Source organism: Gymnoscopelus braueri (assembly GCF_963280865.1).
Source record: "Gymnoscopelus braueri genome assembly, chromosome: 15".
In the NCBI taxonomy this organism is placed as follows: Eukaryota; Metazoa; Chordata; class Actinopteri; order Myctophiformes; family Myctophidae; genus Gymnoscopelus; species Gymnoscopelus braueri.
Window position 1 is genome coordinate 17,455,379 of NC_137620.1, and position 115,302 is coordinate 17,570,680.

Consider the following 115,302-nt stretch of genomic DNA (forward strand, 5'->3'; position numbering starts at 1 on the left):
TCACAGCAGCTATCTCTTTGTACTCTTGAAATGTTCTTTTGTATGTGCTAGCCTTCAGTTAGTAAAGTTGGAATACTCAAGCATTTAAAGGGGCATTGCGTAACTTTAGTTTAGCCTTCAAAAGTTCAGAGTACTCCAGCAATGGATTTATCTTTTAATGCTTTTGAGTGTAGTTCACACATGGGCAACATACGGCCCGGGGGGCGGACTCGGCCCTTTGACCATCTCAATCCGGCCCTTGAAGTCCACAAAGAAAAACAAAATGACCCCCCCAAAAACATCTACATTTTAAAAGGCAGCATTATGTTAATAGTTTTGAGACAAATTAATTTAACTCAACTCCAATTAATAGTAATTCATATTTACCATTTGAGTACATATACCTGCACTCCTCCATCTGTATGTACTCAAATGTTTTATGTTTATAATGTAACAGTGAAACAGTCAACCATGAGTCCATTATAATGCAATGTGTTTTATCAGTGACCTTTTGCAGATAAGATACTGTATAAATATATAGGCTCGTTTAAAAGTTGATACGACCTTGATGTTGATTGTTTTATCTAAGTAATCTTTCCATTGTAACCCTTGAGTACACCAGCGTGATACAGTACAGTCTGGCTGTAAAAAAAAAAAAAAGTAAATGAAAATTGTTTTTGTGAAAGCAAGGACCTTATTGTAAAGTAGTCTGGCATGTCTATCAAATTCATTTTTTTCGTTTTAACATAATTCAGCACCATGTGTTTCAAGTTTCAATTCAATTGACAATGTGTGGCCCTTCACTCACTTTATCGAAGTCAGTATGGCTCTTTGGAAATAAATTCTGCCCACCCCTGGTGTAGTTTTACTGGCAAAACTTTAAAGTACTCTAGCATTTGGTTCAACTACAGATGGCCTGGGATTTGACGATGGAAACTCTCTGCTGAAAGACTGACTGAGTATACTACACCAGTCATTCACTTAGTGCTTCTGAAGTATTTGTTTATATGTTAACATTGAAAAATTCGCAGCACTTTTGCATTTAACTGCAGTAGGTCTGCGACATGAACATGGAATCGCAGTGCTGAGAGTTTGAGCATTAGTCCACTACATCACATCTTTGACATGTAGAAGTTGTCTTCTAGTGCTTTTGAAGTGTTCTTTTGGACTGACCGGCAAAGTCCAGCTTACTAGCTTGACCTTTTTAAGCAGGGGAGTGAACGTGAACGCAGCTTCTGAATGCTTCTTTAGCCCCATAGTCACTGAACTATATATTGGACCGAATCGTCACAAGCCAAACAATCTTCCCAAGATTTTTATACTAAATTTCCTTTTTTCAGAGAGATAAATCAGGAGAGAATTATACTTTATTATCGACCTTTCTCTGTCTCAGCAACACGCTCTCACGGCAGCTAGCACCAGTAAACATCGGACGTTCGTGAGATCGGATGGCGCCCACTTAGGAGACCATTTGTAGTATTTGTGTGCCATTTCCCCTCTATATTGTGGCTGCAATTGGGATGGTGTATCTTTAATAATCTAATATCTTTGGTTATTTTATCCAACAGAACACATGGTTGGACTGAGGGTGGCGCTCCAATCTGAGCAACAGCTGACTGAAGAGGACCTCAGAGAAGTTTCGGTGCAGGTATAGTAGTTTTCTTCCCGTAATACTTCTCTGCATGACAATTATAATTTAACTTTGATAACAAATTTGACAGATTTGGATAGATTTGCCCTAAATAGGGATGCCAGGGTTAATGTTGTTAACGTACATTTTAATTAAATTGTTAAATTGTGATTTTATCACTCATAAATATCAAACATAGGCCTATATCAGTCTACATTTGAAAGAACCTTGAACCTAGCCCACACAAATGCTCCCCTCTAGCAATAATCAAGGACCATGCAAATCTAGCCTACACCACTAGAACCTGTTTCACATCATTTGAGATGGACAGTAATTCCCAACAAATTGTCTACATTTTAATACAGCAGTGCATTGATATAAAAACAAAACATTACATTTACATTTACTTTTGAATACTTAAAGGAGTAGTTCACCCAAAAAAGTACTTATTTTCTATCAATTGCACACCCCATGAAGCCTTGAATTCATGGATTTGTTTTAGTTTTTGACGCATTCCTGAGCCAATAATTTGATGACCGGGTGTATTTCCGGTAGGAGACACAAAGAGTCTACTTTGTGTCTCCTACCGGATAGATTAGCCGGTAGGAGACGATACTCAAATTATTAGCTTACAACTGCGACAAAACAAAGAAAAATCCATGAATTCAAGGCTTCATGGGGTGTGCAATTGATAGAAAATAAGTATTTTTTGGTGTGAACTACTCCTTTAAGTATTTTTAAAAGCAAGTAGCCTACTCCAGTACTTTAACTATCACTTATACTTGAATAATATTTGACACAGTGTATAGGCTAGCTATGTACTTACTTTAACTTAAGTACTGGGGGTTAAGTGTCCACCACTGTTACTTATTGACTAATGAATACTGTAGCTAATTAGCTTATAGTGTCAGAGTTAAAATTTCAATTCAATTTCAATTTCAATGTAATTTCAAACATAGAATGTAATGGGTGTCCCGAAACACTACAATCCAATGTAATGGACTACACTTACAGTTGTGTCACAAATCATCTCATCAAATTAAACCCTTTGTGTTTTGCCAGTTTAGTGATCAGCTCATAAAGGTGGGACTTCCTGGAGACATCAAGGTGCACTTGAAGAGACTGATCAATCAAAGAAAACAAACAAATGATCTACATATTTACACATGGTACCTGAGATAAGATAAAGGTGCATGAGTATAGCAGCAAACTGTACATGATATATTATGTACGTTACTATGGATGCAAGAAAAACACTGTCGGCACGGTTTATTTGACTGCCTCCCTTTTATCCATGCTTATCTAATCATATCATAATGTGGAATGCCCTACCAACAGTGTGACTGAAAAAGTGTGACTGAAAAAAAAAGTGTGAATGTCCAAGTTTATAACCGGAAATGACCCCCCCCCCCCCACCGCCTAACTGTTTACTGTACATATCGTTCTTTTTTGTATTACTACTCGTATGTATGATGTTTAGCATATTATTGTATATTATTGTCTTTAAATGTCTCGATGAATTGAATGCACAATGGAAATAAGCCCTGGGCTTTTTTGGGTTACCCTTTTAGCATTCTGTTGTATAAATCTGTACCACTGTACCTTTATTGCAAACTGTTAATAAAGTATTCAATCAATCAATCAATCAATCTCCTTTTACGACTATTTATGTTATATGGGGCGGCAGTGGCTCAGGGGTAGAGTGGCCGGTAGCGGCCCGATTCCCGGGCTCCCCCAGAGTTACTGTCGAAGTGTCCTTGAGCAAGACACTGAACCCCTATAACAACTCCCGATGAGCAGGTTGGTGCCTTGCATGGTTTCCGCCGCCATCGGTGTGTGAATGGGTGAATGTAATGCACACAATCTATGCAAAGCGCTATATAAATGCACCATTTTACATCTATATCTTTTGATTCTTGCTTTTATGAATTGTATCATTTTATAATTGTTATGTCACTGTCATTTTTGTGAAGCACTTTGTGAACTTACGTCAGAAAGCGTATGTACAGGCATTATACAAAATGACCTTGGACAAATTGCAACAGAAACTCTTTCAATTTTTTTTTTTTCATAAATATGTTAGTATCAAAAGTCCTAATAAATCCCAGTGGTGGAGCATAGGCTATTGAAAAATGCTGAAATAGGTGATGTCACAATTGCCCATTGACGCCCATGTTAAAAAAAGGATATAAGCATGTTTTCTTGTCTAATTTCCACACAAAAGGTTAAATAATGTACACTATCAACCAGAAACAGTTAGATGCAGTACAGTGCTTGAAAATAAATGAATGAGTAAACAAATCTTAACCCTTCGAGTGCCATTTCTGTATACACTCTGCTTTCATGTTAATTTCATATACATTTATGTGAAGCACTGAATTTTCTGTATGAAAGTGAAATAAAATGATTAGTTAGTATTATTTATTATTATTTATTATTATTATTATTATTATTATTATTATTATTATTATTATTATTATTATTATTACTATTATTATTACTATTATTATTATTATTATTATTATTATTATTATTATGTGGATTAAAATGTTTTTGATATCAGAACATCTTTTTTTGGTATGTTACCTGGACCCTTTTTTAACTGGGCGTCAATGGGAAACTGTGGCATCACCTATTTCAGCATTTTTCAATATGTTCCACCACTGGGATTTATTAGGACTTTTGATATGTTGTTACTAACATATTTATGAAACAAAAAAAGTCGAAAGAATTTCTGTTGCAATTTGTCCTAGGTTAACCCCTTATTTTCCAGGTGTGTCTACGGGCTAAAGTGCACTCAACTTTGTGATATTACGTTTTATTGCTTTTGCTGGGTAATCCTCCAAGGGCCCACTTCAGAAGAAGAGACACATCTGTTTAGGTAAGACCTGATTTCTCTCTCTCTTTCTTCTTGTTATATTTGCTGCTACTTTACTACCCTATGTGTACTATAGCCTGCTATATAAGATCTAACAATTAACATCTTGAATAATGCACTTATTGGGCACAGGCTGGGTATTTATTTGAGAACGCTTATTCAGGGCCCCCTCTTATGTTATATGATAATTATGTGTGCGTGACTATGAACCATACATCTCAGTGTGACCAGAGGTTCTGGACTCGTTTCCATACGCTATGGCCAGGTTTCAAATAGGGTTCTCACTACCACATTTGGGCCCTACTCAGGAGGTTTTAACTAACCCTGAGTTCTTGGAACCTAGAACTCAGAGCTTCAAATGTTTTAAAAAATAGCTAAAATAGCTGGATTTACAAGCTTCTTTACAAGCACTGTGAGTGTGAATTCTGTATCAGCTTTTACCCGTTGAATTCGTTATTTTTTTCTTTCTTTTTATACATCCTTTTAAATTGTGATTTGTTTTTCTTGCTTTTTTGCCTTTTATGTGCAATTTTTCTGTGCAGCACTTTGTGACTTCTGATTAGAAAACTGCTATATGAATAAAGTTATTATATATATATAAATAAAGAGATGCAAAGTGAGCAAAGATTTGGTGTTTTATCTTAAAATATCATTACAAAATGTATGGTAAAAAGGTTAAATAGAAAAATAATAGAGACTTTAGAATTTATCAAAACATCACTACAATATATATGAACTTCTGTGGTGATGCTCGACGATCCACAAGAACGGGTCCCAATCGAATTAAATGTGTGTGTGTGAGCACGTTTGTGTCCATGCGTGTGTGTGTATTGTGTCCATTATGTAACCATATTACAGTACATATGTATTCAGGCAACACCTGCCATTCAAATGCATCCTTTTAGGTGGAATTGATACAATATTGATTTAAAAAAAATGAAATTACATGTGATTTATTATCACATGTAATTTCGAAATGATTAATTTCCGTATTTAAGTGGTATTTAACCACTTAAACTCCAGTAGGCCTATCCATATTCTGGGAAAACCTTTGCAGAAAATAGATTGTCGATCTGCTATTTTCAGCCAAGATATTTAATGTAGAGCAAAACAAGACACTAGTAGAGCCCTGAGGGACACCGTAGCCTATGGGGGGTGTTTAATACTTAATGTTTTGTTTTCTTAGATTTTCTTAGTTCCAGTACCCTCTAGGTCCTCCATACACACTGATTTCGGATCTCTGAAAACCTTCAGATGTGTTTTGAATTATCTCGTGTCTCGAGTGCATTTGAACCTGAATTTTGCGCTGCCGTAACACTCAGGACGCATGTTGCCTAGTGCTGTGGTTCTCAACCTGTGATTTTGGGGGTCCCCCCAAATGACAGCGAAGTGACAATTTAAGGACTTTTAAGACCTTTTTAATACCTCAAAAGAAAAGAAAGAAAGAAAAGAAATAAGACCATTACTGCATCAAAAGTAATCAACAAACTACACTATCAAAACTGGTCAAACATTGGCCAAACCGTCAAAAAAAAGAAAGAAATAGCAGATCTGCAAGCCCACAACGCCTCTAAAGCGAGGCCACACAGAACCGAGCCACACTAAATGTTATGCCTCAACTCATACAATTCCAAGTGCTTGTCAGGGTGGGGGTCCCCAGTTAAAATTATTTTGGGGGGTCGTGGCCTGAAAAGGTTGAGAGCCACTGGCCTAGTGTAGCCTGAATGTGGAAGCCTTCCACTAGAGGTTATTAAACATGTTAACAATCTCACTTTCCAGACCATACCAACCGGTACCACAACCGTTGCCTCATCATGGAGAACGCCAACTTCAGCAGCAGCAACAGTCCGTACAGCAGATGGAAGAGTGGGGCCGATCTTTACATCTACGACGATACCCCTTCAGTGGCTCTCCTACTGACCGGCCTCTGCATCGGTCTACCTGGGCTGATCGGCGTGTTGATATCCTTCTGTTGCAAGTGCTCGGAGGCCCGAAAATTCACCGTATTCAATGTGTCGCTGATTTTCACAGCCCTCCTCCAATCATTGTCCACGCCAGTGATGGTGCTACTGCTGATGGACGGCACGTGCAGGTTGGAGCACTGCGACAAATTCGTAATCGTGTGGTACGCTTCAAGGCACTGTGGGGTGTTGCTACATCTCCTGGTGGTGCTGGAGTTCACCGTGGCCAATCTACGTTACCGTTCCAAACTGCAGTCCGTCTACTATTCTCTGCCAATTGTCCTCACCTTGGTGGTCGTCTGCATGCTTTTCTCGGACGTGACCTTCGCCTCCAACATCGGGTTGGGCGCTTTGGCCTCTGCTTTGGCTGTGGTGGCATGTACAACAGCAGTATGGTCGTGGTGCACACGTCGCTCACCAATGGAGAAAAGTGAGGTTCAGGTAATTGTACTGGTAATAGTCACGCTCATCACATACGCTCCTAGTTTTGTGATAATGTGCATGGTGCAGAGTGGAATACCAGTCTCTGCTCGTAATTATAACATTACGGTCTTTTTGACCAACTTGCGGCTGGTGACGGATGCACATCTGTGTTGGCTGGTCACCCGGGAGTCAGCGGTAGATCGTAGGATTCGTGCCACACTTACCAGTGGCGTTCCTGGACCCTCACTAAGGGGGGCTGTGTGTGTTCCCACGGCTACCAGTTGGCAAGCTCCCCAAAGGGGAGCGTGTAGCCCTCCGCCGCAGGACGGCCTGGTACTGGAGATTCGAGAACATGGCGGTAGATCGTAGGATTCGTGCCACAGGTCATACCAGTGGCGTTCCTGGACCCTCACTAGGGGCGGGGGCTGTGTGTGTTCCCACGGCTACCAGTTGGCAAGCTCCCCAAAGGGGAGCGGGTAGTGGGGGTTGGCCATATGTTGGGCCACAAAATCGGCAACAACAGGGGGCACCAGGGGACCCCCGAAATCATTTTGGCGGGTACCCAGATAATTTGCTTAATGTGCAACATTGTTTTCTCACTCAACAACAAATCAACATACAGTATAAGTGTAAACAGGGTATCTGCACATTTCTAAAGTTACAATTGAATGACTTTTAAGACCTTTTAATACCAAATTGTCCAAATTGCCAAATATTACGCAAGAAAGAGGCAAATAGTGAAAATAGCGGGTCTACAAGCTCTCGCAGTGCAAGGCATTGTGACCTTTATGGTGGCGAAAATGTATAGATTGCCAATTATGTATTGTGTATTTGTTGGCCTTCCATTCAATCTCATTGAATGTCTAAACAGCAAGCTTTTACATGAATGTGCTACAACTACAGCTGTCAATCTAACAGCTGAGCTGACTCCTCCATGCTACTCTCACTCTGTCAGCAAATTTGTATTTGTGTACCTATGTGTGTGTCGCCCTTATCTTTAGTACATACCTTATATGACCATTTAGAATAGCATCTCTGGTACAGTGGACTTACTGGACTATAAGAACTGTCTTAGATTGGTGCTCATGAAGCTTGTGCCCCGAGGGGCTGCAGGAGGTCAGGAGGCCTGTTTCTTATGATCTGTATGCTGTTGCTCTGCCTAAATCTTCCTAATAAATGATCAACACTTCACCTTGACTGGATATTAATATTTTCCATTATACCTTGTAGATCGGCTATTTTTTTCTTCGGAACAGAGTCAAACTAAATGCCTACAATTGCAAGTGCTTGTCAGGGTAGGGGGTCCCAGTTCCCCAATGATTATTTTTTTGGGGGGGGGGCTCTTGACCACGCTGGGGGTACCCAGCGTGGATGTAATTTCCAGTATTCTGGTGGATTTTGGGAGTTTGACACTTTTATCAGGTTTTACTTACAATCCTATAGGATCCATTAAAAAGTTAAAAATAGCAATAAAAGAGCCGTATTTAATAATAACATTTTGCTGGGGACCCCCTGGAACCCCCCCAAGGACCCCTGGGGGTCCCCGGACCCCATTCTGCTTAACACTTTTTGAAAGTCCTTAAAAACAATAAATTTTACAACAATACAAACAATACAATACATTTTCGTATAGCAGCAATTTTGCATGTATAGGCCTACAATATAAATATAAATATATATTGTCTGGCGGAAACCTCATTATGGCCAAAACTGTTACTTTTCAGCATACATTCTGCGTTCGGAAATTACGGCACGCTCAAAAAACAGCAGATTCAGCAAAAATAGCAAAAAAAACAAGACTCTCGCAACAAAAATCGGCAAGACACACTATCTCCGAGACAATATGTCTGTAAATGATCTATACATTTTGTATATTTATTCTATTAACAAATAGACAATGTATAGTTGATCAATCTTGCTTAATTCCATACCTCTAACCGTTGGTTTAAAACATTGTTTTTCGTATTTGCAGAATTGCTCTTACTCAGAGCAGAGCTTGTTCATGGCTTGACTCTGACGGGCTCACTTATGGAGTTAGTAGTTCATGACATAGGACACATACAGTAAAGCAGTGGTTCTCAACCTTTTCAGGCCGCGACCCCCAAAAAAGTCATATTTGAACTAGGGAGCAGTGGGGACCCCCCTAAATAATCATATTTGAACTGGGGACTCCCCACCCTGACAAGCACTGGGAATTGTAGGAGTTGAGGCATTACATTTAGTTTGACTCTGTTCCACAGATAAATATTGTGAAAATAGCAGATTTATAAGCTTATAGATAGCTTTACAAGCTTATAGATCTGCTATTTTCGGTGTCTACGCTATTTTCACAATTTTTGCCTCTTTCTTATATTATTTGACAATTTGGTCAATGTTTCACCAGTTTTTATAGTATAGTTTGTTGATTTCTTTTGATGCAGTAATTTTTGGGGGGGAATTAAAAAAAAGTCTTAAAAGTCCTTAAATTGTCACTTCACTGTCATCTGGGAACTCATCATGTGGTCACCCCCCTGGGGGTCAAGAGCCACAGGTTGAGAACCACTGCAGTAAAGGACACTAATGCGCATGCGTTATGGGCCCAGACCCGAGAGAAGGGTGTTCCCCTAGCGACGTACACGCTGGGTGAGCAGGTTTCTTTTAAATGAACGGGCAGGGATTTTTTAATGCCGTCTCCAGTTGGTCATCAGTCAGTTTCACCGGGAAGAGGAGGGCGTGGTTTCTGTAGCTTCAACGGACACGCCCCAGTGTTTTCAAAGCAGAGTCAGAGTGAGAATTTCAATATTTTGAGACCTATACTTGACTATATTTTAGTCATTACAATTTGTCTGGGTGGTTTATAATACATTAGTCTTTGGTGTGACAATATGAGAACACATTACTGCTTTACATGCAGCGTTGAGTAACTATTCTTGAATGTCCTGAATTTGGCACTGTATGCCTGACAATAGCCCTGAAACATGACTGTCATACCATGACAGTCATGGTGCCGAGTCCCCCTGGTCTAAAGTTGTGTTCGATTTCTTCACATTGCCATCTCTCACATAAACATAAACGTTCAGATTTCAAATATAAAGTGCTTAACACCGAGCCACGGATGTTACAAGGCGATGCGGACCGCGATGAGTACCCGTATCTCCCGTATTGTTCAATAAAAAGCATTTTAATCCCATCGCTGGCCATTTTTTTTTTTTTTTTTTTTTTTTGTAATGTATCAGAGTGCAATACATCTCCCAACCATTAGTGAGTGAGACAAGTATCGGAGACAATTTGGAGAAAATGGCCGGCGATGGGATTAAAATGCTTTTTATTGAACAATACGGGAGATACGGGTACTCATCGCGGTCCGCATCGCCTTGTAACATCCGTGGCTCGGTGGTAAGCACTTTATATTTGAAATCTGAACGTTTATGTTTATGTGAGAGATGGCAATGTGAAAAAATCGAACACAACTTTAGACCAGGGGGACTCGGCACCATGACGCTTGTACAAGCGTCATGTGAACCATGGCTAGCCTGACAAGTGCAGTGGGTAAAAATGTCCACAGCACTTCCATTCCCAGTTGACCCGTAATACACTTGAATTGCCCTCTATAACTAAAATTGAAAATACCTTAAATATTTTATTTATTTTTAGAAATAATTCATCTTTCACTCAATAGGGACAACTCTCTTCACAAGTTGATGATGTAATTTGTGCATGTGTTCCAGCCCAGCATGATCTAATATGAGAGTGACGACACATGACACTAGCATTGACTCCCATTGTGAGAATGGAATGCGGAAATGCTCGTTCTATCTCAATGAGATAGCTACAATGTTTGGAACTACAACCAATAGCGGCCCGATTCTGATGTTTTCAATCTTGAAAACGTCAGAATCATAAATATGTCTACGAGGGTTGTATACTACAGCTACGTCAGCAGCACCAGCACTACAACAGCTACCATCACCACCCCCACCCAATTGCTCACAGGCCCTCATTGGAAACAAGACCGCAAGGACTGCATGAACGGACCTGTTAAAGGAATTATCCTTATCCTTTATCCTTTAACCTCCACCTGTAGTCTCAGCAACACTGACTCTACAACCACCCCATCACCATTTCTAACAATACAAGCAGCACCACTCCTAATGCTACAACCAGTGGTTCTAAAATTATTTTGGTGTAAATAACCTTTTCATCCACGGCACCCCTGAATTGTTACTTTAAATTATAGCACCTTACATTTATATTATTACGGTACGTAAATATGTAATCTGAGTTCCCAGAAGTTTTCGCCAGCTCTCACATACAAACGGGAGGTAAATATGTAACCACAAGGAACAAAAAAGGCCTCAGCCAAGACGTTGAAACGACGTTGAAACGACGTTCCTCTGTAACCATCAAAAAAGACCAAGTCAGCAGACACGCTGATGGATACTGGAAATGAATTAAGAAATGTAGAATACATTCATTACCCTCCTCTAAATAAATAAAGGAAAGAACTGATTGCTATTATCTACCATAAAGAACATAATGTAAAGCAGGCTAAAATAATTATGTCAAGACAAAGACATTAGCTGGTAATTATTAGTATTATTATTAAACATATTGATATAACTACATAAACACGTTGATGTAAATACATTTGACTACAAAAAGGCTCAAAGAATCGCAAAACTGTCTCTGCACTCAAATTGCACTACATAAGTCAAGTCACGTGACTATCAAGTACTTCAGTCATGTTGTTACCATGACACCTGCTGGCTGAAAAAAGTAAATGCAGAGCTTCATAAACGGAACCGACAACATAATTATTCATGGGATATTTGTATTGATGTGTGACAGATTTGCTCAATTAGTAACATTCCCCAAAACTACTAATTGTGACATTAGTGATATTCCCCACAATGGCATATCATATTTATATGTAGATAATACTGATAGCATTCTTTGTTGGTGGGGAAATGTCCCTATGGAAATGTAATAATGTACACATTTCAAATTAGATTACCTTTCCTGATGCTGCTGTAAACTCTGTGCTGGCCAGTGCTAATGGTTGGAATGATTTGATTTGAACAAAGTAAAACGATTGACTTCATTATTTGTTTTCGTAAAGTTTCAGCTGGCCAGGGTTTTTTTCAGACATAACCCCATTTACCTCTCAGGAAACGGGGAGGGACACAGTCCCCCCCCAATGGTCCGACCTCCAGTAGGCTATCTTGATGGATGGGACTTGAACCTGCAAACTGTCTGTAAGCAGAGGCAACCAATCAAGCACACCACACCATTGCACCAAGGCACCTTTGGGCCCTCAGCAGGTGTCTTCTAATGCTTTTGAGTTGTTCTTTTGTATTTTAGCCTTCTTGAAAAGGCCAAAGTACTCCAACATTGAAATATAGGAAAACCGGGATTTTAACATTTCGTTTCTGTGCTGAAAGTGAAATCATTAGACCAGTACACTACCTCTGAGGGACTCACAGCTGAGTGGTTAGTAAGCCCGCCTGGGCTGCCAGAGGTCCTGGGTGTCCCAGGTACGATTCCAGGTCAGGCCAGCAATGTGCCGATGTGTCCCTGAGCAAGACTCTTAACCCCTAATTGCTCCCCGAGCGCCAAATATGGCTGCTCCTAGTTGTTATAGGATGGGTAAAATGCAAGGACCTTATTGTAAAGTACTCTGGCATGTCTATCAAATTATTATTTTTTCTTCGTTTTAACATAATTCAGCACCATGTGTTTCAAGTTTCAATTCAATTGACAATGTGTGGCCCTTTACTCACTTTATCGAAGTCAGTATGGCCCTTTGGAAATAAATGCTGCCCACCCCTGGCGTAGTTTTACTGGCAAAACTTTAAAGTACTCTAGCATTTGGTTCAACTACAGATGGCCTGGGATTTGACGATGGAAACTCTGCTGAAAGACTGACTGAGTATACTACACCAGTCATTCACTTAGTGCTTCTGAAGTATTTGTTTATATGTTAACATTGAAAAAATTCGCAGCACTTTTGCATTTAACTGCAGTAGGTCTGCGACTTGAACATGGAAACGCAGTGCTGAGAGTTTGAGCATTAGTCCACTACATCACATCTTTGACATGTAGAAGTTGTCTTCTAGTGCTTTTGAAGTGTTCTTTTGGACTGACCGGCAAAGCCCACCTTACTAGCTTGACTTTTTTAAGCAGGGGAGTGAACGTGAACGCAGCTTCTGAATGCTTCTTTAGCCCTATAGTCACTGAACTATATATTGGACCCAATCGTCACAAGCCAAACAATCTTCCCAAGATTTTTATACTAAAATTCCTTTTTTCAGAGAGATAAATCAGGAGAGAATCTACTCTATTATCGACCTTTCTCTGTCTCAGCAACACGCTCTCACGGCAGCTAGCACCAGTAAACATCGGACGTTCGTGAGATCGGATGGCGCCCACTTAGGAGACCATTTGTAGTATTTGTGTGCCATTTCCCCTCTATATTGTGGCTGCAATTGGGATGGTGTATCTTTAATAATCTAATATCTTTGGTTATTTTATCCAACAGAACACATGGTTGGACTGAGGGTGGCGCTCCGATCTGAGCAACAGCTGACTGAAGAGGACTTCAGAGAAGTCTTGGTGCAGGTATAGTAGTTTTCTTCCCGTAATACTTCTCTGTATGACAATTATAATTTAACTTTGATAACAAATTTGACAGATTGGATAGATTTACCCTAAATAGGGATGCCAGGGTTAATGTTGTTAACGTTAATTAAATTGTTAAATTGTGATTTTATCACACATAAATATCAAACATAGGCCTATATCAGTCTACATTTCAAAGATAACCTTGAACCTAGCCCACACAAATGCTCCCCTCTAGCAATAATCAAGGACCATGCAAATCTAGCCTACACCACAATTATCCCGTCACCACTAGAAACCTGTTTCACATCATTTGAGATGGACAGTAATTCCCAACAAATTGTCTACATTTGCATTGATATAAAATAAAAAAACAATGTCATTTTTACTTTTGAATACTTAAGTATTTTTAAAAGCAAGTAGCCTACTCCAGTACTTTAACTGTCACTTATAGTTGAGTAATATTTGACACAGTGTATAGGCTATCTATGTACTTACTTTAACTTAAGTACTGGGGGTTAAGTGTCCACCACTGTTACTGATTGATTGATGTACTTTTATTTAGTAAGACATGAGAACATCAGTACATGGAAGTACAAATTCACAATACAAGGTCTACTAAACTGGAAGACTCATTAAGCACTTAGCTTGTTTAAGATGAGAACCCCATGCACACAAATCATGATGACATATAAGAGACAGACAGATATACACACTACTATACAGAATGTCATACAATCAGCTTACAGGTTACTGGTATGAAGAGTGAAAAATATGTACAAAAGAAGAAAGAGAGAGGGGGGCGTAGGGGGGTAGGTTAGGTTAGGACATGGGGTAGGTTAGGACTTGGACAGGGGCCATTCTTGAATTGCAGCCTCCTGAAGGTGTATCTTTAGGGCAGTTTTGAAAGTGAGTAGGATTTTACACTCCTTTACTCCTTTTGGTAGGGCATTCCACATTTTTGATGAATAGCATGAGAACGAGTTCATTCCCTTAGTTGAGCCAAATCTGGGTTGAACATGATTTGTGGAGCTGCCTCTGGTGTTATGATCATGGACTTCATTAACATTTTGGAAGTATTTTGACAAATACAGGGGGATCCCAATGTTGTGGTGTATCTTGAAGACCAGGCCCATAGCAAGTTGCTGTACTCTGTCCTCAACCCTAAGCCATCCAATCCTAGCAAAATGAGCAGGGGTTAGATGGGTTTTACTTACTGACTAATGAATACTGTAGCTAATTAGCTATAGTGCCAGAGTAAAAATTTCGGTTTAACTAAAAGACAGAGGTCAAACATAGAATGTAATGGGTGTCCCGAAACACTACAATCCAATGTAATGGACTACACTTACAGTTGGGTCACAAATCATCTCATCAAATTAAACCCTTTGTGTTTTGCCAGTTTAGTGATCAGCTCATGAAGGCGGGACTTCCTGGAGACATCAAGGTGCACTTGAAGAGACTGGTATAAGCGGAAACAAAGCATGGATTGCAGATTCCACAGGGGTAGCGATTGACGTGCCTTGTAATTCATGTTCAATGAGAGGCGAGTGGGCAGGTATAGGGAGGTGCGGCCAATCATTCTGACGGTGGCTGAGCGACAAGTGGGCCACTCCTGTGATATTGTGGCATTTGTGCCCGTCTCAAGCACATGAAATGTGTTAGGCCTTGTGTACCCTGGGCTTTTTTTCTCAGCTGAAAACGCCAAGACGCTCGCCTAAAAGCGCTTCCAGGCACCCGAGTTGAAAATGTTTGAGCTTTCGGCAGGCAGGGAAAAGCACTGCGTGGTGTGAAAATGTGTGAAAATCTTTGAATAATATATATATTTTTAAATCAAACATTTTTAACTCAAATCTTTGCTTCTGGAGGTCCCTGGCACAAAACATTTTCAGATGGGGGTCCACGGCCAAATGTACATCAATTTGGGGGTCCTTGGCACTTAAACGTTTGAGAACTAACTGATGTACAAGGTCACAGAGATAAGGATGAAGCTGAACTGATGGTGTGCGAACGGTCTCAGCTTTATTGTCACATCACAGATTTACAGAAGTAAAAAAGTGGGTTAAATTCGTTTTTGTGCAAGTTCTATCGTTTTGTTATTTCCAAAAAAGAAAGGGAAGAAGAAGGAGGGGGGGGGCAAGGGTGGAAGAGAGATCAATCAAAGAAAACAAACAAATTATCTACATATTTACACATAGTACCTGAGATAAGATAAAGGTGCATGAGCATAGCAGCAAACTGTACATGATATATTATGTACGTTACTATGGATGTGAGAAAAACACTGTCGGCACGGTTTATTTGACTGCCTCCCTTTTATCAATGCTTATCTAATCATATCATAATGTGGAATGCCCTACCAACTGTCATAAAAAAGTGTGACCTTCCTTCAAAACCACATTTGTAACTGGCTCCTGTAAAAGTTTATCACCGGAAATGACACCCCCCAACTGTACATATCTTTTTTTTTTTTTTGTATTACTACTCGTATATATGATGTTTTGCATATTATTGTCTGTCTTTAAATGTCTCGATGAATTGAATGCACATGACCTCAATGGAAATAAGCCCTGTGCTTTTTTGGGTTATCCTTTTAGCATTCTTTTGTATAAATCTGTATCTTTTTTTGCTAGGATCGTATGACATCACATCCCACATATAAAAGCAGCTGTACGTCGAAGAATAGGCAGTCAGCACATAAAAAGTCAGATAATTAGTTAAGCGAAGACTTAGATACTTAAAGGCGGTTACACACCGGCGAATGTGCGAATATACGCAAAATTTCCACTTTTTCGCGCCATGTACGCTTGCATTGACTTTATAAGGTTTTTAAAAAAAGCTTATTATTCGCACGAAAAAATCGCCCCGGTGTGTAAGGACCTTAAGAATCACATGGTTCCTGCAGAGCCCTATAGAATCTCACAGTGAAGTTAAATACAAAGACAATAAAAAGGGGTTTGGTGAAAGACCAAATCTCCCTTCCTGACGTGACCCAACGAAGACCGAGTTCACCGGACATCTTAGGAACATAGAAGAATAGGTTAGCCTTACAACCTGACCTCAAGAGAACTCATCCTCATCCACCTTTACTTGTGGCAATCACAAGAATCAGCATCTAAGGATCACCTTTAGCAAATAATAAACAATACAGTCCTTAATATCGAAGCAGTAGAAGCCTCTACAACACATACAAATGCATAATGCATACAGAAACTTTTTTAACGAGCGCTGTACTGCATCCAACACAGTCTCTGTCTGGTTGATAGTGCACAGTATTGAACCTGTTATGTGGAAATTAGATGCTTAAATCCTTTTTTAACATGGGCGTCACAATTTCATGGGCGGGAAATTGTGACATCACCTATTTCAGCATTTTTCAATATGTTCCACCACTAGGATTTATTAGGACTTTTGATATGTTGTTACTAACATATTTATGAAAAAAAAACAAGTTTAAAGAGTTTCTGTTGCAATTTGTCGTAGGTTAACCCCTTATTTTCCATAGAATGCCTATACTAGCTTTATCATTATTGCGAGTGCGTGCAGGTGTGTCTACAGGCTAAAGTGCACTAACTGATATTACGTTTTATTGCTTTTATCCTCCAAAGGCCCACTTCAGAAGAGGAGACACATCTGTTGAGGTAAGACCTGATTTCTCTCTCTCTTGTTATATTTGCTGCTACTTTACTACAGTAGGCTATGTGTAGGCTACTATGGCCTATATAAGATCTAACAATTAACATCTTGAATAATGCACTGGGGCATTTATTTGAGAACGCTTATTCAGGGCCCCCTGTTATATGTTATATGATAATTATGTGTGCATGGCTATGAACAATACATCTCAGTGTGACTAATAGCTCTTTTGGACTATTAGACATTATATCAGAGGTTCTGGACTTGTTTCCATACGCTATGGCTAGGTTTCAAATAGGGTTCTCAGAACCAAATTTGGGCCCTACTCAGGAGGCTCTTGGAACCTAGAACTCAGAACTTCAAATGTTGAAAATAGCTGGATTTACATGCTGCTTTACAAGCACTGTGAGCGTAAATTCTGTATCAGCTTTTACCTGTTGAATTCGTAATTTGTATGAATTTGTCTTTCTTTTTATACATCCTTTTAAATTGCGATGAGTTTTTCTTGCTTTTTTGCCTTTTATTTATTAGAAAACTGCTATATAAATAAAGTTATTATATATAAATAAAGAGATGCAAAGTGAGCAAAGAGTTGGCGTTCTACCTTAAAATATCATTTAAAAATGAATGGCAAAAAGGTAAAATAGACAAATAATAGAGACTTTAGAATGTATCGAAACATCACTACAATATATATGAACTTCTGGGGTGATGCTCGACAATCCATATCAACGGGTCCCAATTGAATTAAATGTGTGTGTGTGTGTGTGTGTGTGTGTGTGTGTGTGTGTGTGTGTGTGTGTGTGTGTGTGTGTGTGAGCACGCGTTTGTGTCCATGCTTGTGTGTGTATTGTGTCCATTATGTAGCCATATTACAGCATATATATTCAGGCAACACCTGCCATTCAAATGCATCCTTTAGGTGGAAATTGACACAATTTTGATAAAATGCGATTTATTATCACATGTAATTTCTAAATTATTAATTTCCGTATTTAAGTGGTATTTAATCAATTAAACCCCAGTATGTATTCTGGTATTCTGGGAAAACCTTCTGGTATTCTGGGAAAATAGCTTGTCGATCTGCAAACAAGTCACTAGTATAGAGCCCTGAGGGTTTCTGCTAGACACCGTATGGGGTTTATAAATGTGTTTAATACTTAGCCTGTTTTGTTTTCTTAATAGATTTAGTTAGTTCTACCCTCTAGGTCCCCGATACACACTGATTTTGTTATCAGTTATCTCATGTCTCGAGTGCATTTGAACCTGAATATTGCGCTGTCCGTGTATAAACACTAAGGATGCTTGTTTCCTAATGCAGTGGTTCTCAACCTGTAGGTCGGGACCCCCAGGGGGGTCCCCACATGATTTTGGGGTGTCCCCAAATGACATTGAAGTGACAATTTAAGGACTTTTAAGACCTTTTTAATACCTCAAAAGAAAAGAAAGAAAGAAAAGAAATAAGACCATTACTGCATCAAAAGTAATCAACAAACTACACTATCAAAACTGGTCAAACATTGGCCAAACCGTTAAAAAAAAAAAAAAAAAATAGCAGATCTACAAGCCTTGATTTTACAGAATTATAGGTATGACCCGTGGGGCTCAACCCGCCCGCGACCCGCCATATATTTATATATGGGTTCGCGGGGCGGGTTGAGTCGGGTTGGGTTCCGTGGTGGGGCGGGGTGGGGCGGGGCGGGTCATGAAAAAACCCGACCCGCGCATCACTAGAGGCCACACAGAACCGAGCCACACTAAATGTTATGCCTCAAGTCATATAATTCCAAGTGCTTGTCAGGGTGGGGGTCCCCTGTTCAAATATGATTATTTTGGGGGGTCGCGGCCTGAAAAGGTTGAGAGCCACTGGCCTAGTGTAGCCTGAATGTGGAAGCCTTCCACTAGAGGTTATTAAACATGTTAACAATCTCACTTTCCAGACCAGACCAACCGGTACCACAACGTTGCCTCATCATGGAGAACGCCAACTTCAGCAGCAGCAACAGTCCGTACAGCAGATGGAAGAGTGGGGCCGATCTTTACATCTACGGCGATACCACTTCAGTGGTTCTCCTACTGACCGGCCTCTGCATCGGTCTACCTGGGCTGATCGGCGTGTTGATATCCTTCTGTTGCAAGTGCTCGGAGGCCCGAAAACTCACCATATTCAATGTGTCGCTGATTTTCACAGCCCTCCTCCAGTCATTGTCCACGCCAGTGATGGCGATACTGCTGATGGACGGCGCGTGCTGGTTGGAGCACTGCGACAAACTCGTATTCGTGTGGTACGCTTCAAGGCACTGTGGGGTGTTGCTACATCTCCTGGTGGTGCTGGAGTTCACCGTGGCCAATCCACGTTATCGTTCCAAACTGCAGTCCGTCTACTATTCTCTGCCAATTGTCCTCACCTTGGTGGTCGTCTGCATGCTTTTCTCGGAAGTGACCTACGCCTCCAACATCGGGTTGGGAGCTTTGGCCTCTGCTTTGGCTGTGGTGGCATGTACAACAGCAGTACGGTCGTGGTGCACACGTCGCTCACCAATGGAGAAAAGTGAGGTTCAGGTAATTGTACTGGCAATAGTCACGTTCAGCACATACGCTCCTAGTTTTGTGATAATGTGCATGGCGCAGAGTGGAATACCAGTCTCTGCTCGTATTTATAACATTACGGTCTTTTTGACCAACTTGCGGCTGGTGACGGATGCACATCTGTGTTGGCTGGTCACCCGGGAGTCAAGCGCTCCGCCGCAGCAGGACCATGCACTGGTACTGGAGAACATGGAGGTAGATCGTAGGATTCGTGCCACAGGTCATATCAGTGGCATTCCTGGACCCTCACTAGGAGGTGGTGTGGGTGTTCCCACGGCTACCAGTTGGCAAGCTCCCCAAAGGGGAGCGGGTACCTCACTAGGGGGGGGTGTGGGTGTTCCCACGGCTACCAGTTGGCAAGCTCCCCAAAGGGGAGCGGGTACCTCACTAGGGGGGGCTGTGTGTGTTCCCACGGCTACCAGTTGGCAAGCTCCCCAAAGGGGAGCGGGTAGTGGGGGTTGGCCGTATGTTGGGGCACAAAATCGCCAACAACAGGGGGCACCAGGGGACCCCCGAAATTATTTTCGCGGGTACCCAGATAATTAGCTTAACGTGCAACATTTTTTTCTCACTCAACAACAAATCAATATACAGTATAAGTGTAAACAGGGTATCTGCAAGGGACAATTGAATGACTCTTAACCTTTTAATACCGAATTGTCCAAATGATCAAATATTAGCCGATCTACATTGGCGAAAATGTACAGATTGCCAAGTATATGTATTGTGTATTTGTTGGCCTTCCATACAATCTCATTGAATGTCTTAACAGCAAGCTTTTATATGAATGTGCTGCTGTCAATCTAACAGCTGAGCTGACTCCTCCATGCTACTCTCACTCTGTCAGCAAATTTGTATTTGTGTACCTATGTGTGTCGCCCTTATCTTTAGTACATACCTTATATGACCATTTAGAATAGCATCTCTGGTACAGTGGACTATAAGAACTGTCTTATATTGGTGCTCATGAGGCTTGTGCCCCGAGGGGCTGCAGGAGCAGGCCAGGAGGCCTGTTTCTTATGATCTGTATGCTGTTGCTCTGCCTAAATCTTCCTAATAAATGATCAACACTTCACCTTGACTGGATATTAATATTTTCCATTATACTTTGTAGATCGTCTATTTTTTTCTTCGGAACCGAGTCAAACTAAATGTAATGCCTTCAATTCCAAGTGCTTGTCAGGGTAGGGGGTCCCCAGTTTCCCAATGATTATTTTGGGGGGTCGCGGCCTGAAAGGTTTGGGAACCCTTGACTTAGAGGGTTGTACCATAAGTTTAGGATGAATTTGCTCCCTTGTGCTGGGACAACGTCATAAAAACATTTATTATGTGATTATACGCAATTATTCAAGTTTTAATATTGATCTACAAGCTCAAAACATTTCAAGCTTGTAGATCTGCTACTTTTGATACTTTTGTGTGACGCCGTAGTATGATCACGTAGGGCATTAATTTAAGAAAAAACACCAAAAGTTAAAATATGGAGATAAGGGGGGCACGCGCTAGCGCTGTTGCCTCACATCTAGAAGTTCCTGGGTTCGATTCCCACAGGGGACGCTGTGGGCGCTGGGGGCGTGTTCTCTGCTCCACGTCATCAGTGCCCATACCCTGAAAAGAGCACAGGTGTCTGCTATTTGTAACTGGCTCTTGTAAAGTCTAAGCATATCACTGTAGATGACCCCCCCCCCAACTGTTTACTGTACATATTTTTTATTTTTGTATTACTACGCGTATATATGATGTTTTGCATATTATAGCATATTATTGTCTGTCTTTAAATGTCTTGATGAATTGAATGAACATTACCTAAATGGAAATAAGCCCTTGGCTTTTTGGGGTTATCCTTATGCTTCTTTTGTATAAATCTGTATCACTGTACCTTTATTGCAAACTGTTAGTAAAGTTGTTGCCAAGACGACGATGACGACGGGACAATCGTCCCGATTAAGGACGTAACGTCAGTATGACGTCACCCTAAGATCATACGACACCATGTCCCACCTATTAAGTACAGCGGGAGGCGCGAGCGGGCGCAGACCAGCTGTTGAATAAGAACTGAAGAGTATCTGGAGACTTGAGATAAGACCATACCTAGTATCTCACAGTCCGCTGAGCCGCTCGCCTCAGCCCCAGCCCATACTGCGACAGTCATAAGAGCCCATAGCGCCTAAGAGATACAGTCCTTAATACATATCGAAGACGTAACAGAACCTCTGTTACAAAAGTATTCAATCAATCAATCTCCTTTTACGCCTTTTTATGTTATATCTTTCGATTCTTGCTTTTATGCATTTTATAATTGTTATGTCACTGTCATTTTTGTAAAGCACTTTGTGAACTTGAGTCAGTAAAGTCTATCAGTATTGCGAGTGTGTGCAGATGTCTACACTACAGGCTAAAGTGCACTCAACTTTGTGATATTAAGTTTTATTGCTTTTGCTCCAAACACCCACTTCAGAAGAAGAGACTCATCTGTCGAGGTAAAACCTGATTTCTCTCTCTCTTTCTTCTTGTTATATTTGCTGCTACTTTACCACCGTATGTGTACTATAGCCTATATAAGATCTAACAATTAACATCTTGAATAATGCACTTTGCAGAGGCATGGGCATTAATTTGAGAACGCTTATTCAGGGCCCCCTCTTATATGTTATGTGATAATTATGTGTGCATGACTATGAACCATACAGCTCAGTGTGACTAATAGCTCTTTTGGACTATTAGACAGTATATCAGAGGTTCTGGACTGTTCTCGATATAGACAGGGCTGTCAGGGCAAAAGCTATAACAACCTGATAAATGGGTGTATCAAAATTTTCTCAGTTGTTCCTAATGCGATGTTTTAAGTAGAATCAAATTCAGCTTGGGACATTTTTGTATCGAGCATAGTTAATGAGATAATTTGCATATTTGCATAAATGAGCAGAAATAATAAGTAGAGGCCACCCAACTTGTGTTTTGGTGGTTTTCTGCTAAGTGAATGAATATTTTATCTCATTCAGGTGTAAGGATGTTTGCAATGTAACCATTGGGCATGTTTATAGTGTTTAATTAGCATACATTATGCTTATATAATGACTCGATGCAAATACATGGTCATTGTCTCCGCCAGGCCGAAAGGCATGGCGAGAGAGTATGTTTTGCCCCCTGTCTGTCCGTCCGTCCGTCCGTGTGTGTGTGTGTGTCCGTCCGTCCTGTCTGTGTGTTAGCAGCTAATTTCCGGCACTGTTGGCCCGGTCGCTCCGAAACTGTGCACACACATTCCCTGGATGCCAATTCAGAACCTCTGCCCCAATTTTTTCACATGGGCCTGTTATAGCGCCACCAGGAGGCCGATTTGTGCAAACCCCATTTTTTTAAATTACTCCTACAGATTTTATCCAAACGTCATGCAAATCGGTACACAGTATCTCTATAGTCATGTGATCAATACGGATCTGTCCGATTTCCCATATTTCATCCTCATTGGCTAAGGTTGGCTTCCAAAGTTTGCAGGATTGGTCCGTTTTGAACAAAAAGCCTCAAACTATGCACGCAGCTTGCGATTTCCGTGAAATTTCACACGCACATTCCCACTAGGCCGAGGAAGAAATGGCACCCTTTTCACATTGGCCTGTTATAGCGCCACCAGCAGGTCTAATTTAGCAAAACACATTTTTGGAACAAAATGCCTCAAATCATGAATGCAGTGTCTGATTGCCGTCAAAGACCTAAGAATAAATGGCACCCTTTTCACATTGCCTATTATAGTGCCACCAGGAGGCCAGAATAACGTACCTGACCTGGTGGAGACCTGTGCTCCGAGGAGCACTTTTTCTAGTTTTCTTTTTAGTGACGTTCCAAGTATTTAGTTTTTTCAAATATTATTATTCCTGTGCATCGGATCATTGCAGAGGCAGTAAATATGTTATAAATGTTATGCCTCAACTCATACAATTCCAAGTGCTTGTCAGGGTGGGGGTCCCCTGTTAAAATATGATTATTTTGGGGGGTCGCGGCCTGAAAAGGTTGAGAACCACTGGCCTAGTGTAGCCTGAATGTGGAAGCCTTCCACTAGAGGTTATTAAACATGTTAACAATCTCACTTTCCAGACCAGACCAACCGGTACCACAACTTTGCCTCTTCATGGAGAACGCCAACTTCAGCAGCAGCAACAGTCCGAACAGCAGATGGAAGAGTGGGGCAGATCTTTACATGTACGGCGGTAACACTTCTGTGGCTCTCCTACTGACCGGCCTCTGCATCGGTCTACCTGGGCTGATCGGCGTGTTGATATCCTTCTACCGCAAGCGCTCGGAGGCCCGAGAACTCACCGTATTCAATGTGTCGCTGATTTTCACAGCCCTCCTCCAGTCATTGTCCACGCCAGTGATGGCGATACTGCTGATAAATGGCATATGCTGGTTGGAGCACTGCGACAAATTCGTAGTCGTGTGGTACGCTTCAAGGCACTGTGGGGTGTTGCTACATCTCCTGGTGGTGCTGGAGTTCACCGTGGCCAATCCACGTTACCGTTCCAAACCGCAGTCCGTCTACTATTCTCTGCCAATTGTCCTCACCTTTGTGGTCGTCTGCATGCTTTTCTCGGAAGTGACCTACGCCTCCAACATCGGGTTGGGCGCTTTGGCGGCATGTACAACAGCAGTATGGTCGTGGTGCACACGTCGCTCACCAATAGAGAAAAGTGAGGTTCAGGTAATTGTACTGGCAATAGTCACGCTCATCACATACGCTCCTAGTTTTGTGCTTATGTGCATGGCGCAGAGTGGAATACCAGTCTCTGGTCGTGTTTATAACATTATGCTCTTTTTGACCAACTTGCGGCTGGTGACGGATGCACATCTGTGTTGGCTGGTCACCCGGGAGTCAAGCGCTCCGCCGCAGCAGGACCATGCACTGATACTGGAGAACATGGCGGTAGGTCGGAGGATTCGCACCACAGGTCATATTAGTGACGTTCCCGGACCCTCACTGGGAGGGGCTGTACGTGTTCCCACGGCGCCCAATTGGCAAGCTCCCCTAAGGGAAGCAGGTGGTGGGGGTTGGCCATATGTTGGGGCACCCAACTGGCAAAATAGCCAACAACAGGAGGCAACAGGGGACCCCCCAAATTATTTTGGGCTAGCCCCAGATAATTAGCTTACCGGTAATGTGCAACATTATTTTCTCATTCAACAGTAAACAAATCAACATACAGTATAAGTGTATACAGGGTATCTGCACATTTCTAAAGTTACAATTGAATGACTTTTAAGACCTTTTTAATATCAAATTGTCAAATATTACGCAAGAAAGAGGCAAATATTGTGAAAATAGCCGATCTACAAGTTCACAGCGCCTCACAGTGCAAGGCGTTGTGACCTTGTAGATCGGCTATTTATTTAACATTTTTTAATATTTATCTTCGGAACAGAGTCAAACTAAATGTAATGCCTTCAATTCCAAGTGCTTGTCAGGGTAGGGGGTCCACATTTCCCCAATGATTATTTTGGGGGGTCGCGGCCTGAAAAGTTTGGGAACCCTTGGCTTAGCCTTAGAGGGTTGTACCACAAGTTTTGGATGAAATCGCTCCCTAGTGCTGGGACAATGTCATAAAAAACATTTATTATGTGATTATACACAATACGTTTTAAATAAGTTTTAATCTTGATCTACCAGCATTTCGAGCTTGTAGATCTGCTACTTTTGTGTGACGCCGTAGTATGATCACGTAGGGCATTAATTTAAGAAAAAACACAAAAAGTTAAAATATGGAGATAAGAGGTTTCTGCCCGACAGCAAATATATGTTAAACTTTATACACACACGAGTAACGCTGAGGAAGGCCTACGTGCCGTTCTGTTTGGTAGACTGCTGCTGCGGATCATCATTATTTTTTCTTTTAAACTTTATACACAAACATTTTATATGTATTTTATATTTATGCACTGTTACCACAATGATTTCATTAAATGAATGTCTAATAAAGTCAGAGAGTTGAATAGCAGCATGTTAAGAAGTTTGTGTCCTTTTTCCTCCATGTTGATTCACGTATTTGAATAGTCTTCACTGTGCTGCATGAAGGTGATCCAATCACTTCAGAGAAAAGAGCACAAATGTAGTTTTCTCAGTCTGAAAACTACTCAAAGGGCGCCGTCCTAGTTAAATTAAATTCAAATTAAATATTTCAAACTTATAACATATGTTAATACTTCTGGCAGTGTGCACAAGGAATTTGGCACTGACCGGTCCAGTGGTTTGTGATATTAGCTCGGGGGCCTATTACACGAAAGGAGAATTAAATAAGCCTGGATTTAAGTCAAATCCAGGTTTGACAAAGAACACCAAGCCAGGCTGAAAAGGAGCAACTTTGTCGAGCTAGACCTTGTCAAGCCAGGCTGTGTCGAGCCAGGATGGTAAAGCCAGGCTTCACGTATTCCTATACATGTGTTGAATTAACTGTGGAAAAACTTGAAGAACAAGGCACTGGATTAAGTAAGCTTGGCTGTTAGCCTGGTCCCTACCAGTTTTCCATGGTAACTAAGGTAGAATTGCGTAAATTTTCTTTCGTGAAATCGAGTCATGGATAAACTTATCCAGGGTGCTCTGGTTTAGCTAATCTGGCAAGATAATACAGCTTTCATGAAACCGATTCATCACTAATCCTGGCTAAATTAAGACCCCCATATATTTGGCTAGCTTCCTTGCAGAGCCATGCCATTAAAAATACAAAACAATCTGGGACTTTCAGGATCAAAATATTTCTAATCTCTCAAGACAGATTCTGTCAGCACCACATGTAGTGTTGTTGCACACGGGAGGAAGTGGACTAAGAAAGGGGAGGAGCCAAACCGAGTTCTTGTTTCTACACAAAAAAGGAAGTGGTGCCCCCAGAGCCAAATTTGTTTGTTACCGTATGGGTTCCCAGATTGAGATATTTCAAACTGCCACTTTTATTTGAAAGAAATCAAAGCAGCAACATTTTACTTAAACCAATAAGGATTTATTATTAATAGAGCAATTTTACAGAGCAAGTCATCATCATAAATAAACTATTTCAACTGTTAATGTAAGTGTAGCAAGCTTAAACATTTTCTTATTTAGATTTTTAACAGACTAGTGTCAAAATGGTAGATTTCAGTTCATATTCTCAAATCTTTGCGGATCTTAACGGATGACGTTTTGGAACTTTTTGAAAACATTTTCAACATCCAATTATTTCTGAACTCGTACAATTGCAAAGCTGGGAGAAGTCTCAAATGTCAAAATGATGAGGAGGCCCTAACAGTAGTTCACAATATAACCTTCTGCCACTGAATACCGTCCAACACTTGAAGAGAACGAGACAAAGACGACGACAGATGGAACAAGTACAGGCTATGGCAGAGACTTATCCCATTTAGACCTGTTACACCTATGCATTGCATCTGTGTCAACATTAGTTGTTGATATACCAACATGCTTATTTTTTAAATCTTTTGAATAAAAAAGGTTTTTCAGAAAAGAAAAGTATTAGAAGTTTTTTAGAATTGGTCTCAGGTCTAAATGGGCTAAAGCAGACCTATACAGTTAATGAAGTTAATATCAGTCCATGTCTGCAACAGCAAAGGCAGACAGAGGTGTGTGTGTGTGTGTGTGTGTGTGTGTGTGTGCAGACACCATCCTCTTCACAGACACCATCCTCTTCACAAAACCATCCCTCCGCCCATGATCTCGATTCTCTGTCGGAGATACAAAAAAAAAAAAGGTGTCATTGAAATATTATCCAATAGATTTAACAGTTCCATCATTCCAATATTGTTTCTAGTCCATCAATAAGGAATGGATCATACAGGAAAACAAAGCGGCAGCCATGCAGAGGAACCGGATCCAACATTGAGGAACCGGAATCGGTTCCATCACATTTGGAACCGTTTCTGGAATCTGTTTTTAATCACACTGTCTAAGTATGGTATGTGGACTTCACGTCTGCTATAAAATTACAATACTGGTGGTTCTTAAAACGTTTTAATTTCAACGACCACCATAACTCTTGAGAGTGTACAAATGGAACCAAATGGACCCGGAACACAGACGTGTAAGGGTCCATTTGGAACCCCCTCAAGTACTGTATGTATGATTGAATTTGTGTTTATAAAAATGTCTAATGAAGGACAAAATTATATCGATTTAACCCATTAAGACCTGGAATTGGTCGCATCTGTGTCACTTTAGATTTCTTTGGCTATTCAAAAATATCAGATATACAAGCTCATAGTGCGGCACTCGGTGCCGCGCTATGAGCTTGTAGATCTGATATTTTTGAAAATTCTTGAAAAAAAATCTTTTAGATTTTTTTCAAAAAACTTTTAGGATTTAGAAAACATTTTTAAGAATCGCCTCAGGTCTTAATGGGTTAAACAAAATATAGGAAAAGGGAACGTTAAAGGGAACCATTATGGAATCAGACCGTTAAGAGAGATTCCTTAAGGAACAGGAATCGTTAAAGGATCCCAACCATAGAGCAGTTAGGGGTTCAGTGTCTTGCTCAAGGACACTTTGACACGATACCAGGAGGCGCCTGGATCGAACCGGGAACGTTAAAGATTCCCAGGCGAGTGATCTACCCCACTGAACCACAACTTACTTTTAATGACTGCTGTATCTAGGGGGTGAAAAATCGAAATAACGTTTGATCTCTAGGCTTACCTGAGGCGGTTCTATGAAAGCCAGCCAATCAGACGAATGCGTCGGAAGCAGTCCCATTGACTGACACTTGTAGATAGCCAATGCCGAGCCCAGGAGGTTGCCAACCAGGTAGACGAGACCCTGAAGCCACTGTTGACTGGAGCTCTCCAGCAGCTTGAACGCTGTAGGGACAGAAGAATCAGCACTTAAGCCAAGGAACCACACCAACATCACCACTGCACATAATATATTCTAGCTGTCGGGCAGAAACCTCTTATCTCAATATTTATATTTTTAACTTTTTGTGTTTTTTTCGTAAATGAATGCCCTCCTTGATCATACTACAGCATCACACAAAAGTATCAAAAGTAGCAGATATACAATCTCGAAACACGGCGCAAAGCGTTTAGAGCTTGTAGATCTGCTACTTTTGCCATTTTTTCATTTGAATCCTGAAAAGTAACAGTTTTGGATATATGAGGTTTCCACCCGACAGAGACGATATGCTGGAACAAAATTATTTAATATTATTTAATAACAAATTGTTTACTGAACAGGTTTCAAGAACCTCTTCTTTTAATGCATACAAAACCAGTCACAAGGTTTTTAAAGCTGAGAGCAGTTTTTCATGATTCTAAAAGTCAAATTAAAATGCAATGTTCAAAAGTGTTTCATTTAATTTCCGTTACTATAATTCCAAACTGATGAGGTTTCCACACGCTCAGTACTATGCAGTGGTGTCATCTAAATTATTAATCCTAACCCCAACCTGAATCGTTTTCTAATTGCAAGCCTGAAGGTCCTTACACACCGGGGCGATTTTTTCGTGCGAATAATACGCTTTTTTAAAAAACCTTATAAAGTCAATGCAAGCGTACATGGCGCGAAAAAGCGGAAAAGCGAAGCGAAAAAGCGTCTTTTAATTATTCGGAACGAGTCAGAATTTTGCGTATATTCGCACATTCGCCGGTGTGTAACCGCCTTAAAGGTCCTTGCACACTGGAGCGTTTTTTCGGTCGAATAACGGGGCGAATTTCGAAAAAAATCAACCTCACGTTATGTCAATCACGTTTGCACACTGCCGCCGAATATTTCGTCCGTATTATTTTTTTTCGGACCAGGGTCGATTATTTGCGTTTTCCACAGCTGTCTTTTGCCTTTTGAGCAGTGTTGTGTCCTTCCTGATAAACTGACTGATCACAGGACAACTATGAACTATCTGCAGATTCAGCGCCCCACTACCGAGTGTGCGCGCGCGCGTGCGTGTGTGTCTACCGTAGACATACTGCCAGCCGCTCTTCAGCAGCAATTGGCTCGCGGAAGTTTGTGGTGGTCTTTTTAATATGTGGCTCCAGTGTTGCTAGCAAAGCATCAAACTGGACCACTGACATCCTAAAAGCAACTCTGAAACGGTCGGGATAATGCAGCAGCTTCTTGTACAACGTGTGAAACTCTCCGTCCTGTTTACGAAATGTCAGGATAGGATGAAGCCAATATTCTCTTTTCCTTTTTTTCACAAGTGACAGGACCACAAAATCATCATCACTGCTTGATTACTCGATTTTTTTTTTCGTTCTGCGAAAATATTCCAACGAATATAAATAAAACGCATCGGACTCAGTGTGCAAGGATGTTGTGCGTGACGTTTTTTTTTTGCGGATTTCGGATTAATAAAACGCACCGAAAAAAACGCACCAGTGTGCAAGGACCTTAACTAAAAAAAATCTATATTTAACCAGAAAACAACTATTTGTCTCGTGAGGACCAGGAAAATTGTCCTCGCAGCGTCCATTTCCCAAATTGTACTAGACTTGTGGGGACATTTGGCCCTCACAAGTATAGTAATACAAGTATACACACTCACTTGCAGACATGGACATGAGTGCCTGAATGGGCCTCCATGCCATCATGCAGACCATCATGATGGGGAAGATGGAGATGGTGTTGCCTGACATGTACATGATGAACAGATTCATGGGGATCTGCTTCAGGGGACCCAGCGCCACGTCCCAGCATCTCTGCAGGAGGAGAGGAAGAGGAGAGATAAGTCAAATGTATCTGTATAGCCTTAAATCACAGTTTTGAACACTGTTTGCTTGTTTTTTTGATAAATGCTAGTTTTCTTTATTGCAGATATACAGTATGTTGGTTACTCATTCACGTTTTTGTTGTTTAGATTCTTGACCACAAAGCATGTCGTTTAGACAGATGCTAGGTTCGATATTACCTCGTATCCTAGTTTCTTTGAGGCACAACATTTTTCTCTCTGCACTTTACTTTATGTGACTATTTACAGCACCTTGTAGTTTGTTGGCTAGAGTTCATTCATGCTTACTCTGATCTTGCACTTTTAAGTGGTTCTGAATAAGTGAGTGTCTGCTAAATGGCTAGGGTTAGGGTCTAAAACGAACCTCCCCTTTCAAGATTCAAGGTTTGTATTGTTACATCTTATACAAGTACATGGGAGTACAATTCTTAGATTTCGGTTCCTCAAAACAACTGAAAGAATGAGAGGCAGCGAGTCTCACCTTCTCCACCAGGTTCTTGTCCGTCTCCTGGATGCTGGTGTCGGGGACAGGTTTCTCAGAGTAGCCGATGGGGTACACCACATCTCCCTGACCCCCCTGCCGGTCACCTCGACTCCTGAAGGACAGGGAGCAGATTTTATGATGGATGCACTTGGAAAGGCTAAACCACTGTCAACCTGGCATCCAAATTATGGTTGTCATTATTGGTGATCATTAAAAAAAAAAAAAACTAACAAAGGATCTAGTCGCGAATCGCGATGCAACGCTTTGTGAGCTTGTAGATTCCACTATTTATTTATTTTTACATTATGAAAGTATACAATTATTGAATACTGTATATGGCCTGTTTTGGCCATAGTAAATGATCTATTTTGATTATTGGTACTGGTCATTTTCAGTCTTTCTTTATATATTTAAGTTATTTCAGTTAGTTCACAAAGCCTAAAAAATATATGTCATTTTGATGTTCCAAAGTTCAATGCCAAAAACACAATAAAGAAAATCGGTAACCACAATTCTTTGTATGACAGTCCAGGACCTGGAACGCATCTGTGTCACTTTAGATTTCTTTGGCTATTCAAAAATAGCAGATATACAAGCTCATAGCGCGGCACTCGGTGCCGCGCTATGAGCTTGTAGATCTACTATTTTTGAAAAATCTTGACATTTTTTTTAATAGATTTTTTTCAAAAAACTGATAGGATTTAGAAAACATTTTTAAGAATCGCCTCAGGTCTTAATGGGTTAACCGTCAAACTGAAATGATCGTGATGGTGAGAGCCCTGTGTTTTACCTGTTGCCGCCCACGCTCAGCTCCAGCGCCCACTTCATCCTCCTGGCCCCTCCGCCCCCTCCTCTGGTGGACACGGTGCCTCCTCCTCCACCTTGTCCCCCTGGAGATGATGCCATGGCCACGGACTGGACTTCTGCTCTGACCCGCACAGTACACACAGAGGCTTCTGCAAGCACACATGAACAAATGACCGATCAGTTACCACAAACAAATCCCTTTGTGGTAGTAGGGCCGGGCAGAATATTATAAAGATATTGTGATGGCTAGACCAGTTTTTTCATGTCAAGGACTCCCAAAATGATATGTATTTGGCCACGGACCCCCCCCCCCCCTCCCCCCATCTAAAAATATTTTGTTAAAGGGACCCCCAGGAGCAAAGATTTGAGTTACAAGTGTTCGCTTAAAAAAAAAAAACACATTTTCACGATTTTTCCAAAATAGCAGATCTACAAGCTCATAGCGCGGCACTCGGTGCCGCGCTATGAGCTTGTATATCTGCTATTTTTGAATAGCCAAAGTATAAAAGGTTTAAAGTGGTTAAAATTATTGTGATGCTATGTTAACACATTTTGCTGGGGACCCCCTGGTATCCCCTCAAGGACCCCTGGGGGTCCCCGGACCCCACTTTAGAGAGAACCAATGAGCTGCTAGACTATTTATCTGGTCTGGGATTTTGGCTATAGCAGTTGAAATAGAACGAAAGCTCTAAACCTAAGCCTAAGAAAATCCCGCTGCAATGGTGTCCAAGTAGAACTTAAACTGAGATGTCTAACCCAGAGTGAATCACAAGATGACGTAGTAGCAGAGGCTTAAAGGGATAGTTCGCCCAAATAATTGCTCATTTTCTATCAATTACACACACCATGAAATCTTGAATTCGTGGATTCTTTTTGGTTTTTGTCGCATTCCTGAGCCAATAATTTGATGCCGGAGGAAAGATGCTAAGGTCTCCGGTAGGAGACTCAAAGTTGACACTTTGAGTCTCCTACCGCCAGTCGTCAAATTATTGGCTTAGGAATGCGACAAAAACTAAAAATCTCCATGAATTCAAGTCTCCATGGGGTGACTAATCGATAGAAAACAAGTCATTTTGGAGGCGAACAATCCCAGGATAAGTGGAAAGGGCTCTATATGCAACACCTGAGTATTTGGGTTGTAAGGCCAGATATAGCCTAGTTGGTACAGAGGATGCTGATCTCTCTCCAGGTAAGAGTCTAGAACTGGTCAAAGCCTTGGAGAACGAGTCTGGCAGATGTAGTCTTGGACTAGTCGAAGTCAAAGAGCTGTGTTTTGGAGATCGTTGGGAGTCCTTGGTTATCGCCGTTGGAACTGAATACGTCTCTGAGATTCCCTTGGCTTGGAGATCGTTGGCTACGGTGCTTGTGTCATCCCGACGATGTCATTTATATGAGTCAGTCATATGTATCTATATATGGAGTCCTAATGTTGGCCATGGCCAAAGATGGAGTCTATGATGTCAGACTTAGAATTGTCAGTTAGCGCCATTTGGTTCCATTTGTACACTGACTGATTTACAGACCCTGTAAGGATCAATCGGAAACCCCTCAAGGAACCCTGAGGGTCCCTGGACCCCCCTTTGAGAACCACTGGGCTATAATATTGTGATATGGCTTAAGTCTGGCTTTTAAAGGCCGAATTACAATAAAGTGATGGCTTTTTTTTAGAAACTTACCTGACTGCTCTAGCTGTTCTATTATTTGCCTTTACCCACTGATTATATATCCCCCCTCACGAGAAGATTTAACATTTAAATAGGACTTTGCTGTGCACCAGGTAAAGATTATATACATTAATATTATGAATTTATATATAGATCCATTTATCTATCCATCCCATGGATCCTCATGGGATCAATAAAGGCACATCTATCTATCTATCCATCTAACATGGAATTGCGTTGCTAGGGGACAATGGGCCCCGGTCCAATCAATGAACCGTTTATTTACTGTGCAGCCATTAGCCAATGATATTCACAAACAGTGGAACAGGAAATAAGATTGATTCAGAATATTGGCCCTGAAAAGGACAGCGTTTCAAGGCGAAAATAGATCTACAAGCTCAAGATGGTAGTAGATACTTTTTCGAAAAATAATGTCCTGCTTTACAAGCATTTATCAAGCAGAGACCTAATAGGGATTTCATCATGTCTGAATATCACAATCACACACAAATACACACGTTTCTCATGATCTAACGACATTTTGTATATAAACAACGTTGGCTTTATATCAGTGGTAGATCATGTAACTAATGCTAATCTCAATGGTATAATAATAATATTAAGAAGGTTCTGGATGCTGTAGCTAATAGCAGGACAATGGCGAAATATACAATAAAATGTGCTGCAACAACGCTCTGCTTACCTTACATACACGTCCAAAAGGCCACCGAGCTCCGGTTATTATTATTCTTAACGTGACAAGGAATTAAATATGACTTTTAAATGTTAATTACAAACAGAAGGACACTAATTCCGACCAGATTCAGTTGCGACGTCTATGTGGTTTCAATTCAGGCCCACAGTGATGACGCAGGCAAATTAATTGACGGCGTTGCCAGACTTTGCGAGAGAAATAAGCAGCCTGGTTTAGGGAAGCAAGTCCAAAGCAGAGTGTAGAAGAGAGACAGTAACGTCACGCTATGATCTCGCCGCAAAGCGGGCCTCTATGGGCTATAGTTCCAAACATTGGAACTATCTCATTGACGTAGACAGAGCACTTCCGCATTCCATTCTTACAATGGGAGTCGACGCTACTGTCATTACTCTCTTTCTAAATTACTCTGGTCCAAAGGAAGCGAGGATCCCCAAGTGTTAAAAAAAATAAGGGGATCCCCACATGGGTAACAGGGTAGGTGGGTACTAGGGACATCTGGGAACCTCGATGGCTATTTTGTCCAAACTGTAAAAATATAAATATATATTGAATATATATATATATATATTTGAAAATGTTTTTAAGTTAAGTAATGCATACATGAATAGAACATGCTTAGACATTCGACAATAAATTAAGGACTATTACTTCTGAAATTGCTACAAAACCTGTACATCCAGTAATGTTTGAGCATAAACAAGTTAAAAATAAGTCTGATAATGATGAACTGCATGTTCACATCATGTTAACATTACAAGTAATTTTTTTTTTACAATTTGGACAAAATGGACAATTTTACATCGAGGTGCCCACATGTCCCTAGCAGTAGCACCCACCTATCCTGTATCCGAAACAGGCCCAAACTAAATCGCAACCTACCAATATTTACAAGCAACTTTACAGAAAAACTCGCTTATAATGAGCAGACATGGCAACACTGATGATGAGATGGAAATAGAACCACGGACGCCCTCTAGTGGTATCATTTTATTATAACATTTGTTTCCATTCTTGCAAGTTCTGTCAAAAGCATACAAAGTAAAAAATTATAATATTAACACCATGGACTAATGAATAGAAATCTTTACAATCATTTAATTATTTCTTTGTTCAACACAAAACTGCATGTAAAAATGAAAGTGCAAATAACATCAGTGTAAAAGAAAAGTGACCATATTATATATATTATAAGGCACAATTGTGGAGTGTTAATGGGTTCTGTAAATTGTGCATGTCTGTGCACTGCTTATTGATATACTAGGCACAGTCATTAAAGTAAGCAAATGTGGGCATGTGCACATCAACATGTAGTTCACTACATAAAACCAACCCACCGCACCAATCAATTCATATTGCTTGTTATACTGACCAGTAGGCTATAGCACTGGTCATGTCAAGAATACATTCTAGGCTGGGGACAGAAAATACAGGTTTTAACCACTTGAACCCACAGCATGCCTATTTTGGGGGGAAACATTAGGCAAAAGTAGCAGATCTACAAGCCTGCACATGACAAGTTGTGAGCTTGTAGATCTGCTATTTTTAGGCGATTTGGTGTAGACGGGAAAAAAAGCTGTACGGCCCAAGTACAGCTGTAACTCAGTAACTGTTGGGTTTAAGTGGATTACTGATATGTGCTTGTGCATGGATATGTAAATGAGTTGCATGTTCCTGTACCTGTATGGTACAGGAACGTATGGAATGCAGCATTTGTAAGACGAGGGTAAGAGGTGTACAGGTGTGCGTGTGCGTGTGAATATTATTTACAGTGGGTGAGGTCAGTGCAACGGTATTGCTTCCCTATTTTGGGATTTTGTTTTTGTTAAGAGATGTAACCAATTGTTTTATGTAAGGACAATGCAGGATGGTATGTGTCTATGTATATCTCTTTGTTCATGAAGCACATTAGTCTATGTGCTGGTGCGTGCGTGTATATACAGTATATAAATATCTCTGTTCCCTAGCATTGATATACACAGACACATCTGGATCCTGTAGTATGTGTAAAATAGACCAAAAATTAAAAGGGCTATCAAGGGGAAGAGGATCGAGTGTGCACGTAAATGTCACTTGTACAGGCTGAGCTCAGGACTGTGATAGAAGCACATGTGGGCGTCGCACAGCAGGCGGCGGGCGGGCTCTCGTAAGGAGGCGGGGTCCAGGCGGCTCAACTCCTCTTCTGATAGGCCGAGGTAGCGGCCCACCTCAGGGCACGCCCTCACCTGGGGGATGTTGAAGCCGTTCTCGCCGCCTAGGACACACACACACACACACACACACACACACACACCTGACAATCAGACATCAGCTCCAATCCGAGACGCTCTTGAGTCTAGGTCCAAAATCACAATGGACCACAATGGAAGCAAGCTTTTGGCTTTTTTGGCTGTTTTTAACATACTATCTAAAACCTTTTAAATCGCCAATCGAAGATCTATCAAAAATCGATCAATCAACTTCTCCTTTGATCTCTCACCTTCCCTGTCCGCCATACTGTCGAAAAACAGCCAGTCAGTGGGGCGGGGCCCGTACTTGACGAAGCTCACATAGTGGCTGGTCTCGATGCACGTCACAGCGAAGAGGAGCAATTGCTGGCGAGTGTCACACAGCAGGCCGGGCCACGGGCCGTCGGGAATGCCCACCTGCTGTGGGGTGTGGGACACGCGCTTCTTGTGACTGTGGACCTGTGTGGAGGGAGAGACGCATACGGAGAAACACATAAGACACAATATGAAATAGATCAGTGTTTTGCGATACCACACGTTGTGAGGTTGAGGCTATTTTTAGTTATTCTTGAAATAGGGCTCAAGTAGCCTGGGCTCAATACCCTTTTCGGGTTTTCTGATCCGTTCGGAGCGGAAATAACTTTACGTCATCGGGTGGCCGAAACCAACAATCGGGACCACCGGCGCCGTGCATCTTCCAAGATGATTCCCCTGGTTTAAAACTTGTTTAGTTTGGTATAATCGTTTTGTTTCTTTTGGTATAATAATGGTTTGGTGTGTCCAATTTCTGTTCTAACTTGTAGCGCGACTAGCGAGACTAAACTAATTGACTCGCATTATGTGGGGAACAAAAATAATGTGACGCCAACCGGAAACCAACCACCGGAACCACGATTCTTTATTTTCCTTTTTTATAAACCGGAACACACGGCTGGTTTTAGAATGAATACCAGGCTTTCCTCCGCGGTGGAAAGTCTGGTGGTGACGCGAGGTTAGGGCTTAAGTAACTCATTCATAATGGATTTGTGTAGGTTTGGGTTCCAGGTAGACACCAGATTCTATTTTGGGTCTAGGCCTGAAAAGGTTTGGGAACCCCAGAAATAGAAATAAAGTTATTATGCAAGAGACGCTAGGCCATAAAAAACACAATAGAACAGACTGTGGAAGTAACTGAATAATACAGATAAATAATAATAATAATAATAATAATGATAATAGGAAAATATACCTGGGTGTTGCAGGTGTGGCAGTATTGTTTGAGGCGACCAGGGGTGATGTCTAGATCTTCATAGCACTGTAGACACTCCCACTCTGCCACTGCCTGACAGATACTACACTGTCTCAGAGCTGGAGAGAGAGATGGAGAGACAGAGATGGGGAGACAGAGAAAGATGGAGAGAGAGAGAGAGATAGAGACAGAGAAAGATGGAGAGAGACAGAGAGATGGAGAGAGACAGAGAGATAGAGAGACAGAGAGAGTAATGGAGAGAGAAAGATGGAGAGACAGAGATGCAGCACTATTAATAAAAAAAAAAAAACTCTTCCAAATGTGATGGAACCGATTCCGGTTCCTCGATGTTGGATCCGGATCCCAACCCTACTCACAGGCCTTTTAGGCTCTGTGCATAAGTTAGTCCCAGGTTTCATTTGACTGGCTCCAATCCAGCAGATTTGAATGGGTAACACACATAGAAAGGTGTCATTTGTTGTTTCTACGTTCAAATCTGCTGCTGCCGACTTAATTTCCATTATTCACATATCCTGGAAAGGTTTCAGGTTATGGAAGGTTCTGGGTTAACCCTTCCTTCGTAGCGGGACAGAGCCATATGAAAGCCAGAAGGGTCTTACTGTCCTCCAGGAGGTCTGTGATGTCCAGGCTGAGCGAGGGCAAGATGGCGTCGAACATCTTGAAATCCCTCCCAAACCTGGGCATGAGCAGCAGCAGACAGGAGGGGGCCTGGTGGGGGAGAGGATGGGGAGGAGAGTAACAACACGGATATCAGTGGTTAATCAGACTAATTGATTTCGTTTTTTTTTGTGTTGATGTATTTAAAAAAAAAACAGACACACTTCTCGATTATTCGAATAATCAAAGAAGCAATAATCGCTAAAAATCTAATTCGAATCCTGTAAATTTTTTATTGACATGTGTGTTGACAAGTCTGCTTATTATAAGCGACTTTGGGCTTGTTTTCCTGTAAAGTTGCTTGTAAATATTGTTTTTTTTGGCTTGTTTCTAAAGTGTAGTTACTTATTTAACCCCTATATACATTGACTATTTGAAAATAGACACAATAGACACAAGCTCACATCTGCTATTCTCAAAAAAAGAAAAGGTTACAAATCTGGAATGTTTTTGAAACATTTTACAACACAAATCTTGTATGGGGGTCACTGGCACAAAATATTTTCAGATGGGGGTCCGTGGCCAAATAAATACATATTAATTTGGGGGTCCTTGACATCAAAATGTTTGAGAAGCACTAAATCAACATTAGACAATAAAGTTAGACTGATCTGCCCTGGTTGCTTATATTATTTTGGGCTTGTTTTCATAGACCTGGCTGCTTGTTTCTGGCAACATCTGGCAACATTGGACATTACCTCCACAAACTTGAGTCCGGCGTGGTGGAAGGAGGACTCCAGCAGAGCCTGGACGCTGGCCACCCTCAGACGCCCCCCCGCCGAGGGGGAGGACAGAGGGACGGGACTGAGGGACGATGGGGACAGAGGGGAGACAGGGGAGGACGGCGAGGGGGGGAGAGAAGGGGGGAAAAGCTGGTAGAGGTGGAACTCCTGGGGCTGCTGGTTCGTCGATCTGCAATAGGGGGGCAACAGTTAATCGATACAGGCAATACAGTCCATCTATACACAACAATCAATAAGTTAAAATAGCCAATCACAAGCGTTGTGAGCTTGTTGATCTGCTATTTTAACTACTTATATGGATTATTTGATATATATATATATATATACTGTATATGTAGAAAAAATAATAATATATATATATATTTTAAAATCATGCTTCTCGGTTATCCTAAAAAAATTTGACGGAATAATCGTAAAGGAGGTGAAGGAAGAGGAGAGACTTGGTGAGGGTTGGGGGGCAGTGATAAGAGGGTGGGAGAGAGATGAGAGAGGGTAGGAAAGAAAGAAAGAGAGACAGTTAAAGAAAGAAACAGAGAAAGACAGAGAGCCACGTTGAAGGAGAGAAAACAACAAGAAAGTGGGGCAGCAGCACAAACAATGTTGACAACACAATGGACAATACAACAATGGATGCTCAGAGGTGGTGTGTTGTGTTGTGCCGTGTTGTGTTGGGATGTGTTGTGTTGTGTGCAGGTGGGTGGCAACTGGCAAGGTTATTATAGTTTAGCATTTTTCATTCGTTTTATTTTGTTTTTTGATTGATCGATCGAATACTTTATTGACAATATTGTTAACAGTACAGGTAGTGCAGACAAATGTTAAAGGAGTACCGGTAGTTCCCACAAAAAATTACTTATTTTGGAGGGGTTTTTTTTGTCGCATTCCTGAGCAAATAATTTGATGACTGGCTGTCTCCTACTGAGTTTCCTATTGATCGATGACCCGGTTATCAAATTATGAACTACTCCTTTAAGCTAAACGGATAACACAAAAGGTCCCAGGGCCAGGGGTCTTGTTTCCATTGTGCGTTTGCTTATATAGTTTATTTTTTGAAAAGGCGTCGTTATAGTCTAGTTTTAGTTAGTTTTTAGGTTCTTATCGTAATATAGGGAGGTCAGGGGAAAGATTCAACAAGCTCAGAAAAATTGTGAAAATAGCAGATCTCACAACTCGTTGTGATGCCATGCGTTGTGAGATGGGCTTATACATTGGCTATAGTGGGTTGGTGTTCACCAGAGTGATCACATGGTGCAGTGGGGTTCACCAGAGTGATCACATGGTGCAGTGGGGTTCACCAGAGTGATCACATGGTGCAGTGGGGTGGTGTTCACCTGATCTTCAGGAGGGGTTCTATCTGGAGCAGCTGGAACAACCTGTTGAGGAACTCCTCTGGATCTGATGGACACACACACACACACACACACACACAGCAAGCATGATGACATTCCTCTGTGGCACAACAGTACTGCACTGCATATACTGTACACTACAGTGTGACCCCACACACACACACACACACACACACACACACACACACACACACACACACACACACACACACACACACACACACACACACACACACACACACACACACACACACACACACACACACACACGGTTTAAGTGGTTAAACTGATTGTAATGCTAATAACTGATTTTGCTTGGGACCCCCTTGAACCCCCACATGGACCCCACTTTGAGAACCACTGCACTTCAGTATGACCTTGTGTGTGTAAGGCTTACACACACACATACAGTACACCATGTAACAGTACATAGCAGTAGAAAGATACAGGCGACTGAAAAATCCCTTGACGTTTACATGTAAATGGAGGAAATAAGTTATCTCTCATGTGATAAGGTGGGCATACATAAGGTTGCGATAATGAGTTGGTTTGCTCCAACAGAACTGAGTGATGCAAAAATAATTTTAACATGCAGTCATTGCAGTGCCATGATTTTGGTACTTTATCTGTTTTTCATTCATCAAGGGCTCAACATCACTCCTAGTTTAGATCAGTGGTTCTCAAACCTTTCAGCCTGTGACCCCCAAAATATTCACCCCCTCACTCAGTTGAGGCCTAAAATTTAGTTTGACACGGTTCCACAGATAAATGTAGCTGAAAATAGCCGCTCTACATGCTATGCAGGGCTATTTTCAAAATTCTCTTTCCATAGGTAATATTTGACAATTTGGAGAATCTTTATAGTACAGTTTGTTGAATACTTTTGACGCAGTAATGGTCTTAAAAGTTCTTAAAAGTCCTTAAATTGTCACTGTAGAAATTTGAAGACACCCTGTTATACTGTATGTTGGTTTATTTACTGTTGAGTGAGAAAACAATGTGGCACATTGAGCAAATCACCAAATATTTCTTTCTATTTATTCATAGAAGTGTTTGGGGGGGAGGGAGGGGTAAAGTGGTGCAAGTCGGGGGTGATAAAGTCAAAGCCTGCGATGAATATAGTTCATTACTACATTTAAACGTTTTTGTTTTCCCTCCGTGTAAACCTTTAGCGATTTGACCAGTTCATATCCCTATAAGTGGACAGTAGAGATGCGCGGATGGGTTTTTTTGTCACCCAAATCCGCGTTAACATGTTCATTATCCATCCGCCATCCACCCGCGGTACTTATATCATCCTATTTATAGATCCGCACCAACCGCACCAAATAATTGTTATTTTCCTGACGTTAGTTTTCTTATAAACAGTGTTACTCACCACTGTCGCGATGCAGTGACTGTATACAATCCACAACCATGGTAACAACAAGCGCACGTCTTCATTAAGTTACTTTCGCTTTCAACCACTTTGTTGCCATGTCGGCTTTTTATAAGCGACTTTTAATATAATAAACTTTATTTATATAGCACCTTTCATGACATAAATGCAGCTCAAAGTGCTTTACAGAAAAAGAAAGAAAAAGTGAAAACAAAACACAGAGCAAAAACAATGCTCTGTGTTGCGACTTTTGGGCTTGTTTGGCACTTGTTTTGGGCTTGTTTTCATAGACCTGGCTACTTATTTCTCTTGCAACCTGGCAACACTGGCTGCCTACAAAGCAACATGTCGTGAGCGGCTATTTTGTGCCTGGTGTAAAATGACGTAATATTAAAATACTACAAACGCACACACAGTGAAATTTAGTGCTTTTTAAAAGCTATTATAGGCCTATAGATTGATATCATTAATTTAATTCCGCATTATTTCACCCGCGGTTTATCCAATATGAATTAATAATTATATTTGATTGACCCAAATCCACCCAAACTGCGGTTAACTGCGGCAACCGCGGCTAAAACCGCGATCCGCGCATCTCTAGTGGACAGATAGAGTAGATAGACTGATACTATGTAGATAGAGAAATACTCAATTGAGAGGGACAGATAGATAGGGACTGGTATTTAGAGAAAACACACACGCACACACGCGCGCGCACACACACACCTTTCTCCTGGTTGGTGAAGCCAGTGTCACTGCTGCTGTCAGCCTCCAGTAGTCTTCTCAGAGCCATGGTTTTACTGGCACACACATAACCAAACCTGAGGAACAGCCAGCACTTCATCATTCAATGTAGCAACACTAAATACTAAATCTGCTAATTAGAAAGGAATGGTACATGACGTCTGGAAACAAAAGGGATTTGGGGATTAACCACTTGAACCCTAGCGTCCCTGCCCTATTCTGGGCATGTCAAAATAGCCAAATGTTTGGCAAAAATAGCAGGTCAACAAGCTCACCACATGAGCATTATTTTCACTATTTTGAATCGTTTAAAAAAAAGTTTTGAAGACCAAAATACTGATCGATTATTAATCAATGATTGTATAAAATGATCTATATCCTTTTTTAAATAATTGATTAAATTGATGAGTTCGATTAACTGATGCACACCCCTATTTTCCTGGTGCTGCTCACCTGCGGAGTGGGTTGACGATCTCGCAGCGAAGCAGGTCCTGGGCCTGGCTGGACAGGGAGCTGGTCTGGGGGTCCACAGGACACAGCAACACCCAGTCTGCTGAGCTACAGCATGAGAACAAACTGTAGAGGGAGAGAGGAGAGGAGGTCAGTCTACTGAACTACAGCATGAGAACACACTGCAGAGGGAGAGGAGAGGAGTGAGAGCGCAGAGAGAGGTAGAAAGAGACATACAGTAGGGGGTGTTAGCGAGAGGAAGAAAGATGACTTGGAATGTGAGAGGGAAGAAGACTGAAAGAGAATGTAAAAGAGAGATGGAAAGAGAGAGTGAGTGAGAAAAAGTGAGAGAGAGAAAGATAGAGTGACGCTGGGAACCCACCAAAAAAAAGCTTTGCTTTAATGTGCCTGACTGTTCTCGCCAAACCTGACCAGACCAGCGAGGTCTGGTCAATGCGTTTCAATGAGAACAAAATCTTGCACAGCTGCATTGAGCGGGAAGAAAATCAGCGTCCTTGTGCTTATATGCTTGCGCGCCAGGTGGGTTTCAAGCGTGAGAGAGAAAGAGAGAGCGAGAGCGAGCGAGAGCGAGAGAAAGAGAGAGGGGAGGCTGCATAGAGTGAGAGACCAACATCAACATGTGTACAGTACCTGAACAGCGTGGCATCCAGGTAGCAGGAGTTGAGGTGACCCTGGATGCCTCTCTTCCAGCCACAGAACACCTCCTTGGCCTCCTCCTCCTCCATGGGCGGGGTGTGCTCCTCCACCCGCTCACTGCCCCACTCCGCGAACGCTGGGGGACAGAGGACACAGGTAGCGCATTTTCAACCGCTTTAAAAAAATAGCGCAAATAGTCTGTCTATAAGCTCACAACGCGTCGTGATGCAACGTGTTGTGAGCTTGTATATTGCCAATTACCAATAAACTTTATTTTAATCACAAATAATGCATTTTTCAATGTAATGATGAGTATTATTTACATTAACTAGATGAATGGGCTAAAGTAAACTTGTTTTCCAAAAGAACTAAATGCACCGTAGTTCTGTTTGTTGTGTGTAGTCATTGTGTGTGGTCATTCACTTAATCCTGGGTCTGGGTTGGCATGTTCCAGGCTATTGAAACTTTGTTGTTGCAATATCACACGCAGCTTTGGGTTGTTGCTGCATTCTACAATTGTGGTTAAAGTATTGGGCTGTGCGTGTGTGTGTGTGTGTGTGTGTGTGTGTGTGTGTGTGTGTGTGTGTGTGTGTGTGTGTGTGTGTGTGTGTGTGTAGGTGTTGTGTCCATGTGCAGAGACTGCAAGCGACACGTCTAAAGTTGTGCATGTGTGTAATCATAATCGTGATTTAGTCAGTTTCCATTTTTTTCTGTCTCTTGCTCTCTTTGTCTCCCTCTGTCTATGTCCTTCACTTCTCTCCATCTTTTGTTACTTCTCTGCATATTTTCACTTCCTCCCCTCTCTCTCACACACTCAGACCCCCTCAGAATTCACCTTCAGGGGTTCCCCGGAAATTCAAACACTTAAGCCCCATTTTATTTTCCAGTTATAAAAAAATTGCCTTGTGAGCTTAGTAGATTTTTGAAAGATTTTGACAAATCTTGATGGGGGGGGGGGGGGGGGGGGGCTGGCACCAGATCTTTTGAAATGGGGGGTCAGCAGCCAAATACATATATATAATGTCTAAAGTTTGTGGGGATGAGGACACGCACACATATACTTCTACACACACACAGGCGCTTGAAAAAAAACATTTCAACCACTTCTTTACATCTATAACCAGCTCAGTGGCCTTGTGGTTAGTGTGTCCACCCATAGACTGGGAGGACAGGGTTCCTCGGCAGGGTCATACCAAAGACTATAAAAATGGGACCCAATGCCTCCCTTGGCAGGGTTGGATTGGGGTCCCAATGACATACCAGCGTCATGTCCAGAGGATGTACTTGTACATCGAGTCGCCTCATGCTACAGAAACAGGGGATAGGCTCCTGCCCTATGGGCCACATGGCTGGGCAAGGCTTACTTAACACCAATAAAACAATAAAAGGTTGATTCTGACTGACACACACCTATTGAGTTGCACCGCTCCACTTGATTGACCCGCGTCTCGGGGGCGGGGAACCTGGAGTCCCGCCTACAGTTCCGCAGTTTGACGAACAGCCCCTTGTTGACGGGGCAACGGAAATGACGCTCTCCCAGGTAACTGCCGTCTGTCCCGGCACTCAACTCTTGGTCCTGGGTTTGAATTTGGTCACAGTTAATCAACCTGCAGCTCCTACTATCATTGTTACTACTATATATATTTTATTTTTAACTTTTAACACCTTTTTTAAATAGCTAAAACAGCACATCTACAAGCTCGAGCTTGTAGATCTACTATTTGTTTGCCATTTTATAATTATTTTTTAGAGTTTTCTCCTACAATGACAATATGAAAATAGGGATGCCAGGTTGAAAGTGGTTAAAAACACCTTATAAAGTTTATCAACTATCAAATAAATATACTAAAATCGATAAAAACAAGTGAACTTGCATAAGGTGACATTTATAATAATGACAAAGTCATCTATAACAGCTCAAATGATAAAAGCCAGTCAGAGGACCAACAATACGGTAACACTGTCAGCCTACCAGCTCAATCCCCGCCACCAGCTCAGGAACCCCGCCGATCCGACCAATCCAGCGAATCACTCCAAAAAGGGGCGGGTCATTCACCTCCACCATCGACCCCACCTCCAGATCAGCTCCCAATCCCGCGTCGTCGTCGTAGTTCTCGTCTGCGAAGTCGCCGTTTCCTGGCGAGTGCAGCGGAGAGGGAGGTCCGTGTATGCCATTCGAGGGCCGCGGTTGGTCCCGGTCCGTCGGTGAGACCGGCGAGGGCGTGGCTTGGGGTTTGGGAGGTGGGAGCAGAGGAGGTAGGGCGGGCTTGTGGGTGGGCTTGGGCGGCGGCAAGGGAGGGGGTTTGAGACCTTGTTTCTGCATGGCGAGCTGAGGAGGCATCAGGGCGATTTTGAGGTTGAGGGGGACATTGGTAGGGCTTGGTTTGGGGATGGGGGGCTGGACCGGTTTCAGGATGGATTTGGGGCTTTGGCGGGATTTCGATTCTGGGGGAAACAGATAGAAGACAGAACAGTTAGGGGTTCATGTAGTAGAGACAAAAAATACGCACATCGTCTTGAACACAGACAGACAGACAGACAGACAGACAGACAGACAGACAGATAAAAACTACGTTTCGACCTACATGAGTACAATAAAAAGGACATACATAGGGGTGGTTATATAAGAAGAAGTGGGTAGGGCTCATACCACAATGTTCAACACAAAACACGTATTTAAGTCAAGTGTCCATTTCCAAAGAACAGTATTGTCCTCCTACAAACGCTGCACAAATCACATACAAAGAGCAAATCGTTGCTGTCGGGCAGAAACCTCTTATCTCCATATTCTAACTTATGTTTTTTCAAGAGGAATTAGAAAGTGCAAAAAAATAAAAAATAGCAGATCTGCATGCTCGAAAAGCGACGCGTTTCGAGCATGTAGATCTGATATTTTTGCTATTTTTGAATTTGAATCCTGAAAAGTAACAGTTTTGGACATATGAGGTTTCCAGTTTCCAGACGATATACATTTGATATGAATATAAATTAAATTAAGTTACTGGCACTATTACAACAATTATAACATTTAATAAGGAGAAGACATACCAGGGGAGACCTTGGCAATGGCCAGTATTTCTCCATAGAGAGGAGAGGGAATGTGACAAAGCTTCTCCCCCTTATAAAAACCATCCCAGTTACCTACTGGAGCATCCTGTAACAGACAACACACACATACCAGTTACTGGAGTTTCCTGAAGAACACACAACACGCAGACAAAAATCTACCGAAGAATCTCCATTTTGTTTTACTGTCTGCACATCTGCAACGTCCGAGTCTGAACTGATTAACAAGTTGTAATTCACTATGCGGAGTACACGTACACATTTACAACCACTAACGTCACTTAAAAACAAAGTGTGTCCATCAGTTCCACTTCGACATGCTCTCTGTAGTCTGTATGTGTACGCGCACATGCACTCAGCTCAAAAGGTTGAACCAAGAACGGTTGAACCGAGAGAGCAGACCTTTGCACCGTAGTACGACTTAACCGTAAGAATTGAATTGACTGCACAGACAGGGAGCCCATAGAAAAGACCTTCCATGGGTCATTATAGAACCTGCAATTATTATTATCATCATCATCTCCGCCAGGCCCGAAGGCCAGGGATAGAGATGTTTTTGCGCCTGTGTGTATGTGTATGTGTGCGTGAGAGAGAGAGAGAGAGAGAGAGTCTCCTCTCTGGGTCATTTTGTTCACGGGCAGACAGACACACACGCAGACTGACAACACAACCACTTACCAGCAGGATTCCAACGTACATCCCAGAGGAGTTCCGGCCAGGCAGCGGCCCACAGTAGCGCACCTCGCCCCCCTGGATGGTGTGATCCAGGGGGAAACACACCCTCTCGCCCTCCCGGAACGGGGGAGGCGAGGTGGGGCCCCGGACCTGAAAGGAGCCAGGCCCCTGGGTAGGGCTGTAATGATGGTGACATTTTTATGATTCATTGTCATACAAAACAATTGTGATTCAGATTTAATTGTGTTTTTGGCATTGAACATTGGAACACATAAACACAAATTTGCCTTTTATGTTTTGTAAACAAATTGCACAGGACAGATATGACATAACTTAATTATACAAAGCCTATTGATAAAAGCAAATAAACAAAGAAATGACAATAACCAGTACTAATAATCAAAATAAATAATGTACCATGGCTAAAACATTTCCTGCTTTTTTGCACCTTTCATTTGAGTGCAATTTAGGAGCATGTTAAAATAAATGAAAAATATTTTCATAGTCTCTGTTTCTTAAAGGTTTTTGTAGAGTGCAAGTCTTTTTCGGACAGTTTTTCTTTGTTTTTGAGACCATTGCACCTGCAGTCAATCCTGAACAAAGGACAAAGAAAGGTGCGACAGTTTACCCTGGGCCATGGCCAAAACAGGCCATGAACTTAATAATATGATTGTAATCGTGATTACCACACTCAAAACCCACCTTCTCAGACTCGCATTGCCTACCTAATTCAATCCCCCTTTCCTACCGTTTATTTTGCAACATTTTAGTGTGTTCTTAGTTTTTAACCTTTTTAACTATTGTTTTTCCTAACAAAGTTGTTTTTATTTTGTTTATGTTTTTGTAAAGCGACTGAGTATTTAGAAAAATGCTAATATAAATATATAAATTGTATGTATTATTAAATCAGCTATTCTTGTTATCTAAAAAAAGATTTTCAACGGGAAACGAATCTCACGATTATACAAAAATCATTGAGATTATCTCAAATAATTGCAATCAGGTGATTATGTGATAACTGTGACATGCCTACCCCTGGGCTGTGAGGGGGACAGAGTCAGCGGTACGAGACAGGATGCTGACGGGGGCCTGCTGCAGAGCACGATGCTGGGGGCTGCGGCCACTGGGAGGCTGATGATGGTTCTGGCTCTGCTGGCTAGAACAGAATAGAACACTTGTATTGGCGGTTTAGAAATCATAAATCATAAGTCAAAAAACGCCAACGTGGATTATACACAAAATAAACTAAGCTTGTTTCCATTGTGGTCCACTTTGAGACATGGAACAACACGCACTGTACAAACAACCATAAAACAAAGAAAATGTAATCCTTATATATAAAGTTAGTAGCAATAAATATAGAGGTACACTAAGAGAAGAATCCAATGCAGTCAGAGGAGCGGGCTATCCGGGGTAGGGATCTAACTATGACCAGTTAGTTGAGATGAAGCCATTCTTACATTTTGCTATAGGGAATTTAGGGATTTCCGGACTGAAGGGATGGCATTCCACTGAGTAATAAAAAGCATTTGTCCCCTTAAGCGTCCTGAAACTGGAGAGAACAAGATCATATGAACTTCCCCTTGTTGAGTACCTGTGATTGTTGTTAGCAGGGTAGTAGCTGGCGCCGTTGCCATCGCTGCGGCGGGATTCCCGGGGCTCACGGACACGGTCCTGCTCGTTAGAGCCGCCGCCACTGGAGGAGGACCACTGGCGTAGTCGGATGTGACTGACGGGCAGGAAGAGGGCGGAGGCTTCGGGGCAGAGGAAGAGCTGGTGGCCCTTATAGGAGCCGTTACTTACTCCTCGACCTACTGCTGAGCCCTGCAGCATGGTGGGAGAGAGAGAGGGAGAGAGAGAGAAAGAAAGAGTAGCTAATCAGCATGGGTTGCATCTCGTCTTTATGCCAATTGATTCCTCCCCACACACATTTATGTGTGTTGTCACTGCTGTTGTATCCTGCTGACTCACCTGCCAGTGAGGAGCCCCAACCGGGAGGACGTAGAGCCTTCGTCCTACTCCTCCCGACCAACACTCCCTGCTGACAGGTGCCGCCCCAGCCCGTGGGAATACATGCAGTGACAATTATCGCCCTCCCCGGCCGGCTTCCCTCCCCCGAACACGGGCCAATTGTGTTCGTAGACAGACGCTCGACAAAGCCGGATGCACCGCGGTGGAACCTAGCCCCCAGACTCGGTGGTGGTGCGTCTCACGTCTTTTCTTGTCGCCCTCCAATACTCTAGAGCCTGATTGATACATAGCAGATACCAGATCCAGAACAAGCTCAACAATGCATCGCAAACTTATAGATCGGTTATTTTTGCACAACACCGGCATGCAACTAAGAAAAATCAGGCTAACCCTAAAAGAATTGATCTTACTTTCAGTTGGACCCCAAACAGCACACAGCTGCTTCCTCTGGTCAGAGGACCTCTGTGTCTGAGCTCTGCCTCCGCCAACTCGTCTGGTTGGCCAATCTGAGCCCACAGGCGGGTTCCCAGGGGCACAGCAGCCAATCGCTGAAGCTTCCCAGGATCATCTAAAAAAAAGGAGTTAAGCCTAAATGTAGTTAGGTTTCAGAAATAATTATTTTATTATTATTATTATACGTTTATTTATAAAGCACTTTTCGAAACAAAGTTACAAAGTACTTTACAGACAGGATAGAATTAACATGACACAACTAATTAAAACAATGAATTAAAACCTTGTTCACTTGACTAGAAAGATAATGTGTACCGATTTGTGTGATGTTTGGACAAAATTTGTAGGAGTAATTGTTGTGGTTGACATTTAGATCATGTCAAAGGTCATGTCTCACCTAAACACAGGATCTGACATGAATTGTGGCCTGATGGTCAATATTAAGTATTAGCTCAATGGTAAGAATGTCAGCACTTGCGCAGGAAACCGGGTTCAAATCCGGGGTAGAAGAGGAAAGTTACATAGTGCTATTAGTGCAGCTTTGACAAGTGGTAGATGGAATAGGTTATCACGTTAACCAAAACGACCACTCCATCCTCTGTCCCGCCACAGTATTATATTAGTAGTAAAACCATCATCATTATTACTTAGCAGCAGTTTGAAACGGGTTCCTGGGTCAGTAACAGGCTCCAACAGACCACAGAGGTCACTGGCAACTTCTACCAGGAAATGTCTCTCTAGCTTCACCATCATACCGTTGTCTAAGACCTGAGAGAGAGAGAGAGAGAGAGAGAGAGAGAGATGGTAGAGATAAGCTAACAAGGTTTAAGTATGAGTGATCAGCCTTTATTCCTATCGACACATGAGTCACCATTTTTGACAAATCATTGTTACAAAATATCCCATGTTGGTCACTTTTTATCCCATGGCATGACAGCAATTATACTGCATTTGACAGAAAGTGGAGAGAGTGACACACACACACACACACACACACACACACACACACGGGGTACCATTTGCCGAAAATAGCATCTACGAGCTCATAACGCCTCACTCATAGATCAGCTACTTTCGCCAAAGAGGTTTGTTGTAGACTAGAGGGAAAACATAGCAAGTACAGAGTCAAAGGTCATGTTATAGAAAAGATCATGTGTAAACAAACAAACAAAAAACATTAATTGACACAACACTGATGACAGTGCTGTCAAACAAGTCTATGAAGCCATCTATGAAATCTATGACAAAGTTTAATCTGCAGCACATTTTTATACAATATGTATGAGGGGGGTCCCTGCTTCATCCCTCTCTCAGCTAAGGGCTCCAGCCCACCGTCCTTGGCCTGAAAAACGTTGAAGACCCGTGTAGTAGAGATAACATTCTAAACACTTTACCTTCACCCAGACTTGGTCCACCCTGCTCTTCCCCATCCCCACAGGGTCTGACAGCTCCAGGCACATGTTGCCCTGCTCCAGCCTGATGGTCCCCTCCAGCTGGTCCTGGACCTTCAGGTCGGTGGTGATCAGGTACATCCTGGGAGGGCGCCGTCTTTTACTCTGTTCGTGATGGGCCCCTGACATGGTTGTGTGCTTTGTGTGCTTTGTGTGTGTGTGTGAGTGTCACAGAGAATTAAAGCCCCTCATCATTCTCTCTGAAACAAGAAAAAGGTTGTTGTTAGCAAGTAATGTAAAGTATCAGGGCTCGCCTTGAAATATTTAGGGAGCAACCACCAAAATTTAAGGAGCGCCAATATGAAAGCGATTTAATGAATAAAAACAGCAATATAACAGTGCGGTTTACTTTGCAAGTAACATACAATGGTGAAAGTAGCCTTAAAAACACATGGCAGGCCACCACTGGGACTTGCAATATCTCCTGGGGCCAGGATTTAAAATATAGTGTCCTGGTGGGATACAATAAGAGTGGGCACTAGGGAAGAGTGGGCATCTCGATGTAAAATTGGCCATTTTGTCCTAAATGTAAAAAAATTAAATATTTGAAAAATGGTCTTAACTAATACATGATGTGAACATGCACCGGTACATCATTATCAGACTTAATTATATCCTTCAACTTCCTGTTTATGCCCCAAAATGACAGGTTTTGTAGCAATTTGTAGCAATTGTAGAAATATTAGACTTTACTTGTAGAATGTTTAAGCATGTTCTAATCATGTATACTTTAACTTTAAAAACATTTTCCAAATATTATTTTTTTAAAACATTTTTTTGGGGGGGAAAAAAGCGAATTTAACACCAAGGTGCCCACGCTTCCTTCCTTGGTGCCCACCTATCCTGTTGTTACCCCGACAACAGCCGATCTACAAGCTCAACAAGTGTCTTGTGAGCTTGTAGATCTGCTGTTTTCGGGCGAGCGGCACACAGCCGTACGACGCGTTATAAATCAGTACACTTCCTATCTCATAACAAGTGCACGTTTAACGTTGCCTAAAAAGCTAGCCCTGGTCCAGCGTTAGTGAGTTCTCTCCAACGCTTTGCCAGCCGCGCTGCTCTGCTCGTAGACTGAAAATTCCACTGCCGTGCGAGGTCTCCAACTTTAGTAAAAAATAACAAAACCATTTTGCTATTCACCGAAACAAATGCTGTTTTGTTTTGTTGAGAGTCTATTCTCCAGGGTGGGAAGCCTCTCAGCACCCCACCTTCTCTGTATAATACACTTTTTGGGCTGAAAATAAAATATTATAAATTATTTTATTTACTCCACTGCGCCCTCTACAGATCTGGTCAATGGTAATTTATATTGACCAGATCTGTAGAGGGCGCAGTGGAGTAAATAAAATAATGTCCGTCTGGCGAACATATTTTATTTTCTGCCCAAAAAGTGTATTATATAGAGAAGGTGGGGTCCTGAGAGGCTTCCCACCCTGGAGAATAGACTTTCAACAACTCAAAACAGCCTTTGTTTCGGTGAGAAGCGAAGTAGTTTTGTTTATTTTTACGAGACCTCGCACGGCAGTAATGTTCGGTCTATGAGCAGAGCAGAGCGTTAGAGAGACCTCACTAACGCTCTGGACCAGGGCTAATAACAAGTGCATTTTTAACGTTGCCTGAAAAGCCTATTGAATGTTTGTATGGGGTTGAAAAGTTAATAAAAACAAAGCAAGGTTATCATTAATAACCTACTAATAATATTTATGTAAATAACAAACTTACCAATAACTTTTATCCTACTCTGAGAGGTTGCACTCGGTCCACATATTGATAACAAATGCCCCAAAGCAGGAAGCAGGGAGATTGACATGTGCAGCGACCAATGGGGAGTTAGGAAAGTTACACATCCCATAGCCCACGAGGACGGTCATCGTTGTTGTTAATGGGTCGGCTCGTGATTGGGTAAAGTTGGTTGTCAGGGCAACCAGCCTGAATTTCACCTGGGGTTTCACTACTCACATATTTATGAGGTTTAGTTTTTAGACTAATTGGTTTTAGGAACATAACATCAGTGGTGGATTTTTTTTTTATTAAGTAAATGTAGAAATACTGCGTTAGAATTAGATGTCCCGTATTCAAAATGTACTTGAGTAAAAGTAAAGTAATGGCATCAAAAGTAAAAGTACTCATTACGCAGAATGTCCCATTTCACAAGTTTGCGAAATGTATAGAAATCTTTAGAAAATAGCCTATCTACAAGCTGAGCATGAGTTTGACTGGGATTTCAATCGACATCTCTTTCCTGTCACTACAACTGTTTCTCCTTCTTGCCACTGAGTTTAGCACATTGCTAAAGCCTACTTCACCCAGCAGATGTAGTCTTCCAGTCACTTGGTCATGTTTTTCGTTGTAAAATATCCGCCCGAATAGGGACTTGAACCCTAGACCCTCAGATTAAAAGTCTGATGCTCTACCGACTGAGCTATCCGGGCTCTAAACAGAGCCGTACTTGAAGTCGTATTTAAAGGCCACTAGGTGGCCACATGCTCATAGCTTTAGGTTTACACTGTCCGTACATTGAAATGTAACCTGACTCTGCCAGATGGGGGCGGTATTGAGTAACTACGTTTCTCAAGACAGCATACTGTGACGTAAGCTTCTTGGATCTGGAAGCGTCAGGTTAATTGAAATGATCAGTGGTGGAAAAAGTACTCACATTTTTTACAAGTAAAAGTCCGGTAATCAAAATGTACTTGAGTAAAAGTACAAAAGTTTTGGTATCAAAATGTACGTCTTAAAGTGCCAAAAGTAGAAATTACTCATTATGCAGAATGTCCCATTTCACAGGTTGAAGATACTTAGATCAGCTATTTTCAAATAGCCAAAGTTTAAGTAGGGCTAAAATACCTCAACATTTTACTTATGTATAGTACTTGAGTAAATGTATTTAGTTACTTTACACCACTGGAAATTATACATTGAAACGACTTGTTTTGGAATGTTGTATATATTTTTATATATAATTCATGAGAGCAAGGTGTGGGACCACCAGAACCTGTGGCTTTAGTCTTTTTTTTTTAATTCCATTATTCCTGTAAATGAGAGAGACACCATTTGACAAGTAGCCTACTTACTTGTTACTTACTAAAATATCCCATGGTGGTCCCCTTTTTATCAAAGTGCCATCGGGTACCTATACCATGACTTTAATATACTGCACACAGTGCAGATGATCACTGTGTGCAATTCTTAGGATGGGTGTCTCCACAAATTTACTGACAGCCTGTACGGAAAGTGGTGAGAGTAATGACACGCACGCACGAAAGCACGCACGAACGCACGAAAGCACGCACACACGCACACATTTAACTATTTATTCATATCCACATAAAGGAGAAACATACAGGGACACAAACATTATAGGTGCAGTAAGGTTACAGTCACAAAATCATGGCATATGTCTTCATGATATAATATTGTCACTCAGTACTCTATTACACACACACACACACACACACACACACACACACACACACACACACATAGGGCATTCACAACTAATGATTTTTACTAGTCGACTCATTTGACCACGTAGTAGTCGACTAGTCGACTAGTCGAAATTTACATTTAATTTTTTTTGGGGGGGGCATTGTTTTAATGCCATCCTACTACTATATTACTATTATTATTATCCTCCTGCCCTTATTTTTATGGCGTTTTAAGGGAAGCGCTTCTGGCACAGCAGCACAGCACCACAGCAGCGTCTCCAAGGATCCCCATTGCCCAATAATAGGCTTTTATTGGGCATACTTTTGACCCCCTTTTGATAAAAAATAAAGTCAGGAGGATAATAATAATAGTAAGATGGGGCATTACTATGGCATTAAAACAAATTTTGTTTTCAACTATTCGACTATCAACAAAGTCGACTAGTGGTTATACTAGTCGACTTTTGGTGAAAGCCCTAACACACACACACACACACACACACACACACACACACACACACACACACACACACACACACACACACACACACACACACACACACACACACACACTATATTAAACAAGTAAGACCGCGAACGCGGGAAGCGAACGCCAACAAAAATAAATGATAATGAAAAGAAATCATCTAAAAAAAAGTAACCAATAAAAAAATATATAAAAAATAAATAAAAAATCTGCGTTAAAAGGAGCATCTTAGAAAAATACAAATTCACAAAAAAAAAACTTTGAATGTCTTTGAACAATTCAACAAAGTGTTTGAAGTGGCTGTTTCACCCATTTCCGGGGGGCGGAGCCAAAATCCGAGCCCGAAGTATTTGTTCGTAGACCCCCACTTAGGGGGGGTAGAAAAAGTTTCGGAGCGATTCGGGCACTTTTCATTTAACATGGGGTTTCAATGGGGAGTTTTTAGGAACCTTCTCCGGGGCGTGGCTTCCGGGGGAAGGGGCGGGCTTAAACGCAACCTTGACAGGTGTGTTCAGTTTTCAAAGGCCTTTCATTTGATGTATGGTACGTCTATATTGGACATTTACTTGGCTGCACACAGGGCTGAGGCAGTGCATGCACACAGAGACGCACACACACAAGCCGAGCACGGTTTCATAGTAAGCTCCACTTGCGCGGAGGCGCGCCTTCGGCGCGCCTCCTTCCGCTGCGTTCGCAAAAATAGCAGGGTCCCTGGCACAAAACATTTGCAGATGGGGGTCCATGGCCAAATACATATCATTTTGGGGGTCCTTGACATGAAAAAGTTTGATGAGCACTATTGTAGGCTATATAATGTGGCATTTTGGGATAGCTGGGTGGCATTGGCAATTTGGCATCAGTTAAGGGGATCCCATTTACTGCCAATAACGCATATATGCGTTCTATTGAATCCATCACTTGCCTGCCAATAACGCATAAACGCGTTCTATTGAAAAAAACATATTTTTTTTAAATTTGACCCAAAGACCAAGGAGATATGATTTTTCGAAGATCTAGACTCCTATCCACTTCCTTGTTAACTTAAAACTTAAAAATTCTGTATCTCGGCTCCTGAGTACTTTTTGTTTTTCAATTAAAAATCTCTGGCAGCCAACAGCTAAAAATCTGAAATAACTCTGGCAGCTGGTGAGTAAAGAATAAAGTATTATGAGTTCTTTCTTTAAGGATGTTTGTCTTTTACAGTTGCACCACTGGTGGAAGCCCATCTAAATGTCCCCTTTGTGGGACAATACAGTTACATTGACCTTCAAGTCAAAGAGGTCAAAATACTCACATTTCTACTTTGCCTATTTATTCAGATGTGAGCCAGAAGTGCAAATGTTTTGTCCTCTTTTTTAGTTTGAGATGTGATACCCTTTTCATATGTTGGAATATGTTGTAACCCTATGCTTTATAAACATATACTATAGTTCTTATAACACTGTATAATGATGGAACTCATACATCCATCAATTATGAAATTATTATAGCCTAATAATTGACCTTAATTTGTTGCAGCACTTTGGTCAACGATTGCTGTTTTTACTGTGCTATATAAATAAAGTTTAATGTTATTTGATTCATGAGTCATGGCGTGCACACTAGGTCCCACTTGTTTACTATTCATTGTGGTTGCTTAGCAACGAGCCATTCTGTCCCACGCAGTCCCTCCAGACGATGGGATAAGGACTACCAATAGACACTTGGCCAACTACTCGGAACATGTGGGCGTTACCCATAGGGGCGTTACCTCGACGGGGAAATTCCATTCATATAATCAAACACCGTAAAAGGTATGCGTGGTAGGCAGTGGGCACGCGCACACACACACACACACACACACACACACACACACACACACACACACACACACACACACACACACACACACACACACACACACAGGAAAACCATGCTTTAGAATGGAAATATGTATATACTTTATTCATAAATAGAATATGTATTCAATCCTTCGTTTATTTTTTTACATTTTCACTTCATACTGACGTCAACAGTAAGAAATAATTCTCTACTTCCTCAAAGGCCTGACATTGCATATCAAACCAAATTAAATATATTATTGTATTCTGAAGCTAAAACAACAAAGAGGAAGTGGAAAGTCCATTATCAAACTTGCATTTCATGGCACAACACAGTAAGTTGTTGCTGACAGTTTTCTACTTTTTTTGTAAATTGATGCCCTATACTTGATCATACTACAGCGTCACACAAAAGTATCCAAAATATACTATTTACTATATTTTTGACATACAGTTTTGGACAAATGAGGTTTCTGTCTCCCGACAGAGACGAAATAGTTGTGTAGTATGGTACAGCATGTACTGATTAACTTTACTTTTCAACTAATCTCCACTCAGGAATGAAGCGTAGTTTGTGTAATGTTATGTTAAATGATTCATCACTGAGTCTGAGCCCAAATGCAAAATGTCCCTTTTACACAAACTGACAAAACATTCCAACGGAGGAGCTTTTAAACACAACACGGCAAAAGTGAGTCAGCTTCAAATATGGCACTCGTATTTATATGAATAGACTAGTGGTTTATACACTTTTTGTGCACAGCAAGGCACACCAACGGGCAAGTCAAAATCTCAAGGCACACCTGTTTTCATAGCAAAAAAAAATGCAGATCTACAAGCTTACAATGCATTGCATCACGAAGCCTTGTGAGCTTTCGTCTATAATACATCAGGACCACAACGGAAACAAGTACCCAGGACTTTTTTTGTGTTCTCCTTTTAGCCTTAATGTCTGACTGTACCTCGTATTGTTTCCATTTCTGACTAATAAAGTATTCAATCAATCAATCAATATGACATGCCAAAAATTGGTTAAGAAAAAACAAAAAAACAATTAGAGTGCTGAATTACACTTTAGTGTCCCTGCACCTGTTGAGATACTAATGCTCGCTTTGCATTTCTGTCTTTCCAAAAATTGAAATGCAAAGAAGAAATACAATACTGGACAAACCAGACTATTTTTAAATGACAGATAAATGCCGGTGGAATGCTCAGTCAGCTGACTCTCTGCCAGTGTAGAGAAACTCATCGAACGCCGTAGTCGGGTGTCCTTCAGCTCCGTTGCAGCAAGCCAGTCCAGTGTGTCATTGTCTAGGTCAATTAAGTCACGATCACAATTCGGTGGCCGGTATTTGGGGCAGCTGGTCATCACTTGTTCCAGTCTGTAGTGGATCCCTGCATTCACAGTGGGAGTCAAGTCTGTGACTTCTGCATTGTTGCACCGAAACGTCCCACACCGGTCCTCACTCAGGCGATGGTGGGGGAGGTGCTGGCCAAGAACATCTGTGGGACCCTCGACGATGCTCATCCTTTAGGGCAATGTTATGAGATGTTTTAAGGGAGACATTCAAGTGTACCAGCAGACTGAATCATCCAAGAATATTGAATGGAACGACTATACCCTTTCTTTTTTTTTTCAAGTTCAGTGGGTTCTTCATAATCGTGTGTTGAGGGTGGGTGGGGGTTGAAAGATGTTCAACACATAAGTTACCCTTGATACAGTGCACTACAGTACATCTCAGAGTTAGTAAACCTGTCCATGAGTAAGAAATATATTGAGTATAATGTCATTTAAGTTGCAGATGCCACGCTATGGTTTAGTTGGTTGTATTTTGGTTTAGTGTCTTTTCCAAAAGACAGCCAGCTTCTGGAGTAAACACAAGTCTAGTGTAGTGTAGACATCAGGTTCCAGCAAAGGGTTGTGTCTTTTATGCCAAATGTCTGTACCTCGAATGCTTGACACATTTAAGGGCTTAATATACTATGATGTTAAGCACGGTGTCGTGCACCGGAAATAGCTGATCTACAAGCTCACAACACGTCGCAATGAGACACATTGTGAGATTGTAGATCTGCTATTTTCTATGAATGACAGGAGTGTGCAACTAAAGTACCCATATAAATCAGATGTTAGAGGGAGCTGCCACCTTGAAACAACCCAGTGCAAAAAAACTACTACATCCAGGATGTTGGCTTCATGACAGCTTCTGACTGGGGAAGTGGACTACTTTCAGTCCAACAATGGTACATAGCAGTGGTGAGAGAAACAAAAAAAAAAGCACGCACATCCACTCACTGAAGTTCCAGGTTCCGGGCAGAGGTGAGAATCCAAAAAGAATAAAGTCTGCACACTGGATCATGCTCCAAAGTTTAAAATGTATTGGTTTCCACCATTTGGACGTAAGGTTTCGAGCCTCACAGCTCTTCATCAGCCTGATGAAGAGCCGGTGCGGACATAGCAGTGGTGACAAAGCTAGCATCATCTTCCTCTATCGAAGAAAACGCTAGCAAGAGGTTCCATGTATTCCTCTATCAGTTGTATTGACGATATTCCAGAGAGCATCAGCTCCTCAGAAAAGGCAGTGGCAGTCAGATGTCCATACAAGTAGTACTTAAATAAATATAAATAAATATGTATCTGGCTTCCAGTAACAGACAGATGGGGGTTTACCACATCAGAATGTATACACTTATAAGTGTGTGAGGTACGTTGTCAGCTAAAGAGAAGTATACTGTACGTTTTGTGTGGTCATCTAAAACTGGCACACAATATAATGAACTTTGTGGTAAACTGCACCCATCTGGTACATCAAGTAGTTTAAAACAAACATTAAATGCTATTCACAAGTACGACTTTGGTGGGTGACCCCGCAGTCAGACTGGCTGGGGAGAACTCGTCTTCTCAGAACTGAGGAGATGATTGGTCGTTGATGAAGTAGGTGGTGAGTTGACCTTTGCCCTTGACGTGGACCACTCCCCGGAGTGTGACACTGTACCCGAGACTCTGGACCACCTGGGCTGTCTCCTCTGTCACCTGACAGAGGAGAGAGAGAGAGAGGGAGGGAGAGAGAGAGAGAGGGGTAAGACTAGGGACATTGACAGTGTACACTGCATAGTCTGCACTACCTTAGGTGACAAATGTGACGTATTTCTAACTTAAGAAAGACTTGAGGAGAGGGTGATGTGACACCTCTGACAATTATTCCATCTGTCTCTATGCTCTTACCTGTATCTTGTCCAGTACTCCAGTGCTGTCCATCCTGCTCGCCACATTGACAGCATTCCCCCAGATGTCATATTGAGGTTTATGGGCTCCGATCACCCCCGCAATCACTGGCCCGTGGTTTATTCCTACAACAATGGACAATACCCATGTAGATACTAGCATTTATTCAAATAACTGTTTTAGTTGTTTTGTTTGTAACATCAGCAGCATTTGTAGGAGTAATATTACTATTGCAGTATTGATCCAAACTCACCGATCCTGAGTTTGAAGCTGTTGAAGGAGTGAGTATTAATGAGCTCCAGTTTGCCCATCAGTGCAAAGGCAAACTCCACCATGCAGCGCACATGACTGTAGGATGTCTCACATTCCTGTAGGGGGAGATAGAGAACATGGTTCAGTAACGTTGTGCAGGGAGCAAAATAAGCACTAGTGTAGTCTAGCTCTAAAGTAAACATTATAGCCAAAGAGCAGATGTTCACCTTTCAATATTACCAATGCAGTATTCTTTTCATGGACTCTGTTAAAGCTGCAATCTAGGACTCATTTAAATGAATAAAGCATACTTTTAACCATTCTGTATGGTACAATAGCATAATACAATCTGCAGTGGTTGGGGATGGGTCTCCCTACTCTTCCATTGAGAAATTTGACCTGGTGTCAGGTATAGGGCATAGGCCACCTACTGGTGGACATGTAGCCCTGCCTGAAGCTCGTAAACTTAACATCTCCGTACCGCCGGTTCCCTCTTGTTTGAGTGGTAGATATGTTTGGTCGGTAATACGGTAATTGGTCAGGTTCAAATCGTGTGTTATAGTTGCAATGGCCTCTTTCTGTCGGGAGAGAAGATAATGACTTAGGGATTGTACCTGTGTTCTCAGTGCACTGCACACTCTGGAACTCACTAGATCATCTACCTTGCTATTACACATACATTTCTCAATAACTTACTCGTCTGCTTTCTATATGGGTAATTTAATTCTCAATGTATTTTCTGCCATGTTATATTGCACTCATGTGGGACCGGCATGTATCTTGTCAGTAACTGCTTTTTTGTTTATTGGGTTGTCTTCTTGTATGAACCACATACTTGACAACAAAGTGATTCTGACATTGATGATGAGGCGGCCGGAAGGAAACCGACCTTTCTCTCTTCTCCTGGAGGAGTGCTGGTCAGTCCTGCAGCAGCCATGTACGTACTGCCAATGGTCTTGATTTTCTCAACTGAGCTGAACTTGGGCTTGGAGAGAAGCTGTAAGGGAGAGACAGGAATACTTAGAGAGACCCGGGGGGATGAAAGATGGACAGAGCAACAGTTAACCTGATTTTCATTGCACCTGTTAGCCACTAGGGGGCAATGAAAAGAAGTTAAACAACTACAGGGTGGGTGATCAAGGAGTTAGAGCAGTTATCTAAACAACGTAACTGGCATCTGTCTACAACATACCTGACATCGTCTGAACAGGGGTTCGATAAAACGAACAATCAACAACAAAAACAAAGGGGGATACATTTATTTAACCACTAAAGCCCTATGCTTATGTATGACACAGCAAAAATACCGTAGCCTATCTACAAGCTCACAATGCATAGATGCGTAGTGACCTTTTAGATTTGTTATTTTCACTGTTTTCAAGTTGGTCAATATTTGATAAATATTTACACATTTTGACAGATTACCCAAATTAGGGACGCCAGGGTTAATGTAACTGTTAAATTGTGATATTATCAAACATAAATATCAAACATATCAGACAGTCTTACATTCCCAAAAGGAAATGCATTCAGTCTGACCAGGGGAAGGAATAAAACATATCCCCATCAGTGATAAAAATGAATGAATGACCACAATGGAGGTATCAAAAAGGCATGGATCCCCCCAGTGAGGGAGAGATGTTACCAGTGTTGCCAGGTCCGCTTATTATAAGCAACTCTGGGCTTACTTTTCTTTAAAGTTGCTTGTAATATATATCGGTATATCGGTAGTTAGTTGCGGGCTGCGTTTCTTCGGGCTTGTTTCTAAAGTGTATAGCTGCTTATTTGGGCTGTATACAGTAGCTGCTTATTTGGGCTTGTTTCCTAATGTTGTTTAAACCAGTGGTTCTCAAGCATTTTCATGCCATGGACCCCCCAAATTAATATGTATTGTGCCAGGGACCCCTGTACCAGATTTGTGTTGTTAAAATGTTTAACAACACATTTAAAAATATAAAAAATACCCCCCCCCCCCAGATTATTTTGAAAATAGCGATTCTACAAGGTGACCTTGTAGATCGTCTATTTTCAAATAGCCAGTGTATATAGGTTTACAGTGCTCATGTGGCCTATATAGTCTTGGTTGCACTGGTTGCGTTATTTCTCTCGCAAAATCTGGCAGCAGTGGACGGTACCTCGTCAAAGTCTGCTATGATCTCATTGAGGAGACGCAGACATTCCAGGCCAGCATTGTTGGCACTACTCTCGCTGTAGAAGTCCTTATACTGGGGCACAGAGGCAAACATCACACACACACAGTCACAGGACTCGCTGTACAGGTCCTGGAAAGGGTGGAGAACGGAAAACGTTTACAGGTTTGACAGCAGGAGATATTACACAACAGTGAATATTACACATGTTTCAGGACAGAGAATGTCTTTCTTGTGCTTGACAACTGCGAGTATTGTTGCATCTTTAAAGACAGGGCAAGAGATAATATTCAATGCTGGAAATTAAAATACAGTACGTATGTAATAATTGGACATTCTCATAAACAATTCACATGTTATCAGTATTTCAGCAGCTAAACTAACCTGCCCCCACATTTCCCACACATACAAAAGGCTGTGATGACAGTATTGTGCCAGTAAGCACTGTAAGTACAGGCAGTAGAGTAACTAACAACTTCCTCCACTCGTGATGTCATTATACTGTGCAATTCCACTCTGATACCTGTACAGCCACCTTTTCAGAACTTCCCATTTCAAGGCATTGCCATAGAATTATATAAAGCAACTGCTGTCTAGATATGAACTAGTATGTAAATATTTGAAGTTGTCCCTTATCTGTTGCCCTACTGACTATAGGATATGTTGTATTGTATTTGATAATAAAACAAAAGGATATTGTTACACTAGAAAATAGTTATTAAATGGCAATAAACTGTGAAAGATAAATACATTCCTTAAAGCATTATAAGCGGTTAAATCAACCTTTTTTCCAAGCTGGTTGCATGTTGCTTTGGCCTCTAACTGATATGTGTACCTATGAATACTTGATTTCAACTGCATTTACACCAATTTATTTGGAAGTTTTTGACCTCTACCTGGTTGTATTTGACCTCTACCTGGTTGTGTTTGACCTCTACCTGGTTGCGTATGACCTCTACCTGGTTGTGTATGTTCTTGACGTTCATGAAGAAGGAGGCGACGTGGAGCGGCAGAACGTTCTGGAGGAGCAGCTTGTTGACGTTCTCCATGGTCTCTATGCCCTCTCGTTCCGTCTGGAAACAGCACTCTAACAGGAACTCCACCCGACAACCCAGCTCGTCCTGGGGATAGGGGGAGAGAGAGACAGGACTTGATGTGTTGTTTGAGTCTATGACTGCAAAGCTCTACCTTTACCAACATTGAGAGAGAGAGAGAGAGAGAGAGAGAGAGAGAGAGAGAGAGAGAGAGAGAGAGAGAGAGAGAGAGAGAGAGAGAGAGAGAGAGAGAGCGAGAGAGGGAGAGAGAGAGAGAGAGGGAGAGAGAGAGAGAGACAGGGAGAGAGAGACAGACAGACAGACAGAGCGAGAGAGAGGTGTTGCGTTCGGGCAACCACGAGAATCTGAATAGAATCCTGTAGTGTAGTGTGTGATGCCTCATTGTTTAAAATCGTGTAGTGTGTGCATGTGTGCAAGATAATCTGACGAGAGAATCTTAAAATGATCCTGTAGTGTGTTATTTGGGTGTGACGGACCCCAGGAAGAATAGCCATGCTTAGGCAAGTGCTAATGGGGATCGCAATTATGGAACTTACTATATCACCGTGCTTGGGTTGTGTGTGTCTGTCCCTTATTTATGGTCTGTCCGTGTGTGTTCACGCTCTCATTGGCTCGCGCTACCATGTGACTCGAAACTCCGTGCTGAAATGCCAGCAGCTGCACTGCCTGTATACAGCCGGCAGAGTGCGGCAGAGTGCACTACTACAGTGTGGTTGAAATATAGCAGCCACAGTCAATCTGCGTTCGCTTCCATCGTTCGCGCGTGTTACGCGTATGGGTTTGGGGAGACTGTATGTTTATGGGGAGACTGTGTATGGTGTTTTTCTCCCTGCTACTCTCTGCCTGCTGCTCTCTGTCACTCACTCTCAGGTCCAGCCCATTCACTCAACTCAACTCCGCCTCTCACCACCGGTTGGTCCTTCCCCTCATCACTCCACCAATCACCTCCATCGTCATCATATATAAAGCACCTGTGACGGCGGCCATCTTTCTCTCTTCCCCACCATGCTTCCAGCAGCTCATTTGTTTGCTCCATGTATTGTCCTAACTAATTCACCTCCAGTCTTATAAAGACTTTCTGACCTTTTGCCAAACGTTTAGTACAGGGGGGGGGCAGTTTAGCTCTGGGGTACCCTGTACATATTGCACGTAGGTAATTCCAGTGTTTAATCCCACTAGTCTAGAGGTGAGTGCCACCCATTGTATTTTCTGTTCTTTGTTAGAGTAGGAAGGATTTGTTTCTCTTGTGAGTAAGTAATATCTTTATTTTGTGTAGACTGAGTTTTGGTTTTACTACATTCTTTCCTTTGGCACCACCTGACCCTCCCTGTATTGTTGACTTGGCATTCATTTACTTTTTGTCCATTTAGTTTGTTAATAAACAACTTTTCAGTTAACCTCAACTTCTGTCTGTCTCAATTATATAATTTGGGTATATGTTACCGTCCCTTCCTCCTGGACCACCATCTGGGACGTAACATTTGGGGGCTCGTCCGGGATACTCATGATCCCAAAATATAATACCCTGATTACATAATTGAGACTCTAACGACAGATGGATGTTGTGAATTGTGAAGTTGTTTATAACAGTGTTATTACATAATCATGATTGACATCAAAGCGTTTCTTGATCAGCCAACGTTTGAACAGTTCAACCTATTTTTGAAAGATGATTTGCTTGCCCTGGCAGCGTATTTTAATATTCCCATCTTAAAGCCAATACTTAAGCCAGAGGTTAGGATTTCAGTTTTGGAGAAACGTATTGAGTTAGAGATTTTGACTGTTCCTCCACCTACTCCTGCAGAGCAGGTAGAAGGTGTTGTCGAACATGGGTCACCTGAAAAAGCTCCACCAGGTGGAGACCAGGAGGAGCCTGAGGTTCCTGTGTCGCCTACATTGTCCACTCGATCAAGTGTTTCTAGTGACAAGGCTAGGATAAAAGTTCGTATTGCCCGCCTTCAGGTGGAAGCTCAGGAAAGAGCTACGAAGGCGGAGTATGATCACAAATTAGAATTAAGGCGGTTAGAAATTGACGCTGAGAAGGAAGTTAAATTGAAGCAACTTGACGTTGAGATGCAAAAAGTTAAACAGTTTTCTTCTCAATCTGTACCAACCCGCCCCTTTGATGTAGCGAAAAATGTTGCTTTGGTACCCCCCTTCCGGGAGTCAGAGGTTGACTCTTATTTCAGTGTCTTCGAGCGCATTGCGCAATCTTTAAAGTGGCCTAACGATGTTTGGCCAGTTTTGCTTCAGTGCAAATTGAGTGGAAAAGCTCAAGAAGTAGTTTCCTCTCTGTCATTAGAGGAGGCATTACAGTACGAAAAAATCAAGGGTGCCGTTTTACGTGCTTATGAATTAGTGCCTGAGGCATACCGACAGAAATTTAGGAACCACAAAAAGGCCAGTGGTCAGTCCTATGTGGAATTTGCAAGGGAGACAGGAGTTTTGTTCGACAAATGGTGCGTTGCCACTAAAGTACAGGACTTTGATTCTCTCCGTGAGCTGATCCTGTTGGAAGAATTTAAAAATTCAATGCCAGAAAAGATAGTCACTTATCTAAATGAGAGAAAGGTGTCAGACTTGCAACAGGCAGCCATTCATGCTGATGAGTTTGTCCTCACCCATAAGCAGGTGTTTGGGCCTTATCAAGCAGCCAAGCCCTCTGTGTTTAAGTCTGTGAAAACAGATCAAGGTTTCTCACAGCCTGAAAAAGCAAAAGGAGATTTTTCATCCTCAAGGGAAGAACGTGAGTGTTACTATTGCCGTAGAAAAGGCCATCTAATTTCTGATTGTTTAACGTTAAAGAGGAAACAATCGCCTGGTTTTTCATCTGGCCCTTCGCAAACAAAACCTGTGAGTTTGATTAAGACTATCTCAGGGTCCCGCACGGGGGCTCCTCCCCCTCAGCAAAGTGCACAAGATGATTGTTTCAAACCTTTCATTTTTAAGGGGTTAGTCTCTCTAACTGGGGATCCTAAAGACCAGAAGCCAGTTAGGATATTGAGGGATACTGGTGGGTCACAATCGTTTATCCTTGCTGATGTACTGTCACTGTCTGAGAGTTCCTCCTGCCAGTCTAACGCAATAGTGCAAGGTATTGAAATGGGATTTGTTCCAGTACCACTGCATAGAGTCCACGTACACTCTGAATTGGTGAGTGGATTTTTCAAAGTGGCTGTCCGCAATGCTTTGCCTGTGAGGGGTGTAGACTTCATAATGTCTAATGACATTGCAGGTGGTAAAGTAGTGCCAGTACCAGAGGTGATAGACAAGCCAACCATTGACTCGGTGTCTGATGAAGTGTTCCAGCAGTACCCTGATGTGTTTCCGGCATGTGTAGTTACTAGAGCTCAGAGAAAGAAATTTGGCGTTGATTTGTCTGAGTCTTTCCTAGGTTCAGACACAGGGGAGGCCTTGGTAGAAAAAACAAAGACCACAGTTAATGTAGAACCTGAAGGTGTGGGAGTGCAAGATGCTCATGATTTAAACCTGCCGGTTGACCGTGCACAGTACATGGTAGAGCAACAGGGTGACAGTACCCTTGCCAAGTGTTTGGCCTCTGTTCTAGGCAAAGAGGAAGCAAAAGCCAAGAAGGTGGCATACTATCTTGAAGATGGTATGCTAATGCGCGCCTGGTCTAATCCTGCTGCAGAGGGGTTGGATTGGGGCACATGCCACCAGCTGGTGGTACCTCAACAGTATCGACAAAAGGTGCTGTCCTTGGCTCATGACCATCCCTGGTCCGGTCATCTTGGTGTAACCAAGACATATGACCGGGTCCTGAAGAACTTCTTCTGGCCTAGACTGAAACATGATGTTGCTCAGTACTGTCGTGCATGCCATGCTTGTCAACATGGTGGGTAAGCCAAACCAAGTTATTCCTCCTGCACCTCTTCATCCTATTCCTGTTATAGGAGAGCCTTTTGAGACAGTCATAGTTGACTGTGTGGGTCCTTTACCCAAAGCAAAGTCGGGGAATCAGTATCTTCTAACCATTATGTGTGCTGCAACCAGGTTTCCAGAAGCCATTCCCCTGCGCACAATTACTGCTAAAGTGGTCATTAAAGCTTTAACCAAGTTCTTTTCTACCTTTGGCCTACCTCGGTTTGTGCAAACAGATCAAGGCACTAATTTTAAATCGAGACTGTTTGCACAAGTGCTTAAAACTTTAGGCATTAAACACAGGGTGTCTAGTGCCTATCACCCTCAGACACAAGGGGCATTAGAAAGATTTCATCAGACACTGAAGTCAATGCTGCGGAAACACTGTCTTGAGTCAAAAGCAAGTTGGGATGAGAGCATTCCTCTTGTTTTGTTTGCAGTTCGTGAAACTGTTCAGGAGTCACTAGGTTTCAGTCCTGCTAGCCTAGTTTTTGGACATACTGTCAGGGGCCCCCTCCAAGTCCTTAAGGAGCAGTTGGTTAATGTTGAAGCAACTTCTCAATCAGTCCCTGAGTATGTTAATCAGTTTAGAGAACGCTTAAAGCAGGCCTGTTCCTTAGCCAAAAATGCATTAGCCTCTTCTCAAGTGACCATGAAACAACACTTTGACAAGAAAGCTGTTGCTCGTTCCTTTAACACAGGAGATAAAGTGTTACTTTTGTTACCAGTACCTGGTTCCGCTCTCTCTGTTCGCTACTCTGGTCCTTATCTGGTAGAGCAAAAAATCAGTGAGACAGACTATGTCATTCGCACCCCTGACCGAAGGCGCCAGTCCCGTGTGTGCCATGTTAACATGCTAAAGCTGTATCACTCTGGGGATGAAGTTCCAACTAGGTCTCCAGAGCCTGCAGTTTTAGGTGTAGCATTAAATTCTAAGGTCTGCGATTCTCAACCTGATGATGATGGGCTGGTGTTGCGCAACGCAACCCCACAGGGTGCAAGACTAGCAAATTCTGAAATGTTGTTGAATCTACCTTCCTTTCTGTCTCACCTGCCAGAGGATCACTTGAGTGATATAGAGAATCTGATTTTGGATTTTCCAAGTTTATTCAGTGATATTCCATCTCAAACTTCAGTTCTCCGACATGACCTTAAACTAACCACTGCTAGGCCCATCAAACAGCGGGCCTATAGGGTTAATCCTGTTAAGCGGGAGACAATGAAAAAAGAGGTTGAGTATTTGTTAAAACATGGATTTGCTAAGCCTAGCTCCAGTCCATGGAGTTCCCCATGTTTGTTAGACATCAAGTCAGATGGAAGCCCAAGGTTTTGCACTGATTTTCGTAAGGTGAATGCAGTAACGGTACAAGATGCTCATCCACTGCCACTGATTGATGACTGTATTGATGAGATTGGTCCATCTACTTATGTGAGTAAGCTTGATATGCTCAAAGGATATTGGCAGGTTCCTTTGACATATCAAGCATCCACAGTTTCTGCTTTTGTGACACCTGATCATTTCTGCCAATATACAGTGATGCCTTTTGGTATGTGTAATGCTCCTGCTACCTTTCAGAGGCTCATTAATCTGGTATTGGGGGATGTCCCCCATTGTAAGGCATATCTAGATGATATTGTAGTGTACAGTTCAGACTGGACTTCACATGTGTCAACCCTGAGAGAAGTTTTTAGTCGTTTAGCAAATGCTTCTTTAACCCTCAACCTAGCCAAATGTGAGTTTGGGAAAGGCACAGTTCTCTACCTTGGTAAAGAGGTAGGCCAAGGAAAAGTGAGGCCCATTGATGCCAAGGTCTCTGCCATCACTGCTTTCCTGAGGCCTACCACTCGAAGAGAATTGCGCCGTTTTCTAGGCATGGCCGGATTCTATCGTGGTTTTTGTAAGAATTTTTCCTCAGTGGTGACTCCGCTCACTGCCCTAACCAGTATCTCTAGGCCCTTTGTCTGGACCAGTGAGTGCCAGAGTGCTTTTGAGAGCGTAAAAGCCCTCTTATGTAGTGCACCTGTCCTCTCAGCTCCAAACTTTACTCTTCCTTTTAAGTTAGAAGTAGATGCGAGCGGTACTGGAGCCGGTGCAGTCTTGTTGCAAACAGATGACCAGGAACTCGACCATCCAGTTTGTTACTTCTCTAGGAAGTTTAACAAACACCAGCTCAGGTATTCAACCATAGAGAAGGAAACACTGGCACTTCTGTTTGCATTACAACACTTTGAGGTGTATGTAGGGTCCAGTATACTTCCTGTGGTAGCTTACACAGACCATAACCCCTTGGTTTTTCTATCCAGGATGTATAACCAGAACCAGCGACTCATGCGCTGGGCCCTTATTGTACAGAATTATAACTTAGTAATACGTCATAAGAAAGGTTCCGAGAATGTCTTAGCAGACGCTCTCTCCCGCAGTCTGTAAGAGTGGTGTTTTGTAGCCACAAACATTTTGTTTGTGTCTTTAGGGTGGGAGGTGTTACGCGTATGGGTTTGGGGAGACTGTATGTTTATGGGGAGACTGTGTATGGTGTTTTTCTCCCTGCTACTCTCTGCCTGCTGCTCTCTGTCACTCACTCTCAGGTCCAGCCCATTCACTCAACTCAACTCCGCCTCTCACCACCGGTTGGTCCTTCCCCTCATCACTCCACCAATCACCTCCATCGTCATCATATATAAAGCACCTGTGACGGCGGCCATCTTTCTCTCTTCCCCACCATGCTTCCAGCAGCTCATTTGTTTGCTCCATGTATTGTCCTAACTAATTCACCTCCAGTCTTATAAAGACTTTCTGACCTTTTGCCAAACGTTTAGTACAGGGGGGGGGCAGTTTAGCTCTGGGGTACCCTGTACATATTGCACGTAGGTAATTCCAGTGTTTAATCCCACTAGTCTAGAGGTGAGTGCCACCCATTGTATTTTCTGTTCTTTGTTAGAGTAGGAAGGATTTGTTTCTCTTGTGAGTAAGTAATATCTTTATTTTGTGTAGACTGAGTTTTGGTTTTACTACATTCTTTCCTTTGGCACCACCTGACCCTCCCTGTATTGTTGACTTGGCATTCATTTACTTTTTGTCCATTTAGTTTGTTAATAAACAACTTTTCAGTTAACCTCAACCTCTGTCTGTCTCAATTATATAATTTGGGTATATGTTACCGTCCCTTCCTCCTGGACCACCATCTGGGACGTAACAGCGCGTCTTACTTGTAAAGTAAAGTAAAGTAAAGTAAAGTGTGTGATTCTACCAGATTTCAAAATAGTTTAAGAATTTAAAAATCCTTATGAGTCCAGCTTACGTGGGGAAAAGGAGGGAGACGAAGAGAGAGAGAGAAACCAAGAGACAGAAACAAATGGGAACTATGACAAAATTACATCCAGCTCAGAAAATGCGCACACAATGCACAACTGTATACGCATCGCGTGCACAGCCTCTGCACACACACACACACACACGCGTACGTGAAAAACACAGGCTTCTTACCTGTCTGATCAATATGAGGCACGTGAAATAGAAGACGAAAAGCCAAACCCCGGCCATGATCGTAGGCTCCTTTAACACACCAGGCCTGAAGCACACACACACACACACTTTGGTTACAAAACAGCCCGGCCTCGATACACTCCAGGTTCATGACATCATCACAGATTTGACATACAACACACACACACACACACACACACACACACACACACACACACACACACACACACACACACACACACACACACACACACACACACACACACACACACACACACACACACACACACACAGAGACTTCTAGGCATTTTGTTTCACTAGCGCTGATACCCTGCCGTAAGCAAAGTGTCACACCCTCACACGACTCTTCAGTGTCACTGTCTGGTATCTTTGTGTCAATCACTGTATCCACAGGCAGACAACCCCCCACCCCCCACCCCCACCCCACCCCACACACACTGCCCTGAATAAAACATGATACTTCTGATGAAGGTTTTACAATCTGCCCTCCGAGTGACAGACAAAACACATGAAACTGAACACCCCGGCGGGGAATGACAGACAGAGTAATGACTGTATAGTAGTGTAGACACACTGAAGTAAGACACTAGACAGTGAATGATGTGGAAAGTGAGGTGTAATTAGGTAGGATTAGGTAGGATAACTTTCTCCATCTCCTGCTCAAGTTCAAGATTCAAGTTTATTCAAGTTCGAGTGTCCCAAGATGAACAGTTTGTGCTGCAGTAAGCATAAAAACATAAAACATGTAGCAATACTGTATCAAAACAACATATAACACAACATTTAACAGTGCACACTGGAGTCATAGGTACTCAAACTACGATATAACTATTGTATCTTGTGTCAATAGTCACAGTATCATCATCATCGTCATAAAAGATTAAAGTAAGTCAAAATAACGATACATTTGCCCCGAGTTTTCAATTGCCCAAGGTGGTCTAATGACTGTAAAAGGCACGTTGAGGTGAGTAAAATCAAGCCATGACAAGCTAGCAGCAGTGTTTAAATAATATTATATGAAGCCCAGATTAACCACTTACTTAAAACCTATTTATTATGCTTGTAGCTGCTCTCGCTCTCTCTGTGTCTGCCTGTCTGTTTGTCTGTCTCTCTAGATAAATGAGCTTGTAGATCATCCCCCGACCTGGATTTTTCCAGGGTGGGATGTCTGCTACAACAACCCTGACACTGTAGGTGAGTCTCACTTGGAGGTGTTGTAGAGCAGGTCGACGAGGCAGCTGGACCTCTGGGCGTAAACGTAGAGGAACAGAGCCAGGTAGACCACCACGGCCAGGGTCAGCAGCAACGCCTTGAGGGACATGCACGTCCTCACAAACACCAGCACACCCAGCATGGCCAGCAGACAGCAGTATATGTAGTACTGCAAGAGGAGAGGTAGAGAAGAGAAGAGAAGAGGTAGAGAAGAGAAGAGAAGAGAAGAGAAGAGAAGAGAAAGGGTGGAAATGGAGGGGAGAGGAGAGAACGACAAATATTAGCAACGGATTGTCGCTATAAAAAGAATCCAGCTACACAAAATGATATAAAGCGGCTCCAATGTAGCCTGACAGCGCATCGCGGGTTCGAGTCCCGTTCCCGACGATCTTTACTGCATGTCTCTCCCCATCTCTCTCTCCCTGTTTCCTGTCCATCTTCACTATACCTATAAATAAAGGCAGAAAAGCCCTAAAGAAAATCTTGAAAAATACATAAAATCGATATAAAGCATTAATGATATAGCCAACTAATCTTATCTTAGTATAGTAAGGCACTTTTAACCCATTAAGACCTGGATCTGTGTCAGTGATCAGTGCCGCGCTACGAGCTTGTAGATCTGCTATTTTTGAAAAATCAAAATGTGTGCAAATCCTTGAATATATATATTTTTAAAGCGAACATTTTTAACTCACATCTTTGCTTCTGGGGGTCCCCTGGAACAAAATATTTTGATGGGGGTCCGCAGCCAAATACAATTTTGGGGGTCCTTGACATGAAAAAGATTGAGCACCACTGATATAGACACATACGTTTTTCAGAAAACTGTTGGGATTTAGTAGACATGTAGAATCGGCTTCAGGTCTCAATGGGTTAAAGGGATTCAAGGCCAGATTAGAACCTAATCAGATTTTTTCTAAACTGACTGACTGGTGGGAACGTAGATACTTCACCAAAACACACGTTATCTCATTAGATATGGAGGTTTGATCATGGTTGGAGGGTCACAGTACTCACAGGTACTGTGTAGAGCTTCATAGCCTCCAGCTCCGTTTTGTTGTGGGAAACATTAGCACAGCCGTTTCCCGGGATGAAGAACTGAAACAAGAAGAAAGAAGAAAGAGAGAGATAAAGAAAGAGACACAGCAATATAGATGGATGGATGAATAGACACAGAGATGGTTAATCCATTAAGATTTCTTTGGCTATTCAAAAATAGGAGATATACAAGCTCACATGTGCAAATCTTTGAATATAAAAATAATGGCATGGAAAGGGGAACGCCGAGGAGAAAATAAGACTCCCACTCACAAAGTTGAGGATGGCCATGAGCATGGTCATGAGCAGACAGACGCTGACCACCAGGAGCCGTAGCGCCGCCCTGGTGGAGACACCTCTCGACAGCCCCGTGACCCACTGCATGCTCAGCGGTATTTTAGACTGCCACCTCTGAAACACACAATATATAAAAATATAACATCTCTGTCGGGTGGAAACCTCATATGTCCAAAACTGTTACTTTTCAGGATTCAAATGAAAAAATAGCAAAAGTACAGTAGCAGATCTACAAGCTCAAAACGGATCTGCTATTTTTCTCTTTTGTGGGTAGTATAATCCAGAGTAGGGCATTAACTTACGAAAAAAACACAAAAGGTTAGAATATGGAGAAAATAGGTTATATATGTCATATTAAATAATAATCATGATAATCGTACTCATGATTATAATTATATATAACCAATGATAACAGTAATACATTGACATCATAGGTACAGTACTAAACAAATCATATTAAAACGACTGTAGCGTGTGGTTTCACCTCCAGCTTTCCAGTGAAGACCACAGACAGAAGCAGCACCAGCACGGGGAAGGTCACGCCGTAGGACACGGCCATTTCAAGGTTCCTAGGAGGGGAAGGAGAACTTTTATTGCTCATCTGAATTAGTGGGAGAGTGAGAAAACAGGGAGTGATAAAGTGAATAAATGTGTTAGTGAGTCAGGGAGTGAGTGAGTCACTGACTGACTAGCCTCGGAAACCCATGCTTTTTTTTTTTGTTACAAAAGAAAAAAAGCCTGGGGGAGCCATGCAGGAACGATGGTCTTAGGACCTTGTTATCTCCTAACCAATCAGAGTGCAGAGGGGCGTCGCTCTAAATTTGGTGACGTCAGCGTGCTCCGTGCACAGGCCGGGGGGGGGAGGGGAGGGGAGGCGGGGACATAGATTGGTGAAGCAATAGGAAGCCCCGCACGAATCCGTGCGGCTGAGTTTGGATCCGCCCTTAAAGACCATCGATTGGGCTCGTTCTCTCAGTCTACTGACTGACTAATCTCTCAAGAACAGATTAAGATAGTACAAACAGCAGAGGGCGCTGTTTTTCATTCTTATTTGGTTCTGGGTTCCCAGATTGCTGACTGACTGACCGACTGACTGACTGACTGACTGACTGACTGACTGACTGACTGTGATATGTTTTGGTTAAAACAAAAAGTTGTTTGTTAAAAGGTTAAAGCACCATATTCTGTTCAAATTTCTTTCTGTTCATTTCTTTGCGTCATCACTTCCGATTCTACTTGTTTATCCTTTATCCTGTGTGTGTTCTCTCTCCTGATTGGATAAAATTGGTATCCCGACCTGAAAATGCATTTTCTGTTTATTGAAGAGCTGGAGATACTGAACCTACACTCTATAGCAATGACTACTATCAGATAGAGTTATTTAACACTAATTTTACCGAACAAAAAATCACTTACCCTACCTTTAAATGAGAAAAAAGAAAGAAAAAAAGAAAAAAAGAAAGAAAGAAAGAAAGACTCAACAGCAGGTGCACTGAATTAGAGGTTTAATGATTAATCAAATGAATGATTGATGCAGTGAAGCTGTTGAACTGGTAAATAAGTGCTGGCTAAATAATTTACTTAGGGAACAAGTGAATGAGCAGGTGGACGAGCTAGCAAGGGCCTCAGTGTGTGTGTGTGTGTGTGTGTGTGTGTGTGTGTGTGTGTGTGTGTGTGTGTGTGTGTGTGTGTGTGTGTGTGTGTGTGTGTGTGTGTGTGTGTGTGTATGCGCATGCCGTACAACTGTGGTTCTAAATGAGGGGTCAGGTCCGCAGGGGGGGGGGGGTAATGCTAAAAAAAATTATTAGCATTACAATCAGTTTAATCACATGAAACCTACTGTATATACACAAACACTGGCACAAAATATGTTCAGATGGGGTTCAGATGGGGTTCCGCGGCAAATCAATTTGGGGGTCCTTGACATGAAACAGTTTGAGAACCCCCGCCGTACAATAACAGCTATAAGTAGTTTGCAGACATAATACTCACTTGTAAGAGACGAGCATCTGGACAGTGAAGAGAGTTACGAAGATCAGAGACAAGCAACTCATTGACTGGTGGAGACCAGTCACCTCTGACAGACGAAACTGTAACAAAGACAAGCATGCATGGACATAAATATTAACGCTTAATTTGTATCTACTTAATAATTCAAATTATGATTACATATTACATATTGACCGATGTTTGATTGGTGTCAGCAAGCATCGGGACCCATTCTTGGGTCGCGGACCCATTTTGATGGGTCTTGAATAAATATCATTTTATTTTTCGTTTCCTACATTTAGTTATAAAAATTAAAAATAATTCCATAAATAAAAAAACAACACTTTTAAGAAGTAGTGAAAATCTACAAGCTTACAACGCTTCGTGAGCTTGTAGATCGGCTATTGTCACTAGTTTAGGTCACAGGGAGACATTACATTTTTCTATTTGGGTCCCGAGCTAAAACGTTTGCTGCTGTGATGTATGGAGTCCATACAGTGTTCACAGAGTGAACTATGGTCCATTCATACTATGGACCATAGTTCAATGATGGACTTTCACCCCAGGAAATAAATGTACCTGTTTCTCTAATGACATGTCATTGAATAGCAGAGTCAGCCAGTTGAGTTTCTGAGCTCTATGCTCTTCTTTGCTGAATGAGAGAAAAATAAAGAAAAAGTAGGAAAAAACAACATTAGAATCTAAATACGAAAACACTTCAGTGGTGACAATAAGAGCATACAAATGTAACCAAATGGACTCTGAGTCGTAAGGTTATCTAAACGTATTTAGATTCTAAATCCGAAAGTATTTAATATCCATTTGTAACTCTGAGAGTGTACAAGTGTAAAGGTCCTTTTGGTTACTGATACACACTCTTGAGTTAAATTAACAGGTGATGGCAATCAGCTGCAATCAACAGGAGATTTCAGAACTTAAAAAGAAAAGGAATGCTGGGTATACGAATACATCCTACATGTACTTACCCAGTGAGCCATAGTCGTCTATTAGACCTCCGTCTAAAACTAGGTTATATTTGGTCTAAAAGTGAAAGTTTTTTCAACGTCTATTCTCAGCCTAGACGTTGATTAGCTGTTTTTTAAGCGTCTATATTTAGACCGTCTATATTATAGACGTCATTTCAACGGCTATGATATAGACGGTCTATATATAGACGCTTAAAAAACAGCTAATCAACGTCTTGGCTAAGAATAGACGTTGAAAAAAATTTCACTTTTAGACCAATTATAACCCGGTTTTAGCCTAGACCTTAGACGTTTTTTAAACGTCTAATAGCCCGAAAAATGCTCAGTGGGTACAGTTGAGTTATTTGAGTTGTTGTTTTTTGATAACTAAATCACTATCATATAGGACTGTACTTTTTGTTTGTATGCGCTTTTTCACCTTTGTATTTCCGGTCTATTGTAATGCTTGAATTGAATTTCCCCTCTGGGATCAGTAAAGTGGAATCTAATGTAATCTAATTATATTTTTGTACCTACAGTATTATAGTGTAATGCAAGTGAACGGTGCTCACACATTTCTACAGCATTCTAGGTACATGTTCTCAAGTGAATTTCAGATTTTCGAGACTATTGTGGACAGTGCGTTTATCTTTTGTTTTAAAATCGTACTTACAGTATGTCTGTATTCACATTATAGTATGATGTTAGCACTTTACCTCTCAGCTTCAAGGGTGTCCAGTGAACGCCTGACTCTATCGTCCACCACCAATCTATACAACACAGAACAACAACCCTCAACAATTCACTTCAATCCTTGTGCAAACCTAAACCTGGCCAGTGTCATTATTATTATTTTTATTGTATGTATTTTGCGTATAAAAGCTTTGTAAAGTTGTGTTGTGGTTAGAGATAATAATAATAAGCCATTCTGACCAAACATTAAATTGCTAAGCTTTCATCAAAGAATGAAAAGTTAAAGAATGAGAATTCAAAATAATCTTACGAGTTGGGGCTGTTCTGAGTAGGGGATCTTTCCTGCAAACACACATGTACGCACATGTATGCATACACATATACACACGCACACGCACACACACACACACACACACACACACACACACACACACACACACACACACACACACACACACACACACACACACAAAGGTGCGTATATAAATTGCATGCAAAAGGAACAGAATTGGTTTTATTGGTCTACTGCTTGTGCATATGATACAGCAAGATTAGATGTCTTTATACTGTATATTTGAGACATACACATGACATGTAGACACACACACACACACACACACACACACACACACACACACACACACACACACACACACACACACACACACACACACACACACACACACACACACACACACACACACACACACACACACACACACACACACACACACACACACACACCTGTGGCAGCTGCTCATCAGAGGGGGTGGCAGAGGGCTTGGAGGGTTTGGCATCAGGGTTGCTGAGGTCAGCGAAGGGGTTGATGGTCTGCCAGGACTGGAGGTACTTAGACATCCTCACCGACGCCCGCTGCCTGCGCTCACTTGGTGTCAACGTGTTGGCCTGGAATTTAGATCACAAAGGGTCATATAAGACCAAAAAACAAATAGCCTACAAAAATACAAGAACCTCGGGGGGGTGAGCGGTCTGTGAAGAAAATGGGGGCGAGTGTTTTTTGGGGGCGAGGGTTCCGGTTACCTTTTTATACAATGGCTTTTACCTAGGAATGGACAAATAATTTTTGCTTTCAATCTTAAAGTTATACAGTGCAGGTCCACAAATAACGATTTTTAGCAGCCTCTGCTGGTCATTACCGTCACTGCAGGCAGTTCGTTTATATCCTCTGTTACCCAGAATTCCATTCGTTTTCACCGGAAGACGGAAGCGTTTCAAAAAGCGTTCTTTTAATTGTTTTATACGATCTGTGGATCGTTTCTCTTAGCCAGTGGAGCTTTAGTTACCGTGAGCTGTGTTTTCTTTTTCTGTTGTTTTTCGATCTTCAAATCATACAATCTCTTAAAATCAGCGTGAGTTTCCTTTTTGTTATTAGCGCGGTAGTTCCTGGCCAAACAGGAAACCGGTGCAGTAGTTCCTGGCCAAACAGGAAACCGGTGCATTTCCGCTTCCGTTTTCCGGCCAGATGACGTCATTTTCGTGGGAAAGACACCCCTATCACCGTTCAATAGAAAATATATGTATAAAAGGCTTTCGGGGGTGAAATTCATGGAGTGGGTGTTGTGAAACCTTTGCCACTCACAAAAGATATAAAATTTAACTTTAGTTTTGTTGAAAAAGTTACCTAGTATTACTTTAATGTTATTTTTATTGTCCCTTTATGTTCTTATTTCTTCAATTGAACTGCTTTTATATTTCATGTTTGTTTTTATGTCTGTGAAGCACTTTGTAATCCGTATTTTTTTTGGTGCTATACAAAGTTTATTATATTATTATTATATTATTGTCGATCTGCAATCTTTTTGCTTTGAATACAGGTGTGCCTTGAGAGTTTGACTTGAACATTGAAAAAGTTTGAAAACCACTTGTCACGGTCAAGTCACACATGCAGGTGGCTTGAGTTTCACCCAAAGTAATCACCTATGCTTTATAAGGTATTTCTACTGCATTACTAGTACTAGTACTTTAGAGAGACACAGTGAGAGAGAGAGAGAGAGAGAGAGAGACAGAGAGAGAGAGAGAGAGAGAGAGAGAGAGAGAGAGAGAGAGAGAGAGAGAGAGATGGGAGAAGGGAGAGGACGGTAAGAGGAAGAGCAGTGAGAGAGAGGAGAGACGGTGAGATAAGATCGGAAATGATTAAACTTTAATGATGACATTTGGTACCAGAGTGGATGACACGCAGTAACACAATGAGACAAAACCCATGACGCTGTGGGCAGAGGTTTGGTGCCAGGTGGTGAACAACACTGTGTGAGTCATCAGGACCTCACCTTTTCTCTCTGGCTTTTAACAACATCCGATCCTAAAATAGTATGTTTTTTGTTTGCGTACAATTCCTGTTTAACTCCTATCTAACGTTTCCTACCTTCTGTGTTCATAGGCGTAAATGTGCAATCATGCTCTGTGTCTGTGTCTACTGTATGTACCTATAAATGATATGTGTTTTATACATGTTATGTGTATTGCTTTGCTTTTACCTGCGCAGCACTTTGGTCAACTAAGGTTGTGTGAAAGGTGCTCTATAAATAAAGTTTGATTTGATTTGATGTGATAGTCATCTGTGTGAAATACTGATTAATGACATTCATATATTCAAGTGGTTCTCAAGCCTTTTAATTTCAAGGACCACCATATTAATTTGTATCTGTATCTGTTCTTTCTTCAGGTATGATTATGACTTTAATATACAGGAATTAAACTATGTGGTTAACAGGTCAAAACCATATCCAATTATCATTAAAAGTGAGTTCCGAGCTTCCGTCTTGTTTCTTGATGAATATTTGGTTCAGTACCAAAAATGGAGGATTTGCGTTATTTTTCTTTATGTTGTTATTAAACCTGTCTCTACCTTGTTTTATGATCAAAAAGCACTTTGTAACGTATTTGTTTGATAGGTGCTATAGACAGAAAAGCTTACATGACAAAATGCCCAGTGTTGATTTAACCGTGAGAATATATGTTGTGCATACTTAAAAAATACATACTTAAAAAAACGTAAATACTTTAAGCACTTACTTAAAGATTAACGCTACTGTATGTAAGGTTAATTTATAATTAAATGGTCACTGCCTTGCACATAGATAGAAAGACCTTTAACACCTACCTCTATGGGTGTACTGGTAAGGCTTTTTCTCTTATGGGGGTCTATCACCAGATAGGTTTTTCTGCCTTTTAGAAGAGCATCTCGGCTCCCCCCATCTCCATCCTCCACTTGGTATGCTCCGTTCAAGTGCTTCAGGGTGTCTTCTGTGATGTGGACCCGTCTGGGAGGAGACCATATTGTCATACAGGACATATTATATATTTTCATAACCTTTTCAACTTTTATGAGCTATTTCTGCTGCACGACACTATCGTGCTATGAAGTATAAATCAGATGTTAGGGTCTAGTCTGTATATTAGATCCATAACTATATATTAAGGCGATTTAAGGCTTAACGTCGCAGCTGAGTATTCGATTCCTGTCTGGTTGAATAATGTTATGGCACTTCACGATACAGATTTGGGTGAGTTACCTGTGTCATGAGTTTGATTGTGCTGGGAGCTCTTAAAAGGCCTGAACAGTGAGTGGCATTCAAAGTGAGACACACATTTCAAACACCATAGGTGTTTAGCTAAAGTGGCAATATCAGATGCATTGGTTTGTACCAAGGCGGCAAGAAGACAGTTTTAAAAATGAAGCCAATAAGGAATTTGCTGAAAAAGTGGCTTCAAAACTGGTCTGTAGAAACCAATGGGTGACGTCGCCGTTCCTTTTGTCCATATTTTTTCTATTTTGTCTATGTTTGTATGATTACATTTACAAGTCAATTCAGAATGTCAGCAGAAGCACTAGACATTAAACGAGAGCCAAAGTATCAAATATAATAACAGTATTAAACATGGGGTTCTGGATTGACATGTAACACAGGCTTACAGTAAGCGGTTCAACAGGTTCAGCCGTTACTCATTTCAGAGCTGTTGCTCGGATCCAACACTTACCCTGGAAGTCCTCCAGACTCCATGTGATTGGCTAGCGTCACGTCGTGTGACCACACGTCGTACTGCCACTTCTGCAGGCCGATGACGCCACAGAGCACGTTGCCGGTGTGCACGCCTACGCGCATGCTGATCTCCACACCTGTCGCCTCGCGCAGTTTGCTGCACGGTTGGAAACACAGACAAAGAGAGACAGTTGGAAGGGTTAATACATCATTTTTTGTATTTCTTTTAAATTATTTAATCAGGCATGTCATTAAGAATTAAGAATTCTTATTCACAATGACATCCTGGCAAAAGGCAAGGCCTCTTGAGGGAGAGGTGGGTGATGGCAAAAGTTGTATACAAATAAATCATAATTCAACTTAAAGGCAGATACAATTAAACATCAAATTAAAAACAAGCAACGCAAACAGCAAAACGGTATTATAAACCACAGTAACGAGAAGAAAATTTAATAAATTAAGTCCAAAATATAGTCTTTAAAAGCTGACTTTGGGATAAAGTTGTCTGTATGTATTTTTCAGATTATTCCAGTCTCTGGCCACAGTAGAGCGGAATCACAGGTATGGGCAAGCACAGGTAGGTACAAGAGTTAATTTAGCAGAATAGAACAGAACAAAAAAAGACCAAAACAGCCCACAACACAACACAATATCGTCTCTGTCGGGTGGAAACCTCATATGTCCAAAACTGTAACTTTTCAGGATTAAAATAAAAAAATAGCAAAAGTAGCAGATTCACACGCTCAAAATGCGTCGCTTCGCACCACATTTCGAGGTTGCAGATCTGCTACTTTTGATGCTTTTGTGTGACGCTGTAGTGTGATCTAGTAGGGCTGTTAATTTACAAAAAAAACACACAAAAAGTTAAAATATGGAGATAAGAGGTTTCTGCCCAACAACACATGGCAGAACAGAACAGAACTGAACAGCACAGAGCTATTTTGCTGATTCAAATATTCAAATCATATAACAGTGAGACACTGACTTGATGGCGGTGCACATGTCCAGGCCCATCTGGACACAATTACTGGCGTGGTTGGGGTGCGGGTCAGGTAGGCCAGACACACAGTAGTAGCAGTCCCCAAGGATCTTTATACGCAGACACTCATTGGTCTGCAGGATGGAGAGAGAGAGAGAGAAAGAGAGAGGGGGGAGAGAGACAGATAAAGAGAGAGAGAGAAAGAGAGTTGGAAAGGAAGAGGCAAAGACCGAGAAAAGGGGGACAGAAAGGGAGAGAGAGAGAGAGAGAGAGAGAGAGAGAGAGAGAGAGAGAGAGACAGAGACAGAGACAGAGACAGAGACAGAGAGAGAGAGAGAGAGAGAGAGAGAGAGAGAGAGAGAGAGAGAGAGAGAGAGAGAGAGAGAGAGAGAATCAAGGGGACAAGGAGACACGAAGATTAGCCGAAAGCCGCTCTGTTTTTTGTTTGTTTGTTTGATTCATTCATTCATTGGTTGGTTGATTTTCATTTCAAAACAAGGGACATGGGACTCTCTCTCACCTTGGCGATGTCATCAAACCTGCCGAAGAGTTTGTTGAGCACTGCGACCAGCTCCTCAGGGGAACAGGTGCTGGCCAGCTTGGTGAAGCCCACAATGTCTGCATACAAGATACTACACACACAGACAAAAAAAAAAAAGAAGAAAAAGGAAAAAAAAGAAGGAGTCTTAATTAAGGGCCATCCACACCAAGAATGATTTTCCAATCAAGGTTAACCGAAGTGGCCACACATTTGGAAGTAAGTAAGTAGCCAACAGTTCCCGAGCCACGTACATTCCCCTCGACATGATATACAAGTTCACCCCCTGGACATGAGTCATGACGCTAGTATGTCACAGGGACTTACCCCCAATCCAACCCTTGATGCCAAAGCAAGGAGCCACGGGGTCCCATTTTTAGAGTCTTTGGTCTGACCCGAGCGAAGGGGAATTGAACGCCGACCTCCCAGTCTCAGGGCGGACACTCTAAGCATGTACAGTATACTGTGTGTATAGTATACACAGTGTATACTATATTACACATTGATGTTCCAGTGTTTGTGTCTCACCTGACGTCTTTGTTCTGCCGTATGTAGAGGCTGTGGAAGTTGTGGAAGTTGGTCTCTTTCTGTTTGGACAGCCTGTTTATGATCTCCTTCCTCAGCTCCATGGCGATGCCCCGTGGCAACACTGATAAGAGGAGGTGCTCCTGTCGCCATGGGAACAGACAAGACAGGGTGTTTGTACAGTATGTGCGTGTGTACTGCAGTGGTTCTCAACATGGGCTCCGGGGTGCATGGGCCCCCTTTGGGGAGGGGAGCCAAAGATCACAGGGGCAGCATGAGACCCTATTTTAAACATTTTGCACAAATTGATTTAGTGCACTGTTTGCCTGTGAGTCAGTAGGATACAACAGCAGACAAATCTGTGTGGGGAGGAATTAATTGGCATAATAAATTGGGGAGAAAAAGTGGTAAGAAAAAAATGTTTAACATAAAAAAAAAAGCAGATCTACAAACTCACAACGAGTTGCATGGCAAGCTTGTAAATCGGTATTTTCGCTAAGTGGTTAACATGTCTGACAGGTCTGCCTACTGGATGTTTATGTTATGAATTGTTGACTTACAGTGGCAACGAACTGTTTTGATTTGGTTGTACAAACACAAACATGCATGCACGCACACATCAAGGCATGCACGCACCAACGCGCGCACACACGCACGCACGCACGCACACACACACACACACACCTCGCTTAAAATGGTACATTTATATAGCGCTTTTACATAGATTGTGCATTACATTCACCCACACATTCATGGTGGAGGAAACCATGCAAGCCACCAACCTGCTCATCGGTAGCAATTAGGGGTTCAGCGTCTTGCTCAAGAACACTTCGACACTAACTCTGGGGGAGCCCCTCAGCCCAGGATCGAACTGGGAACCTTGCGTTTCCAGTTCACTCTACCCGGCGGCCACTCTACCCCTGAGCCATTGCCGCCCATGCTTCTTTTGGAATCTGCATGGCCTCCTTATCTCCCTGGATAGCATTTCATCTATTATCCAGGTTTGTTTGCTCATAGTGAAAGATGTCCATTCTTGCTCTGCCTATTATTCTATTGTGGCTGCATGGGCTTCGTTCAAAGTGAATAATTAATCTATTGGAACGTAACGGCCAGAAAAGCATATGCTGCAGCCAACTTCTGGCTGCCACATAATACTGTAGAGACAACCCTTCCCATAATGATTAGAAGAATTTCAAGTACTGTAATAGCATACCTTACTGACATTTTCAACACTGAGCCAATAGACAAACAAAAAAATGTATTTCCGGGTAGATAACATTGGGAGCGTCACATTGGAGCAGTATTATTCATTATACCATTATACCATTATAAATGTATTATTTTGTTCAAATTAACATTTGATATTGTGAAAACGTCCATAGACATTCAACCTGGAAATACCCTGTTTGTTTACACAAGATTCAATCATATTCTGATCTGGTCTGTAAATGTTGAATAATTTAGAATTCTTTAACACAAATCTTCTCTTCTGGGGGTCCCTGGCACAAAACCTTTTCAGATGGGGCGGGGGGGGGTCCAAATACATATAATTTTGGTGGTCCTTGACATGAAATAGTTTCAGAACAACTGATTTTGAAGGCATTTGTAGAATCGGCCTCAGGTCTTCTAATGGGTTAAGTGAGATTCATGGTGTGTCTAGAATTCATTTTGAAAGAATGTTAAAGGAGAATTCCGGACATTTTAAGTGTTATCTTTGATGTGTCGTTACTCACCTACCGACGTAAAAAGTGGCGTTGTTTTTTTCCAGAGATTCCCCTGTCGTCATTTTTTCAACCCCCTCCGTTGTCATAATGGGAGCGCGTGGCTTAGGGAAATTCGTCTATTATAACCGATGCAAAGTTATTTTTTTCTCTACTACTACTCATTGTAGAGTCTCATGATAGTCAAACATGCGCTGAAAGTTCCTGAGAGGCTACCGTTAACGCCGAACGATTTAACACTGGTTGCTTGTTTCTCTACCTGGCAACACCAAGTTGCCAGGTTCTGGAAAGAAACAAGCAACCAGTGTTAAATCGTTCGGCGTTAGCGGTAGCCACAACGCCACTTTTTACATCGGTAGGTGAGTAACGACACATCAAAGATAACACTTAAAATGTCCGGAATTCTCCTTTAATGAACATAGAAGAGACTGCTGAACCAGCACTGAGGCTGAGCCCACCTGTTGCCAGGTTGTCCTGATGACACAGGCCACACATGATTATATTGTTCTGTGTGTATAGGGCTATTTGACACGGTTCTTATTACGTGTGCTGCTTTTTAACTGCCTCTTTCCATTGATATTTTCCTCGCCTTACAATATGTACATATCTGTTATTACCTCTGCTGCTATTTTAACCACCCCATACCACTGCTATTTTTAACCATGCACCTTATGTATATATATCATGCACCTTATGTATATGTTACAGGGAAATTGGCATTCCAGGGAAATTGAAAAAGGAGCGCTTGTTTTTACCACCCACCCAGGCAATTCTGTATAACCAACACTAGAGGGCAATGAATGCAAGCCAATGCATGCACATGACATGCACACGCATGTGTGCGCACGCGTGTGCGTGTGTGCATGCGCACACATGCACACGCACACATGTGTGTCGTCGTGGACACTGGATAGTAACCTATTAGACTGTAACCCATGAAAAGATCTATTCTCCCCCTATCGGTTCACAACTCGGACGGCGCTGATTCGACAAGCAGACCCTCGGCCTCAAGCTCTGCTGAGTCGGCGCGCCTCCGTCACGGACAATAACTATTATCATGTGTGCGTGTGAACGCTTTTTCAGCGTTCCCCTAGCGTAGCTTCCTGGTTGCTATGTGGGGGGGAACAACAAAAGCCAGGTCGGCCTCGCATCAAAGCCCCGCCTCGCGCATCCTCCTCCTCGCGCCGCCTCGTATCAAAGCCCCGCTTCGCGCCTCCTCCTCCTCCTCGCGTCGCCTCGTATCAAAGCCCCGCCTCGTGCCTCCTCCTCCTCCTCGCGAGCCTTGCGTAAAAAACCCTGTCTCGAAAAGCCCCGCCTCGCGCCGAAGCCCCGCGCCTAAAAGCGAGTGCTCCTCTTTCAATTTCCCTGGAATGCCAATTTCCCTGTTTTTTCCTCTTAAATTTAGCGTAGCCAATTCTTTTTTTTACCCCTTTTTAGTCTTTATGCCAATTAATTCCTCCCCACACACATTTCTGTGTTGTCACTGCTGTCATAACCTACTGACTCACCTGCCAGTGAGGAGCCCCCACCAGGAGCACGTACAGCCTTCCTCCTATCCTCTAACACTCCCCGCTGACAGGCGCCGCCCCAGCCCGTAGAGATATGTGCAATGACCATTATCGCCCTCCCCGCCCGGCTTCCCTACCCCCAACACGGGCCAATTGTGTTCGTGTAGAGACGCTCGAGAAAGCCGGATGAACCACGGTGGATTCGAACCCACAACCTCCGTGGTGGTGGGCAGGGACTTTACCACTGCGCCACGTGAGCGCTCTTAATTCCTTTCTTGAAACATTGAATTAATGGAACTTGTATGACAATTTTCTTTTTTTACACCAACAAAAAGTTGAGTTGAGTTAAGCAATGAGTGAAATCAGTCAAAACCCGTGCTAAATCAAAGGGAACATGAGAAAAAGAGAAAAGAGACATTATTTTGGCTATTAACCTACATTGGTTCCAGCTACAGAAACAACCTGATATGGTCCATTAAATTGAACAGAAAGTACCTGTTGGTACTTCTTAACTTCCTTCTGAGAGCGCATGGCGCTGAACTCCTCTTTTTTCTGATTGGATATCCTCAGAGCACGCTCCGTCATCCACAGGTGGAAGATGCCAACGCAGTTCACACACAGCAGCAGCACCGCATTGGCCACCAGCTGGAGAATGAGGTCAAAGGTCAGGGAGGTCGCAGAGAAGAGGGCAGATGTGGGGATGAGGAGAGGAGAGGAGAGGAGAGGAGAGGAGAGGAGGACATAATTTGAATTAGTACCTGCTTTAGCATGGCACACAAGAATGAGTCCAGACTTTTTCTTGCACCGGGTGCTTGGACTAACATGCACAAAGACACTTTTTTGCACCATTGGGTTCGTGGACATGAGTGCAAATGCACACACACGCACACACACACACACAGACACACATACACAAACACACCCACACACACACTTTTTTGTTGCAATCTACAAGCTCAAAACGCATCGATTCGCGCCGCGTTTCGAGCTTGCAGATCTGCTACTTTTGATGCTTTTGTGTGACCGCTGTAGTATGATCAAGTAGGGTGTTAATTTACGAAAAAGACAAGAAGTTAGAAAATGGAGATAAGAGGTAATTCTGCCCGACAACAGCCATATGTATTTTAGTCAATGACTAGTATCAAGCACTAATTGCATGTTGATCTACCGTAACTACAGTGGACCATCAAATGCCTTGACGTCCACAAATAACAATACCACTACTGTATCATGAGCTGACCACACAGTGCAGAAATCATTTGAATACGAATGTTATGTTTTTTCGGTGTATGCAAACCGTGTGTGTTCATCTCTCCCCCAGAGCTCATTTGCAAAGCATTTGCATGAGACCTTCTCACTGGAACTCCAGTGTGTTGGTAACTGGGTTCCAGAGAGGAAAACTGGAACTGAATTGTGAGAAACAGTTTTTTTTCTTAACCCATTAACAAGACCTGAGGCCGATTCTGCAAAATGCCTTCTAAATCAGTAGTTCTCAAAAAAAATTATGCCAAGGACCCCCAAATTGATATATATTTGGCCGCGGACCCCCCCCCATCTGAAAAAGTTTTGTGCCAGTGACCCCCTCAAAGAGAGGATTTGAAAAAGTTTTTAAAAATAACACTTTCAAGATTTTTCAAAACAATTCATAAATAGCAGATGTACAAGCTCGCAGCACGGCACGAAGTGATGCGCTGTGAGCTTGTGTATCTACTATTTTCGATAACCACTGTTCTAAATCTTAAGAGTTTTCTGAAAAACTATAGCTACAGTATAAATATATGTAGCTAAAATCTAAAATGACACAGATGCGTTCCCTGTTTTAATGGGTTAACCACTTTGAACCCTAGTCCCCTCTGGGTGGGACATTCACCAGGAATAGCCGATCTAAAAGCTCACAACGCGTCACAACAACGCAACGTGTTGTGAGCTTGTAGATCTGCTATTTTCTGGAGAAGAGATTTGATGTAGAAGGAAACAAGATGCAAACCCGAGTACAGAGCCAACTCGGGTCTGTTAGACTATATACTGTAAGTTATATACTTAAAGTACCAAAAGTAAAAGTAGTCATTGTGCAGAATTATGTCCCATTTCACAAGTACAAAATGTATACAAAATATTTTGAAAATAGCAGATCTACAAGCATCGCAACGCTTTGTGAGCTTGAAATATATATAGACCTTAAGCGGTTAATGTATGTTCGGTAATAAAAATCTAAATCTAAAAAGTAACTATAACTAAAGTTTTCCTCAGAGATGTAGTGGAGTGGAAGTAAAAGTACTGAAAATTGGAAATACTCCAGTAAAGTAAAACATACCTCAAAAAGTGTACTTAAGTACAGTACTTGAGTACATGTACTTACTGTGGTTACTTTACACCACTGAGTGCACATGGGACTTTGGACAAGGGTGTGTTTGCATATCCATCCACTGTGCAAGAACATAATGTCTATATGTTTACGTCCAGGGCAGGGATTTTCCACAGGAAATCATGTGTGGAATAACAAACTTACAAATTAAGATTTATAATAATTACCCTGACCACCAATTAGACAATAGTCGACTGGCAGTCAACTAAAATATATATATATATATATATATATATATATATATATATATATATATATATATATATATATATATATATATATATATATATATATATATATATATATATATATATATTTTTGTCCTTTTGTCAGGTTGTTTTGTTTTGTTTTCTTTCCCTCTGTTGAGGCTCCTTCAATGTGAAGACCTGTACGTTTTCCTTTCCCTTTCCCCCTATAGCACATACCATGAACCGAATACCACTGAATGTATTACCAATGTGCAGAAAAAAACAATAAAACAAAGTTTAAAATTAAAAAATATATATATATTTTTAGGGCCAACATTTTTTTTATTTCAAAGGTCTACACAGTTTGTTGTGTGTCTCCAGCAGAGTTTCTAGTGTCTCTATCTCTCTCTGGAAGAGGTTGCACATGAACTCTGCAGCCGCACTGAGGCGCTCCAACACAAACAATACCAATACAAAGACGAGGAATAAGAAGAATAAAGTGGAAGTTACGTGTGGTTGCAGGTGTAGACTTGGCCAAAAAACAATTAAAAACATTTTTGGCCCCTTTTTTTTTTTTCTCGACTAGATTCGACTAAGAGACACGCAGTCGACTCGGACCCCCCGCGACTAACCAGTCGACTATTCGACTTAGTCGAGGTCAGGCCTACCACCAATACTGTAGGAGTCGCTAGTGCAGTGACAAGGACACAATTCCCAGGTCGTTTACCGATTGAGTTGATACAGTGACTTTGTGATTTCATAATGAGCGTGCAGATCGGCTATTCTCGAATAACCTAAGTATGAAATAGGGCTTAATTGTTTAACCTATTAAAGCCGGGAAAGCATCAGTGTCATTTTAGATTTTAGCGTTGGCTATTCAAACATAGCAGATATACAAGCTCACCTGAGTTCTATTTTTGAACATTTTGAAAAAATCTTGAAAGTGAAAATGTTTAAAATAATTTTTTAACACAAATATTCTCCTCTGGGGGTCCTTGGGGGTCCTTTGGACAAATCTATCATGATAAAAATGGAGTTTTTTTTTTTTTCAGTACTTAGAAATATCTAAGTACTGAATCAAGCAACTTAAAGCCTGTATAGTCATTAAAATGACCCCAAACATGTTTGAAAGTGAAATATCCCTTTTAATGTGCTAAAGCCCTTAAGACCTGAGGCCGATTCTGCAAATGCCTTCTAAATCAGTAGTTCTCACGCTTTCTCACACTTTCATCATGAAACACCAACGCTTGATGAATCTGTGCGTGTGTGTGTGTGCATATACTGTATGTGCGTGTGGATGCTTTCTATCACCTGCACGGCCAGGTCTGGGGTCTCGGGGCTGGTGATGGGGACGTAGACGCTGATGATGACGACGTGTGACACGCTGGTCCCTATGCCCACCATGAGGGCCCAGGCCAGGGAGAGAGGGAGCACCGTGTACACACTGAGAGACAGGAACATGAAGAACGCCACCTGAGACGAGAGGTAGAGAGAGAGAGAGAGAGAGAGAGAGAGAAGGGGGGCAAAGACAAGTCAAATCACATTTTATCTATATAGCTATAGGCATTGCAGCAGTGGCGGCCATTTTCTGGTTCCACCGATCCAGACCCCACTAATTGTTTCCATAGAGATTTTCAAAAATATTTATATCAATTATTTTAAGCCTAGAATCAAGCCATCCAGGCTCCTGTTTTCTTTCCATATTTACTTATATGATATACTATATTTAATAAATACCATTTGTTTTGTGGTTTTCAATTATTCTTTTTCACAGAAACAAATGTTTTATGGTCATGATTCACCAGGAGCCTGGATGGATTGATTCTAGGCTTAAAATAATTGATATGAATATTTTTGGAAATCTCTGTGGGAAAGATTAATGAGGGCTGGATCGGTGGAACCAGAAAATGGCCGCCACTGCTATGCCCCATAGCACATTTCATACGACAAGCGCAGACTCAAAGTGCTTCAAAAATAAAAACAAGAAAATGCAACGGTCAACAATGACACAAAATGCACATAATTACATAATGATTGACACATAAGTAATAGTTAAAATGAAGTCACAAAGTACAAGAAAAATAAGATAACTACACACCTACAGTAGCTGAAAGCTTGTGAAAATAGCTAGGTTTTTAGTTTGCTTTTTAAAAGAAGACACTGTTGTAGCTGACCTTATCAGCTGGTATAGAATTCCACATAGTGGGACCATAGTGACTGAAAGCACCATATTATAACCTGACTTTAGAGTTTAGTTTGGGCTTTGTGAGGAGACCTTTGCCAGAGGTAGATGGAGTCTGAGATGTTTTTTTTTATGTTCTTAACCACGTAAACACTATTTTATACTTTGTCATATGATGGTGTTTTATGGTGCAAATAACTCACAACGTGTTGCGCCACGGCAGGTTGTGAGCTTGTAGATCTGCTATTTTCGCTATATTTTAGAAAATTCTGGGACATTTTGAAAAATCGTTTCACATTTTGAAAAATGTTTTGAAAATCTTTGATCTTTTTGGGGAAATTTTCTGAAACATTTAGCCACCAGCTTGAAAGTGTGGCCAAAGGAGTGAGGCAGAAGTCGCACACTCTCGCACGCAGGCACGCAGACACACACACACACACACACACACACACACACACACACACACACACACACACACACACACACACACACACACACACACCCACCTGTTCCCATGCGGACACAGGTCCTCCGGTGAAGACGAAGACGATGGCGGTGACGTAGAGGCTCCCCCACACGAACAGGGCCAGGGCGCCCCCACAGCGACGCACCACAGCCAGCCACGGCAGACAGGCCAGCAGCATGGAGGCCAGACACAACACCACACACACCACACACAGGGCCCCCACGTGTACAATGATGTTCTGTAATAATAATTTTTAAAAAATATATAAAATGACAATCATAATAATACAATTATACAAAATATACAAATAATACAAAAACAACTTATCTGCATAGAATTGTTCTTATGGTGTAGCATGTGCAGTGCTTGACAAAGTTGAGAATTATGCAGGACAAAATTGTATCAAGAATCGATCAAAAATAAATATTTACACGCAGACATACAGATCAACCTCCACGAAAAATACACTCTCATACACGCTACACAGTAAAATCCTTTGCTTCTTCTGCTTTTTCTTCTTCCCCTAAGGTCGCCCAAACAACCCATTTACTGTCAACCGTGCCTTTAAAAACAAGGTTGGCTGGGGCGCCGATGGCCTAGTGGTTAAGGCGCATAATAACCAACCCTCCAGGATCGCGGAGGATAAGTTGCCGTGGTCCTGGGGGGTCAAATCTGGTAAAGCAAGACTTCCGTCTTTAAAACACTATACTCATGCTTCTATTGTCTGTCTGTGCCTGTTCTATGACCAAAACCTTGTTGGTCAAATACGGAAGTAGAGTTTACTTCCGTGGCTTCATCTGCTGGGTGAGCAACTTTGAAATGAATATAGGTGGGGGGCGGGGCTGTTCGTTCTCTAGTTTTTATATAACTCTATGCGTATAACACATAGGTTCTAATGCAGCCTGAAAGAGTTGTGGGTTCGATTCCCGAGCCCTGTCTCTCTCTCTCTCGCTGTTCCCTCTCCACTGTACTATCCAAATAAAGGCAGAAAAGCCCCCAAAATATATTTAAAAAAACAAGGTTGGCTTTGGTCCAGCTGGTAGCCAAATGGACCCTTTACGGGACCCTTAACAGGTCCGATAAATTTGACCACTCTTCTGAGTTAACTAGGATTTTACCGGGGGCATCACTCTCACACTCCCACTCTCTGTGCCTCTCTCTCTCACCCTGCGTGTGGTGGGTATGAGGATGATGATGGCCACGCAGAACCCCATGGCCAGCAGCAGACCAGGCAGCATGGCTGGAGTCTCCTCCACGCAGCGCAGGAAGGCCCTGTTTAGCACCCGGTAGCAGCAGCACACGCTCTCGCTGACGCTCTGCCTGGTGGTGGCCCTCGCAGGCCCCCTTACCGCCTCTTTTTCCGTGTCTTCTTCCAAATCACCTGACAGCGTGATGCTGCCCGTTGATTGCGTGACGGAGGCGTGAGGGGCAGGAGCGCCGCCCACACTAGCATCGCCGTAGTGACGGCAGGTTTGGGCTTCTTCTGGTGACGCGGCATCGCACTGTGTGGTGTGTACTTTGAGCCCGCTTCCGGGGTCACCGCACACGTCTGCACCGGGTACGGAGCTGGGTTCGATCGGAGGCGGCAAGTTATTTTCTACTCGTCTATTGGGCGGGTTTTCCTCGCCAGGCGCCTCACACGTGTCCGTGTCAGGGCTGAAAGCAGTGCGAGTGTAGTCGGGGCTGGATTTAGTGTCACTGCAGTAATCCGAGTCTTTAGAGACACCGCTCTCAGACAAGGATGCGTTCTCGTCTGTCTTTGAACTGTCAGAGGGAAAGTGGACCGTGGCATCATCACGTGTCTCCCTAAATGATGCCTGTGGCTTGAGAGGTTCAGGGGCCCGGGCTGTCCTGGCCACACCCACCTCCACTCCTACTGGAGCGGTATTGGCGGCGCTTTCAGATCCCGCCGCGATTGAGTGTCGGTTGACGTCGCCCGCCGCCGCGCTGGGAGTCAAGTCGTCGAGCTCCAGGGAGTTGTCCCCCGTGTTTCTCTCCTCCTCTCCCCCGGTGACGAGCGCCGTGCCTGGCTGCAGAGCGGCCTGCAAGGCCTCCGGTAATTTCAACTCCATAGCTGGAAGTCCTTGAGAGTCGCCCTGCATTGTGGGTCTGCTTGAACCTCACAGTCTGTCTCTCTGTCCGTGTCTCAGACTATGAACGTCTCCGCGCGACCCAGCCTAGCTCATGTTCCTGGTCTGTCTCCTTTTAGCCTTTATATCTGTCTGTCTGTCTGTCTGTCTGTCTGTCTGTCTGTCTGTCTGTCTGTCTGTCTGTCTGTCTGTCTGTCTGTCTGTCTGTCTGTCTGTCTGTCTATCTGTCTATGCTTTAAATACAAATCCTGAATAATCTGCGCTTTTTTACCTGTTCCATGCCAGGATCTCCTACCCACAAGTACATTCAAATAAATAGGATTAACAGCTCGATGAATTGAGACAATTCTCAAAAGAGCCCAGCTCCTCTCCGTCTCAAAAGCTACAAACAGCTAAAATGAAGTGATGCCTTCAATGATGATGATGATATTGATGATAATGATGATGATGATGGTGGTGGTGGTCCCACTGATTTGTTTACATCATTAGCTCCTTAAGAACTCTTATTCCAAGTATGCAGTTGACAAGCGTTGCCCCATACCATAGGGAACAGGACTTTCTCTGTCAACGTAAAGACAAACAAACAAACAAAAAACAAAAAGTGGTTATTGTTCACACGTTGCAATAAGCAATTGGAAAAACGAAACAACCTAAACCAGAAATATTACAGAACAAATTAGAAGAAAGGATAACAGAACAGAACGGAACAGACGAGAATGAGAGGGGGGAAACCAAATAGAGAAGAGAAGAGAAGAGAAGAGAAGAGAAGAGAAGAGAAGAGAAGAGAAGAGAAGAGAAGAGAAGAGAAGAGTACAGAACATACAGCATATTTCTCTCCCTATAGCTCACTTCTTAACCTCACAGGCTGTTATGTGCAGACAGACAGACACACAGTGCCACTGCTGAAGGCAATAGCTTTAGCATGACATGGTTTTAATTCCATTTTAATGACAATTCCGCCATGGCATTTACCCCATTGTGTGAAAACGTGTTTGGCTGGCTATAGCCTCTTCCTCTGGAACACACACACACACACACACACACACACACACACACACACACACACACACACACACACACACACACACACACACACACACACACACACACACACACACACACACACACACACACACACACACACACACACACACACACACACACACATACATAGGGTCGTGCACACGCCAGCACACACAGTTATATACACGGAAATAACGTGAGTGACGCTACTGGCCCACCTAACCGACCAAGTCTGTCTGTCTGTCTGTCAGTCTGTCTGTCTATGTCTGTCTCTTTCTGCTTCCCTGTCCCCCCCCCTCTCTCTCTCTCTCTCTCTCTCAAAACCACATTCGCTGTGCTCTATGTGCATCAAATAGTCCACACACACACACACACACACACACACACACACACACACACACACACACACACACACACACACACACACACACACACACACACACACACACACACACACACACACACACACACACACACACACACACACACACACACACACACACTTTTCAGAATTACATTAACTTTAAGCCAGGCTATTATTCATTTCAAGTGTAAAGTGCAGTGACCGATAATATTAGTGGGTCAATAAAGGTATCAAATCATCTACCATATTATCTTCAGTCTAACACACTGATAGCATCAGCAGGTTGAAAAGAAAGCCTTCATTCAATTCAACCAGCCTGTGGGAAAATAACCAGTGGTGTAAAGTAACTAAGTACATTTACTCAAGTGCTGTTACTTAAGTACACTTTTGAGGTACTTATGTTTTACTTTACTGGAGTATTTTGTTTCAGTTTTCAGTACTTTTACTTCTACTCGATCCACTACATCTCAGAGGCAAATATTGGACTTTTTACTCCACTACAATTATTTGAAAACTTTAGCTACTAGTTACTTTGTAGATTTAGATTATTATCACAAAAAACATACATTAACCACTTCAGACTTCGGCCATTTGAAAATAGCCGATCTACAAGCTCACAATTGTGAGCATGTAGATCTGCTATTACTTGTAGTATTTTCTACATTGCAGTATCGATACTTTTACTTAAGTAAAACTAAATTTAGTACTTTCTCCACCACTGTATATCATAGATATAAAAATGTCAAAATCGATCAAATACATCTATGATGGTTTTGATCCAAGGCTAAGTCCCAATAAAGTTTCTATGGCGTAAAATATCAACTTTGTATTAGACCTACCTTGTACAGTTGTTCTCTTTATTCTCCAGTTCATTTCCCTATAACCTACTCTTATCTTCATCTCTTCCTCTTCCATCCCTCCTTCTGTTCTTCACCTTCACTGACAGGTCCAAGCATATTTGTTCTTTCTTCACCTTCTCGCTCTACTTCATCATTAATCCTGTCGTTGGTTTCTTTTAGAGGAAAGGAAAGGTTTTGACTCGGTGCATGTGTGCTTATGTGTGTACGCGTGTGTGTGTGTGTGTGTGTGTGTGTGTGTGTGTGTGTGTGTGTGTGTGTGTGCGCGCGTGCGCGTGCGCGTCGGTCCGTGAGCGCTGCTGCTATCATCACATCCCATAGCCTGTGTGTACCGAGTTGTAGGTGCCAAGAGTGAGTCTACACATCCCATAGACCGTAGGAATGGTCGGCCACTGTGATTGGGTGGTGGTTGGTTGGCAGGCAACATAACCTTTATAAGTTGTTTGTTTGTTTGTTTATTTGTTCTTTCATTTATTTTTTGTAAAATTGGAATCAATCGCTACCTCTTAAACAACCACAAAGGGAAAAAATAAATACATAAATACATAAATACATAAATACACACACGCACGCACGCACGCACGCACACACACACACACACACACACACACACACACACACACACACACACACACACACACACACACACACACACACACACACACACACACACACACACACACACACACACACACACACACACACACACACACACACAAAGACACAGAGTATATATATATATATATATTTTTATTTTTATTTTTATTATTATTATTTTTTTATTATATATTATTATTTTGTTCAAATACATCACCCATTCTTGATGGGTGATGTATTTGTTTTATTTTGTATATATTCTTCAATTATGCCAGGACATTTTTAAAAGTGTTGATAACTAAACCATGTAATGGGCCAACCTCCCACAATTTTCTTTTTTTGATGTCAACTCCATGGCATATCTGGCAGAGTTGACATCTGACGGAGTCTCACAGAGTTGACAAAATGCTATGTTTTTTTCCATCCCACAGCACAGTCGTAGTGAGTTCACAATTTATTTGTCAAAGTTGCTTAGGTTCTATTAATGCTAATAGACCCCTTAACAGACGACGTCACACTGATAAGAACCAGTTTGCGTGCAACCAGTATGCGCTCAATGAAACCCATTCTGTCAGGTCTCGCTAGGACGCGCCTCACTAGCCAACACACAAGAGGGGGTTGGGGTGTGCTGAAACCAGCACACCCCGAAACAACAGCTTGGGAATTGATTGCGTGAAACAATCACCTGTGCGTCCAGTCTCAATGTTGTTAGTAAACAAATAATTGGTCTATAGAATTGCACTTTTATTTTTTATGGTTGGGACACACCAGATAGTAATATTATTTAGTGCATTTATCAAAAACTAAAAGCTTACCAGAGCTTTCGCAGCTTTCCCGCCTTTTTTTAAACCCGGAAGTGAAACAGGGGACCTTAGAATATAGCTAAAACCTGTTAATGCCTGATTAAATTATGTTATCAATACACATGGTTAGTTTTTTTTAATGCTTTGTTTTAACCAAAAAAAATAAAAAGATGTTTGAAGTTGTGAATCCTTGTCTTAGACAAGAGTGTTTTCTGGCAGAGTGCAAGTTTAGATGTAAAAAAAAAAAAGGAAACCAGACCAAAACATTGAATACATCTTATGTAATTCATATATATAAATCATTTAAGAATATATTTTCACCAAACTTAAAAAATAAATAAAAATGTATTAAATATATATTATATATTATATATTATATATTATATATTATTATATATATATATACACACACACACACACACACACACACACACACACACACACACACACACACACACACACACACACACACACACACACACACACACACACACACACACACATACACACACACACACACACACACACACACACACACATACACACACACACACACACACACACACACACACACACACACACACACACACACACACACACACACACACACACACAGCAAACCATTAAACAACAGGCAGTGAGTGACGTCAGGACAGGACATGTGTGTGCGTGTGTGTGTGCACGCCTGTCGGTGTGTGTAGATCCAGCTATGCAAATAACGAGTGGTAAACAGACATGAAGAGAGGCAGGAAGATGGTAGGCAATCAAAGGTCACACTGATGCTTGCATTTCCATTATGCGTGCAATCCGTGCAGGCTTTATAATTGCATAATAAGAATAATCAATAATAATAATAATAATGGTAGTTGGCTACTATAACAGCTGGGAGATTCCAAAATGTATCTGAAACCATCACCATCTTTATCCTAAAAGGAAGAGTTCACCTAAAAAATGACTTATTTTCTATCAAATGCACACCCTATGAAGCCTTGAATCCATGGATTCTTTTTTGTTTTTGTCGCATTCCTAAGCTAATAATTTGATTCCCGTCTCCTACCGGCTAATGTATCCGGTAGGAGACACAAAGTAGATTATTTGTGTCTCCTACCGGAAATACACACGGTCATCAAATTATTGTCTTAGGATTGCCACAAAAACAAAAATAAATCCATGAAATCAAGGCTTCATGGGGTGTGTAATTGATAGAAAACAAGTATTTTTTTGGGTGAACTCCTCCTTTAAACCCCATATGGGTAACCGGAGTCCCTCAGGGCGCAATACTAGTGTCTTTTCTGTTTTCTGTTATTGTGGGGAAAGCTTTCGCTGAAAATAGCAGATCGACAAGCTTTGATCGGTTGCGACACAACACGTCACGTTGTGAGCTTGTCGATCTGATATTACAGATGCTGGGGTTTAAGTGGATAAACTAAGAGTTTCTCTCGCTTTTCAAAATCTCTAATGTGTTGTTATAGATTATTATTATTATTATGATTATTATCTCTCCTCTGCCTTTACCCATCCTATATGAGCATTTAAAAAAAAAAAAACACAAGATAGACACATACACAGAAAGGAAAAAGAAAAAGTAAAGTAAAGGCAAACAAAAAGAACATAACAATTGTGTTGAGATGGGAGTTAAAGTATTAAGATATTACTGAATTATCTTTTATTTTATTTTTTCAAACATTGAAGCAACGAGTCACGTTTCCCAATGTACAGTATGATGTCCATTTCTTCCAGTTTGTCACATATTGTTCCGTATGTTCCGTAGCAGTTATTCTACGGCGCTCATGGGATTAATTAGGGGACATTATTAAAGTTCCCTTTCTGTCCATCTGTCACTACTCTCTGCAGTGTTGGAAAAAGTACTAACATGTTGTACTTAAGTAAAATTATCAATACTGCAATGTAGAAGTAATCTGTTACAAGTAAAAGTCCAGAATTCAAAACTGACATGAGTAAAAGTACAAAAGTTTTAAAAAAAGTTATCAAAATGTAGTTAAAGTACCAAAGTAGAAAGTACTCATTATGCAGAATGTCCCATTTTTCTTTTGAAAATAGCAGATCTACAAGCTTACGACGCATTGTGAGCTTGTAGATCGGCTATTTTCAAATGGACGGAATGTATATTGGGCTGAAGTGGGTATGTTTTGTAATAATAATAAAAATCTACAAAGTAACTAGTAGCTTAAGTTTTTAAATAATTGTAGTCGAGTCAAAGTATTATATTTGCTGCTGAGATGTCGTGGAGTAGAAGTTAAAGTACTGAAAATTGGAAATACTCCAGTAAAGTAAAATACCTTAATACTTAAGCACAGTACTTGAGTAAATGTACTTAGTTACTTAGTTTCTACCACGCCTCTCAGTATGTCTGCAATGCAGCATAAACTGTACAGGTGTGTAGTGGCATATGGGTGCGTGCCCTTCCTATTGCTATATATAGTCTTGAAGAATGCTCCTGAAATAGTTTGCGGTCTGTTTGATCCATAGTTCAGACTCACCTAACCGGTCCAATATGAAGCCTATTCACCGTGACAAATGACCCTAATATGTGAACAAGGCCCAAGGGCCCACCTGGTAAACGCCACCCTTTCAGAACCGGCATTCTTTAGGCTCAAATACATAAAAGAAAATAGGAATGGACCATAAAGGACCTTTAAAGGTCACATTTGATTTGACACTATTAAAATAGATTCTCTCTCTCTCTCTGTGTGTGTGTGTGTGTGTGTGTGTGTGTGTGTGTGTGTGTGTGTGTGTGTGTGTGTGTGTGTGTGTGTGTGTGTGTGTGTGTGTGTGTGTGTGTGTGTGTGTGTGTGTGTGTGTGTGTGTGTGTGTGTGTGTGTGTGTGTGTGTGTGTGTGTTTTCTACAGTCGTTGGCTCTCAAAATTACAATCTTTTCATGTCTACAGTATATCCCTCTGCTGTCTTTATTTATCTGTAACTTATTAATAATAATAATGCATTTGATTTATAATGCACTTTAGATTCTTGCACTTTGAGATTTTTTGAATCTCAAAGTGCTACAGGGTTAAAAGCATGGCATAAAAACAGCATAAGCAACCAAACAATTACAAGGGATCCAACTAGGCTAGACTAAAGGGTCTATGGATATGTCGCATTTATCATCTCTCAATATTCTCTCTGCCTTTGTATCTTTGGGACCTGCCACCAGCCCGACTTTCGTCAGGATATTTCATAACAAAAAACCTTTATTATTTTATTTTATTTACGTGGCGTAAGAAGCACCAGAACACCTGTAGAGGTGCTTCCACCTTCTCAGAGGTCTGTTTATAAGAACTATCTATTTAATTTTCCACCATTTGATTTGATTTGAGTACTTTATTAGTCAGAAATGTGAACAGCACATGGTGCAGTCAGGTTAGGCATTAAGGCTAAAAGGATAACGCAAAAAAGTCCTGTGGACTTGTTTCCATTGTGGTCCTACGTATTCAATTCATCAACATAAAACATTTACACAAAAACTACAAAGGAGAAAAAGGAAAAAGGCAGCATTGAATGACACCTTTCGATGGGAATTTACATTCACCTCCCACCGTGGTCTCCTGATGTTTTTTGAAAGATTTTTTGAAAGAAACCAGTGATTCACATCCTTTAATAATGGATGGTACTCAAAGGTCGCTACTGGTAGCATACAAAAGCAAACTGGGCCATGTTGTGAAGTGGGCCTCCAGGAGAACTCGACCTTTTGCAAAGTAGGCGAACTGTCCACCGCCTCAGAGACCATGGGTTCGGAATCCTCTGCAGTGTTTCTGGCTTGGCCAGGCGTCCATATTATGAACACAATGATTGTATTCGCCGGAGGCAAGCCGGGGCGGCGGCGGCAATCTTTGTCGCTGTGGCTGCATCTGTGGGCTGGGGCCAGCACCTGTCAGCAGGGGATGTTGAATGGGAGGAGTGGGAGGCACTACTAAGGTCATGTCCACACGGAGAAGTTTTTAATCGTTTAGACGTTTCGTCCACACAGAGCCGGCGTTTTGGGTGCGCGAATACGCTCATTTTTTAAACAGGGTCCCAGAGTGAATAACTCTGAAGACGCCACCCTTGCCTCCTGAACCTCCTGATTTTCTGTACTTTTACTTCTACTCCACATCTCAGAGGCAAATATTGTACTTTTACTCCACTACAATTATTTGAAAGCTTTAGTTACTAGTTACTTTGAAGATTGTGATTATTATTACAAAACATACATTAACCACTTCAGCCCTGTATATATTTTGGCCATTTGAAAATAGCCGATCTACAAGCTCACAATGCGTCGCATCAAAAGATTTTAATACATTTCATACATTTGAAAACGTGTGAAACAGGACATTCTGCATAATGAGTACTTTTTACTTTAGGTACTTTAAGTACATTTTTATACCAATACTTTTATACTTTTACTAAAGTAAATTTTGAATTCCAGACTTTTACTTTTAACAGAGTATTTCTACATTGCAGTATTGGCACTTTTACTCAAGTAAAAAATTTTAGTACTTTTTCCACCACTGACCATAGTACAGATTTTTTTTTACAAACATTAGACTTGTAATTGTTATTATTTCAGCAGCCCTTCTTCCTCCAAAGCCAACTCTAAACGACTTAGATGAGAAATGGTGCATCAGATTCAGAGTAAGTTAATTTACATCAAAAGGTAGAAGGCAGGCATCCAGAAAGTATTTGTTTACCACAGGACAACAACCTCTGACACAACAATGGCTTGTTCATCACTTTAATCTTCATCAAGATGGAGAGATTAACAACCCATCAATAAGAACATATTTTACATAATTCTAACACATACAAAAAGGGAGGGAGGGAGGGAGGGAGGGAGAGAGGGAGGGGGATGTAAATAAAAAGAGACATCATTAGACATTTACGGTAGTGTAAACAACGGTCACCACAACATCACTGAAGCTGCTAGAAATCAAGGCAAATGACTGACTGAAATTCACACTTCAAACAGGTAATAGATGCTTAATTCTTTTTACACAGTTCAAGTTTTGTTTGTAGACACATTATAGAGTGTTTCCATTTGTGATATTATTAATAATAGTAATAGTAATGATAATAATAATAATAATAATAATAATAATAATAATAATAATAATAATAAGGGTAATAATAATAATAATAATAATAATAATAATAATAATAATGATACCTTTTTTGCACAGTTGCAAAAAGTTCACCTCAAAGAGTGTATAGATGGGTTTCCTGTTTGTAAACATGAGAGGATGATGCGCGCGCAGTGGAGGGTTGAGCAGTAGAGGGCGCTATTACCCGCAGCAGCTCTAGTCAAATGTACATTCATAATAGAAATGGTCTTCACCGGGTTTAATGAAAGTAGATCAAATGATGCAGTTTGTAATATCTTCTTTACTCAATAAAAATGATTTGTCGGAAGTTGGATCTGTTTGTATATAATAGCAGCATTATGCCTATTATGCCTAAAATAGCAGCATTATGCCTATCTAAATCCCGAAAATAACAACAGAGTGAATGGCGCTTCCGGTTCGTTCTACCACCCGCATGCGCAGATTGCGCACTCTGCTCTGTGATGACGTCGCGCGGAAACCCATCTATAGTGTTGTGAAATACAATATAGCAAAAAATATTAATTTTGATTTGATAAAATAAAGAACAATTTAGTTTGGCCCAAATTTCTAAATTCCAATGTTTTGTGTTTCTGTTTCGACACAACCTTGGTTGATGTTGATTTCACCGTTCTAGCTACATGATGACCTCTTATGTCAAAGAATACGTCATCATATATCCTCGTATTTGTATCTTTCCAACCTTAAGTAGACCATTTAGATTTTAGAATATCAAACTTTTGAGTTTAACACTATCATGAATGCAAAATTAACGGCACCTCAAAATCCCCAGGATCATGTTGCATTAGGCAGTGAAATGCATTGGGAATTTATTGATTAGTCAAATGACCAATAACCATCTCTGTGGCCTTCGCCTATAGGCCCACCAAACCGCGTGGTAACCTACATTTTGGACACAATCCATGCTCTACACATGGGTCTTCTACAGGGGGTCCATGACCCCTATGGCGGGGGTCTTCAACGTTTTTCAGGCCAAGGACCCCTTAGCTGAGAGAGAGATTAAAGTAGGAGTTCACCCAAAAAATGACTTATTTTCTATCAATTGCACACCCTATGAAGTCTTGAATCCATGGATTCTTTTTTGTTTTTGTGGCATTCCTAAGCTAATAATTTGATTCACGTCTCCTACCGGCTAATGTATCCGGTAGGAGACACAAAGTAGATTATTTGTGTCTCCTACCGGAAATACACACGGTCATCAAATTATTGTTTTAGGAATGCCACAAAAACAAAAATAAGGCTTCATGGGGTGTGTAATTGATAGAAAATAAGTAATTTTTTGGGTGAACTCCTCCTTTAAGCAGGGGCCCCCACTACATATTGTATACAATTGTGTTGCAGTAGTAAAAATTGTCGGTCTACAAGCTCACATAACTTGTAGATCGGCTATTTTCAGCAAATGTTCCTTCCAGAATAGGGATGCTAGGGTTGAAGTGGTTAATGTAAAAAATCCCATCACAAAAAAGATTTGGCAGCCCCCCTGTGTAAACTATACAGTCCATTACCATGAATTCAAAACATTTTCAAATTTAACTTGTAAACAAATAAACAAATAAACAAATAAACAAATAAACAAATAAACAAACAAACAAACAAACAAACAAACAAACAAGCAAACATACAACATCCATTTTTCTATACTTTTAATTCTACTCCACTACATCTCAGAGGCAAATATTGTATCTTTACTCCACTACAATTATTTGAAAACTTTAGTTACTAGTTACTTTTTTTCTGAGTACACGGACACATCTGAGTACTTTTTCCACCACTTGTTTAAAATCTCTCAACAGTCAACAGACTTTGATGAGACAATCAGCTAAATATGGTGACTGCAGCTTTGAAAGAAAAGAAGAAAGTTGAATAAACTTCACAATTGTATAATCTCTTTTTATAAGGCCTCTCTTTCCTTGGCCGGAAAAACTTGACCCCTGCTCTAAAACATAGAAAATCATGCATGTTGTCACCCGTTAAAATGTATAATGCTATTAAAGTTTGTTACTGTAATGCAAATGTTCTGTGTTTATGGAATAGTTGCAGTTCTGACAAACAGCGCCTCTCAGTGGACGTATCACACACATCATGTTTGGGCAGCTCCATATGTTCTTCAAGGTTTTGTCAGGTAAGTAGGAATGCAACATTCATGGCTGTTTACATGAAGGGATAATCCAACCCAAAACAGAATTAACATTGTGCTATTCCGGTGACCTTGGACAGTAAGTCAATATTTGCAAACCTCCCAAGTCCCTAAGATGGAAATCAGGACAGGAAGGCTTTATTATGTCATCAGTGTGGAATTTGGAGTTGGGCTCACATAATTTTCATGTGAGATATTAGCTTACGTCCAGATGAGTTTAGGGCCTATATAGATATAGGGGCTTACAGCTTTGAATCCCTGTAAAAAAAAACACCATGGGTGACCTACTGGTCATAAATTGCTTTGTTTTAATTCATGTTATTCAAATAAAAAAGTATTTTAATGTATGAAATGTGCTATATAGATAAAGTTTGATTGATAATATAGATTAGAAGTTGTTTCAGGATTTGTCTCTTGATTACATCAGCTTTATTACTCTGCTTTTGTTCAAATTCACAAATTAAAACTATAGAAATAACATGTAAATTCAATTGTAGAGTGGATTTATTCGTTGACTTTAATTGAGAGAGGAAAGGGAAGTGGGACAAAAAAGGTACATCTTGTCTTTTTTGTAGACCAAAACGCAAGGAGAGATAATCAGTGACTATACAGGCAGACAGGGGAGGCAGATCAGAAACCCAAGCTGTTTTTTTTTTTTTTTTGCCAGAACATAACCAAGTCCACACTTGAAAAAAAGTAGTAACCGCAAGTAACCGCTCTGTTTTATTGAAATTGGTCATGTCTGAGGTACGAGTGACACCCTTGTAAATAAATGAGTATGGTCCAGCGAGAGTGAGAGCTCCACTGCACCAAGTGGCTCAAGGCAGCATATCTCCCCCCCCCCCCCCCGGCAGCTGAGCTCACAGGTAGAGAGGAGAAAGCTTGATAGCAGTGGTGGAAAGTAACTAAGTACATTTACTCAAGTACTGTACTTAAGTACACATTTGACGAATTATTACATTACTGGAGTATTTCCATTTTTCTATACTTTAACTTCTACTCCACTACATCTCAGAGGCAAATATTGCACTTTTACTCCACAAAAAATATTTGACAACTTTAGTTAGCCTACTTGTTACTTTGTAGATTTTGATTATTATTACAAAACATACATTTCCCACTTCTGCCCTATATACATTTCGGCCATTTGAAAATAGCCGATCTACAAACTGACAATGCGTCGCGATGCGACGCATTGTGAGCTTGTAGATCTGCTATTTTCTAAAGGTTTTTATGCATTTTTGTCTCCGCCAGGCCGAAAGGCATGGCGAGAGAGTATGTTTTGCTAGCCTGGGATCCAGCCTGCTTCGCTACGTTCGGCGGACTTTTTTTTCTCTCTTCGCTTCTCAGTCTGGAGACTGAGCACCCTATTGACTCGTTTTGCAGAACTACACTGGAACTACATATGTTACGTTGGGCAACGTTGTTGCTGATTGGATGTTGTTCAAACGAATGACGAATCACAACGATCACACTGTTTTTTTTTGTCCCGCCCCGCACCACAGACCAATCAGAAGCCACGGTTCGATTCCTACCTTATGCCATGTCCCGCCTCCCTTGGAGATAGGAGGCTTTCCAGACTGAGAAGCGAAGAGAGAAAATAAAGTCAGCCGAACGTAGCGAAGCAGGCTGGATACCAGGCTAATGTTTTGCACCCTGTTCGTCCGTCCTTGTGTCAGTCCGTGTGTCCATCCGTGTGTCCTGTCCGTCCGCGAGCAGCTAATCTCCGGCACCGTTGGCCCGGTCGCTGCTAAACTGTGCACACACACACTCCCTCAATGCCAATTCAGAACCTCTGCCCCAAATTTTCACATGGGCTTGTTATAGCGCCACCAGGAGGCCGATTTGTGCAAACCCATTTTTTTATATTACTCCTACAGATTTTATCCAAACGTCATGCAAATCGGTACACAGTATCTCTATAGTCATGTGATCAACCCGGATCTGTCCGATTTTCCATATTCCATCCTCATTGGCTAAGGTTGGCTTCCAAAGTTTGCAGGATTGGTCCGTTTTAAACAAAATGCCTCAAATCATGAACACAGCTTGCGATTTCCGTGAAATTTCACACGCACATTCCCACAAGGGCGAGGAAGAAATGGCACCCTTGAATGCAGTGTCTGCTTGCCGTGAAAGGCCTAAGAAGAAATGGCACTCTTTTCACATTGGCCTATTATAGCGCCAACAGGAGGCCACAATAAAGTACCTGACCTGGCCCGAGGAGCACTTTTTCTAGTTTTTATTTGAAAACTTGTGAAATGGGACATTGTGCATAATGAGTACTTTCTACTTTTGGTACTTTAAGTACATTTCGATACCAATAATTTTGTACTTTTACTCAAGTAAATTTAGCAGTATTGATACTTTTACTTAAGTAAAAAAAAATAGTACTTTTTCCACCCCTGCTTGTTAATAAACGACCCAACATTTGCTGCTATTTAAAAAGGGTTTTCAATATTTGGTACTTCCTAGTCAATTTCTGTATACGTCTCAAGCGGTGTCGGGTGTGTATACACCTAGTCCACTACTTCAGAGCACAGCACACTTCTGGTTGACTGTCGCTTTTGAGAAAAGTTGAACATTTCTGACATTTTTCCGCTCCGCTTTTTGCTGGCTCCGGCTCCTGCAACGGTGGGAAAAGCGCCGGTCGCTCCTCTCTATGGACACTCATTGAACCTTGACGCTTTCTCAGAACGCAGCAGCGAAATACTGCTGGTGTGAATTCACCTCATCATTCCCCTAATTAACTCATAGCTAGTATCAGGCTAATGATACTTCACGCCATAAAAATGTAATTCATTATTACTTCACCCCACAGCGAGTGAGTTATGTTGGCAATTTCCTCAGGTGAAAATGACGTACTGTAACTTACGCCGCTAACACAGACCGTATACACCACACAGTCAGCGATAGCCACAGTACAAAATTGCAGCACTTGTAGGGAAATGTGTATATGTGTATATAGACTTTGAGACTCTAGTCTTGCTTATAATAAATAAATACATTTATTACATCTCTACTCATTACAGGCCTTTGTGTTCTGACATCAAGTGCTTTGCGTGTGTACCACTATACCACTGAACCAACGAAGACCTGGTCTGAAGCTCAGCGCTACTGCAGAGAGAACTACACTGACCTGGTCACCATAAACAGTGACGAGGAATATTTAAAAATAAGTTCCATGATGAGTGGTCCATATTACTGGACTGGTCTAGTGAGAGGAGACTGGCACTGGTCTCTGGCAGATCCCGATTTCTATGGACCAGGTGAGACTGGTTACAGGAACTGGTCTACAGGAGAACCCAGCAGTGTTGCTGGTGATGACTGTGTCCGTGTCAGTGGAGGTCTCTGGTCCTCCACAGCATGTACAAATACAATGCCCTTCATCTGCTATGTTGGTGAGTGACTGACATTTGTATTCCTCTTCTCTGCTAAGATCAAGTTTGGATAAAAAACATGATAATTCAAGCCTGCTTGGACCACTCTCAAAAGACCAAATATCGTTGCTGTCGGGCAGAAACCTCTCATCTCCATATTTTAACTGTTTGTGTTTTTTCGTAAATGAATGCCCTACTTGATCATACTACAGCGTCACACAAAAGTATCAGAAGTAGCAGATATACAAGCTAGAAATGCGGTGCGAAACGACACTTTTTGAGCTGGCAGATCTGCTATTTTTTAATTTGAATCCTGAAAAGTAAGAGTTTTGGACATATGAGGTTTCAACCTGACAGAGACAATATAGCACCCTGCACACATGTGGGCATTATTGTTGGACAATAAACTTATCTTAGACAAATATGTCAAGACAGCTTTACTGTCTTCCTTCAGCCTAAACAGATTGCTAGAATACATACATATTTTCTATCCCAACAAAACATATGAACATGGTGCTTTTGTCGCATCCATCTTTTCGCACTTTGCCCAAGTTTAGACACACCTTTATTTTACAGGCATGGTAGAGGGTAAAGCTCGTTACTTTCTGATAAATTCCTCCAAGACGTGGCTGGATTCTCAGCTCTACTGCAGGGACAGATACACAAACCTGGCCAGTGTGAGGAACCAAACAGAGAACCAGGAGATTGAGACACTCACCGACGGATCTGCTGTCTGGATCGGCCTGTTCAGAAACGACTGGGAATGGTCTGATGGGAGCAACTCCTCATTCAGACACTGGTGGTCGTCGTATCCAACGGCAGCCTTGACCTACGACTGTGTATTAATGCGGCACGGTTACAATGGGATGTGGAATACTGTTTGCACAGGAAAGTACGCATACGTCTGCTACAGTGGTGAGTTGCCGTTAGTATAATGCATTATACACATACTTGGCATTGTAATGCTGATCATAATCCTTTATGATCATATGTATAAGAGCTTATAAATAATCATAATGCTTTATAACCTTAACCATAACACATTATAAAGCTTATTATAATGACTTATAAGTTCAAGTATAAATGCATTGTATTATGCTTATAACACGTGATGGTTACAGTTATAAATATTCATAACAACGTATAATGCAACACATTATACATTATACATATGTTATAATGACCTATAATGTCAAGTATTATAATACTTCATAATTGCTCCCCACTTTGTAACACTTGCTATGCAACCCAAAATTAATTCTCATAGTTATGATCCATTATAATCATTGATAATGCTTTATTATCGCTGCTATAATGCATTATAATCACAGTCATAATGCATTATAAGTGATAAGGCATTTTAACAGTGATTAAAATGTGTTATGACAGTGAGTATAAGGCATTTTAGACATTATAATACAGCATCAGCATTATTAAATGATCATAAAGCAACAAATGGCCACTTATAATAACTTATGATCATAGTGTAATGCATTATAACAGTAATTATAATGCATTATTACAGTGATTGAAAGGCGATACAAATTTAATAACACCTTATGAAATTATCATAATGTTACAAATGTTCACTTTATATTAACTTATAATCACAGTATAATGTCTTATAAGTGATAATAAGGCATTACAAACATGATAAAGCCTCATCAAATGATCATAAAGTAACAAATGACCACTTATAATAACTTATAATCGTAGTATATGCATTATAATAGTGTAAAATTGACTAACTCGGTATGTGGTGAAATAATACTCAGGCATCAGGATACCCTTCAAAGTATAACTAGTTGACCAGATGGATATATAAAAGACAGATATTTATTTCAGCAAACAGTACAAGCATTGATTGCAATGATTGAGGATGAAGGTGGTGAATGTACACATAACAATGTACACATAACCAAATATTATCAAGGAGAACATAACAAAATAAGACAAACTAACTAAGGAATACTTACTTAAATAATGCATCAAAAGAACTCAGGATAACAGGGAACAGAAGGAAACCAAACACTCACTACATGCCTCTCTAACAACTGCACCAAATGAGTGCCTTTTGAAGGCCTTTTGCAATCAGTTCAGGTGTGTACAAATCATTAAGTGCAGGTGTGTTACCAATTTAGGCAAGTGCCCGGTCTGGCTCCTCCCACCCAGGGCTGAGCAGGAGGGGATTTTCTACATAATGCAATATCATAATTATGACACATTATAACAGTGATAATAAAGCATTACCAATTGATTATAATGGATTATAACTATGAGAATTAATGTGGGATGCATAGCAAGTGTTACCAGTTTGGCAGCAATTATGAAGTATTATAACACTTGATACTTATAAGTCATTATAAAATGCCTTATAATGTGTTATGGTTATGGTTATAAAGCATTATGAGTATTTATGAGCTCTTATAAATCTGATTATACAGGTTTATGAGCAGATTATAAGTATGTTCATGATGCATTATACACATAGGATGCATAGCAAGTGCTACTGTATTTTTTTTGTTTGAACCTCATCAATTCAGTTCAAATATTTTACATAGCAAGTGAGAAGATTCTGTTTTGCTGATGTGAAACCCTCGTCCCCACAACCTCCACAGAGTCCCCCCACGTCCCCACAAAGACTATGCAGGTGTTGAAACTGAAGCTGACCCCAGGCGACCCCACTGTGGACATGAATGATCCTGCTGTGATGGAGGCCGTCTTGAAGCAGGTGAGTGTCACTAGACTGCAGGTACAAGTCCAACATCACAGCTGGACCAGAATGTCTGTTGAGCACAATAACAACGTATCAGAGTCTGTGTTGAGGAGAATAACTTTTCTTTTTCTCTCAGATGAAAGAGAAACTGAAGCAGAGCGGGGTGAGTGGAGACATCAAACTGACTTGGAAGAAGCAACCTGATGGAAAAGTCTTCAAAAAGGAAGAGAAAAAGAGGAAGAAGAAGACAGAGCTCTGAAAAAAATGTATAATAATAATTCCAAAATGAGAACTCCACTGAATTACTTCTTATAATTTGTGAAGAATAGTAGATGTAGAATAGTTTGGATAGAATTTTTGATTTCTGAATCGCTGATATAGCTCAGGAAAACTTTAGTTTATGTATATTGTTTTCCATGTTCATTATACTAAGCTGTATTTAATATTGGAATGCATTAAACAAATGCACCTGGAGTTGCAGACCCTGCCAGTGCCTTCATCTCTTCTTTGTTCTACTTCTCTTGATAGCGACCGTAACTTTTTAAAATGAACCATTACTCTTTATGGGATAGTCTACTCTACATCATTTCCTCCAAGATTCATGAAAAATGCCTTCTGCTTCTTAAAAACGAGTGCCTGTATAGAGAGATTTAAATTGAACTTTGTTGCATGTATTCAAAATCGCTCCTGATAAAGCCATCTGCTAAATGCCCGATATGGTGTTTATATCCCTCCCTCTGTGCGTACTGATCTAGCAAACAAAGAACTGCCAACAACAGTTGGGTATGTGCCGAGGATGATGAGCGGGTTAACATTCAGAAAGCGGCTGGGCCAGATGGGATTCCATGTTGGATGTTCAGAGCATGCACCATGCATCTACCAGGAGTTTTTACAATCCTGCTCAGAGGGTAGAGTAGCCTACCCTCCTGTTTCAAATGGCAGAATCATTTCACTGCTGAAAAAAAGCAAGGTCGCAAATGGCGTCCCGTCGCTCTCACCCCCATAGTGAGCAAATGCTTTCTGAAGCATATCAAAGAGCCGATCAACAGTAGGATGCCACCCACCCTCTGCCGTGTCGGCTCCCACCGATTTACTTACTGCCAAAACAGTTCTGCTAAAAAAAACACAAGGACCAGTTCTGTCAAGTGCCCAGTTTTCCCCTCCAAAACGGGTCAAAGTCTCTCAAGTCAAATTCTCTCAATTCTCTTACAGGTCATTTACATCAACTGGCAGGAGGCAGCCATGCCAGAAAGTATTTGCTTACCACACCCATTGTGTGGGGGGGTTAGCAGGCTAACCACGCAAGGCACCAAACTTGCAAATCAGGAGCAGTGTCCTTGTGAGACTCACAAGGACACTTCAGCACGCGGCCCAGGAGGAGGAGGCGAGGATCAAATTCTAGACCAGTGCTTCCCAAACCTTTTAGCTACTTAAACGTTTTTTATTTATTTACAGAAATTATTAGATTTTTTGCGCATCATGTTTGGGCAGCTCTTTATGTAAACTCGAAATCAGACCACGAATACTTCGGGCCGCTATCTGCAGGGCCGTGTTAATGTCAGAATGGGCCCTAGGCAAAGGCCAATTTTCGCCATTAATTTGGTTAATTCGGTTAATTCTGTACTGTAGTTTGTCTTTCAGTATTGTCTTTCCAAAAAAAAATAAACAAGATTTGTTTGCTTGATGCCATAACGACACATTGAGGTTAGACAACACACTCCATATTTGGACGTAGCTGCACTTGATGAACTTGGTGTCTGTAAAGGCCTTCACCTGGCCCACAAAGTAGCTTTGCATGGTTTACTAATATGCCTCTAGATTAAAGCATGTAAAGCAATAAATGCAAACAGGCTATGGCACCTCTGTAGGCTAAAGTATGTCAAGCAGTACAGTAAATGTAAACTGGCATATTTTCCTAAATAAAATTGCGTGGCTATGGCCAATCTATATTTTTGACTACTAGCCATGCTAGTCTACTACAGTGGTTCTCAACCTTTAGAGGCCGCGACCCCCCAAAATAATCATATTTTAACTGGGGACCCCCCACCCTGACAAGCACTTGGAATTGTAAGAGTTGAGGCATTACATTTAGTTTGACTCAGTTCCACAGATACATATTATGAAAATATTTATCTGTGGAATATATACTGCTGCTCTTCTTTCTTTTGATACTCATTCTTGACGATTATATTTATGTTTATCATATATATATCATATCTATTATGAGTGTGGTGGACAAAGGAAAAGTTACATTTCATTGTGTGGTGTAAACATCTGCATTTTACATGTGCATATAGGAGAATTTTGAATCTTGAATTTCAGTTCTGCACATTAAGATAAACAACGCCTCTCATCATGTTTGGGCAGCTCTTTATGTTCTTCAATGTTTTGTCAGGTAAGTAGGCCTACAGCGTTCATGGCTATTTACATATAGGAAAAATTCACCCCAAAACAGAATTTAGGATACATGGTGCTATTCTAACAATCTTGGACTACAATACTGTCTCGCTAAACTCAAAATCAGACCACAAATACTTTATGATTTATGATTAAATCAATTTGGACCTTTTGAGGTCATATGCTAGACGGAAGGGCCGTGGCGTGCAGTGGCCTGCACCTCTAGTTTTATAGAGGTTTTATAGGACATTCTGCATAATGAGTAGCTACTTTCTACTTTTGGTACTTTAACTACAGTTTGATACCAATACTTTACTTGTAACAGAGTATTTCTACATTGCAGTATTGATACTTTTACTTTAAATGAGAGTACTTTTTCCACCACTGGTGATGAAGATGGGATTACAAGCCCTTTCTAATCATGAGTGGCAACGTGAATTCAGGCTAAATTGTTGTTTATGATGACAAAGACCACATTGGATTTTAAAGTATAGGCCTAATTACGAAATATGATTTGAAATGATAAATTACTAAATGGACTGCATTTATTTAGTGCCTTTCTCCAAAGCGCTTTCAGTGTATTTCACATTCACACCAACGGCGGAGGAAACCATGCTAGGCACCAAACTTGCTCATCAGCAGCAGTTAGGGGTTCAGTGTCTTGCTCAAGGACACTTCAACACAACAAGGATCCAGGAGGAGCCGGGGATTGAACCGGCAACCTTCCGATTCCAGGACTGAAGTTCCACCTCCTGAGCCCATGCCATCACGATTAATACACACCCTGCGTGACCATACTAACTTGCATGAGCCATTAAAATATCTTATGATGTTTTACATATAGGCTCTTAGATCGTTTTACATGTGAGACGAGGGAGGGAGTGAGGGAGGGAGGGAGGGAGGGAGAAGGAGATATACTGTAAGAGTCTTATGACATACAGAGTAACATTCTCTTATGAATTGAGTACGTGAGGACCCCTATTGAATCAAGCCGAAAGGCTTCTTTGGGGTTTCCATCCTTTTTAGTTGACCTTGTATTTTGAACTGTACTTCCATGTGCTATTTCTCTCTGCAAACTTCTAAATAGAGTATCCAATCTATCAATGAATCAGCTAGTGTGTAAACCGGGATTACAACATCACTGAAGCTGCCAGGAATCAAGGCAAATGATGGATTGAAATTCACACTTTAAACAGGTTGGTTTACTCTCGTTACACAGCCCAGTTCTGTTATATACAGAATACTTCTATTTGTAGTATTAGTAGTAATAGCCTAATAATAATACTAATAATACTAATAATACTAATAATACTAATAATAATAATAATAATAATAATAATAATAATAATAATAATAATAACAACAACAACAACAAAAACAACAACAACAAATAAATTAATAATAATAATAATAATAATACTGCTACTAATAATACTGCTACTAATAATACAAATAATAATTTATGTATAGTATTATTTCACGTGTATATGGACCTCAAAGAGATTTACAGTGTTGTGAAACACAATACAGCCTAAAACTAGTCATCCTTTAAACATTTTCAACAAATAATGAGTAGTTAGACATGTTGGGAAAATATGGGATAAAATAAAGGCCTATCTTGTCGAGCCCAAATTTCTAAAATACAATTCCAATATTTTGTGTTTGTGTTACAACACAAGCTTGGTTAATGTCGATTTCACCCTGCTGTAAATAACTACCCTATGTGATGACTTATTTTGTTAAAGAATAAGTCATCATACTGTACAGTAGGCCTACTCATATTTATTTATTTCCAAACTTCAGAATATTGAACTGGTGAGTTCAACACTACCATGTATGCAAATTGCAAAATGAAAGACACTTCGAAATTCCAGGAGAACACATTGCCTATATTTGACATAGGCTATAATATGCAGTCAAATTAATGGGGAACGGATTCATTAGTCCTATTAACCCATGATGACCTGATGTCTGATGACTCTACACCAAAGGCCTTCGCCTGGTCCTCAAAGTTGATGTAGGATACATGTTTCAAAGCATGAAATATTTAGCAGGAATATAAACATATTTTCATAAATTTGAGTGGCTATGGCTAATTTATATTAAAAAAAATATTTCTTCACATGCTCTAAAACGTTGAAAATCATTAATTAAACGCATTAAAACATTCTATGTACTTAGATATGTGCATATTTTAAACAATTTTTTAAAGTAATATGTCACTGTT

At 41.4% G+C, this 115,302-nt stretch overlaps 4 protein-coding genes across 6 annotated transcripts; 1 reads left to right on the forward strand and 3 right to left on the reverse strand.

Annotated features, from left to right (window-relative positions):
* Window positions 1–27,111: 27,111 nt before the first annotated feature.
* emc4 (ER membrane protein complex subunit 4) lies at window positions 27,112–34,198 on the reverse strand. Its single transcript, XM_080452089.1, has 6 exons — window positions 34,046–34,198; window positions 31,662–31,827; window positions 30,869–30,983; window positions 30,205–30,358; window positions 28,362–28,522; window positions 27,112–27,394 (listed from the first exon to the last, which is right to left on the reverse strand). Exons 2-6 carry the CDS (start codon window positions 31,775–31,777, stop codon window positions 27,359–27,361), a joined length of 582 nt encoding a protein of 193 aa, XP_080308215.1. The 5' UTR covers window positions 31,778–31,827; window positions 34,046–34,198; the 3' UTR covers window positions 27,112–27,358.
* An 833-nt stretch (window positions 34,199–35,031) lies between these two features.
* Window positions 35,032–52,921, reverse strand: cyld3 (cylindromatosis (turban tumor syndrome) 3). The gene is made up of 19 exons (XM_080452071.1): window positions 52,848–52,921; window positions 51,069–51,325; window positions 50,322–50,442; window positions 49,632–49,789; window positions 48,845–49,074; window positions 48,284–48,406; window positions 47,254–47,428; window positions 46,558–46,663; window positions 45,482–45,954; window positions 44,920–45,085; window positions 43,504–43,645; window positions 42,856–42,978; window positions 42,385–42,479; window positions 40,263–40,326; window positions 38,887–39,100; window positions 38,131–38,239; window positions 37,511–37,629; window positions 36,534–36,741; window positions 35,032–36,308 (listed from the first exon to the last, which is right to left on the reverse strand). The coding sequence occupies exons 2-19, from the start codon at window positions 51,252–51,254 to the stop codon at window positions 36,124–36,126; spliced, it is 2,997 nt and encodes a 998-aa protein (XP_080308197.1). The 5' UTR covers window positions 51,255–51,325; window positions 52,848–52,921; the 3' UTR covers window positions 35,032–36,123.
* A 4,094-nt stretch (window positions 52,922–57,015) lies between these two features.
* Window positions 57,016–96,165, reverse strand: LOC308102380 (adenylate cyclase type 2). 3 transcript variants are annotated; one of them, XM_080452065.1, is made up of 26 exons: window positions 95,914–96,165; window positions 92,764–94,248; window positions 91,638–91,835; window positions 90,261–90,422; window positions 86,892–87,041; window positions 83,171–83,310; window positions 82,625–82,736; window positions 82,111–82,238; window positions 81,124–81,282; window positions 80,246–80,405; window positions 77,869–78,030; window positions 77,435–77,466; window positions 77,148–77,201; window positions 76,046–76,118; window positions 75,470–75,567; window positions 73,962–74,046; window positions 73,454–73,591; window positions 73,160–73,240; window positions 72,136–72,311; window positions 70,910–70,994; window positions 63,448–63,609; window positions 62,474–62,620; window positions 61,228–61,335; window positions 60,340–60,454; window positions 60,087–60,211; window positions 57,016–59,894 (listed from the first exon to the last, which is right to left on the reverse strand). In XM_080452065.1, the coding sequence occupies exons 2-26, from the start codon at window positions 93,697–93,699 to the stop codon at window positions 59,763–59,765; spliced, it is 3,918 nt and encodes a 1,305-aa protein (XP_080308191.1). In that variant the 5' UTR covers window positions 93,700–94,248; window positions 95,914–96,165; the 3' UTR covers window positions 57,016–59,762. The 3 variants fall into 3 exon arrangements, with proteins under 3 accessions (XP_080308191.1, XP_080308192.1, XP_080308193.1); XM_080452066.1 differs by lacking the exon at window positions 95,914–96,165 and adding an exon at window positions 94,511–94,622; XM_080452067.1 differs by lacking the exons at window positions 92,764–94,248; window positions 95,914–96,165 and adding an exon at window positions 92,041–92,260.
* A 6,076-nt stretch (window positions 96,166–102,241) lies between these two features.
* Window positions 102,242–111,088, forward strand: LOC308102392 (lymphocyte antigen 75-like). The gene is made up of 6 exons (XM_080452087.1): window positions 102,242–102,297; window positions 104,483–104,570; window positions 107,615–107,983; window positions 108,539–108,877; window positions 110,581–110,693; window positions 110,815–111,088. Exons 2-6 carry the CDS (start codon window positions 104,531–104,533, stop codon window positions 110,935–110,937), a joined length of 984 nt encoding a protein of 327 aa, XP_080308213.1. The 5' UTR covers window positions 102,242–102,297; window positions 104,483–104,530; the 3' UTR covers window positions 110,938–111,088.
* Window positions 111,089–115,302: the final 4,214 nt, after the last annotated feature.

Coding starts and splice junctions, on each gene's coding strand:
- LOC308102380 (XM_080452065.1), bottom strand. CDS start 93,699: ATGCAGGGCGACTCTCAAGGACTTCCAGCTATGGAGTTGAAATTACCG. Junction 77,467..77,868: donor CTGATGAGCAGCTGCCACAG/GTGTGTGTGTGT, acceptor GTGTGTTTGCAG/GAAAGATCCCCTACTCAGAA. Junction 70,995..72,135: donor CTGCTCTACAACACCTCCAA/GTGAGACTCACC, acceptor TGTGTGCTTCAG/GCCTGGTGTGTTAAAGGAGC.
- LOC308102392 (XM_080452087.1), top strand. CDS start 104,531: ATGTTTGGGCAGCTCCATATGTTCTTCAAGGTTTTGTCAG. Junction 108,878..110,580: donor CGCATACGTCTGCTACAGTG/GTGAGTTGCCGT, acceptor CAACCTCCACAG/AGTCCCCCCACGTCCCCACA. Junction 110,694..110,814: donor TGGAGGCCGTCTTGAAGCAG/GTGAGTGTCACT, acceptor TTTTTCTCTCAG/ATGAAAGAGAAACTGAAGCA.
- cyld3 (XM_080452071.1), bottom strand. CDS start 51,254: ATGTCAGGGGCCCATCACGAACAGAGTAAAAGACGGCGCCCTCCCAGG. Junction 50,443..51,068: donor TGGACCAAGTCTGGGTGAAG/GTAAAGTGTTTA, acceptor TCTCTCTCTCAG/GTCTTAGACAACGGTATGAT. Junction 42,480..42,855: donor ATCGTCAACCCACTCCGCAG/GTGAGCAGCACC, acceptor GCTGTTCCTCAG/GTTTGGTTATGTGTGTGCCA.
- emc4 (XM_080452089.1), bottom strand. CDS start 31,777: ATGGCATCATCTCCAGGGGGACAAGGTGGAGGAGGAGGCACCGTGTCC. Junction 30,359..30,868: donor ACAAGAACCTGGTGGAGAAG/GTGAGACTCGCT, acceptor CTCCTCCTGCAG/AGATGCTGGGACGTGGCGCT. Junction 28,523..30,204: donor ACTCATGTCCATGTCTGCAA/GTGAGTGTGTAT, acceptor CTGTCCCTACAG/CGTTCAAGCTGCTGGAGAGC.